The sequence below is a fragment of the Schistocerca nitens genome, chromosome 7 (assembly GCF_023898315.1).
Source record: "Schistocerca nitens isolate TAMUIC-IGC-003100 chromosome 7, iqSchNite1.1, whole genome shotgun sequence".
Classification (NCBI taxonomy): domain Eukaryota; kingdom Metazoa; phylum Arthropoda; class Insecta; order Orthoptera; family Acrididae; genus Schistocerca; species Schistocerca nitens.
In genome coordinates this window covers 580,475,640-580,619,818 of record NC_064620.1, presented here as the reverse complement: position 1 = coordinate 580,619,818, position 144,179 = coordinate 580,475,640, and positions in this window count along the sequence as shown.

Here is a 144,179-nt window from a genome sequence, read left to right as displayed (position 1 = left end):
AATAGACTGGTCGAATGAGTCATGAACAGGAGTCGACAGAGTGGTGTATGTACGTATTTTTTGGTCATATGAATAAGGATCAAGCAGAAACGACGTGATGAGTAATGAGAGGATAAAGATGGTAGATAGTGAGAGAAGCGACGTGATAAATAGTAGTTGATAATGGTGATATTTAAGGAGAGAAGCGACGTGAAGCAGTGTGATTAATAAAGAGAGATTCGACGGGATGAAACAGTGGTAAATAAAGGTGAGTAGAATTAATAATGTGGAGATGTCTTAGAGGTATGTTACAGAGAGGCCTGTGAATGCTGCAATCGAGATTGTTGCGAATGGCGAAGGAAGACCAGGAAATGATGGAGTAATGGACGGACGGAGAGCCGAAGTACGAATGAAGAGATGAGGACAACTGCACAACGTGAAAGGACATAAAGGGAGTATGAGATCCAGATGGTGAACGTTGTGGAATACTGACGTAAGATGTAATATAAGTGTAAATCTAATTCTTACCATAACATTTGCAACATGAAAAAAAGTAATTTTTGTTGTTGTTGTTGAAGCCTGGTGCCAGTATAACTATTCAAAACGGTACCAAGAATGTGTACAGTTATTTTGCAGGATGAATAATTTGTGTTTTTTTTTTTTTTCTTAGATGAAATGTCGCAATTCTAAGTTGATATTTAGCAGGATGAATAATCGGTAAAGTGAATGCAGAGGTAAGCCGATGGGGAGAGGTGCCAGAGTGAAAGGACGAATTTGGAGACTGGAATGCTATCTCTGAAACAACTTCATGTGTGATGTGGTTGAGTATAAGGGAGCAAAGGTATGGTATGTTGTCGTGAGTGTGGTGGTGTTATGAGTATAAGGGAGCAAAGGTATGGTATGTTGTCGTGAGTGTGGTGGTGTTAAGGTTAGCTGACTTCTAGACCTATTCTGTTAGTGTATTAATGGGTTGAATGAGAAGGAAAATCATCATCACGAAACTTTCCTCCAGACCGAGCGGTACAAAAGGAACACGCATAACCCACTACCTCTGAAACTACCTTCCTACTCTCCCATGCAAACCACACATACTTAAATTACATGACATACACCACACTACAACATGAAATACTACACAGGGAATAGTCACAACATTATCACTTTCAGCTTTCCCACTTCAATTAATATTTATCCCAGTTTCACACGACACTGCCCCACTTCGTAATTCTACTTTCCTACTATGAACTCTGGAGATATATGCACGTCTTCCTGTGCAATGCAAGCCAAGTGGCGTTGCTGGATAGACGGCTGACTCACCTTGTTTCTATCTCAGAGTGTTATAGTTTGAATCAAGCATCACACGGAAACATATCCCGCAAAGTAATATTAAGAACATATTCATCACACACACGAGTCCTCAACTGATACCATGGATGAGTACTTCTCTTTATCCTTTGTCTCATACACAGATTGAGACTCACACAGTACTCACCACGTGGAAGTACTCGCCTCTAATTTCAAGTCCTGCACACGCTATTTCTTAAATATTTCAACTTATAGTACACACGCTAGTAATTCAGCTTAACTTAAGCACACGGAAGTATTTCAACTTATTGCTACACGTGGTTTCATTGTGACCGTTGGTCACTTCCGAAGATTACTACAATCCCATTAATATTACCTGCCTGACATTTAATTCTCCCCACAAAAGTTCCTGAAATAGAGAAATTATTATTTCAAACTACTCTTAAATATTCCACATGCATACCATGTCTCCACTCTTTTGTCTTTACGGAGCACACCCAAGACAGGTCTTAACAGCACAAGATCCAGCGGCAGAGTGCTGAAACATGGCCGTTGTTCAGGTCCTCTCGCACCTCTGCCGAAGTGGGGGAGCACCTTGCTACCATATTGGTCAGCCACATTTCAGGCGCTCTAAGCTCAGGTAAATTTCATCTCTTTGGTCCCACCAAAGGTGGCCAAAGTATCGTCTCAAAGATGATCATCTATTCACATTCACTATCTGCGGTTAGCAGACGACCATACATTCATTCATTTCAGAGATCTCACCAAGCGGGTTGTAGGGATCTATTTTGTGGGAGTGCACATGTGATCAATTAAATAAATAAATTGTCATTCTTTCCCACACTGGTATCCGGCTTCGCTGTATTAATTGAAATTGAGTTATTATTAGAAAAAATATGTTGTTCTGACAAGAATAACGAAGAATGTTGTACCTATTTTCAATGTCGGGCGGTACTGTACCCTTTGACTGTAAACACCCCTTCCGACGATTATACAAACGTTATTTAACACGTTAGTCCTGACGAGCAAACAGGCTCCAGTCGGTATTGGTCGCATCAACGCGCAACTCGACTACGTCCGAAATTACTACCTAGAAATGAGTCATAGTCAAGATAATACACAGCAGCTTAACATCAGAAGGACGTACTGCCACCTCACGAGACTCCACAAGCCACACGCCGTCGAAGCGAAATATCCAGCGGTCAACTGGTAAAACGTCTCGAAAAATATTGATAATCCCACCCACCTCCACTCCAAAATGGTATGACATTGTAAACACGAGAAGGTGAAGAACTGCACAAGATTAAAGCGAAGCAGAGGCCGTACTGCGATCGTTGCAATACTGTGGTCACCTCGGCACACACCATAATCTGCCGAGAGAAATTCCATATATGGAACTGGAGAAAAATCTCGCCACAATTACTAGGATTACTGAATCTGCTGTAACACTTGAAGAAGTACTTCAAACAGACTGGTATTTCTATCCTGAAACAAAGAAAATTATACTTGGATTATCGGCCAGTTCGCTTATTTTGCAATTATGACTAAGTATGCGAGTATAGATGAGAATACGCAGTATATAATGGAAGAGCACCATAATCTTACAAAGCGTCCGAAATACAAAGGTTCTTTTCAAAATGTCTTACTTCACACTGTAGTATAAAGAAGAGGTAAATTTTGGTTGGCGCAAACCAGTTAAGCGGTTTTGTTGCTAGGCCAAGTCATGGTGACCCAGGAAAACTAATTTTGGCAGAAGCCACATCATGGGGGCAAAAAATTATAACAACTTTTCCAAGAAGCGTTTGATTTATACTGTTTTATTCTTTTGTTTACGATTATTGGACTCATTGTTACGAAAAGAAGATTTATTTAGTTTCTGTTTCAAATTAAGGCCGAAGAATTTAGCCTAAAAAATGCGTTTAGCGTGCCAGCTACGTAAGCAGTGCTGGATCAAGTCCCGCTCATGCTTTTTTTGTGTTTTCTTTATTTACGCACTAGCTATGTTATTTTATACGTGCTGCATATGAAGGGAGATGTGATGAAAAGACACATGAAAAAAAAATGACGTAGCCGTTCTGGCGGTTAGTTTCTAATCTGCGTGTAGGCGTTTCGAATCCTGTTGATTCCACAAATTTTAATGGGTGGTACGAGTTATTATTTTAGGAGAACAGTGAGAATTATTAAGTATGCATATTTTTAAAGTATTGCGTCCACAAAATCGTTTTCGCACTATTTTTGCTCTTTGTGTTCTGTGATTTCTGCTTGGCACTGAAAGAAAACGGTATCTCTTTTGTGTTTTCGTCGGTATTGCCGTTCTGCCTGCATGTAAATATATAGAACGCAGATTAATTTAATGCTTTTTCACCACGTAAAAGAACTAAATAGTTTCTCCTTTACGCCTTCATCGGCACTGATATCATGTGCCACGTGAGAAAAAAAAAGTTTTATGTTTGTGTCGGTCTATTTGATGGAATATAAAATAAGGTAAAAATCAAGTGTCTATTGAACGACTCAAAAGAGCGAAATAGACAGCCTAGTTTTTACGTAAATTCTGTTCCTCTTAAAAAAGTATTTTTCTCCATAATAAATTAATAATAATTCAGTACCGTGTCCAGTTTCCGTCCTCCTCTGCCACGACATTTAGCCGCCAATAACAGATGAAACTATTATTCCGCGACAACTCTTGCCATACGTCATGATTTGCTTCGGACAGCTCTGTCTTGCTTATCGGTGACGGTCTTTCACAACTAATAATTTTTTCTATCTCTGCCCATATGTGCTCTAAGGGATTCAGCTCAGCTCCTTTGGGAGGCCAGTCCAAGAGCTTAAAATCTCCGTCATTTGAATCCAGTGTTTTACACAGTTCGCTTTATGGACTGGAGAACGTTCATCTTGGAAGATTATTCTGCCGCCCGAAAATCTCTGACGAACAGAAGGAAGCATTACGTTCCCCAGTATTTCGCAGTGGTAATGACTCAATAAAGGACTGTCTAGTTGCCACAAAACCATTTGCTGCGGGCTAAATATTTCCCTACATTTTTGGGCCACTGTTTCTCAAAGTGACCAAGCGTCATCAAATGCTTCCTTCAAGCACACATGTAACAGCAGCAGAATGAAGAGGTTAACACCGATAATGGCAGTAATAATTGAAGTATTTGGTAATTTCATATTCTTCAACGGTATTAGTCGATCTAAGAAATTTTTTGAAATAGTGAAAATTTCGAAGTGGCTTCCAATCGAGGCTATGATAGCTGAAAGCATATTTACATCCCGCTGATATGATACTAGCACAATTTCCGTGTCAGAAACTTGCTGATAATTTGCCATTTAATAAGGAGCTTAAGTTTATCGCCGTGTCTATTTTGTAAGCTAAGTGCAAGCTATTTTTCGACACAATCATGAACGTAGCAAATGTTGGCTTCACTGGTGCTGTGGATTGATCCAAGTTACTTCGCTGTGAGATGTAACAGGCATGAGTTCGATTCCCACTTCCGACATCTATTTTAAACGCACACGAACAGATCTCCTTCACGTCTAGTAATGCCAAGTGAAGAACGCCACGTTGCAACGCAGTTTAGAAACCGCATTATAAACGTCATATTCGTTCGCTACCAAATGGGGGCAGAGCCTGTTTAGCTTGGGCCATAGCAGAGGAGGAATTGGCGACAAACAGAAACTCTGTCGCCAGTGAGCTTCCTTACTCTAGAAAGTTTATTTTATTTAATGAATCAATGGTCATTTAAGATCACAGAGCTCTTATTTTAATTGAACATGAGACGCTGAAAATTTTTTGTTGGACTGGTATTCGTATCTCCTCTTTTGTGCTATCTGACCCACACGGAAGGCTACACTTGGATCATTCCGTTGTTTTCTACATCATGGCCCGTCTCCACGAAATTGTCTCTTCATGTGTTGTGCCACTATTTCTAGTCAAACATGTAAACATCTCATTACTGTTGTACGAAAAATTCGTGGATAGAAAACAACGCCTGTAGGTGCCGGTTTCGATTCCCAGTCAGGCAAAAAAAATTCAGAGATCTCGCTGCTAGTGAAAAAATTCTATATCTAACATTTGATTTTACTTAACAGGTCTGATTCCATATGTAGATGGTTTCTGTTCTTTCGGAGATGTCCTAAATGACAGATACCATCTTCATATACACTCCTGGAAATTGAAATAAGAACACCGTGAATTCATTGTCCCAGGACGTGGAAACTTTATTGTCACATTCCTGGGGTCAGATACATCACATGATCACACTGACAGAACCACAGGCACATAGACACAGGCAACAGAGCATGCACAATGTCGGCACTAGTACAGTGTATATCCACCTTTCGCAGCAATGCAGGCTGCTATTCTCCCATGGAGACGATCGTAGAGATGCTGGATGTAGTCCTGTGGAACGGCTTGCCATGCCATTTCCACCTGGCGCCTCAGTTGAACCAGCGTTCGTGCTGGACGTGCAGACCGCGTGAGACGACGCTTCATCCAGTCCCAAACATGCTCAATGGCGGACAGATCCGGAGATCTTGCTGGCCAGGGTAGTTGACTTACACCTTCTAGAGCACGTTGGGTGGCACGGGATACATGCGGACGTGCATTGTCCTGTTGGAACAGCAAGTTCCCTTGCCGGTCTAGGAATGGTAGAACGAGGGGTCGATGACGGTTTGGATGTACCGTGCACTATTCAGTGTCCCCTCGACGATCACCAGTGGTGTACGGCCAGTGTAGGAGATCGCTCCCCACACCATGATGCCGGGTGTTGGTCCTGTGTGCCTCGGTCGTATGCAGTCCTGATTGTGGCGCTCACCTGCACGGCGCCAAACACGCATACGACCATCATTGGCACCAAGGCAGAAGCGACTCTCATCGCTGAAGACGACACGTCTCCATTCGTCCCTCCATTCACGCCTGTCGCGACACCACTGGAGGCGGGCTGCACGATGTTGGGGCGTGAGCGGAAGACGGCCTAACGGTGTGCGGGACCGTAGCCCAGCTTCATGGAGACGGTTGCGAATGGTCCTCGCCGATACCCCAGGAGCAACAGTGTCCCTAATTTGCTGGGAAGTGGCGGTGCGGTCCCCTACGGCACTGCGTAGGATCCTACGGTCTTGGCGTGCATCCGTGCGTCGCTGCGGTCCGGTCCCAGGTCGACGGGCACGTGCACCTTCCGCCCCACGTGTTGAGCAATTCGGCGGTACGTCCACCCGGCCTCCCGCATGTCCACTATACGCCCTCGCTCAAAGTCCGTCAACTGCACATACGGTTCACGTCCACGCTGTCGCGGCATGCTACCAGTGTTAAAGACTGCGATGGAGCTCCGTATGCCACGGCAAACTGGCTGACACTGACGGCGGCGGTGCACAAATGCTGCGCAGCTAGCGCCATTCGACGGCCAACACCGCGGTTCCTGGTGTGTCCGCTGTGCCGTGCGTGTGATCATTGCTTGTACAGCCCTCTCGCAGTGTCCGGAGCAAGTATGGTGGGTCTGACACACCGGTGTCAATGTGTTCTTTTTTCCATTTCCAGGAGTGTAGTTGAGGTTAGCCGGCCATTGACCTTCTTCTGTGCTGGATGCACACGCATTTCCCGCACTCTTACGGGACTCGGTAAGATTGTCTGCCGCGAGTAATGAGTGTAATGGGCAGGGGCACTACGTATGTAGTGTGTGGACATTAAGTTCGGAATGTGGGTCTCATGGGGAGCGTGCAAGGGATAAATCTCTGCAGCCGCACTATCCTCTGTGCCCTCGGTGGCTCAGATGGATACAACGTCTGCCATGTAAGCAGGAGATCCCGGGTTCGAGTCCCGGTCGGGGCACACATTTCCAACTGTCCCCGTTGATGTATATCAACGCCTGTCGACAGCTTAGGGTCAAGATTTCATTATCGTTTCAGTCTGATTACAGTTTCGAATCCCCGTCACAGAATTTTAGATCATGGCATTTCGTTTTAAAAACGTGCAAACTTTGTCACTTGAAATTACATTATACGTTTTTCGTGGTTACTTAACAGGCAAATAACGGTCTTGATAGGATTCCAGGCAGAGCACAAAAGTTTACATGTTCAGATTTGCTAACTGATATTGGTTAAAGTTTCAATATTTCTCGACTCTTTGTGCCTAGTCACCAATGATGAACGTTGCTATGACCGGTCTCGGTCAGGTACGAAAGCCTTGCTTAGTTACAATAGCTATAGGTGTATGGTGTCAATATAGATCCATAACAAAAGTTCGTCACGTGGTTTAAAGTTTTAACATATGCAAAAATAATTGCTCAATAATAAGTACAGAGAAATTACTGTTGATACGAAGATAGTTTTGATGTTTCCACAGAGGGTTTGCGGCTCTTAAACGCGTTGCTTTTAATTGGCTAGTTCAACATCCAGTTTATGACAAAGCTGTAGAATTATGTTCTAACCTATGGTATTCTAGTACCACAAAAGCACGTTATTCAGTGGAATAAATGATTTCAATCTCTTCCTTCGGTAGGCTAAACTCTTGCCTGTTTCAGTCGTGGAACTGACCGCTGTGAGCTGTTGTACACTATTTAGAGCCACTATGTACTACGATTGCGCTGTCGAGCTCGGCTAGCACTTGGGTGGGCGACCATCCGGTCTGCCGAGCGTTGTTGGCAAGCGGGGTGCGCGCAGCCCTTATGGGGAAAACTGAAGAGCTACTTGATCCAGAAGTAGCGGCTCCGGTCTCGGAAATTGACATATGGCCGGGAGAGCGGTGTGCTGACCACATGCCCCTCCATATCCGCATCCTGTGACGCCTGTGGGCTGAGGATGAAACGGCGGCCGGTCGGGTCCGGTGGGTCCTCCAGGGCCTGTGGACGGAGTTTTACGTTTACGTTTTTGTGGACTGCGACTAGGTGCCATCTGTTATCAGCTTTTGGAACTATTTCGAAACTACTGTATAAAATTCTCACAGCTTTCACAATAATCATTCCGTTTGCTGCACTCGTCTATCGATCTTAGTTATCGAACTATTTCATTTTTAAACCAGTGACTCCACTGGACAGCTTGGGAGTTCCAGTCCAGCGGATCACTGGGATTTATGGTATGGTTCACTTCTTATGAGGCTACGCTTGAGGCTACGCTCGTAACCGCCTCCCAGATATTGCCAACTGGGAATCTCTTTGCCCCTTTTCTTTAGGATTTAGCTGCAAAGAACATACAACAGCAGAATGGATAGGAACTTGAATGTACGTTACAGTGTGAACTAGCTAGTGTGCACACTTTACTGCAATTTGTAGACTGTAGATGATGATTTAGATGCAAGTATATAAGTGGATAAAGTAAGCTTTGTACAAGAAGAAATGCTGTCGTAATTGTACAAATACAATTACCACATGAAATATACGCTGCTGGAGATACGCATTAATATATTCGTCATTATTGTTGACAGGATACACAGTTGTCATTATGGTAGAAATTCCAAGAAAGGTGCTCAGTACGCTTTAATTAAATTTATGAAATACACGCGTGACGTAGTTTTTAGAACGCGTATTTGGGACAACTAACGACAGTGCATAAATTGAATACAGAGGTATGCAAATAATAGTAGAGAGGTTTCACTCCAGAATAAACAGATATGAAGAAAACGCTACTTGCTATTATGGCCCTTCGATTTCTGCGTTTCATCTAAAAGGCCGTTCCATCCCCAAAAAAATTTAAGACTCATCCATTGTGTCATATATAGTTGTGTTTTATTCCAGAGTGTTGATTCTTAATGAAAGCCGTATAATTGATCTCCGGCTACGAATTTTCGTTTCCTGTAAACAGCAGAGCATTTTCTTTAGCTGTGTTGTTTGGCTCCAGCTTTCTACGCTACCGGAATGGGAAACGTCTAATACAAAGTCCGCATTTATTCATTATCGTTTTAATGTAGTGTTCCGACAGGTAGCTCTAAACTAAAGGAGTAATACGTCCCACGCTGTAACTGTATCGCACTGTAAGAATTCTGACACAGTGTGACGAGATGTGATTCGCACTTTGGTGAATAAACCTGATGAGTAATTAGCTGTGGCCATGATGAAATACCAAATATTTAACGCCTCCTGGAGCGCAAATGCCAACACACGTTTGTCAGAGTAAAAGCTTTTGCAATCAGCTACCGCTGGGGAGGGGAGAAATTACTAGTTCACAGTTTCCAGCAAATGCAAACAATCTCGTTGATACGGAAACGTTGGTTTTAGCGTACACTTTCCTCTCCCAATACAATGTTTGATTTATGTGTAACATTAAAAAAAGTAACTATGATGAGCAGGAAATTTTTATGGAAGAGCGAGAAATTTTGCTAGCCACTACGAATGTTGGTAAGAGCTACTCTTGTGACACTTGTGTTGAAATTTTCAAACAGATGAAAACGTAGTTATGTACTAGCAACTATCTTCGTAAATGATGGTGTCGTATTATTCATAGCTGTGGATAAAGACGAATATCGTCAATAAAATTCTTCTGCGTTTGAGGCCGCATCGTCATCTGTAAAATTCCGACGTTTCGGCGACAGTTGCAAGGCGCCTTCCTCAGGGTGTATTGCTAACTGCTGAATGAGGCCGCGTTGTCATCTGTAAAATTCCGACGTTTCGGCGATTGTTGCAAGGCGCCTTCCTCAGTGTGTACCCTGAGGAAGGCGTCTTGCAACAGTCGCCGAAACGTCGGAATTTTAGAGATGACAATGCGGCCTCAAACCCAGAAGAATTTTATTAACTGTGACAACGGCCGCGGAAGCCTTCGTTTACACGACTATTGTGTAACTGCAAGTAAATATTTCGATAGCAAAGCAAACCTAAGATGTTACTATTACATTCCTACAGCAATCGCTGATGTGAATTACGAAATTTGTCTACAAATAAGAGAGGCACGATTCGATGTCTGTATTTTGTCACTTCTATTCTGGTTCTCTCTCTTGCAGCAGCTTAATACATAAGTATCGTTGTCATTACACCTAAGAAGTTTGGTAATAATTACAATAACAGTAATCACTACTTTTGTCCAAGTTTCGTTTGTAGGTCACTGTTTCTATCTTTTTTCACTAATGATATAATAAGTTGCTCTGTTTCAGTGTAATTCAAGTTGGGAGAGGATCAGTTTGGTGACGTGTCGATTTGTGTGCCAACCACGCACCACTAAGAGCAGATTTGCACACCACAGAGAAGTCGAACCTTTGAAATCTAAATTTGCTACTCGAAATTCTATTTATGTTATTCAGCGTAATGCAAAATTATTTGTTGCATTGTATTTATGTTGCAATGTATTTAATAAAAACACGATCTACCGGCGCCAAACTTTTCTGCTGGCTGCCAGCAAAGTTAATAACCAAATTCATTATAACGGACCATTCACAGCAGGAATTGTAATACATCGGTATTACTCGGTTTAGTCATGATTTTCACATTCAATTCCTGCAGTAGTCACTGTGACTCATCCCGACTTCCGAACAATGAAGGTTCGGAAGAATGTTGCACCAGCAATTGTCACATAGGAAGAACGCTGCATCAGCAATTTTCTCAATCTCGCTCTTTTTATCACTTGAGATAAAGACTGAGAAAGCAGTTCTATTTTATAAAAAGTGTGCTGCAGACCACATGCAAACTGCTCCAAAGGAAGTTCATGGGCACATCGATTTAGATTCCAGTTTCAGTTCGCCGCACATCTCTGTTCAAATTTTGTTACTATCCAAGCAGTTCATCTCCGGACTCGTTGACATCTACGTACTTCACAAGGAGTATTGGACGTGATTCGTTCGTGAACGAACGGTTCCAAAGCAACAGTTCACTAAAGTGAGGAACCACCTCTAAGGAATGGTTGTTCACTGTACACTACGGTCGCGATCGGTCTCGATCCCGGGAATGGTAGTTCACAGTTCAGTTTGGCCAGTCTTGTTCACACTTCGGTGTCGCTCGGGCAGTTATGTTCTTTTCTGCGCAGTCACTCGTTCCGGTCCAACTTTTTTATAATTATATAACTAATACAAAAATTAAGTTGTCTGTAACATACATATTGCCCGTCCGGTTAGCCGTGTGGTCTAACGCACTGCTTTCCGGTAGGGAAGGCGTGCCGGCGGACTTGAGTCGAGGTCCGGTGTGCCGGCCGGTCTGTGGGTGATTTTTAAGGCGGTTTTCCATCTGCCTCGACGAATACGGGCTGGTTCCCCTTATTCCGCCTCAGTTACACTATGTCGGCGATTGCTGCGCAATCACTTTCTCCATGTACCCGTACACCATAATTACTCTACTACGCAAACATTGGGGTTACACCCCTCTGGTGTGAGACGTTCCCGGGGGTCCATTGGGGGCCGAACCGCACAATAACCCTGGGTTCGGCGGTGGGGTGGTTGGACTGCTGTGGCCTGTTTTGGGGTTGTGAACCACCGAGGGCTACGGCGGGGACGAAGACTCTCCGTCGTTTCTAGGTCCCCAGTTCAGTACAGTACAGTACAATACAACATACCTATTTGTCAGACAACAAAAAGAGAAATCTGCATATCTTTTCATCGTTTTGATGAAATGTAGTACGCATATTTATCACAGAGCAAGTTATTCTTTTGTTTGACTAATTAAACGGGCAGCTGTTGATTTTTGTACTTTAAGATTAGGTTTCATCTGCCTGATTTAACGACTACTTTTTAAGATAACTTTTGATAATTTTTTAATTGTGGTGTCATAAAGTTTACCTAAAGCTTGCGATTTCCGCGTTTCTTCAAATGGTTCAAATGGCTCTGAGCACTATGGGACTCAACTGCTGAGGTCATTAGTCCCCTAGAACTTAGAACTAGTTAAACCTAACTAACCTAAGGACATCACAAACATCCATGCCCGAGGCAGGATTCGAACCTGCGACCGTAGCGGTCTTGCGGTTCCAGACTGCAGCGCCTTTAACCGCACGGCCACTTCGGCCGGCGCATTTCTTCCAAAAATAAAACATAAGGCTTTGGGAGGCTCCTATTTTTCAAAGTTTTTTTGTGTGGTACCCTTAATTTTAGGTTCTTTGCACAAAAAAATGAGTTGTCCATGATCTCGACAAATATGACGAGAAAACCACGTTTTATTTGAAACATACTTATTACTCGATAAAGCTTTTTATCCTCTTTTCCTGTTTTCTCACCCTGGAACCTTATAAGAATACTCATACACACCTGAAATGTATATGGCTCCTGTTCCATGATTTTTTTTCTTGTAAATTATTTATTACAGTGTTTCACGAGCCTGAAGCCTGTATGAGCAAAATAATTTACAACCTTTAGTTTAGTAACTTGATACAGGACACTGATGACATCTTCATTTTCATGGCATTGTGGAAAATCTGTCTTAAGATACTCGTCACTCTAATAAAATCTGTTTAAAGATACTGTTACTTTATTAGAAAGGGATTTTTCACACACGTTAGTCATAATTTTTGAGATTTGATCCATTCCTTCTTGAGTCTTTATATATTTTCGTTCGTTGGTTCTCGTTAAATATTCAATGGAGTAACTGTTTACTGTTTACATTTTTGGTTCAGAAGATTAAGGCGACAGGACAGGAACCATAAACGACTTTTGCCGCGCGGGGTAGCCTCAGCAGTTTGGTCCCATAGGATCTTACCACAAATTTCCAAAATAAACGACTTTTCAATTTTAATAAAGCCACACGCGGAGTATCGCTATCGATGGTCTAGAAGACATACACAAAATTTTGAAAGAATCCTGAAATCCTAATATGGTGCTTTGGCTTCTGACATGGCACAAGGTCACGCTTCGACTAACGTATTGCTAAGTCCTTTCAAGTACTGAATCGATATACCAGCATATAATTATAGCTGGTGACACTGATATGAATTTTCTATACAGTAGTGTCTCTAGTGTTTCTTCTTCAAGCTACTTCAGCTTGCTCCTACCATCATACTAACAGTAGTCACACTCTCATATATATATTTGCAACTAAATCTCCAAACAGAATGATTCGTCCAGAATGAGATTTTCACTCTGCAGCGGAGTGTGCGCTGATATGAAACTTCCTGGCAGATTAAAACTGTGTGCCCGACCGAGACTCGAACTCGGGACCTTTGCCTTTCGCGGGCAAGTGCTCTACCAACTGAGCTACCGAAGCACGACTCACGCCCGGCCCTCACAGCTTTACTTCTGCCAGTATCTCGTCTCCTACCTTCCAAACTTTACAGAAGCTCTCCTGCGAACCTTGCAGAACTAGCACTCCTGAAAGAAAGGGTATTGCGGAGACATGGCTTAGCCACAGCCTGGGGGATGTTTCCAGAATGAGATTTTCACTCTGCAGCGGAGTGTGCGCTGATATGAAACTTCCTGGCAGATTAAAACTGTGTGCCCGACCGAGACTCGAACTCGGGACCTTTGCCTTTCGCGGGCAAGTGCTCTACCAACTGAGCTACCGAAGCACGACTCACGCCCGGCCCTCACAGCTTTACTTCTGCCAGTATCTCGTCTCCTACCTTCCAAACCTGCAGGAGAGCTTCTGTAAAGTTTGGAAGGTAGGAGACGAGATACTGGCAGAAGTAAAGCTGTGAGGGCCGGGCGCGAGTCGTGCTTCGGTAGCTCAGTTGGTAGAGCACTTGCCCGCGAAAGGCAAAGGTCCCGAGTTCGAGTCTCGGTCGGGCACACAGTTTTAATCTGCCAGGAAGTTTCAAGTTTCAGAATGATTCGTATCTTTCAAATATCTGCACCTGCCAGAAAGAAACCACAGCTGACTACAAACCGAGATTTCAAACGCATTAGTAGTACCTTTCCTCTATTCCCTTCTAGGAGATAAATTAAAAAGATCATGTATTTACTAACAAGCGTACTCAGTTATATGACAAATATGCTCCCATAAAGACCAGAAGAGTTTCAAGGAAACCTGCATTTTGGCTACATGAAGAACTGAAACAGCTTATGCATCTCAGAGACACTGCACATCAGCCATAAAAACTAAGCCCCACACCTGAAAATCATATTGCTTACAAGCAGAAACGGAACAGTCAGTCAAGCTGTGAGAAATGCAAAATGCAGACTTACCCAAACATTAACTGACAACAGAAACAGACCAGCTGTCCTATGGGAGGGTCTGTGGAAAAATAAAAGTTGACGCTGTGCCCCTTGTCACAGCCGAAGAACTGAATCGGTACTTTACCTAACCTACAACCACAACTGAACCACAAACGTAACAGACTTACTGATTACTTCAATACTTCAACGCGCCAACGAAAAATTCTTTCTAAAGATGTTGCTTGCAACACCGTCGAAAAAGGCATCACGCTTATCGGATCAGCATCTACTGGACACGATGGCGTCACAGTCCAAATGATGAAGTTTATCACCGACCCGCTGCTGCCCACTATAACAGGTGTATTTAACCATTTCTTAAGCACAATTATTTTCCATGAGACCTGGAAACAGACTAGTTAAGCCACTACCTAAAAAGGAGTCGCCACGGCAACCTCTGATTACCGAGCCATTTGTATTCTTCCTGCACTGTCCAAGGCGTTAAAATATATAGTCCACGACCACCTAACAATTCAGCTAACCACAAAGAACATATTAGACGAATACCAGTTAGGTTTCCGTAATCATCGCAGCACAATTTCTACCTTACTAAAGGCAACAGACGACCTAGAGTTTCCCATGGATGCGTATGAGACGACTATCACATGTTTCTCAGGCATCAGCAAAGCCTTTGACATTGTCGACTTCGATATTTTACCTGCCAAACTTAGCAGCATAAATTTCTCGCCAACTGCAGTGCAACGATTTCGCTCATACCAAGCATCACGTCGGGCACCATCAAGTCACAATGGAGGCAGATAGTACCAGGCGCCGCACAGGATTCGGTATTAGGTCCTATGCTCCTTCCATTGATTGTTTGTTTGTTTTAGGGTTCAAATGGTCCAAATGGCTCTGAGCACTATGCGACTCAACTTCTGAGGTCATCAGTCGCCTAGAACTTAGAACTAATTAAACCTAACTAACCTAAGGACATCACACACATCCATGCCCGAGGCAGGATTCGAACCTGCGACCGTAGCGGTCACGCGGTTCCAGACTGAAGCGCCTAGAACCGCACGGCCACACCGACCGGCTGTTTGTTTTAGGGCGCAAGAACAACTAGACTCATACACGCTCAAATCCTTCCATTGTATGTCAATGATGAGTCATCAGTTTTGTCCTGTTGCAAATACCACATGTACGCTGATGTCCTCCGACTGTTGTGCGGTTGTGGTCTTCAGTCCAAAGACTGGTTTGATGCAGCTCTCCATGCTACTCTATCCTGTGCAAGCTTCTTCATCTCCCAGTGCCTACTGCAGCCTACATCCTTCTGAATCTGCTTAGTGTTTTCATCTCTTGGTCTCCCTCTACTATTTTTACCCTCCACGCTGCCCTCCAGTACAAAATTGGTGATCCCTTGATGCCTCAGAACATGTCCAACCAACCGATCCCTTCTTCTAGTCAAGTTGTACCACAAATTTCTCTTCTCCCAAATTCTATTCAATACTTCCTCATTAGTTATGTGATCTGCCCATCTAATCTTCAGCATTCTTCTGTAGCACCACATTTCGAAAGCTCTTCTTGTCTAAACTTTTTATCGTCCACGTTTCACTTCCATACGTGGCTACACTCCATACAAATACTTTCAGAAAAGACTTCCTGACACTTAAATCTATTCTCGTTGTTAACACATTTCTCTTCTTCGGAAACGCTTTCCTTGCCACTGCCAGTCTACATTTTATATCCTCTATCTCGACCATCATCAGTTATTTTGCTCCCCAAATAGCAAAACTCATTTACTACTTCTATTTTTAAGTGTCTCGTTTCCTAATGTAATTCCCTCACCATCACCCGATTTAATTCGATTACATTCCATTATCCTCTTTTTGCTTTTGTTGATGTTCATCTTCTATCCTTCTTTCAAGACACTGTCCATTCAGTTCAACTGCTCTTCCACGTCCTTTGCTGACTCTGACAGAATTACAATATCATCGGTGAACCCAACCACTACATCCCTTTCATGCCTCTGGACTTTTATAACTGCACCTGGCCTCTGTACAAATTCTAAATAGCCTTTCGCTCCCTGTATTTTAGCCCTGTCACCTTCAGAATTTGAAAGAGAGTATTCCAGTTACATTGTTAAAAGCTTTCTCTAAGTCTACAAATGCTAGAAACGTAGGTTTGCCTTTCCTTAATCTGTCTTCTAAGATAAGTCGTAGGGTCAGAATTGCCTCACGTGTTCCAACATTTCTATGGAATCCAAAACGCCGACTGTATCTAACTGCAAAATCAATGAACTTGAAGGCATCCATCGAGAATCTCAGTACCGACCTGTGTGCACTATCAAAATGGGCGCAGGATATGAGGTTAAAGCTCAACCCATCCAAAGCTCATACAGTATTGGGTGGTCAGTCTAGGCTAATTAATCCGAATTGTCAGGAACCCCTACCACCATTAATCCTAAACGGAACAAATATTAACTTCTATCCTAATAATAGGTAAATAATAGAAATAATAGAAATAATAGGTGAAAATCTAAATTGGACTGAGCATGTAACTGCAGTGTGCAAGAAGGCATCAACATCTCTCCACTCCCTGCAAAAATGTAAAAAGCTCTTTTCTCTGGACCTGAAAAAGAAACTTGTACAGACACTTATACTTCCTGAACATATTACAAAATCATATGCGCAGCTATCCTGGTTGTGTGTAGACAAGTTCAGAGACTTCCACACCCTCTGTTTTCCCTACTGTCTTAACGAGGTAAACTGTCCCCCATATCTCTCCTCGACCGTATCGCTCTTGTCCGAACAACATGGCAGAAACACCCGTTCCCGTCAGAGCAATATCCTTTCTGTCTCACGCCATCGTTCAGCCACTTTGTCGCCCCCTTCAGCAGGAACCTGACTGTGGTATAACCTCCCAATTAGAGAACTGAATAACATCTCCAGCTTCAGAAGACAGTTAGTGATATATCTACTAAAGCAGCAATAATTATTACCATTATTCCTGTACGCTCTCGTTACCCTTATACATCCTTTTTTTCCAAACAAATCTTCCATATTTCGCAGTACAAGAGTGGTTTGATAAATCTGGTAAATTTCCATGAAAGAATGGGACAGTTTTGTTGCGGTTTCATTGTTGGTAAGTTCGATTATTCCAAGGATCGTATAAATAATTTCAACAATGTGCAGCGTACAGTTCATTATTGTTAGCCGTCTGAATTAGTCACATGTCGACTGCGATTGAAAATTGAGAAAACCGAGTACCGTGCTGTTATTAAATATTTTCAGTTGAAGGGTTGGACTGCCGCACAAATCAAATCAAAAGTGTGTGTAGTTCGCGAGGACTCTGCACCAATCACTGATGACCATTTACTTTCGGATTAATAAATTTAGTCGTAGAAGCAACCGTAGATGAAGCGCACTCCAGCCGTCAATCTGAGGTCACAACAAAAGAGACATTGATGAAATCCATGATATGGTAATGCAAAACCGTCAAATAAAAACTCGTGAGATTCCTGAGCCAGTAGGCATCTAAGCTAAGCGAGTGCATAATATCCCACACAGAAGAAGCTGTGTGTTTGAGGTGGGTTCCGCGACTGCTCACAAGCGAGCAAAAGCGCACGTGGCACATTGCAGTACCATGTCTGTAGATGTTTAATCGAAATCCGAAAGAATTTTAGCGCCGATTTGTGATTGTTGATTACAGCCGGAACCATCATTACACATCAAGGTCAAAACGGCAGTCAAAACAATGGACAAAGGCTGGTGAAGATGCGCCAAAGAAGGCAAAGACCATTTTGTCAGCAAGTAAGCTGATGACAACAGTTTTTTTTTTGGGGGGGGGGGGACTCCCAACGAAAAATCCTTATAGGTTACAGTGAAAACAACAGAATTATAACGGTACTTTATTATGCTTCATCTTTAGATGGCCTGGAACTTGTCACTGACTGAGAAAAGACCAAGCTGGGCACGCAAAAAAGTGCTCTTTCACCAGGATGATGCACCATCCCACACATCAGCGATAACAATGGTGAATGGACATGAAATGGTCTTTGAATTGTTTCTGCATCCACCGTATTCACCAGACTTAGCCCCAAGTGATTCTTTCTATTGTCTAACTTGAAACGTTTGGCCCGCCGAGGTGGCCGAGTGGTTCTAGGCGCTACAGTCTGGAACCGCGCGACCGCTACGGTCGCAAGTTCGAATCCTGCCTCGGGCATGGATGTGTGTGACGTCCTTAGGTTAGTTAGATTTAAGTAGTTCTAAGTTCTAGCGGACTGATGACCTCAGAAGTTAAGTCCCATAGTGCTCAGAGCCATTTGAACCATTTTTGATTTGAAGCTTTGGCTTGCTGGAAAGAAATTTTCATCAAATTATGATGTGATATTTGCAGTTAACAAGTATTTTGCAGAGTCTGACGGAATTTATTTTTCCGTTAGGATGAAAAATCTAGAGGATCGCTGCACCAAGTGTACATCCCTCAAGGGGGACTAGTCGAGAAGAAAGGTCAGTTGTTCACGAAACAAATATTTTTCATGCTCTTCTACCTGACTTACCATACAATCTTCGTATTCTTAGTTAGTGCAGACTCCTTAAATTTTCTTTCTCCAGAACTCGCTACAACAGAAAACACCTATTTTTACAGCCATAAATTCTTGTTATGTCTGCCACTAAATTACTGGTATCACTGTCAAAGTTATTATTTCTGCTACTATCAATATTAGTGGCAGCACCAGCAGTAGTAGTACAAGTATTGCTCGTATTAACTTTATAAGTTCATAGTCATTATCCACTACTCACGTTGTAACTGCAGACACAAAAATCATTTTAATACTGCATGTTACATTAAAATTGCTACTTATTAGGTAACCAAGACGTAAAAAGAGTATGTAACCCTGGTCCGATGCGAGAGGGCCTAATGACGTCAGGTTAAATAAATAAATAAAATAGGAATAGAAGAAACTGCAGTCTCCTGTGGCCATAATTAACTTCACCACGGAACACAAACTTTTCACTATATATATATATATATATATATATATATATATATATATATATATATATATATATATATATATATACGACTTCCACCATCCAGCTTGCATGATGGATCCCCTTTAAGCACGGAACGATAGTCCATGACATGACCTTCAAGAAGAGATTTTGCAATCAATTCAAAAAACTGTCAAGTCTCATACATGCAAGGTGAACACAAGCGATCTTTTTTTTTTTTTTTTTCAAAAAGCTCGCGTCGTTACGTGCCTTTTATTATAGTAACTTAAATGACCGCAATGGGCGTAAAATTATCAGCACTAAACGAGGGGTAAACATTAATTCTCTTTTATTTTCAAGTACTTTTGTGTGTAAAATTTATGTTTTTAATACTTTAATACGTATTTAATGAATTGTTAAACTTAATTTCGTCTGACTCTCGCCCGTTAAAGACTGTCCTGTGCTCGCTCAGTAGTTCTCTGTTTCAAAAAGGCGATTATTGATTCCATGCATGAACCTTGTCACCCCTTTCAACTGGAGATTGATCAAGAATTGGTTATCTGCAAAAATCTCCAAAGTAATGATACGTGCTATGTCACGAAGATTTTGAAAAGAAAAGCATATTTATGCAGCTGCCCCCGTTGCTGATTCAAAACATCGGCCGGCCGGGGTGGCCGTGCGGTTCTAGGCGCTACAGTCTGGAACCGCGTGACCGCTACGGTCGCAGGTTCGAATCCTGCCTCGGGCATGAATGTGTAAAATGTCCTTAGGTTAGCTAGGTTTAAGTAGTTCTAAGTTCTAGGGGACTGATGACCTTAGAAGTTAAGTCCCACAGTGCTCAGAGCCATTTGATAAAAAGCATCAATTTCTCTCATCCTTGGTTCAAGAATCATAAAAGAAGGTTGTATACCTGGAAGAATCCTGGACATACTAATACGTATCAGATAGATTATATAATGGTAAGACAGAGATTTAGGAACCAGGTTTTAAATTGTAAGATATTTCCAGGGGCAGATGTGGATTCTGACCACAATCTATTGCTTATGAACTGCAGATTGAAACTGAAGAAACTGCAAAAAGGTGGGAATTTAAGGAGATGGGACCTGGATAAACTGAAAGAACCAGAGGTTGTAGAGAGTTTCAGGGTGAGCATAAGGGAACAATTGACAGGAATGGGGGAAAGAAATACAGTAGAAGAAGAATGGGTAGCTCTGAGGGATGAAGTAGTGAAGGCAGCAGAGGATCAAGTAGGTAAAAAGACGAGGGCTAGTAAAAATCCTTGGGTAACAGAAGAAATATTGAATTTAATTGATGAAAGGAGAAAATATAAAAATGCAGTAAATGAAGCAGGCAAAAGGGAATACAAACGTCTCAAAAATGAGATCGACAGAAAGTGCAAAATGGCTAAGCAGGGATGGCTAGAGGACAAGTGTAAGGATGTAGAGGCTTGTCTCATTAGGGGTAAGATAGATACTGCCTACAGGAAAATTAAAGACACCTTTGGAGAGAAGAGAACCACTTGTATGAATATCAAGAGCTCAGATGGCAACCCAGTTCTAAGCAAAGAAGGGAAGGCAGAAAGGTGGAAGGAGTATATAGAGGGTTTATACAAGGGCGATGTACTTGAGGACAATATTATGGAATTAGAAGAGGATGTAGATGAAGATGAAATGGGAGATAATATACTGCGTGAAGAGTTTGACAGAGAACTGAAAGACCTGAGTCGAAACAAGGCCCCGGGAGTAGACAACATTCCCTTAGAACTACTGATGGCCTTGGGAGAGCCAGTCATGACAAAACTCTACCATCTAGTGAGCAAGATGTATGAGACAGGCGAAATACCCACAGACTTCAAGAAGAATATAATAATTCCAATACCAAAGAAAGCAGGTGTTGACAGATGTGAAAATTGCCGAACTATCAGTTTAATAAGTCACAGCTGCAAAATACTAACGCGAATTCTTTACAGGCGAATGGAAAAACTGGTAGAAGCGGACCTCGGGGAAGATCAGTTTGGATTCCGTAGAAATGTTGGAACACGTGAGGCAATACTAACCTTACGACTTATATTAGAAGAAAGATTAAGAAAAGGCAAACCTACGTTTCTAGCATTTGTACACTTAGAGAAAGCTTTTGACAACGTTAACTGGAATACTCTCTTTCAAATTCTGAAGGTGGCAGGGGTAAAATACAGGGAGCGAAAGGCTATTTACAATTTGTACAGAAACCAGATGGCAGTTATAAGAGTCGAGGGGCATGGAAGGGAAGCAGTGGTTGGGAAAGGAGTGAGACAGGGTTGTAGCCTCTCCCCGATGTTATTCAATCTGTATATTGAGCAAGCAGTAAAGGAAACAAAAGAAAAATTCGGAGTAGGTATTAAAATTCATGGAGAAGAAATAAAAACTTTGAGGTTCGCCGATGACATTGTAATTCTGTCAGAGACAGCAAAGGACTTGGAAGAGCAGTTGAATGGAATGGACAGTGTCTTGAAAGGAGGATAGAAGATGAACATCAACAAAAGCAAAACGAGGATAATGGAATGTAGTCAAATTAAATCGGGTGATGCTGAGGGGATTAGATTAGGAAATGAGACACTTAAAGTAGTAAAGGAGTTTTGCTATTTAGGGAGTAAAATAACTGATGATGGTCGAAGTAGAGTGGATATAAAATGTAGACTGGCACTGGCAAGGAAATCGTTTCTGAAGAAGAGAAATTTGTTAACATCGAGTGTAGATTTAAGTGTCAGGAAGTCGTTTCTGAAAGTATTTGTATGGAGTGTAGCCATGTATGTAAGTGAAACATGGACGATAACCAGTTTGGACAAGAAGAGAATAGAAGCTTTCGAAATGTGGTGCTACAGAAGAATGCTGAAGGTAAGGTGGGTAGATCACGTAACTAATGAGGAGGTATTGAATAGGAGTGGGGAGAAGAGAGGTTTGTGGCACAACTTGACTAGAAGAAGGGATCGGTTGGTAGGACATGTTTTGAGGCATCAAGGGATCACAAATTTAGCATCGGAGGGCAGCGTGGAGGGTAAAAATCGTAGAGGGAGACCAAGAGATCAATACACTAAGCAGATTCAGAAGGATGTAGGTTGCAGTAGGTACTGGGAGATGAAGAAGCTTGCACAGGATAGAGTAGCATGGAGAGCTGCATCAAACCAGTCTCAGTACTGAAGACCACAACAACAACAACAACAACATGTCGAAAGTCGTGATCTTTCCAACTAAATCTTCACTTACGACAGAAGTAGGCTGCCACTTTCCTATGTAGTTAATATACAGGTCCACAAATTGTAAAAGAAAACTATTAATGTAGGATTGACAGATGACAGTTCTCTTTCCGTTATTTAATGCTAATAAAGCAGACGTGAGTGCAACAAATGCACCGAACTTGCTACTACTACCAGGATCACAAATTTAGCATTGGAGGGCAGCGTGGAGGGAAAAAATCGTAGAGGGAGACCAAGAGATCAATACACTAAGCAGATTCAGAAGGATGTAGGTTGCAGTAGGTACTGGGAGATGAAGAAGCTTGCACAGGATAGAGTAGCATGGAGAGCTGCATCAAACCAGTCTCAGTACTGAAGACCACAACAACAACAACAACAACATGTCGAAAGTCGTGATCTTTCCAAATAAATCTTCACTTACAACAGAAGTAGGCTGCCACTTTCCTATGTAGTTAATATACAGGTCCACAAATTGTAAAAGAAAACTATTAATGTAGGATTGACAGATGACAGTTCTCTTTCCGTTATTTAATGCTAATAAAGCAGACGTGAGTGCAACAAATGCACCGAACTTGCTACTACTACCAGCTTGCCTCCAAAGTGAATGACGGCTGAGGTAGTCCGCACCGGCTCATTAGCAGATTCCGTAATCCATACTTACGTACTTTCAGCCTCATCTGGCGGCTCTCTACCTGGTTTGCGATCACGGGCCCATCACATCAGCCAAGGAAATCGAAGTAAACAAACCGCCCACACAACTCCATCAATGAATTCATCGTGCAGGAGTAATACTTGTGTAAATTTGATGTTTTGTCGGGAAATTTGACTAAAATACATGTACCATGTACAACTAGATGAAAAAGGGTCGGTGAACGAGTAAAATGTCCGGTTCCCAAACAGGAACCATCAGCGGTGAACCAGTTCCCAAAGATGGACGAGTCTATCTCTAACAAGGCCTCAAAAAGCTTAATCAATACTCATAGAACTGGCTGTCCTGACATCTTGGGTGCGACTTTCTTCACGGATGCACTGCAAATTTCAGGCTTCCATTCTCCTTCTAATCTAATTAATCGTTTATACTCTGATGAGTCGAAACAGTATGACCACTGCTCCTTGTCAAATTGAATGCCACCAGAGCCACTGACAAGCGGCTGTCACAAAGGACAGATTGTTGTGCCCGGTGCCTTGGTACGAGGATCTCGGAAATGGGGAAACTGGTCAGCTCTTCGCGTATTTCTGCGGTTGGCACCTGTGGAAAGCGGTTGAAGGACGGTGAAACGACGTGTGTGTGACAAGCTGTTGGACGTCCACGTATCGTCACAGAATGTGGAGGTCAGAAGATTGCCCGCTCTGTTAAGTTAGATGGGACTGACACGTCTCATCTTTTACTGTCATTATGTTCACTAACACATTTGGTTTGAGTTCGACTGCAGTTAGTTGATATACGCTCACGACTGTAGAAATCGCTATTCAGTAAATTCCGGGATTACGATGTCTTTTAACATCTTATATTCTCTACCTACAATGACGAAAAAACGCAACTCCAAAAATAAATAAATAAAATATATAAAAAAATAGAAAAGAAATTTATAGTAATGAAATTTCGGGAATATATTTGTCTAGGTAACAAATTTAAGTTTTCAGACATAGGAATCATACAGCCAACAGACTGCGAATAACTGTTAGGTACAGCGATGTGACAAGGCTGGAACATGTTTTATTTTATTTTGGACTTGAGCATAGCTGCTCTAAATTCGGACCACTGCTTTCTCGCAATGTAATGCAATGTAATTTTACGGTTTCTCAAAATTTGATTCTGATGAAGACACCTAGGTCAGTGTCCTAACAGTTATTTGCAACCGGTTGGTTGTATAATTCCTATGTTAGAAAGTTATATACGGGTGCTGAGAATCAGCCATGTTCAAAACTGTGTCATGCCTAGTTGAATGACATTACAGTATCACAGGTTAATGTAAGTGCGAGATAATCCATTGCAAATATGAATGTAAATGTCGTGTGACTAGGGCCTCCCGTCGGGTAGACCGTTCGCCGGGTGCAAGTCTTTCGATTGGACGCCACTTCGGTTACTTGAGCGTCGATGGGGATGAAACGATGATGATTAAGACAACATAACACCCAGTCCCTGAGCGGAGAAAATCTCCGACACAGCCGGGCATCAAACCCGGGCCCTTAGGATTAACATTCTGTCGCGCTGACCACCCAGCTATCGGGGGCGGACATGTTGTTGTTGTTGTTGTGGTCGTCAGTCCAGAGACTGGTTTGATGCAGCTCTCCATGCTACTCTATCCTGTGCAAGCTTGTAACCTCCCCACAGAAAAATAATAACTAATTGAAAATGGACCATGAGCTAAGTGTAAACTCCCCACAAAATTAATAATTAAATGAATTTGTTAATATTGTAACCTCAGAACAAAATTGGCTCCCATTTATAATCTGTGTGCAAAAATACATTCACATTTAATGTAACCTCAAAATTCAATTCGTAAATCTGGAAATAATAATAAAAAACAAATTAGTAACCTGATAAATTTTATGAGGACAGCAGCGCTGCCCTTCGGCCCTATATTCTGAATAAAAAAGCAAAAATTCTTACCTCAATAAAAAACTGCAAATATATCTGCTCTTATGTAGACATTTTTTGACACAGCTTCGTGCAATGCTGGCGTATATTTTTTTTTTTTTTTTATTCTTGGAAGGAATGATCATGCATTGGAAATATTCTTTAAATTGAAATGAATGCTTTTCTTTAAAAAAAGTTACTTTATATTATAAAAATTATTATTGGGGCATTTTTTTGGAACAAATTAAATGACAATTAACATACATTATTAGATATGCGCAAGGCTGCTTCTTTACCTTCTACAATAATACCCATCCTGCAGAGTCCTGACCAGAGTCCCGTGCAGAGCAGACAGCCGACACGCGCCGACTCCCGCCGACTAAAGACTACTCAAGACTACTGTCGACTCGCGCAGACAAGCGCAGACTAGCGACAAGCAACAACTAACGACATACTACTCTCTAGTCAGAGACTCTGCCATGCCTCGCCCATCGCCGGCAACGCATACGTCTTACATAACCCTCCACTGGGGGCGCAAACATTTGGCAGCGATGGTGAGTCAATTGGACTTGCCATGAGCAACAAATTTTTCTTAATTAACTAAGTTTACAATCACAGAATATATACATATATATATGTGCAGAACATGAAATAAAATATAGTGCACATGCACTGAGTACAGAACATATCAGGCAATGACAAAATGTATACACAATGAGTACGAAACATATTAACAAATGGCAAAAGTGCACACGCACTGTAGTAGTGGACATATCAGGAAATCACAAAACGTATATGCAATGAATACAAATCATGTTAACAAAATGACAAAAGTGCACACGCACTGTAGTACAGAACATATCAGAAAATCACAAAATGTATACATAATGAGCACAAATCATATTAACAAATGGCATAAAGTGCACAGGCATTGTAAAACTCTTTAGCATTTTTACAACAAATAAACATATCAAGGGGTGAAATAAAGTGCACACGCACTGTAGAAGTCTTTAGCATTTTTACATAACATATCATGGAGTGAAATAAAGTGCACACGCACTGTATAAGTCTTTAGCATATTTAGGACAACTGATCTTGTTAACAAATGAAATGAAGTGCACACGCACTATATATGTCTTTATCATTTTACAAGAATTTAAACGCATTGTATAAGTGTTTACCATTTTACAAGAACTAGGAAAGTAATAGGAAGGATTGCATCATGGTTTTAGCACTTTAGGTTGCACACAGCTGCACTGAAAGTCTATATCTTTCTACAGAAGCACAACACCAAGTGAGACAATCTGAAGTTCTTTTCCTTGAAGTATTAATCAGTGTAGCCAAGACACTGAAATGTCGTAATAATATTCCATGTTATCATTTTGGTAGTACATTAGGTACACCAAACAGTGCCACCATAATAACATCTCCATCGCTCAAGGTGGTCGACAGCATGTCGTGTCAACACCACGTTCTTGTAAAGTACACCAACGTAGAATTAGTGCAAAAACCAAATATAGGGCTCCATGATCATGAGGATAGACAGGACAAACGTATATTGCAGTAATGTCTGGTAATTAGGTCAGAAGGTGAAGGACATTAAGTCACATACTAGTCTTCATTGAGAATTACACTAGTCTATCAACTGATTTCAGTAATTGGTGGCACTCATCGCCCAGTTACTGAACATTTCTGTACCATGTGTGAAGTATTACAGAATAATGTTCAGAAATTATCTGTTTACAGAGAACATTGGCACTCATTGGCCAGTTACAAACCATCAGAGGTCATCATTCAAAACAGGAGCTAATGAATGGCATAGTATTAACATAATTCACTTAGTTATAGTAATTATTGGCACTCATAGTCCAGTTACAAAACATATAGCAAGTATTGAATAGTACAAAACATTTTTCATCATTCAAGTGACATACGACATATTTAAAATAATTATTGGCATTCATTGGCCAGTTACAAGGTATTCATATAGTTTTACATAACATTATTCAGTATTATTCAGAAGTTACCATTCAAAATGAGAGTCAATTATTGGCATAGCATTTATAGAGTATAACAAAATATTATTTACAGAAATTATTGGCATAGTATTTATGCATTATGACAAAACATCATTCAGTATTACTCAGAACTGATCACTCCAGTGACATAGGGCATATTGAAAATGTAACATACTGTAACTACACTCCTGGAAATTGAAATAAGAACACCGTCAATTCATTGTCCCAGGAAGGGGAAACTTTACTGACACATTCCTGGGGTCAGATACATCACATGATCACACTGACAGAACCACAGGCACATAGACACAGGCAACAGAGCATGCACAATGTCGGCACTAGTACAGTGTATATCCACCTTTCGCAGCAATGCAGGCTGCTATTCTCCCATGGAGACGATCGTAGAGATGCTGGATGTAGTCCCGTGGAACGGCTTGCCATGCCATTTCCACCTGGCGCCTCAGTTGGACCAGCGTTCGTGCTGGACGTGCAGACCGCGTGAGACGACGCTTCATCCAGTCCCAAACATGCTCAATGGGGGACAGATCCGGAGATCTTGCTGGCCAGGGTAGTTGACTTACACCTTCTAGAGCACGTTGGCTGGCACGGGATACATGCGGACGTGCATTGTCCTGTTGGAACAGCAAGTTCCCTTGCCAGTCTAGGAATGGTAGAACGATGGGTTCGATGACGGTTTGGATGTACCGTGCACTATTCAGTGTCCCCTCGACGATCACCAGTGGTGTACGGCCAGTGTAGGAGATCGCTCCCCACACCACGATGCCGGGTGTTGGCCCTGTGTGCCTCGGTCGTATGCAGTCCTGATTGTGGCGCTCACCTGCACGGCGCCAAACACGCATACGACCATCATTGGCACCAAGGCAGAAGCGACTCTCATCGCTGAAGACGACACGTCTCCATTCGTCCCTCCATTCACGCCTGTCGCGACACCACTGGAGGCGGGCTGCACGATGTTGGGGCGTGAGCGGAAGACGGCCTAACGGTGTGCGGGACCGTAGCCCAGCTTCATGGAGACGGTTGCGAATGGTCCTCGCCGATACCCCAGGAGCAACAGTGTCCCTAATTTGCTGGGAAGTGGCGGTGCGGTCCCCTACGGCACTGCGTAGGATCCTACGGTCTTGGCGTGCATCCGTGCGTCGCTGCGGTCCGGTCCCAGGTCGACGGGCACGTGCACCTTCCGCCGACCACTGGCGACAACATCGATGTACTGTGGAGACTTCACGCCCCACGTGTTGAGCAATTCGGCGGTACGTCCACCCGGCCTCCCGCATGCCCACTATACGCCCTCGCTCAAAGTCCGTCAACTGCACATACGGTTCACGTCCACGCTGTCGCGGCATGCTACCAGTGTTAAAGACTGCGATGGAGCTCCGTATGCCACGGCAAACTGGCTGACACTGACGGCGGCGGTGCACAAATGCTGCGCAGCTAGCGCCATTCGACGGCCAACACCGCGGTTCCTGTTGTGTCCGCTGTGCCGTGCGTGTGATCATTGCTTGTACAGCCCTCTCGCAGTGTCCGGAGCAAGTATGGTGGGTCTGACACACCGGTGTCAATGTGTTCTTTTTTCCATTTCCAGGAGTGTACTTAAATAACTACATAGCATAAATACGTAAACTTCAACATTATCCTCATCTGCAAAGAAAAACCTCATTATCCATATCATCATAACTCCATTATTATCATCACCTGTAAAGAAAAACTTCATTATCCATATTAGCATATTATTCATCATTATTCATCACCATTCATTACCATCTGCAAAAAAGTCACTTCATTATTCATTATACAACTATTCCTTATTTCTAGCATATTTCATCACTAAAACTAAGATGTGTGGTTCTGTCTGACAGCCTGCATCAATCGCCTCGTATTCTGAAAGAAAAAATTAGTTAAGACTGCTATTCTACGATGTGTATAGTATATTCTTGTTAATGCTTGTTAATTCTGATCCATTTACTCTTCGTGACGAGGTATTGCATCTTCTTTCGTTCATTCCGAAGGTGAAATTCCCATTTCTGTTTAATTTATTTCTTTTACATGTTATTTCTTTCTGAAAATGATGAATAAAGATTAATGTCTTGCATTTAAATCATATACCCACTAATTAAAAACTGGTTTATAGTAACATAATAGAGCATACAGCATAGCATGACAGAAAACGTAATATGTCAAAAACATAGACAGTGTGCAGGTGCAAAAAAAATGTACACAGAGTATCACAATGTAGCAGCAAAAAAAAAAAAAAATGTAAAATAGTCACGATGTTGAGATATCATAAGGCAAAATGTCAAAGTCAACTGGTATTTGTTATATCTTAAATATTTGATGGTGCATACAAACAAAACAGGAAAACAATCATACATACATGAAAAATGGAAAATATGCACGGTCTGATATATAACGACAAGAAATGTGACCTTCTTTGTGTTTAGCTTGTATGTTGTGTAGTTAATAGAGGCGAGAATTGTAGACTTTAATGGAGAGAGAATTTAATAAAATTAATATGTCACTAGATAGAATTGCATAATTATTCATAAGATATGTAAGTTTATCTGGAAAAATATGCACGGTCTGATGTGTAACGAAAAGAAGAGCGACCTGCTAACCTTACCTTGCCGGGCACTTGCCAAGAAAAAATACGATTATCATCAGTAAGTAGTCACATAAATATAATTGCATAAGTGGTCATAAAATGTGTTAGTTCATCTGAAAAAAATATGCACGGTCTGATGTATAACGACAAGAAGAGCGACCTGCTAACCTTACCTTGCCGGGCACTTGCCAAAAAAAATACGACAATCATCAGTAAGTAATCAGATAAATATAATTGCATAAGTGGTCATAAAAAAATTAGGAAATGGTATTACAGTGTGATAAATCATAAAGTATGTTCATTCAATAAAGGGTTTGATGTTGGAGACGTGGTGGTTCCCTTTGGTTTTTCTGGTTCTCAAAGTTTCGACGTGTACTACATTCGGGTGAGGAATGCTGCGAATTCGATATGGACCTGCGTATAGATGCTCAAATTTACTGCATCTAATCTTTCCTTTGTTGGATAAATAGTGTGTACGTACTAATATCTTCTGTCCAATGTGAAAGTCACGGCGTGTTCGAACCTGTTTTTGCTGTCTTCTCCGGCGCTCTGCGGCACGTTTGATGTTGTTCAGCGCAATGTCAATTATTTCATGGTGTCGTAGTCGACGAGATGTAGGAAAGGTTACTAATTCTTTAATTTTGTTAGGTGGTTCAACATTTTTCAGTATAACAGACGGAGATAGCATAGTAGATTCATTTGGTATGGAATTAATTACATCCTGGAGTGAGAGTATGTATGTGTCCCAATCAATATGTCTTCTATGGCAGCATATTCTACACAGTTTACCAATTTCTTTCATTAGTCGTTCACAAGGGTTCGAAGAAGCATGGTACCTGGATATATAGATCGGAGAAATGTTTCTAGCTCGTAACATACGTGTCCATATAGCAGATCGAAACTGTGATCCATTGTCGGAAATTACTTTCAACACATGCCCTACATGAAATAAAAAATGTTTTACATATGCTTTCGAAACAGTATTAGCAGTAGCTTTGCGTAATGGAGTGAAGGTAACAAATTTCGAAGTGAGTTCAACAGCGACAAAGATGTAGCAAAAACCCCTATTAGTTCTGGGAATCGGGCCAAAAGTGTCTAAAGCGGCCATATGTCTCAATTTAATCGCTACAATAGGATGTAATTGAGGAATATGTGAAGTCGTGTCTGATTTAGCTTTCTGGCAGATTTTACATGACGCTAAAACTAGTCGTATACGTTATTCATGTTGGCAAAATAACAGTTCTGTCTCAGTATAAGAAAACATTTTCTGGCTCCGTAATGTGCGTAACTTAAATGAGTATACCATATTAATTTGTTAACAAGTTCGTCAGGAATGCATAATAACCAATTGCTGTTGTCAGGATGAGAGCGGCGAAACAGAATATTATTGCATACAGTGTAATGGTTTCTAATGGTAACATTATTCCTATCTTGCCAAAGGTGTTTAATTTCTTTCCACACGTTGTCTTTACTCTGCTCTTGTGCTATGTCTTGTAATGACGACGAAATGAAATTTTCAAATGCAAGTTGATGAATGTACATGACGCTGAAATTTGCTTTGCAGAAGTTGGTTGCGATGTCTTGCTGAATGTTGCTGAGAGAACGGGATAGTGCGTCTGCTATAATATTTTGTGTACCGGGAATGTGAACAATTGTAAAATTAAATTCCTGTAAATAAAGTTTCCATCTACTTAATCTGTCGTGTGTAAATTTAGCCGAAAGTAAAAGCAGTATCGCTCTGTGGTCTGTGTAAACGGTAGTATGTCTTCCATAAAGAAAATGCCTAAATCTGGTAAAAGCCCATACAACACATAATGTTTCAAGTTCTGTAACAGAATAATTGCATTCAGCAGGTGACAGAATGCGACTTGCAAAAGCGATGTTTTTAATTACTGTACAACCATCTTCTTCAATTTCCTGAAAAATATGTACGCCTATAGCGGTGTTAGAACTGTCGGTGGCAATGGAAAAATTTCTGGTAAGATCTGGGTGCGATAAAAGTGGTGCATTCAACAAGGCATGTTTCAAATAACATTTTCGTGAACAAGATTCTGTGTATCCGAAGTATTGCTGGCGATACTGGAAGATGCAACCTGTACTGAATTTAGTCAAATTCTGTCTGATGTGCTATTATTTTCGGGAGGATGCTGTAGCATTTCAACTATTTCTACTGTTCTGTTATTTCTTCCTGACGTATTACGTTCGGGATGATACCTACTGTCTGGTTCATTCATGATAATATGTTGTTGTGGATGATTCTGCTGCTGATAAGACCGACTGTTATTAAACGTACGCTGAAAATTGTGCTCATTACTTTTACCTCCGTCATGAGAGTCATTTCTATACGGTGCATTGCGATAGGAATTGAAATAGTGTGTTTTCTGTACATACTGATTTCCTTGTTGCTGTGTGTTACTATTTGTTGTGGCCGACGCTATACGCGTACTCGGCGAAACATTAAAGCTTGGTTGACCTTGTACATTACATTGTTGGTTAGGTATGCTAACCGGTTGGTTTTGTTGCTGTTGCGGAGAAGAACCTCTATTGTTACTAAAATGTGTTTGCGACTGCTGAAAATTTTGTACATACTGATGATTACACTTCTGTCTTTCATTAAAATTACGTTGGTAGTTCTGGAGTCTCTAATGAAAATTGTCACTTTCGGTATTTGTCATATCAGGTTTTCTTTACTCATTCTTAATCCTATGTAGAGCAATAGTTGAAGAGCTGTTTTAATAGATATAAAGGATAGTAGAAGAGAAGGCAGCAGTGCAGAAAACTAAAGATGAAATAGCACTACTACGGCTCAGGGCCCTGTGCACGCTACGGCACATATTCATTAAAGCGTAATGAATCCCCTGAGGTCTATTACACGCTACAAATAAATTTTAGCTTTTGTGTTACAGGCTATGCCGGTGAAAGTTCAAAAGCAAATTGCTGTATCCATGCCAAAGCTAGTTTCTGCATTACAGGCCAAGCTGGTGAAAGTACAAAAATAAATCGACGTATCCAGTTCAAAGGGTGTACTTGTGCTCTGTCATTTTTAAATACCTTAGATTTTTTTACACATACAAATTGCTTATAATCAACGTTATCGTCTCTGAATGGGTGAACAGGTTCACGATTGCATAAGAATCTGTCTGTCTGTGTCTTTCCGGATTTTAAGTCACATAGTCTCTGTAAATTACTTAAGTTATACTGGCTGTACGAGTGTGAGAAATGTTCGGAATGTGGCGTATGCTGTGCCGTGTTATTTAATGAAACATTTTTCATTTCTGTTACTTTAATACGTTCCTCAATTTGTTTGTTCTTTTGTTCACATTTCTTATCGACTTCCGTATCCAGAGTGTGTGAAAGTTCTGGTGACTTTAAATTAAACTCGTCGCGTATCTGTGTTGCGTTTTCTGAACATTGTTCAGTGACTGCATTAATTTCATCTCTAAGTGATTCTGTTGTCGCTGCATGTGTATTACTTAATTCTTGTGCAACAGATCTAATTTTTTCACTACTGTTACTAGCACAAGCCTCGATTTCGTCACGTAATTGTTCTTTAGTATCATATCGTTGCACGGTAACGGCTGTAATCTGTTCATTAAGTTGTTCGTTCTGTTCATTAAGGTTGTCGTGTTTTTCATTCGACTGTTTGAAATGGTTATCTAGTATTTCATTCCGCTGCTTGAAACTTTCATTTAATTGTTTGCACGATTCATTAAGTTTGTCGTATTTTTCATTAACTTGTTTGAAAAGGTTGTCGAAACTTTCATTACGTTGTTTGTACGATTCATTAAGTTGTTTGAGATTTTCATTAAGTTGTTTGCAATGGTTGTCGTAATTTTCATTGATTTGTAGTATTAATGCCATAACTTGATCCAAGCCAATATTACCTACTCTATTTTCTGTGCTGTTTGATGGCGTACCTGTAATTGTCACGTTTTGTGAAACCATTTGGTCATTCTGTAATTCTTGAAAAGGTTTGCCAGTCGGATGTGCACTGTTAGTCACTACCTCGGAATCAAATAAATCTGTCGTACTTTAAGTACTCTGTTCATTTTCGTTAAAAACATTTATCTGTTCGCTACGTAAATTTTGCAAATCGGGCGTGTTGTCGAACTGGGCAGCGTTCATTGTAACAGAACGTCCCGCGTCATCAATTGTCGTTAAATTAACAGAGGACACAATTGAATTTATTTGTTCATCATTAGGATCAAAATCATTACTAGTGGTCAGTACACACTGATTGTCTGTAAATGGAGGACTATCATTAAGACACTGAGTGTCGCAAGTATTATCGGTCAAATTATTTGAGTCGGCCATTTCACTCATTACACATCGCGATGTACTGTTAACAGTTTTTCGCGGCATTTTCACTAATCTAAATTAAGCACAAATGAAACAAGGACAATGCAAAATGCAACAAACACAAATACAACAAAGAGCAACAAATTGCCGATGATCTGTGAAAGAAAGAGTGACAAATTAGTAAATACGTTGCGCCAGATGCAAACTACATTTAAGTAAATAAGAGCAGATATATGACTACTTCTCAGAAGATTCACAAAGAGATACGATCCTGGCCGGATGTCGCCAAGTGTAACCTCCCCATAGAAATTATATAAGGAACCATTAACCATGAACCAAGCGTAAACTCCCCACAAAATTAATAATTAAATGAATTTGTTAATATTGTAACCTCAGAACAAAATTGGCTCCCATTTACAATCTGTGTGCAAAAATACATTCACATTTAATGTAACCTCAAAATTCAATTCGTAAATCTGGAAATAATAATAATAAAAAAAAGAAATTAGTAACCTGATAAATTTTATGAGGACAGCAGCATTGCCCTTCGGCCCTGTATTCTGAATAAAAAAGCAAAAATTCTTACCTCAACAAAAAACTGCAAATATATCTGTTCTTTTGTAGAAATTTTTTGACACAGCTTCGTGCAATGCTGGCGTATACATTTTTTTTTTAATTCTTGGAAGGAATCATCATGCATTGGAAATATTCTTTAAATTGAAATGAATGCTTTTCTTTAAAAAAGTTACTTTATATTATAAAAATTATTATTGGGGCATTTTTTTGGAACAAATTAAATGACAATTAACACACATTATTAGATATGCGCAAGGCTGCTTCTTTACCTTCTACAATAATACCCATCCTGCAGAGTCCTGACCTGAGTCCCGAGCAGAGCAGACAGCCGACACGCGCCGACTCCCACCGACTAAAGACTACTCAAGACTACTGTCAACTCGCGCAGACAAGCGCAAACTAGCGACAAGCAACAACTAACGACATACTACTCTCTGGGCAGAGACTCTGCCATGCCTCGCCCATCGCCGGCAACGCATACGTCTTACAAGCTTCTTCATCTCCCAGTACCTACTGCAACCTACATCCTTCTGAATCTGCGTAATGTATTCATCTCTTGGTCTCCCTCTACTATTTTTACCCTCCACGCTGCCCTCCAGTACAAAATTGGTGATTACTTGATGCCTCAGAATATGTCCTAACAAGCGATCCCTTCTTCTAGTCAAGTTGTGCCACAAATTTCTCTTCTCCCCAATTTTATTCAATGCCCCCTTATTAGTTATGTAATCTACCATTCTAATCTTCAGCATTCTTCTGTAGCACCACATTTCGAATGCTTCTGTTCTCTTCTTTTCCAAACTACTTATCGTCCACGTTTCAATTCCATACATGGCCACGCTCCATACTAATACTTTCAGAAACGATTTCCTGACATTTAAATCTATACTCGTTGTTAACAAATTTGTTTTCTTCAGAAACGTTTTCCTTGCCATTGCTGGTCTACATTTTATATCCTCTCTACTTCGACCATCAACAGTTATTTTGCCGGTCGCGGTGGCCGTGCGGTTCTGGCGCTGCAGTCCGAAACCGCGGGACTGCTGCGGTTGCAGGTTCGAATCCTGCCTCGGGCATGGGTGTGTGTGATGTCCTTAGGTTAGTTAGGTTTAAGTAGTTCTAAGTTCTAGGGGACTTATGACCTAAGATGTTGAGTCCCATAGTGCTCAGAGCCATTTTTGAACAGTTATTTTGCTCCCCAAATAGCAAAACTCATTTACTACTTTAAGCGTCTCATTTCCTAATCTAATACCCTCAGCATCACCCGATTTAATTCGACTACATTCGGGCGGACATAGCAAATATGAAATTCTGGTACATTAATAAGCGGTGTAATAGCCAGACTGTTGAATGCAAGCTTACAAACGTGCATGCATTGTGTCGTACAGGTGCCGGATGTCAGTTTTTGGGATGGAGTTCCATGCCTGTTGCACTTGGTTGGCCAATACCGGAAAGGGTAATGCAGGATGTTGATGACACTGGAGTTGTCCATATGTGCTCGACTGGAGACAGATCTGGTGACTCAGCACGCCAATGCATCATGTCGACACTCTGTAGAGCATGTTGGGTTACAGCAGCGGTATGTGGGCGGGCTTCATCCTATTGGGAAACACCTTCTGCAATGCTGTTCATGAATGGCAGCCAGATTGACTTATTGTTTTGCTGTCAGGGTGCGTGGCATAACCACGGGAGTTCTCCTGCTGTCATACGTAACCGAATCCCGGACAATAATTCCAGCTGTACGTCCAGTGTCAATAGTACACAGACAGGTTGGTAGCAGGCCATCAAATGGCCTCTTTGTGACCAACACACGGTCATCACCGGCGCCAAGGCAGAACCAGTTTCCATCAGAAAACAAAACAGATCTCCACTCGGCCTTCCAGTGAGCTCTAGCTTGACACCACCGAAGTCGCAAATGGCGGCGATTTGGGATCAGTGAATGGTCGCCACAGGGCATCTGGCTCTGAGCTGCCCTTGAAGTAACCAATTTGTGACAGTTCGTTGTGGTACTGTGGCGCCAACTGTTTCTCAAATTGCTACTGTAGATGCAGTCCGATGCACCAGAGTCAAGGGCGCACGTACGGTAGTTGTAGGGGAAGTGGGGGGGGGCGGTGGGGGGGGGGGAGGAGGCTAGACCTGACCTGGTGGTGCGGTGTATTTTTTATATTTTGGAAGACGAATAGCGACTTGTAAGTAGCCATAAGAAGTTTTGACATCCGATCATGTTACAGATCTGTGTATTATTTACTCTGAAACAGTTTTCTTGAAAGAAATTTGAACAGACATCATGTTTCAGAACGCAGCATGTCATTCTCAATGGAGAGAAGTCTTCCGAAGTAAGAGTGATTTGAGGTGAGCCGCAGGGGAGTGTCTTAGGACCGTTGTTATTCACAATATACATAAATGATCTTGTCGATGACATCGGAAGTTCACTGAGGCTTTTTGCGGATGATGCTGTGGTATATCGAGAGGTTGTAACAATGGAAAATTGTACTGACATGCAGGAGGATCTGCAGCGAATTGACGCATGGTGCAGGGAATGGCAACTGAATCTCAATATAGACAAGTGTAATGTGCTGCGAATACATAGAAAGAAAGTCGTTTATCATTTAACTACAGTATAGCAGGTCAGGAACTGGAAGCAGTTAATTACATAAATTATCTGGTAGTAGGCATTAGGAGTGATTTAAAATGGAATGACCATATAAAATTAATCGCCGGTAAAGCAGATGCCAGACTGAGATTCATTGAACGAATCCTAAGGCAATGCAGTCCGAAAACTAAGGAAGTAGGTTACAGTACACTTGTTCGCCCACTGCTTGAATACTGCTCACCCGTGTGGGATCCGTACCAGATAGGGTTGATAGAAGAAATAGAGAAGAGCCAACGGAGAGCAGCGCGCTTCGTTACAGGATCATTTAGTAATCGCGAAAGCGTTACGGAGATGATACATAAACTCTAGTGGAAGACTCTGCAAGAGAGACGCTCAGTAGCTCGGTACGGGCTTTTGTTGAAGTCTCGAGAAAATACCTTCACCGAGGAGTCAAGCAGTATATTGCTCCCTTCTACGTATGGAAGAGACCATGAGGATAAAATCAGAGAGATTAGAGCCCACACAGAGGAATATCGACAATCTTTCTTTCCGCGAACAATACGAGACTGGAATAGAAGGGAGCACCGATAGAGGTACTCAAGGTATCCTCCGCCACGCACCGTCAGGTGGCTTGCGCAGTATTGATGTAGATGTAGATGAATACACTACGTTTTTTTTTTCCTTTCCTTTGGGGCTATTGGGGTCAGGCAAGGCGGCCTCGGCCAGAGCAATACGCCGACACGATGGACTCCCCCCTTTGTTGTGTCAGGTGGCCGACCGGAGCCCGGTGTTCTAAGCGAGCATACATTCTCGTTGCCAATAATCATGTACAGTGGCTACATTCCTGCCAAGTATTTCTGCAGTATCGCAGAAGTAACATCCAGCTTCTCGTAGCTATATTGTCGGCATCGTTGAGACTGAATGAGATGATGATAATGGAATCTTTGTCGCCTTAAAGGCATTCCTCACTGCCATCAACGTCCAGTCTCAAAGGTAACTAAGGTTCACGGCAGTTACAGCCTGTATTTAAAGCAAAGGAGCGAAACTGGAACAGACATCATCTTTCAGATGTAGAAACACGCGTAGTAACTCTCGTTTATGTTGCACATCTTCTTGGTGCTCCAATTATTTTTACCGTCAGTGTTCAAACTGTAGTTGGATGCAAATCTTTCGGTATCTTTCGAGAAACGAGAATCCCAGAACAACGCATCACCTGAGGATGTTGCTTTCCTCGGCTGAGTGAGGTTGCGTTCTGCGCTTAAAGGGCTGCTTAGGGCGGGTACGTAAGGTCATGTGCGGCAGAGCGTCTAGGCAGGCATTAACGTTGTCCAAGTTTTGCGTACCGCCTGTGGTGAAGTCCAGAGCAAACACCGTGCTGTCCAGTGTCTTCCTAGTAGATCAGATTACACGACGGGAGACCGCTTTTGTCCGGACAGCTCGATGACCTAAGTGGGCCGACGCAGCCATGCGTGGCTGTTTCACAGAGGAAGTTTGTTTTCAAGTTGGAATGTCCTTGCTAGAAGAAAGTGGCGCGAGGTACCAACCACCCTATGGGATTGTGAGAAACTGTGAGACACTAAACTTAACGTGGGACAGTTCAGACAGTATGTTGCAGATCTGTAACGAGATTCTTTGTTGGTTAACGGTAATAATTTAGCAGAGGAGTAAGCCGAGCACTAGCTTTGAGAAAGTCCAAAACGCGGAGCCAGCAGGTAGGCCAGAGAAATAATTCAATAGCAGAGTGGGGACGTTGGGAAGGCTTGTTCAGAACCTGAGTCCTTTCATAGGTAAACACTGAAAACTTAAAAATTGTTGACTTATTTACGACCTTGCCACTGGGCAGAGTTTTGTAAACTCGTCTGACGGGCACTGCGAAAGATGCGCAGACAGAGACGAGAAAGTTGATTTGGAGAACGAGATACACACAACTTCTTCTCCAGCAGCCGACTAGAACACTTCTTCTAAAGGAACTGGACAGAGCAGACTTCTTCGACAGCTGGCTTCGTCTCCACCAGCAACACTTGCCAGCACATCATGACTTCTGCTTCACTACTTGTAGATTCGGTAAGATACGAGTTTAGGCAAGTTAGTGAGGAGACCCATAAGTTATTGGTAGTCGCAATGAGAAGACTGATCAGTAATTTCGGACCCTGTTGTTTCGTGGGCAGCGTGAGGCAACATTCAGCTTGTTTCTTGAAGTAGCATGCATGCATTAGATAACCAGCCTCTCGGCGTAATCGTACAAAGACTGGAGACATACTACGGATTTGTGATGGTACAAATGGTTTACGAGGCGATATTCTCAGGCAACCCGTTTTTACCCGGTCATCTCTAAGACTTTAGTATAATCCATTTTCAGTAATCATTTAACCGGCAGGCCGTTGTGACCGAGCAGTTCTGGGAGCTTCAGTCCGGAACCGCGCTGCTGCTACGGTCGCAGGTTGGAATCCTGCGTCGCACATGGATGTTCAAATGGTTCAAATGGCTCTGAGCACTATGGGACCAAACATCTGAGGTCATCAGTCCCCTATAACTTAGAACTACTTAAACCTAACTAACCTAAGGACATCACACACATCCATGCCCGAGGCAGGATTCGATCCTGCGACCGTAGCGCTCGCGCGGTTCCAGACTGACGCGCCTAGAACCGCTCGGCCACACTGGCCGGCGGACATAGATGTATGTGATGTCCTTAGGATAGTTAGGTTTAAGTAGTTCTAAGTCTAGATGACCGCAGACGTTAAGTCCCATAGTGCTTAGAGCCATTTGAACCATTTAACCACTGTACGTGCGATTTCCGATATTCAATCATATCGCGTGATTAAAGCTGTGTATATGTGCTCTATCATTTGTAATAACTGATTTTGATTTGGAAACCTGTTCTACCTAATAATTACATGGTCTCTTTGGCATTAATTAAATGTATGTTATTTTATCGACGTGTGACCTTGTGAACTCCGCAGCTGTTAGTTAAATTTGGTGAATGACGCAACAGGACACAAATAATTTTTAAATGTTTTGATTCCGTCCATAACCGTTTTCAGACTACCATGCCCAGCTTCAGGTGGATAATATTTTCTGTTACATAGATGTATTGATCAACGACATATCGTCTGTTCCCACACTACACAAGAAAATTTGAGTATTTAATGCCACTTTATAAGTTGTTTCATAGCAGCTCCATAGACCAGAACAACACAAATCGCCATCTACTGAAACTTATGTAAGTGATCACCACTATTTCACATTACATCTGATTAAATGAAGCTTTTAGCGTGTTTTTATTAATTAAAAAACTTATAAAGTGGCACTAAATACTCGGATATTCTTCTGCAGTGTGGGAGCAGACGACATGTGTTGATCAAAACATCTATAAAAACGAAAGTATTTTAGTCTGCTGGAGACGGGCATGGTAACCCGAAACCGATTATGGCACTAAAATACACTACTGGCCATTAAAATTGCCACACCAAGAATAAACGCAGATGATAAAAGGGTATTCATTGGACAAATATATTATACTAGACCTGACATGTGATTACATTTTCACGCAATTTGGGTGCATAGATCCAGAGAAATCAGTACCCAGAACAACCACCTCTGGTGTAATAACGGCCTTGATACGCCTGGGCATTGAGTCAAACAGAGCTTGGATGGCATGTACAGGTACAGCTGCCCATGCAGCTTCAACACGATACCACTGTTCATCAAGAGTAGTGACTGGCGTATTGTGACGAGCCAGTTGCTCGGCCACCATTGACCAGACGTTTTCAATTGGTGAGAGATCTGGAGAATGTGCTGCCCAGGACAGCAATCGGATACTTTCTGAATCCAGAAAGGCCCGAACAGGACCTGCAACATGCGGTCGTGCGTTATCCTGCTGAAATGTAGGTTTCCGTAGGGATCGAATGTAGGATAGAGCCACGGGTCGTAACACATCTGAAATGTAATGCGAACAAGAGGTGACGGAGACGTGTAATCAATGGCACCCCATGCCATCACGCCGGGTGATACGCCAGTATCGCGATGACGAATACACGCTTCCAACGTGAGTTCACCGCGATGTTGCCAAACACGGATGCGACCATCATGATGCTGTAAACAGAACCTGGATTCATCCGATAAAATGACGTTTTGTTATTCGTGCACGCAGGTTCGTCGTTCAGTACACCATCGCAGGCGCTCCTGTCTATGATGCAGCGTCAAGGGTAACCGCAGTCAAAGGTCTCCGAGCTGATAGTCCATGCTGCTGCAAACGTCGTCGAACTGCTCGTGCAGATGGTTGTTGTCTTGCAGACGTCCCCATCTGTTGACTCACGGATCGAGACGTGGCTGCACGATCCGTTACAGCCATGCGGATAGGATGCTTGTCATCTCGACTGCTAGTGATACGAGGCCGTTCGGATCCAGCACGGCGTTCCGTATTACCCTCCTAAACCCACCGATTCCATATTCTGCTAAAAGTCATTGGATCTCGACCAACGCGAGCCGCAATGTCGCGATACGATAAACTGCAATCGCGATAGGCAACAATCCGACCTTTATCAAAGTCGGAAACGTGATGGTACGCACATTATCCTCCTTACACGAGGCATCACAAGAATGTTTCACCAGGCAACGCGGGTCAACTGCTTTTTGTGTACGAGAAATCGGTTGGAAACTTTCATCATGTCAGGACGTTGTAGGTGTTGCCACCGGCGCCAACCTTGTGTGAATGCTTTGAAAAGCTAATCATTTGCATATCACAGCATCTTCTTCCTGTCGGTTAAATTTCGCGTCTGTAGCACGTCATCTTCGTGGTGTAGCAATTTTAATGGCCAGTAGTGTATATTACAAGATATTCAATCCAGTCTCATGTCCCATTAGGAATTTTTTTAACAAATAAATTAATCCAGTGTGAAGAATTCAGTTACTGGGAGTTTAGTTTCACAACCGACCGACATCTAGAGATAGGCCGTGACCTTTATAACATCAGGCGACAGAGCACAACTCTGGTGCAGGCACAAGTGTCTTGAAGCACAGTTTTCAGCGCACATTGTTGAACATGGGACTTCACAACAGATTACCCCTATGCGTTTCCATGTCGACTCAAGGCATCCTCACTTACGATTGCAGTGGACATGGGATCATCTAGAACGTCCAATGAATCATTGGAAACGTGTCACCTGATCGAATTAATCACATCTGATGTTATACCAGGTTGATGGTGATATCCAGATATGCCGTCACTGGACGTATGAAAACTGCGGCGAGTGAAATTTGCGCCGATGCAAAAAATGGCTCTGAGCACTATGGGACTTAACTGCTGAGGTCATCAGACCCCTAGACCTTAGAACTACTTCCGAACAGACTATGCAAATGTAGACGAGGTGTGGCTCAAATTCAAAGATATTATAGCAACAGCAATTGAGAGATTCATACCTCATAAATTGGTAAGAGATGGAACTGATCCCCCATGGTACACAAAACAGGTCCGAACGCTGTTGCAGAGGCAACGGAAAAAGCATGCGAAGTTCAAAAGAACGCGAAATCCCGAAGATTGGCTAAAATTTACAGACGCGCGAAATTTGGCACGGACTTCAATGCGAGATGCCTTTAATAGGTTCCACAACGAAACATTGTCTCGAAATTTGGTAGAAAATCCGAAGAAATTTTGGTCGTATGTAAAGTACACAAGCGGCAAGACGCAGTCAATACCTTCGCTGCGCAGTGCCGATGGTAGTATTACCGACGACTGTGCCGCTGAAGTGGAGTTACTGAACGCAGTTTTCCGAAATTCCTTCACCAGGGAAGACGAATGGAATATTCCAGAATTTGAAACACGAACAGCTGCTAACATGAGTTTCTTAGAAGTAGATACCTTAGGGGTTGCGAAGCAACTCAAATCGCTTGATACGGGCAAGTCTTCAGGTCCAGATTGTATACCGATTAGGTTCCTTTCAGATTACGCTGATACAATAGCTCCCTACTTAGCAATCATCTACAACCGCTCGCTCACCCATAAATCTGTACCTACAGATTGGAAAATTGCGCAGGTCGCACCAGTGTTTAAGAAGGGTAGTAAGAGTAATCCATCGAACTACAGACCTGTATCGTTGACGTCGGTTTGCAGTAGGGTTTTGGAGCATATAGTGTATTCAAACATTATGAATCACCTCGAAGGGAACGATCTATTGATACGTAATCAGCATGGTTTCAGAAAACATCGTTCTTGTGCAACGCAGCTAGCTCTTTATTCGCACGAAGTAATGGCCGCTATCGACAGGGGATCTCAAATTGATTCCGTATTTCTAGATTTCCGGAAAGCTTTTGACACCGTTCCTCACAATCGACTTGTAATCAAGCTGCGAGCCTACGGGGTATCGTCTCAGTTGTGCGACTGGATTTGTGATTTCCTGTCAGGAAGGTCGCAGTTCGTAGTAATAGACGGCAAATCATCGAGTAAAACTGAAGTGATATCAGGTGTTCCCCATGGAAGCGTCCTGGGACCTCTGCTGTTCCTGATCTATATAAATGACCTGGGTGACAATCTGAGCAGTTCTCTTAGGTTGTTCGCAGATGATGCTGTAATTTACCGTCTAGTAAGGTCATCCGAAGACCAGTATCAGTTGCAAAGCGATTTAGAAAAGATTGCTGTATGGTGTGGCAGGTGGCAGTTGACGCTAAATAACGAAAAGTGTGAGGTGATCCACATGAGTTCCAAAAGGAATCCGTTGGAATTCGATTACTCGATAAATAGTACAATTCTCGAGGCTGTCAATTCAGTTAAGTACCTGGGTATTAAAATTACGAACAACTTCAGTTGGAAAGACCACATAGATAGTATTGTGGGGAAGGCGAGCCAAAGGTTGCGTTTCATTGGCAGGACACTTAGAAGATGCAACAAGTCCACTAAAGAGACAGCTTACACTACACTCGTTCGTCCTCTGTTAGAATATTGCTGCGCGGTGTGGGATCCTTACCAGGTGGTATTGACGGAGGACATCGAAAGGGTGCAAAAAAGGGCAGCTCGTTTTGTATTATCACGTAATAGGGGAGAGAGTGTGGCAGATATGATACGCGAGTTGGGATGGAAGTCATTAAAGCAAAGACGTTTTTCGTCGCGGCGAGATCTATTTACGAAATTTCAGTCAGCAACTTTCTCTTCCGAATACGAAAATACGAGGCCTGTTCAGAAAGTAAGCTCCGATTGATTGCCAAATTGAAACCACAGTGAACATCAGAAATGTTTTACTTGTAACAATTAGCTACACCTTTCAGCTACTTCTCTACGTAGTCGCCGTTCTGACTTAGACTTTTGTCATAGCGTTGTACCAACTTTTCAATAGCCTCATCATAGAAGGCAGCCGCCAGTGCTTTCCGCCAATTCTCCACGCTGGCCTACACCTCGTTGTCTGTGTCAAAATGTTGTCTTCAAAGACAGCGGTTCATGTGACCAGAGATGAAACTCAGGGGGAGACAATTGCGGACTGTATTGTGGGTAATCTCACATTTCCATTTGAAAACGATGCAGGAGCATCTTCATTGCCCCTGCAGAATGCGGCTGAGAATTGTCTTGAAGAAGAAACAGCACGACAGTTAGGTAATGTTAGCTGCATAGCTTCAGGCGAAATTTCTCACCAGGCCCTCGTACTTGGCGGCAGACACTATTTTCTAGACATCTTTACGCACTCACTGCGAGCTCAGAAATGAGAAGAGCGACGTGATGCTAACTGGGGTTATACTAGAGACACTACCCAACACATCTGTGCAAAGCTTTATCGGATTTTCATAGTCGTTTCCATTTCGCGACCGATCGGAGCTTACTTTCTGAACGCCCCTCGTATTTTGTTGAGCCCAATCTACATAGGTAGGAATGATCATCAAAATAAAATAAGAGAAATCAGAGCTCGAACAGAAAGGTTTAAGTGTTCGTTTTTCCCACGCGCTGTTCGGGAGTGGAATGGTAGAGAGATAGTATGATTGTGGTTCGATATACCCTCTGCCAAGCACTTAAATGTGAATTGCAGAGTAATCATGTAGATGTAGATGTAGATGTAGATGTAGAAACCTAAGTAACCTAAAGGCATCACACACATCCATGCCTGAGGCAGGATTCGATCCTGCGACCGTAGCGGTCGCGCGGTTCCAGACTGTAGCGCCTACAACCGCTCGGCCACTCAGGCCGGCGCGCCCATGCAAAAAGATGTGAATTTTTCATCTAGTATTCCTGCCAGTGCGGCGGGTCTGCTTGCAGAGATGCCAGACACAACACACGGGTTTCAATGGACCCTCACGCACCTGGTACATCCGCGAGTGTGGCAGTTCCGCCGGCAGAGCTTCCACCAAGAGGTTCTGCCAATATGTCTGACAGTCCTGCAGCGACCTCAGAGTGGCTTATGGTCACTCCTCCGCCAGGACACCAGCAGGGGGGCTACACGATATCTGCCACTCACCCATACGGAGTTTTGTTCGAATTCCAAGTGCGCGCTACCGATAGTTTTGGCACTGAATCTTTTATCCGCGAAATTCAAATGAGCCCAGAAATTTGAAACACTTCATCTCGGTACTATTGAATCATAAAACTGAAATAAACGTGTTGGGAACCAATTCTGGAAATTTTCTGAGTAAACAACTGACTTCGCAAAACAAAAAGATCTGGATGTTAGAATATTTTATTTTATTTTGCTCCATTGCCGTGTATTTTGCAACTTAAGGGGATCATCACACTCTGCAAATCTGTCTCTGAATCCAAGCATGGATCGTGTTCCTGTCCCTTATTACCCAATGCTTTCATTGTTCATTGTAGAAGGGTAGAATCTCAGAGGATCTTTTGTTCTCGAACTACACTGCAGGAACTCTGTAAAGTCAGGATGAGGTGCATCGATATGTAGGAGCGAATATATTTGTTTCAGTCAGGTGTCGTTTCTCCAGACAATTGCTGGCGTGAGGGAAAACAAGAACAAATTGAAGGGACGCACGAAGATGAAAAAGCAGCCGAATATCTAGTGCCTGCACTACTAAAAATTTAAAGAAAAGGCAGAAAAAAGATGATGATAAGCTGTTGACTAATAGGGTGGGTAATGCAAGTGTACACCAAAGGGATTTACACCAGTGGCAAGCAGAAGAGGACAGAGACAAAATGTTTTTATTGGCTCTGACAAATCCATTTCAAATTATTCCCAAAGAGATGGAAATGACTACGGAAATTAGATTCATGAGCGTCATAAATGATGTCCACTTCGAAGAATACGCCCCTCCACGTCTACGACACATTCAGACTACTAATAACGACTCCCTTTCAGGACAACAGCCATTTGGAGCATGTGGAAATATCACTCCTCGATTTCATCACAATCTGGCCTTGTTGTTCCTCTCCACTCACAACAATTTCACAACATAGGCAAAGCACATTACTAACCGCGATATGGAAGTTTTCCTCAAAACGTGCTCCCACACCGAAATAATGCAGCCATGTCTCCTGCTGAAGCGAGAGTCGCTAAGGGGTCCGATACATCACTCGAAATGCTAAGAGATAAGGCGTGTCAACAACTGAGGCACGTCTTTCACTTTTAGTCTCAAATATTTTTAGTGTGGAATTTTAGTTTGTTATGAAGTCCTTTTGGTGCGAAGAGTAAACAATTACTTCTGTGTAAGTTACAGTTGTAATTGAAATTGTAAAAATCACTGCAGACAACAAATAACCAGCTACTGATTCACCTACATCTATACTCTGCATATCACATTTAAGTGCCTGGCAGAGGGTTCATCGAACCACCTTCACAATTCTCTATTATTCCAATCTCGTATAGAACGCGGAAAGAATGAAAACCTATATCTTTCCGTACGAGCTCTGATTTCCCTTAATTTATAGTAGTAATCGTTCCTCCCTATGTAGGTCGGTGTCAACAAAATATTTTCGCATTCGGAGGAGAAAGTTGGTGATTGGAATTTCGTGAGAAGATTCCGTCCCAACGAAAAACGCCTTTCTTTTAATGATGTCCAGCCCAAATCCTGTATCATATATGTGACACTCTCTTCGATATTTCACGATAATACAAAACGTGCTGCCTTTCTTTGAACATTTTCGATGTACTTCATCAGTCCTATCTGGTAAGGATCCCACACCGCGCAGCAGTATCCTAAAAGAGGATGGACAAGCGTAGTGTAGACAGTCTCCTTCGTAGATCTGTCACATTTTCTAACAGGTAAGTGTCCTGCCAATAAAACGCAGTCTTTGGTTAGCCTTCCCAACAACCTTTACTATGTGTTCCTTCCAATTTAAGTTGTTCGTAATTGTAATACCTAGATATTTAGTTGAATTTACGGCTTTTAGGACTGATTTATCGTGTATCCGAAGTTTAACGAGTTGCTTTTGGCACTCATAGGGATGACGTCACACTTTTCGTTATTTAGGCCTAACTGTCACTTTTCGCATCATTCAGATAGCTTGTCTAAATCGTTTTGCAGTTTGTTTTGATCTTCTGGTGACTTTATTAGTCGATAAACGACAGCGTCATCTGCAAACAACCGAAGACGGCTGCTCAGATTGTCTCCCAAATCGTTTATATAGATAAGGAATAGCAAAGGGCCTACAACACTACCTTGGGAAACGCCAGAAATCACTTCTGTTCTACTCGATGACTTCCCGTCAATTACCACGAACTGTGACCTCTGACAGGAAATCACAAATCCAGTCACATAACTGAGACGATATTCCAAAAGTACGCAATTTCACTACGAGTCGCTTGTCTGGTACAGTGTCAAAAGTCTTCCGGAAATCCAGAAATACGGAATCGATCTGAAATCCCTGGTCAACAGTACTCAACATTTCATGTGAATAAAGAGCTAGTTGTGTTTCACAGGAACGATGTTTTTTAAACCCATGTTCACTGTGTTTCAATAGACCGTTTTCTTCGAGGTAATTCATAATCTTCGAACACAATATATGCGCCAAAATTCTGCTGCATATCGACCTTAACGATATGGGCCTGTAATTTAGTGGACTACACCTACTACCTTTCTTGAATACTGGCGTGACCTGTGCAACTTTCCTGTCTTTGGGTACGGATCTTTCGTCGAGCGAACGGTTGTATATGATTGTTAAGTATGGAGATAATGCATTAGCATACTCCGAAAGGAACCTAATAACCTAATTGGTATACAGTCTGGACCAGAAGGCTTGCTTTTATTAAGTGATTTAAGTTGCTTCACTACTCCGAGGGTGTTTACTTCTACGTTACTCATGTTGGCAGCTGTTCTCGATTCGAATTCTGGAATATTTACTGTTAGCTTAATGTTACAAAAATCTCTTCTTCGGGCTAGAAGGCTTTCCTAAAAACAGTGTTCAATTTCTTCAGTTCATCTTGGCAGACCTCCAATAGCTCGTCGAATGAACGTAGCGCCATTCTCACGTACATAAAAAATTTATCACAGTTATTTCTTAAAACATTGTACAGCGTGCAAAATAACCAATTCGTGTCAGAATCAGTAATGAAGGAATGTACTCAGAACCAATTCTTTTCCTACATTCTCTTTTTATTTCGGCGTTGCACATAAATCTCAGCTGCTAGCTCTTCTACGTCAGTTCCGATACAGAGCGCAGACTGCAGAGATTTCTCTGGCGCCTTGTAATGGAAGACCAGAGTGCTATGCTGCCGGTATCACAGCTAGCAGACCTGCCGTGTCGCCCCAGTGTCGTAGGGCACTGCTTGCGCACCCCAAGGGCCTCCATCCAGCGGAAACGCTCCGTATGCCGGCAGAAGTGCTCTGTTCACCTGCCCGAGAAGAGTCAGCTAGTCATGAAAACAGCCAGCAACGTAAACATCCTACTGCTCGGAGAAGAACGCCACCAAAAATCGACATAACATTCCCCAATATACTCATATTGCACTGGTTCTAGTTGTTGCAACGTTTAAATCCTAATTATCCTACTTTTATGATGCATATTCTGCCCTAATATCAAAAATCCTGTAATGAATTGTCACAGTAACAAGTTTTTTGCTATTACATAAGTTGTTTGATGATACACACTCTCTCCTTTGAAAGCAGATATTACTTAACGTATAATTTTATAATATTCATTTAACTTACATTTGGTAATACTGATAATATCAGAATTATAACTAGAAAGACAATCGGTTTGCCGACCGGTGTGGCCGAGCGGTTCTAGGCGCTTCAGTCTGGAACCGCGCGACCGCTACGGTCACAGGTTCGAATCCTGAATCGGGCATGGATGTGTGTGATGTCCTCAGGTTAGTTAGGTTTAAGTAGTTCTAAGATCTAGGGGGCTCATGACCTCAGATGTTAAGTCCCATACTGCTCAGAGCCATTTGAGCCGAAAGAAGATATGTACCCCTTATGTCACCTATATATGTGCGTAATCTCAGCTCTTTAGTTAGAACGACAGTCTATCTCATACAATACACGTACCATACGTTGATCCATGAGTATGGACCGTATTTTATTTCATATTTATTTTAAAGTATAAATGTCTTGTGAGGTAAAACAGAAGCTATTTTAAAAACCTGAGGCTGTAACTTCATTTTTGTGTTTCCCATTTTTTCCCACTTTAAAATTTCTACTGTTGTTTTTGTTGTGGTCTTCAGTCCAGATGCAGCTCTCCATGCATACAATAAAGCTGGATACCCTCGGGAAAAATTACGGCTGTAGCTTCCCCTTGCTTTCAGCCGTTCGCAGTACCAGCACAGCAAGGTCGTTTTGGTTAGCGTTACAAGGCCAGATCAGTCAATCATCCAGACTGTTGCCCCTGCAACTACTGAAAAGGCTGCTGCCCCTCTTCAGGAACCACACGTTTGTCTGACCTCTCAGCAGATACCCATCCGTTGTGGTTGCACCTATGGTACGGCCATCTGTATCGCTGAGGCACGCAAGCCTCCCCACCAACGGCAACTACTAAAAAACACAAAATAATGACAGTCCAAGGAATATATCCGGCTATATCAAAACTTGTTAGAGATAATTCAGTTTTACAACAAGTTTCTCAAATCTCTTATTTAGGCTGTGCTCTAAGTGATATTGAGAACAGGATACACAAATTCCATGTTGTCTGTGGCACCGTTAGCAGAAAATTGGGCCATAAAGTACAAAAAGAGAAACCCATGAAATTCTATAAACCTATGGCGGTTCCTGTGTTCTGGTATGGATGCAAAGCTGAGTTACCAAAAATTAAAAAAACAGAAAAAAACGAGAAAACAGAATTCAAACAGACGGGATGAGATTCCTGAGGCAAACGAAGGGCTGCACAAGACGAAACAGGATTAGAAATGAAGACATTAGAACAGAATTAAATATTTTCAACGTGAATGAATGAGTGAAAAAAATTCAAAAACATCGTGAAGATTGGAGACAACACCTCAAGAGAATTCCAGTCACAGAATTACCCACAAAAGCCTGAGTTAAAAGATGAAAGGGAAAAGAGATTTTGGAAGACCTCGAAAACAATGGGAATCATTTTTTATGTAAACTGAAGGGGGATGACTCTTGTCTGCTGCAGCGGGACATTAAGCGGAAACAGCGTCGACGAGTGAAAAATTTATACAGAGCCAGGATTCGAACCCGAGATCTCTTGCCTACCAGGCAGGTGCGGTAACCACTGCGCCATCCGGGACACGGAGCTACCGCACCTGCCTGGTAAGTAAGAGATCTCGGGTTCGAATCCTGGCCCTGTATAAATTTTTCGCTCGTCGACGCTGTTTCCGCTTAATGTCCCGCTGCAGCAGACAAGAGTCATCCCCCTTCAGTTTACATAAAAATGATTCCCACTGTTTTCGAGGTCTTCCAAAATCTCTTTTCCCTTTCATCTTTTAACTCAGGCTTTTGTGGGTAATTCTGTGACTGCCATTCTCTTGAGGTGTTGTCTGCAATCTTCGCGATGTTTTTGAAGTTTTTCACTCATTCACTCATGTTGAAAATATTTAGTTCTGTTCTAATGTCTTCATTTCTAATCCTGTTTCGTCTTGTGCAGCCCTTCTTTGGAATCTCATCCCGACTGTTTAAATTTTATTTTCTCGTTTTCTTTCTTTTTTTTTTTAAATTTTTGGTAACGCAGCTTTCGCATCCATACCATAACACAGGAACCGCCATAGATTTATAGAATTTCATGGGTTTCTCTTTTTGTACTTTATGCCCCAATGTTCTTTCGAAGGAACAAACTCTGCACATTCAAATAAAGGATATGACTATGTCTGCGAGTTCGCAACAGGCGACAGCCCAATCCTTGAAAGAAAGCTGATGATGATTATGTTTCCTGTTGTAGTTTCTCGAGACCCAGTCATATATAAAAATTTTGTGATTCCATCTGGAGGAAAACAAAAAAAAATTGTAAGAACTTCCTATTGTAAAAATTTTAGATTGTTCGTGTATCTCCAGTCCTCTTAATCAGGACACCATGTCAAATACCTCGGCTCCTCTGCGAGCCAAGCAAGTTGCGTTAAAAACTGGGTGGAATTTTGGACATATCCACGATCTCACCTGGGCAAAAATTTCACTGGATGAAGTGTACAGGACGCTGGCCGAAGTGGCCGTGCGGTTAAAGGCGCTGCAGTCTGGAATCGCGAGACCGCTACGGTCGCAGGTTCGAATCCTGCCTCGGGCATGGATGTTTGTGATGTCCTTAGGTTATTTAGGTTTAACTAGTTCTAAGTTCTAGGGGACTAATGACCTCAGCAGTTGAGTCCCATAGTGCTCAGAGCCATTTTTGAAGTGTACAGGACACCGTGCCATTCAGACGAACGGCTGATCGCAACATGTAACGCGCCAAGGGTGCAGGCCGGTGGGGGCAATATTATGCTGTGAGAGACATTCACCTGGGCTTCCATGTCATCTGTGGTACTAGTCAAAGGCACCACGCCAGCTTTGACCTACTCTTCAATAGTGCGGGCCCCCTGCTTCACTTCAGATTTCTAGTCGACCGCGATGGCGTTGGCATCTTTCAGCAGAGTAACTGTCCATGTCACAGTGCTGGAATTTACGTCGACATACAATACTCCACAATCCGGTGTGTGGTGCGTGGCGGAAAGTATCCTGAACCATGTTCTTTTCTTGTTCTACTCGCAAACAGAGCGGGCGAAAAACCACTGCCTATATGCCTACGTACGAGCGCTAATGTCTCCAATGTTATCTCCATGGTCTTCACACGAAATGGTCATTTGACAGTGGTAGGATCGTTCTGCAGTCAGCGTCAAATACCGGCCCTCTATATTTTCTCAGTAGTGCTCCTCGAAAAGAACGTCGCCGTCCCTCCAAGGAGCCGGCCGGAGTGGCCGAGCGGTTCTAGGCGCAACAGTCTGGAACCGAGCGACCGCTACGGTCGCAGGTTCGAATCCTGCCTCGGCCATGGCTGTGTGTGATGTCCTTAGGTTAGTTAGGTTTAATTAGTTCTACGTTCTAGGCGACTGATCACCTCAGAAGTTAAGACGCATAGTGCTCCGGGCCATTTGAACCATTTTTGAACCATCCAGGGATTCCCATTTGAGTACCCGAAGCATCTCCGTAATACTAGCGTGTTATTCAAACCTACCGAAAATAAATCTAGCAGGCTGCTTCCGTATTATTTCGATGTCTTCCTTTAATCCGACCTGGTGCGGATCCCAAACACTCGAACAGTACTCAACAATGGGTCGTACTAGTGCCCTACATGCAGTCTCCCCACAGATGAGCCACACATTCCTAAAATTCTCAGAATAAACAGAAATCGACCATTCGCCTTCCTGACTACAATCCTTACATGCTCATTCCATTTCATACTGTTTTGCAAACGTTACGCCTAGATATTTAATCGACGTGACTGTCTCAAGCAACACACTACTGATACTCTATTCGAACATTATGGCTGCTGCTACGGTCGCAGGTTTGAATCCTGTCTCGGGCATGGATGTGTATGATGTCCTTAGGTTGGTTAGGTTTAAGTAGTTCTAAGTCTAGGGGACTGATGACCTCAGATGTTAAGTCCCATAGTGCTCAGAGCCATTTGAACCATTTTTTGAACATTATGGGTTTGTTTTTCCTACTCATCCGCATTACCTTACATTTTTCTACATTTAGAGCAAGTTGCCATTCATCACACCAACTAGAAAATTTATTAAGTCATCTTTTATCCTCGTACAGCCACTCAATGACGACGCCATTCCAAACACCACACCATCATCAGCAAACAGTCGCAGACTGCTGCTTATCCTGCCTGGCAGATCGTTCATGCGTACAGAAAATAACAGCGGTCATATCACAGTTTCCTGGGACACTCCTGACGATATCCCTGTCTGTGATGAACAGTGGCCATCGATGACAACCTACTGGGTTCTGTTACCTAATAAGTCTTCGAGCCACTCACATACCTGGAGACCTACGAATTCCGTGTGCTTCTACCTCAGTTAACAGTCAGCACTGTGGCACCGTGGCTAGCTCTACACAGGTTTCAAGAGCGAGACAGTGAGGTAAGGTTGGTGCCCTCTGCCAAATTCACCTGATCTGAGCCCACTGCAGTACATCTCAGACGCTATCGGATGCCCATAAATCACCTGCCCGCAATTTACTCGAGTTGGGTGACTTCCGCGTACCTACACAGAAATTTTCGAGCCCGTGCTATGCGGAATCGCTGCCGTATCGCATAGAAAATGGAGGAACGTCGCGCTATTACGCAGCTGGTCTTGATGCTTTGTCTGATAAGTGTATAATAGAAGCTGTAGATCGAGATTTGTGTGATGTGATAGAAGAAGAAACAGGAGTCGATTTAGAAGAGATGGGGCATCCAGGATTAGAATCAGAATTTAAGGGAGCTATGGAACACTTGGTATCAAATAAGGCAGAAGGGATAGATAACATTCCATCAGAAATTCCAAAATCATTGGGGGAAGTGGCAACAAAACGACTATTCACGTTGGTGTGTAGAATGTACGAGTCTGGCTACGTGCCGTCTGACTTGCGGAAAAATATCATCCACACAGTTTCGAAGACTGCAAGAGCTGACAAGTGCGAGAATTATCGCACAATCATCTTAACAACTCACGCATCCAAGTTGCTGACAAGAATAATATTCGGAAGAATGGAAAAGAAAATTGAGGATGTGTTAGATGACGATCAGTTTGGCTTTAGGAGAAGTAAAGACACTAAAGAGGCAATTCTGCCGTTGCGGTTGATATTGGAAGCAATACTAAAGAAAAATCAAGGCACGTTCATAGGATTTCTCGACTCGGAAAATGCGTTCGACAATGTAAAATGCTGCAACATGTCCGATATTATGAGAAAAATAGGGGTAAGCAATAGGGAGAGAAGGGTAATAGACAAATGTAAGAGTGGATGAGCAAGAACGTAGTGTTCGGATGAGAAAGGGTGTCAGACAGGGATGTAGTCTTTCGGCCCTACTGTTCAATCCGTATATCGAAAAAGTGTAAGTAGGCTGTTTAGGTTTTTATTTTGGTAACACCACGTAGCGCTCTGTATGGAAATCACTGGCAGTGCTGTGTGCAGTCTGTGGCTGGTTGGCATTGTTGAAATATTCGCTATTGTAGTGTTGGGCAGTTGGGTGTGAACAGCACGTAGCGTTGAGCAGTTGGAGGTGAGCCGCCAGCAGTGGTGATGACATTTGAAGATTATTAAGGTAAACACATTGTTTGTTCTCTATCAAAATCTTTCGTTTGCTAACTATGCCTATCAGTAGTTAGTGCCTTCAGTAGTTAGAATCTTTTATTTAGCTGGCAGTATCGGCGCTCGCTGTATTGCAGTAGTTAGAGTAACGAAGATTTTTGTGAGGTAAGTGATTCATGAAGGGTGTATGTTATTGTTAGTCAGTGCCATTCTTTTGTGGAGATTATTGTAAGTCAGACTGCATTGCGCTAAAAATATTGTGTGTCAGTTTATTGATGATCAGAATAAGTAAAGAGAGAAATGTGTGAGTACGTTCAATTTTACTCAGCTGACTCTGTATCAAATAATGTAGAAGTTTACCAGCACAGTAATTTATAATTTTTCTAAGGGAACGTTTCAAAAGCAATGATGGAAATCAAATAAAGGTTCAGGACTGGAATTAAAATTGAATGTGAAAGGATATCTATGATACGATGTGTTGATGACATTGCTGTGTGAAGAAGAATTACATGATATGCTGAATGGAATGAACAGTCTAACGAATACAAAATGTGGGTTGAGAGTAGATCGAAGAAAGACGAAATTAATGAGAAGTAGCGGAAATAACAGCAGCGAGAAACTTAACATCAGGATTGATGGTCACGAAGTAGATGGCGTTAAGGAATTCTGCTACCTAGGTAGCAAAATAACGAATGACTGTTGGAGCAAGAAGAACATTAAAAGCAGACTGTCACTGGCAAAAAAGGCATTCCTGATCAAGAGAAGTCTACCAGTGTCAAAACTAGGAATTAATTTGAGAAAGAATTTTCTGAGAATGTACGTCTGGAGTATATGGTTGAAATGGCTCTGAGCACTATGGGACTCAACTTCTGAGGTCATTAGTCCCCAAGAACTTAGAACTAGTTAAACCTAACTAACCTAAGGACATCACACACATCCATGCCCGAGGCAGGATTCGAACCTGCGACCGTAGCGGTCTCGCGGTTCCAGACTGCAGCGCCTAGAACCGCACGGCCACTTCGGCCGGCGTCCGGAGTATAGACGAAATTAAAGAGAAGTAGCGGAAATAACAGCAGCGAGAAACTTAACATCAGGATTGATGGTCACGAAGTAGATGGCGTTAAGGAATTCTGCCACCTAGGTAGCAAAATAACGAATGACTGTTTGCATGGGGGCTTAATTAAAATAAAATGCAAATAATTTTAATTTTTTATAGCTGTCTGTCCGGTTACGAAGTCTCGTAAACGGTTGGCCCTGACTAGTATTATTGCGCAATCTGACTGCATAGAACAACAACAAAGAATGAAATGGAAATTTTCATTAACACAATTAATTAATTAAGTCCCCAGCAACTATAAAACCTACGAAACCAAAGCACAAGTGTAACTGTTCTGTATGTGGAAGTATGACTCAACGCACATCTGGCACGGTTCTTCTTCAACAAGACAAGAATTTTTAAATACCAATTATACTGACGTGATAAAAGAAAATTAGAAATACTATAATTGCGCAAAAAAAAAACCAGAATTACACTCTAATACAAGAACACACGCCAGATGCTTTGTTGACTGAACTTGTAATGACGCATTATTCAGGACATTGAAATAATGAGAAAGGAAAGAAAAGTAGTTTGTTACCTTAATTTATATTGATGAAAAGCACTCTAGACATTACAATCTCTCCACACCGACTCGCTACTATCACATCTCAACAAGAACTTTTCAGTATCACATCTCAGCAAGCACTCCCTACTAGCACATCTCAACAAACACTCATTGCTACGAGTTCTTAACAAGCACTGACTACCATGAGCTCTCCCAAGCACTGACTACTACGAGTTCTCAATAATCACTGCCAGTGGAGGCGGCGGAACAATACTCTCTAGCGCGATCTCTGGCGCTGTGGCTCAGTGTAGCCACCTTTCATATGCCCTTCCTCCACGGCTAGAATTTGATGGTATTTTTGCCAGCATTGGTGGTGAAAATACCACCAAATTCGTCAAAAAAAATACAGACAAAAATAAAAGATAATATTAATGCGTAAATATCATATAACTAGATAAAATTTTGGCTTTGCACTGACCTTTCAATAACCTAATATATAAAATACAGTAAGCAATACAAATTCTTTCATACATGTGACTTTACATAACAGTTTACACAAGTATTATGTGGTTAAACAGTTCAATCAATAGCGTCAGCAATGACGAATATGTGCAGGTAAGAGTCTCATAACTTTTCACAAACAGTAATACACAAAAAATCAGTTTATACAAATATTGACATAAACGCTCTCCATAGCCCAAGAAACAAGTAGTTGACAGTTCCAGCAGTAGCACCCAGCAATGGTCAACAGGCGCAAATACCAACAAGTGACATTTTTTTCAGTAGAAACAGTCCATCAGTGGCACCCAGTAATGTTGAATAGGTGCAGACACCAACAAGTAACACCATTTCAGTATAAACAGTTCCATTAGTGGCACCAGCAATGTTGAGCAGGTGCACACAGCAACAGGTGACATCTTTTCAGTAGAAGCAGTCCATCAGTGGCACCCAACAATGTTGAGCAGGTGCCGACACCAACAAGTGACATCATTTCGGTAGAAGCAGTCCATCAGTGGCACCCAGTAATGTTGAGCAGGTGCAGACACCAACAGGTGACATCTTTTCAGTAGAAGCAGTCCATCAGTGGCACCCAGCAATGTTGAGCAGGTGCAGACACCAACAAGTAACACCATTTCAGTAGAAGCAGTCCATCAGTGGCACCCAGCAATGTTGAGCAGGTGCAGACACCAACAAGTGACATCATTTCGGTAGAAGCAGTCCATCAGTGGCACCCAGCAATGTTGAACAGGTGCTGACCGCAGTCCATAATATTCACTTTCACTAATCACACTGTTCATCAGCAGAAATCAAACATGTTCTAGTGGCACCAATCATGTAGAAAAAGTGCAAATAACAGTCCATAAAATTCCCTATTACTAATCACACAGTTCATCAGCAGAAATTAAACATGTCCAGGTGGCACCAATCATGTAGAAAAAGTGCAAATAACAGTCCATAATATTCCCTATCACTAATCACACAGTTCATCAGCAGAAATTAAACATGACTAAATGTCACACATCATGTTGAAAAGTGCAGCACCATCACTAATCAGACAGTTCAGGCATGAACAATAGTTTGAATACACATACAATGCTTTTACACTAAACATACAAATCATAACAAACACACAAATGATATCAGATAATTGTCCTATTAACTATTACAATACACAAATACCAGTAAACCTATAATATTTATGGGTGTCAGTGCAAGCCACAACAAGCAAGTAAAATAATATTTAGGAGATAGGTTGGGATCCCTTCTCTGGGATTATAGAAGGAAAACACACAAAACACACTCACTCATCTTTCATCCACATTTAGTGCTCCTGTGTAGTTGAATAGTGTTAACTGTGTAAATGTAATTCTGTCAAAATTTGATGTTCATCATGTGTATCAAGTAGTAGTGGCAGCAATGTATAACAGTCAATAATAGTTAAGTCAACGTCATAGTCATCACGTCAAGACCAATGTTTGCCAAGCCAGATCAAATGTACTGTTGCTGAACAACTGTCAGTGAGCCAAGATATGCAATTACTTCCTCTCTCCAAAAAAAAGTATATACTGCTTAGTGATTTAACAAAGTGTGTGTGTAGACAATCTTCCTGCTACTTTAGTGTTCTAGTCTGCCATCTTTATCCTCCTTGTTCCATATAGACCAACGAAAAAAAAAAAATATGCTCCTCACTTACTTCACCTCTTATCCACCAAAACTCCAATAATCATCACCATCACATAATCTCAATACTTCAATAATATCTCTTCAATACGTCGATCATCAATATCATTTACCTTACCTCTTGTCCACGAAAACTCCAATAATCATCAACTTCACATAATCTCAATACCTCAATCATACCTCTTCAATACGTCGGTATATATAAACTTCAGCACCAATATCATTTCACTTCCATAACAACTCTTTCCTCTAGTCAGTCTCCTCGAACAAGTATAGACAAAATCCTAGTGCAAACTTCAATTCAGCATCCCATACAATCCGAAGACACAGTGTCCACACACAACCTCTGTGTAATCCATCTGACCCAAATTTTCTACTCATTATAAATTATAAGATACATTTTGGTTCCTTGTCCATCATTAAATAAAAGAAATGCATACATGACCTCTAACAGCCTTTAGTTTGAATAACTTTCAGTAAGTAAGTACGATTACGAAGTGTTAATGATCATAATATTTCACAGTGTGTACACCACTTCAAAAATTATGGCAAACAGAAGCAAACATGTGGAGTATTTCTTGTGTCAAGTGTCACTTCCTATTTCAATTACTCACGAAAAATGCAGTGTAATAACTGTCAATGATCTAACCTAGTGTTGGTATGTCATGTCGTTAGCTTCCTTCCTATTAGCATAAATTTATACAGCTTCCATAAAACCTCCATCTCATGTGACTTCTAAGAAGTTTCTTGTACTAATGTCGTTCGTAGCATTATAGCAGTTCAGTTTCTTATCTTAAATATATAAGGCACTGAGCGTAAGCAAAACATGCAATAGCGAGTAAATGTCAACAAGTGGATGCAGCACAATCCCTATAACGAGTCTCCGTCAAGCGAACAATCTATAATTAATACCATAGTGTAACCTAATCTCCATGTTTGTACACTGTACATCAGCATTGCTATATTCTAAATTGAAGAGTAGTTATGACAACAAAACAGAAATGTGTAAATATGCAATCCATACGCACAGCAGCAAACATATATCTTACGTAATAAACAAGTCATTAGCATCATATCAGCATAAGCAAATAAATGTTCATACGTAACCTTAATAAGTAAATATGAAGGCGCAAGCAGATAAATCACAAAGTATATCTTACATACATAACCACAGTCAGCACAATTAATCAGTTGTCAATTACAATTTAAATAAATAAGCACAGCAGGCACATAATAAAAAAAAATATGACATCAGTAAAAAGCATAGCAGCCAAGCGATGCATAATATATACAAATAACAAGCCTGTTCATTAATCAATCATCGTCAAAATCAGTTAATGTGCGTAAGCACGTCGCTTCACAAGTAAATTCATAGAACATGAAATTTAGCACACAGTATGAATCACGTAATCGCAAGCAGCAAATTACGTCTAAAGTACGTACCTAAGTGGAAATATGTTACCTGAAAAATAAACTCAATTAACAGTTACCTTTTTTAATTTATTACTTTTTTTTTCGAAATTACATTCTTCCTGAAATTTTCTCCATAGCAAGTCGTCTTAACGTCGGACACGCACAGAATTTACCTGAAGGTCTTAAATATTTTATACAACCGTATCCTGAAAAATACTGAACGTTAATAACATAATTTATAAAGTCACCATAGCTTTATACAGAATTTAGTCGGAGAAATTAGACTGTGTATTTGTTTACGTCTGTCAGTGCATTCGCACTGAGCGCTCGATCAGCTGTAGGCGCGTGACGTAGGGAGTGATTGTTTGCGGCCAACGACTGCCTTGTGCGGCGCGCAGACTTCACTGTTGCTTTGAGTACGCGCCGCCGCCAGAACACAGCATGGTATCCTTGTATTCTCTGCATGTTTACATGTAGCTGTTAGTTTCTCTAAAGTATGTCATTCCACAAAAATTTTAACGTTTGATATATGATGTATTCCTTTAGAGCACCGAGATTTAAGAGTTTCTACTTCAACAGTGTTATCATGAATAATTTTGCGAATTCTATATGGACCGTTATAAAGCAGAAAAAATTTGCGACATAAGCCTTTTCCTTTATGAGACAAACGGTGAGACTTAATTAATACCTTTTGACCAACTGACAAAATTTTTAAACGACCAGGACGTTTAGCTGATTTGTCTCTTCTAGCAGCCGCAGATCCAATATTTTGCAGAGCCAGGTTCACAACTTCAGAATGCCGCAGTTTCCGTGAAGGCGGAAAAGGAACGATTTCAGAAATGCGATTTGATGGTACTTTATTTTTTAATATCAATAGAGGCGGTAAAGAAGTTGAGTCATTAGGAAGTTCATTCAGAATGTTTTGAAAAATATGAAGATACTGATCCCACGTTCTGTGATTCTGATGACAATAAAGTCGGCACAATTTATTGATTTCCTTCATCCATCTCTCTGAAGCATTAGATTGAGGGTGAAAAAGTGAAATGAAAATTGGTTTAATCTTACGACGCCGTAGAGTACGAAGCCAAATTTTAGAGCGAAACTGTGATCCATTATCTGATATAACCTTATCAACATGACCCACTTCTTTAAGAAAATGTTTGATGAAAGCGTTAGATACTGAAGGAGCTGTTGCCTTGCGTAAAGGTGTAAAACACACGTATTTTGATGTCAATTCCACTGCTACGAAAATGTACGCAAAACCATTAGTAGAACGAACCACTGGACCGAACAAATCGACTGCAGCCATGTCCTTTAATTTCGCTGGAATGATAGGAAACAACGGTGCTCTGTGAGAAACAGTTGGCGGCTTAGCCTTTTGACATAATTTGCATTTGGCAAGAACAGATCGAATACGTTTTTCCATATTACTGAAGTAGCAATTTTCTCGTAATTTATGAAAGCATTTTCTGGGACCAAAGTGTGCATAACTGAAATGTGTAAACGAGGTGTGGCCAAATCGTCCAATCTAACAAAGCGTCTAAGAAAATTACAAACACCAAGGAAACTGCGAACATCACGTTTTGTGGGAGGAACAGCATAGTTACGAATTGCGTCTAGCTTCTCTGGATCAGGAAGAATACCTTCTGTAGAAATAATGTGACCGAGAAATTTCACCTGAGAACGACCAAATTCAGATTTTTCCAAGTTCACTGTAATGCCAACTCTTGCAAAAATACGTAATAAGTAATCCAAAATTTTGTTGTGCTCACTCCAAGAACGTTTAGCAATAAGAATTTCGTCAACATATGAAGTAATATTGTCACGAAGAAAAACAGGTAAAATTTCATTTAAACTACGAATAAATGCTGCAGAAAATATAGTCAAACGGTAATTTCCAAAGTCACTTTTGGGTAAAACAGTCAAATCTGGTTATTCTTTACCTACTGTCTAGATAGATGGATAGTAGAAGAACTGTTTTTTATAGATGCAAAGAATAGTGAAAGAGTAGCCAGCGGTGCAGAAAACTAAAAGGGAAATAGCACCACTACAGCTCGTGGCCCTGTGATCGCTACGGCACATATTCACTTAGTGTAGTGAATCCCCTGAGTACGTTAATAGCTGCACATAAATTTCAGTTTGTGACTTAGTGGCAAATTTGGCGGAAGTGCGTACGTAAATTGATCAAGCCATGAACATGGATGTATGTCATTCTTAGAATTACGAAAGATCTGAAATTTCCGGACAGTCAAAAAGTGTTTATAGTCAAAGTTTTCGCCTCGTGGCGACAAAGACCTACCGCGTCTGTCCCAGTCCCAATGTCGATTATTGTCAAGTTCGCGCGCCTGGCGCTCTCTTGTTGCATCCCGTAAATGAAACAAATTATTTTCTTCAAACCCCTCTGGTATCTGTGATTCTAAATTTCTTTTGCCGTCTTTTCCTACGATTTCGCCTTCAATTTGTTTGACTTGCTTTTTTAATGCCTCAAATTCCCTTTTCACGCGTTCATTAAATTTTCCCTGATTTTCAACATGCTTACTTATGTTCTGGTACTCTTCGGTTTCTGCAAATGGTAATGGAGCTGTATCATCTGAATCTCTATCCCCATTTAAACTAAGACTTGTCAATTTATCTGAAATCTCCTCAAGTCTTTCCGATAAGTCACCTATTTTTTCTTTCTGTTTACTTACGTCTTCCGTAAGTGTCGCGACTCGGGTTTCAGTATTGACACATTTGGTAGTTAACTGTTCATATTGTTGTGTTAGATTATTTATTCTGTCATTTGGTACGGATTCCTCGATTCTCTCAAATATTTTTTCCTTATCATGTGCACGTTGTAAATTTTTGTACTATCATGCGATCTCTTTCTTCCTGTTCTCTATCTTGTTCCCTTTGTCTAATCTCTACTGCAATTAATCTATTATTGTGAGAATTCAAAATCGGTTGTACTTCTTCTCTGATTTCTTTCTTTAATTCATCTTTCATGTTTTTGAAACATGTCCCTATTCGTGAATCTAACTGTGTTTCCAGTGTTCCCATATCAGTTTTTAATTCAGATCCCAAAGTTCCCATCTCGGTTTTGATTGTTCCTATTTGTGAGTCTAACCGTGTTTCCATTGTTCCCATTTGTGATCCCAGTGAGTCTAACCGTGTTTCCATTGTTCCCCTTTGTAAGTCTAACCGTGTTGTCACTGTTTTTAATTCAGATCCCAAATTTAATATTGCACCCATCAACTGCTCCATAATAGCCGGTTCGAAATTCTTTTCGCCCCTAACGTTTCCCGCGAAACCAACTTCTTTCGTCATGGCTGTAAAGCTATCTGTGTTCGATACTATTTCAGAATCTTCTATCGTTAATCTCGTATTCTGTGAATTTTCTGATTGAGACAAATTTTGAATTGGTTCCGGACTATTTTCCCGACTTATTAAATTGTTTTCCACTTCATTATTCATGATACTGTTTTCCTCTGTTGGCGAGTTCGCCATGTTAACAATTTCGTCATTCTCACTATCCATCATTTTTGCCTTTTTCATCGATCGTGTAATCATTTACAAAACATACAAAACTCGTCACTATATGAAAATTACACACAATGACACTTTATCTCCAACAATACCATTCACACGAAATGTTTCCCTCAAACACGATTAATCGAACAATTGAAATAATTGCACTAATTGTCAAACCCGTAGACAAGACAACAGAAATGAAATTTTGCAAAAAAAAATACCATTAGAAGAATGACAATTACCAAATCTACACATGCAAAATAGACTACAATTACTAAACTACAAATTACTACAACAATACTACTGTCTACTATTTTTACAATCAGAAGATTCCAAGGGACGATCCGAAACAGCGGTCGCCACGTGCATGGGGGCTTAATTAAAATAAAATGCAAATAATTTTAATTTTTTGTAGCTGTCTGTCCGATTACGAAGTCTCGTAAACGGTTGGCCCTGACTAGTATTATTGCGCAATCTGACTGCATAGAACAACAACAAAGAATGAAATGGAAATTTTCATTAACACAATTAATTAATTAAGTCCCCAGCAACTATAAAACTTACGAAACCAAAGCACAAGTGTAACTGTTCTGTATGTGGAAGTATGACTCAACGCACATCTGGCACGGTTCTTCTTCAACAAGACAAGAATTTTTAAATACCAATTATACTGACGTGATAAAAGAAAATTAGAAATACTATAATTGCGCAAAAAAACCAGAATTACACTCTAATACAAGAACACACGCCAGATGCTTGGTTGACTGAACCTGTAATGACGCATTATTCAGGACATTGAAATAATGAGAAAGAAAAGAAAAGTAGTTTGTTACCTTAATTTATATTGATGAAAAGCACTCTAGACATTACAATCTCTCCACACTGACTCGCTACTATCACATCTCAACAAGAACTTTTCAGTATCACATCTCAGGAAGCACTCCCTACTAGCACATCTCAACAAACACTCTCTGCTACGAGTTCTTAACAAGCACTGACTACCACGAGCTCTCCCCAAGCACTGACTATTACGAGTTCTCAATAATCACTGCCAGTGGAGGCGGCGGAACAATACTCTCTAGCGCGATCTCTGGCGCTGTGGCTCAGTGTAGCCACCTTTCATGTTGGAGCAAGAAGAACATCAAAAGCAGACTGTCACTGGCAAAAAAAGGCATTCCTGATCAAGAGAAGTCTACCAGTGTCAAAACTAGGAATTAATTTGAGAAAGAATTTTCTGAGAATGTACGTCTGGAGTATATGGTTGAAATGGCTCTGAGCACTATGGGACTCAACTTCTGAGGTCATTAGTCCCCTAGAACTTAGAACTAGTTAAACCTAACTAACCTAAGGACATCACACACATCCATGCCCGAGGCAGGATTCGAACCTGCGACCGTAGCGGTCTCGCGGTTCCAGACTGCAGCGCCTAGAACCGCACGGCCACTTCGGCCGGCGTCTGGAGTATAGACGAAATTAATGAGAAGTAGCGGAAATAACAGCAGCGAGAAACTTAACATCAGGATTGATGGTCACGAAGTAGATGGAGTTAAGGAATTCTGCTACCTAGGTAGCAAAATAACGAATGACTGTTGGAGCAAGAAGAACATCAAAAGCAGACTGTCACTGGCAAAAAAAGGCATTCCTGGCCAAGAGAATTCTACCAGCATCAAAAATAGGAATTAATTTGAGAAAGAATTTTCTGAAAATGTACATCTGGAGTATAGCATTGAATGGTAGTGAAAGACGGAATGTGAGAAAACCGGAAGAGAAGAGGATCGAAGCATTTGAGATGTAGTGGTACCAGCGAATGATGAAAGTTACGTGGACTGAAAGGTGAGGAATGAGGAGGCTCTGAGCAGAATCGGAGAGGAAAGGAACATGTGGAAAAAACTGACAAGGAGAAGGGGTAGGATGATAGAATATGGTGGTACCAGAGGGAGCCGCAGAGGGCAAAAACTGCAGAGGAAGACAGAGGTTTGAATGCATTCAAAAATTAATTGAGGACGTATGTTGCAAGTGCTACTCTGAAATGAAGAGGTTAGCACAGGAGAGGAATTCGTGGCGGGCCGCATCAAAGCCATCAGAAGACTGATGACTCAAGAAAAAAAAAGAAAGATAAGATCGGCACGATATTCCGTTGCGTTAAAAGCTCGGGTCGTCCATCGGAGGACACCTACAGGAATAGCGGCATACGGCAGTGAGAAGTGTTTCAAGACATATTTTTGGGGCAAGACGAAAACGAAGTGACCCAGCGGGGTCCTTTCTTGGAACACAGCCGCCTGAGGACAGTTCTCTAAACTCATTAGGGCAGGACGGACAGTCTGCTTATCGTGGACGGGATCAGCCGTCTGGTCCCGCATACCAGAGGACTCGGCGCCGCCTTCCGAGAATCCCGAGAGGCCGGGAAACCGGATCCTAGCGTAGCGCGGTCGTGCCCGCCCCGTCCAGGCGTGGGTGCGAAATACTCCGAACGGTGATCTCACGCCGGCGCTGGGATAGAGCGCGGCTGCACCGGTTCGCGTGGCTCCTTTTAAGCAGAAACCGGTCAATCCTTCAGACGTGCCAGCCAGAGTGCGAAGTGGTTTAAAATATTACTCGAAATGCAAAGTCGACGCAGCCTTTTTACGAATTCCGACAGGTGAAACTCTAGACCCGAGAAACCGCGCGACAAGGAAGTTTGCTGACCACAACCTCGATTGAAGAGTCTCAGTAGAAAACGTTGCCAAAGCAGGAACGAACAATGACAAGGTCGGTGCATTACTAGCTTTGGAGCTCTTCTGTCCCGAATTGGCGAAAAGCGTAAGTAGTCGAGGTACTCGTATACAGGGTGTTACAAAAAGGTACGGCCAAACTTTCAGGAAACATTCCTCACACACAAAGAAAAAATATGTTATGTGGACATGTGTACTGGAACGCTTACTTTCCATGTTAGAGCTCATTTTATTACTTCTCTTCAAATCACATTAATCATGGAGTGGAAACACCCAGCAACAGAACGTACCAGCATGACTTCAAACACTTTGTTATAAGAAATGTTCAAAATGAAAATGTCCTCCGTTAGCGAGGATACATGCATCCGCCCTCCGTCGCATGGAATCCCTAATGAGCTGATGCAGCCCTGGAGAATGGCGTATTGTAAAAAATGGTTCAAATGGCTCTGAGCACTATGGGACTCAACTGCTGAGATCATTAGTCCCCTAGAACTTAGAACTAGTTAAACCTAACTAACCTAAGGACATCACAAACATCCATGCCCGAGGCAGGATTCGAACCTGCGACCGTAGCGGTCTTGCGGTTCCAGACTGCAGCGCCTTTAACCGCACGGCCACTTCGGCCGGCGGCGTATTGTATCACAGCCGTCCACAATACGAGCACGAAGAGTCTCTACATTTGGTACCGGGGTTGCGTAGACAAGAGCTTTCAAATGCCCCCATAAATGAAAGTCAAGAGGGTTGAGGTCAGGAGAGCATGGAGGCCATGGAATTGGTCCGCCTCTACCAATCCATCGGTCACCGAATCTGTTGTTGAGAAGCGTACGAACACTTCAACTGAAATGTGCAGGCGCTCCATCGTGCGTGAACCACATGTTGTGTCGTAAAGGCACATGTTCTAGCAGCACAGGTAGAGTATCCCGTATGAAATCATGATAACGTGCTCCATTGAGCGTAGTTGGAAGAACATGGGGCCCAATCAAGACATCACCAACAATGCCTGCCCAAACGTTCACAGAAAATCTGTGTTGATGACGTGATTGCACAATTGCGTGCGGATTCTCGTCAGCCCACACATGTTGATTGTGAAAATTTACAATTTGATCACGTTGGAATAAAGCCTCATCCGTAAAGAGAACATTTGCACTGAAATGAGGATTGACACATTGTTGGATGAACCATTCGCAGAAGAGTACCCGTGGAGGCCAATCAGCCGCTAATAGAGCCTGCACACGCTGTACATGGTACGGAAACAACTGGTTCTCCCATAGCACTCTCCGTACAGTGACGTGGTCAACGTTACCTTGTACAGCAGCAACTTCTGTAACGCTGACATTAGGGTTATCGTCAACTGCACGAAGAATTGCCTCGTCCATTGCAGGTGTCCTCGTCGTTCTAGGTCTTCCCCAGTCGCGAGTCATAGCCTGGAATGTTCCGTGCTCCCTAAGACGCCGATCAATTGCTTCGAACGTCTTCCTGTCGGGACACCTTCGTTCTGGAAATCTGTCTCGATACAAACGTACCGCGCCACGGCTATTGCCCCGTGCTAATCCATACATCAAATGGTCATCTGCCAACTCCGCATTTGTAAACATTGCACTGACTGCAAAACCACGTTCGTGATGAACACTAACCTGTTGATGCTACGTACTGATGTGCTTGATGCTAGTACTGTAGAGCAATGAGTCGCATGTCAACACAAGCACCGAAGTCAACATTACCTTCCTTCAATTGGGCCAACTGGCGGTGAATCGAGTAAGTACTGTACATACTGACGAAACGAAATTAAGCGTTTCCGGACACATGTCCACATAACATCTTTTCTTTATTTGTGTGTGAGGAATGTTTCCTGAAAGTTTGACCGTACCTTTTTGTAACACCCTGTATACAGTGTGGCGCACTGAAAGCTGTCCCGTAGTGCTGATTTCTCGCCAAGTACGTCAGAATTGTTACCCGCAAAGAGCAGACACAACACAAACAGTTAATCATGTAATAATTACACTGCTGGCCATTAAAATTGCTACACCACGAAGATGACGAGCTACAGAGGCGAAATTTTGTTAAAAGTGCTGCCAAATCTCGACATGTAAAGACGTAGATGGGAATAAAATCCATAGACGTTTAGAAACCAAAAACGGAAACCGTTACCCTGTGTGCATGCCCCCCTCTGCAGCAACAGTCATATCTAAAACCATCCCGTAATTTAGGAAAGCTACCTGAGAGATTAGCCAAAACCCTCATATCCTTCAGTTACAAAACTTCATTGTACGTGAGAGACACTACTGCCCATATTCCATTCAAAGCAAAGACTAAACAGATTTATTAGGTAACAGTGGTGTTTACACATTCGCTTTCGGTGATTGCAGAAGACTGTATATTTGTCAGACAGGTAGGGCCATAACAACTGGGTTGATTGAACACAAGCGCAGCTGGAGACTGCGTCAGTCAGATCCCACCTTTCCCGAACATGTGCTGAAGGAAGGACACAAATATCAAATCCACACAGAAGTACTACATGTAGCCAACAAAGAAAGAAACACCAGGCCTATTAGAAGCACTTGAGATAAACACACATTTAGCCCAAAATCGCAGCTGCTTCTAAATGTTTAATTACAGATGAGCTCATCCACACTTTTAAGCTTCACATGATGCTGTCCACCAGCTGCATAACCACAAATCACCATGATGACACATACTGCTGTACAAAATTAAACCATAACAGACTTTCCTATTCCTTACCTCACAAACTTCAACAATATAACCTGTAAGACTTTCATACTACGCACTATGTTCAATATTGACCATTGCATAAAATTTTTATTTACAATGTAAACGATGTTTTTTCGTCAATATAAGTTGACAGTGCTCAGCTATGGCATCATAACTATATACCCTGTAATAATGTAAGATTATGTATTCCAATTATTGTGTATACTAGCGCCCATTGCCTATAGTTTAGTTTACAATGAGGAAAAATGTTTGTCAATCCATTTAACCTGTAATACTATGCAGTTTAATTATTTATTGTGCTTAAAATTGTTCATCGTGTAAAGTGTAATTTCAACATTAAGAAACACGTTTGATGCACAGCACTGTATGCAAGTGACTGTATCTTCGCCTATAATGTTTGGTTGCATTAGAACCAGTGTCCCTTCCAGAAGCTAGTCAGTTGTTTCCTGTTGACGGCCTAATAAGCCGAAAACTAGTTCGACATAAACAAAAATCAGTAGAACAAGAACAGTGTACTTGTTACTAAACCTTAAATCTGCATGGGGGTCCACTCACCATGTAGAAGTGAAATGTATTTGATGGTATGGAAGGCGACAATCTCGAAACACGAACTTTGGTGAACATCCCATTCTCGTATATTCAATACCGGTAGCTTACATGATTTTTCAAAGCGGTTATCTGGTAATAAATATGCAACCAGTCGCTTTTTTACGATTTATTCAACCATGAACATGTTTTCGAGCCACTGCAGGCTCATCTTCAGATGGAGGTGTTCCAGAAACATTATCTTGTGGACCAAGTGTAGCTAGATGCAGTGCTGATACTGCTGGCGGAAATGACGGGAATTTAGTAATCGGTGACGAAACATTTACGAATGCGAAAGTTTTTTATGTTTTAGGTTCTTACAGTGCACTGTCTTGTGGTACCCACATTAGATTGCTTCTTATAACGCGCATTATTAAGCTATGTACACAAATAAACACATTATGTAGCTGCACTTGGTTTCACAATGGCTCACAGGATGTAAACATTCGATGTTTTTACATGGAATAAGGATATGACAGATACTGCACTTTACTACATAATAGTCTTTGGCAAGAGATGCATTGTATTACGATACAAATATTACTAATACAGATTTTACATTTCAGTAAACGTTGCTAACTGCATACAAAAGGCAAACAGATAGAGGTGAATATTTAATACATAATTAAAAACTTTTTGTAAGTTACAGAATACCATAGTCGTTACACACCAAGAAGAAGAAGATTCATGCAGGAAGATGGATTATTGTCTTTTTTTTATTTTTCTGGAAGAGTAATTCAGGAAAATCTGGAAGAATATTAACCCGGAGATTATTCGCATGGGTGTATTGAGCTGAGTGTCTATCTTACTTATGTGAGGGCTCTTCAGGCATAAGCACAATAGTGCACAGTATTCAGCCGTTTAAACCACTAAACTGAGCACAAGTCTTTGACGCTTATGTGTGATGATTCGCAGTTATTATTGCAGAGTTTCTGTAAAAGGTTGTTTCATGTATATATTTACCGAGGTTGTAAGATCCTATCAAGAATCATTCCATGACAGTTTGGGTGACTCCAGCAGGGAAGTACTGTGTCCTTAATAGCGACCTCCAGTTTATCGTACGCTGCTCTGTTGTTTAAGTTGAAACTGGGTGTGAAATAAACTGGAGGAAAACAAATTAGCGCACCTGGAAAAATGACGTCGACTTTGGTCCGGTGACGGCACATGCCACTGAGGGGATTGTAGCTGTACTGATAATGGTTTCAACGTCGTCCGCCAACAGATGGCGTAGAGGCATAGCTACCAGAACGCCAGCTGTGTCTACCCTTTAATAGGGAGTGCTCAGTATAATGCAAGCAGGCAACTGTGCCATACCGACACACTCGTGCTTCCTACAGCCAACGCAGCGAGTTTGAAGTAGGTCAAATCGTGGCCGTCCAAGTGGACGGCGGGATGGTTCTTTCGGATAGTTGTCACACAAGTCGGACGTGCTGCTTCAGCTGTACAACGATCCTGGTTTCAGTGGTCATGTGAATATTCCAACAGCAGTGGACGAGTTTCTAGACGTCCACGCAGCACAGAAAGGTCGTCGTATTGGAAGGCACCAGTGGTTGATCGTACAACTACCGCAGCACGGATAAGAGGGCTTGTGAGTCGAGACGTATCGCCACGAATTGTTGCGAAACCATTGTTAGCAGTGGGACTAGGGGCACGCACGCCTCTAGCCCGTCTTCCACTCACACCACAGCACCGACGTGTCCGACTCGACTGATCCTACCAGTAGATTACTTGGAAGTTGGAATGGTGCGCCGTGGTCATCAGCGATGAAAGCAGATACTGCCTGCATGCAGGTGATGGTCGTTTGCGCGTACGGCTCAGACCTGGTGAGTGCATTCATCCAATACACACTGGTTCCACCCCATGTCTAATGGGCTGGGTTGCAATAAGCCACAACTCTCGTTCGCCTTTGGCGCCGCTGGAGAGGACGCTAACCAGTGTTCGGTACACGCAGACTGTTGCTGGACACGTTCTTTTGCCGTTCTTGCAACAGGAAGGTGGCGTGTTTTTCCAACAGGATAATGCTCGCCCATACACTGTCCTTGAAACTCAAGGTCTTCTGAAAGGCGTGCAGCAACTTCCCTGGCCAGCACGATCTTCGGAATTGTCTCCAATCGAGCACGTGTGGGATATGACAGGACGTGAAGTGACTGTTGTGACTCGTTAACCACTAGGTCATACAGAACTACGTTAACAAGTCGAGCAGGCTTTGCGTAACCTATCCCAGGACAGTATGCGCCATCTGTATGATCGACTGGATGTCAGAGTCAGCAGCTGCATTGACGCCCATGGAGGTTCAAGATGGCTCTGAGCACTATGGGACTTAACATCTGAGGTCATCAGTCCCCTAGACTCAGAACTACTTAAGGGGCTCCGGAAAGGCTCAAAATCATGAAAAGTTCAATTTTTACTTTTTTGCGTTTTCTGAATCTGCAGACTATTACCTTTTAATAGATATATAATTTATTCAATTCCGAAGACTACAACTATTTTTAAATTTTTTTTGAAATGTGTTCTACACGGGCGTGACCCACTGTGGCGCTGTTAAACTGCTGTCAAATGGTGTTATTATTAACGTCCGTGTTCATCAGGTACATTTTAGTGATGTGAGATAAAGTATAAAACCTATTTTCAGAGACTTAGCAGCACCTGAACTGTTGAAAAAGTGTATTCACGGAAAAACTCAAAACCCCAATGAAAGTGTAAATAGTGTTATATGGTCGAGAATCCCCAAGACTGTATTTGTTGGAATAGAAACACTTCACTTTGGTGTGTATGATGCTGTTGCGACTTTCAATGATGGCAACATTGTAAGGTGCAAGGTATTTAGAAATATGGGAATGAAGATAGGTTCTAACATGGTACGAGCGATGCTTGCTTTAGACAAGGAACGCCTTCGGGCTGCAGACAGGGCTGTAAAGAGTCTAGAAATACAAGCAAGAGTAAACAGGAGGAGGAACAAGAGGAAGCTGGAGGAGGAGTTTGCAGAGGATGAAGATAATCCATCCTATGGACCTGGAATGCACTAAAAAGTTAATCCAATCTTTGTCGCTCGATATCCAAAACTTTTATTTTCTCATACTAATTACATGTTTTCTTAGGATCTTCCAAACATATTTGTTTCAAACTTTCAGTAAATGTTACACAGTACCTTCTGCATAATTTAACACAGCCTTTTTCCAAAAAACTGTATATTTTTGAATATATAAATAAAAAATTGCAAAAAAATGTTGTGAATTTTCATAACAATTGAAAAAAAATCATCTTTAATAACTGAACTAAAATTTTGTAAAATCCCTGTGTTAAGTTGTAGCCCATATTCCAATAAATAATCTGTAAAAAGTTCAACTTCCTACCTCAAATACTTTGTGAGGAAAGATGTAATTTATAAGCGTTATTTTAACATTGCAAGTATAGGGAGTTCCGGAGCCCCTTAAACCTAACTAACCTAAGGACATCATACACATCCATGCCCGAGGCAGGATTAGAACCTGCAACCGTAGCAGCAGCGCGGTTCCGGACTGAAGCGCCTAGAACCACTCGGCCGCAGCGTCCAGCGCCCATGGAAGATACACCACGTATAAATAAGGATGTTTCAGCATAGGTCAATACCTTGTAGATCTTGAATGAAATGGAAACCTTTAAAAGAGTGTAGTAATCTTTTTCTGGTAGTGTATTTATGTAGTTTGTTGAGATCATCAGTTAGGCTGTTTCCGGCACTTTCGAACTCCTTGTGCTGCACCACAATACTGGTTCGTCAGCATACCCAAACATCTTTGCACTGGTTTCAGGTGTGCCCGAAGTATCATCATCAGTGTTCTGCCAAAAGGCACGTTTTCACATGGTAGTTCTCCTGGCTGTCCGATCTTCTGCCATCCTCTTCAGGTCTGCATAATTTCCTCTTCCCTTTATGTCGTCTATCATCTTGCATCTCTTTCTTCCTCTAGGTCTTCTCCCACAAACCAATCCTTCCAAAGCATCTGCTAGCAAGTACTCCCTTCTCAATGAATGTCCCAACCAGTTCTTTTTCCTTTCTCTTACAACCTTCAGCAGACATCTTCTCTCACCAACCGTTTCCAATACTCTTTCATTACCCACTCTTTCAATCCAGCTTATTCTCTCCATTGAAGTATAAAGGTTGGAAATTACAGGAGAGTGCTGACACCTGAGGTAGACGATTAGCGTATTTAGTTTCATTACTTTGCTTATGAGATTGCCCCGACTACTGGTAAGTGATGGTGATGTTTGATTTGGTGTGGCGCTCAAGTGCACGGTCATCAGCGCTCGTACAAAGTCCCAAATGTGACAAAGTCCAATTTTTTTCACAGTCCAATCTAGCCACTGTCACGAATGATGAGGACAACACAAAGACCCAGTCTTCGGGCTGGGAAAATCCCCAACCCGGCCGGGAATCGAACCTGGGACCCCAGGATCCAGAGGCAGCAACACTAGATTCTAGACCACAGGCTGCGGACACTACTAGTAAGTGTCTGTCTGCGAGCACGTTATTGACTAGTCTCAGTGCGGTTTGGTAGTGGATGACTCTGATCTGCTTTCATAAGAGTCATTCTTACCACACTGTATCGAAAGTGGCAGTCAAGTCGACAACGACTACAGATGTCTTCAGTTGTTTCTGAAATCCAGCTTCCGTGTGTGGAATCAGGCTCAGAACCTGATCTGTGCAGTTCCTGTTTGGTCTAAAGCCTGTTTCTCCTACAGGGATGCTGTCCAGTATTCTTTCGACAGTTTGTAGCAACAACTGAAATGTGCTATTGTGCAGTAACTACCTACTTTAAGTGAGGGTTTCTTCGGTTTAAGGGGACCACACCCTGCCTATCTAATCCATGTTAATTTAGGCAAGTATTTGACCCATTTCTGAAAAACTATTTGATGCAGGACCTTAATTTTTTTACTGTAAGTTACATGATGCTAATAGAGTCAACTGTACTAAAATCTACTTCATCCATTTCGTAGTTTTTAAGAAATACTTTTTTAAATTTATTAACAAAAAATATCAGGTTTTTTCTGCAGAAGATATTTTTTGTGAACTTCCTAATGGGGAATATTAATGAATGTAGTACCAGAGGTGGCTTTTTATGTTATGCAGAGTCTCTGAAAATTTCAATCATTTATCTATGATAGTTTCTGATATAATGGGGCACGTGTACTTAAAATTTTACTTTGTGGGAAATTGACTTTAAAGGGAAAACTTTTGAAATTTGTTACTTACAGTTAATTAAAACTGTCCTGCTGCATATGATGGCCCTTCTTTGGCCTCTAGCAGGTCCTCCAGCTTCTTTTTCACTTTCCTGGATGTTTGTCTTGCTTTCTTGGCCATATTAGATGCAGACCTGTCTGCATCGGCTATCCTCATTTTATCGCAATGTTGCAGCCCAGTGATCATATTTTCACCAGGATTAATTCCCAGCTTTTTCAGTACCCAACACTTTCCAATATTACCACAACTGAATGTAATGACAGCATCATGATCTCCTAGTTTCATTGTATGTATGCCTACAAATAGAGTTTTAGGAAGGCGGTTCCAAATTATGCTGTTGAAACATTCATTTGTGTTCTGTGTCTGCCCATGCAGACATTTCCTTGGATGGTCAAGATGAGCCAAGTCTCTGAACATAGGTTTAATTGCTGTAATAACAGCAGCAGGAAGAGAATGCTGATGAGAAAAATATTCTCCAGTTGCCTGAGCCCTATTGTATTTGCACCAGGAATTTTCTCCTGATGGACACAATCCATGGCATGGTTTATCATCAGTAGAGGACTTATGGAAGAATATGGCCCAAACATCACTCTTCATTACATCCAAATTTTCTTTATTTCTCCTAATTGCCTGCCCATAGTATACCTGCAAATTTTCTACTTCAGTTTTAGTCAACCGCCGCTGTTCAGTCAACAATTTTCCATCTTGTAATTGTTTTCCTCTCATACCAACAGTTAGTTTTCTCAGCATTTTTCCAAACGTTTTCGAACATCGCCTACACATTCTATTTTGCTAATAATGGCATCTCCATATGGCTTAGAGTTCACCACATTTTTGTATGCCTTATTGTCACCATCGCCCAAATATTTGGTGTACCGTACGCCTCTTGTTGCTACGGAGCAATGAAATATTTGTTGTGCTCCATGAACTTCCATACGAGCACTTGTTCCTCTAAAATTAGCCACACAGTTGTGTTCTTTATGTTCATTGACTTTACAACATTTGCAATATTTAGACATTATCTCCACATCTAACATTTTACCGGTGTCTACACTTGTGGCAGTCACTACTCCATTCGGAGAAGTATGTCCTCTTTTCTGCCAACTTCCATCAAGTGCAACTGCAATATCCGAACATCCATAATTTTCTTCCACTGCTTCCCTAGCAGACAGTTTCATGCTTTTCCCACTGACCTCACATACAGCTTTCTCTAATATTGCAGTCAGTTTTTCAAATTTATTTGGTGCCTGATGTAAGTTTATCACTGAACAAAATGTCCGCCCTGCAGCCATGCCCTTGCCAATGGATCGTAAGGCATAGTATTGATTTCGTAAGGGCCACTTGCATCTGATTTTGAAGAACTCATAAATGAAATCACAGCTGAGCATTTAGTGCAAATTAAATCCAAAGCAATTGCTAGGCCTTTTCTCCCACTGGCACTCTCATAAATTTTCACACTCTGTGACTCACCACATTGTACAAATTTAGAAGTTACATCTGATAATATTCTCAAATTTATAATAATGTTACTGCACCCCTTGTCACTTACAGTAAATTCGTTGTAACTCTCTTGAAATGGTGAGAGCTTCTTTGATGATGCACTTGTTGAAGAATTACAATTAGAAACATCGTTCCCAGAATGCGACTTTCACTCTGCAGCGGAGTCTGCCAGGAAGTTTCAGAAACATCGTTGCCAGGCGACATAACCTCTTGTACAGAAAGCTTTTTAAACTTGTTTCCTCTAAATTGTCGTTTCTTCAAAATGCCTTTACGTTTCGTCATCTTCAATAAACATACGTAAACAAGCACTGCAAACGTAAGTATAACAACTACTCGCAATCACACTTGAACAGAACTAACCACGTGTTTGAAAGCGTGTTGTTTACAAACAACAGAAACAAAAGAATACCGACCGCTGCATTCCAAGGATAGCCAACACACTCGGGAGTAAAAAAAAAAAATCCCTAACGTGCAATGAAGGGGATATAAAGATCTAAAATATATGCAGAAAAGTGGGTGATAGAAAAGTGGGCGTGGCACATAAACACACGTGGTAGGAAAATGCTCTTTAAATGCTCGAAAAAAAAAATTTCAGTAAAATCCTTTTCAGTGTACTTGAATAAAACCGTAATCTATCGAAATATGACGAAAACCAAAAATCGATCTTTTTCGACCTGAACCACGGTGTGGTCCCCTTAAGGAGGAAGATACACAGGTAGACACATTATATCCATAATGGCAATTGGTGTTGTCATTTTGACATCACTTTCAGTGAAATGCAATTCGCCGGTTCTTGAAAATGCCCCTATTCTCCACTTTCATTCGGAAAAAAATATTTCTTCATTGGATGCGAGCAGTTCTAGTGTTATTGATGGCAGAAGAGTGCTGTGGCCTCGATATGGAATCCCTAGCAGGACAAGAACTTGTTATCTCGACAGCGTGCGATCAAAATCGATAAGTGCCGCCTTCTTCGTCGAAGTGAGAGTTCGAGAGCGGAGGGGAATTCGGGGTGGCTGGAACGGAACGGATATGAAAACCAGGATAAGTAGAGGTGGCGGGGAGCGGCTGAATAGAAGCGGCGCCGTCAGACGCTGCTTCATAGTCCGGTGAGCGAAGGGCGCATCGCATCGGAACGCCTTTGTGGCGGAGGAAATTAGCTCTCCGATCCAGTGGGCACGGACCGCCGCCTAAGATGGGGGATCAGACGTCTCAGCTTTTTGTGCAGTGCCCGATTCCCGGTATGCATATTACGTTCTTCTGCTCTGTGTACCTAATACTTCAAAGGAACTGGAGGGCTAAAGCTTCCACAAGACGCGGCGGTCTCCGGTGTCCTTCATTCCCACTGGCAACGCGGGGCTGTCAGATAAAAGTGCACTGACACCCCTGTGTAATTGAAACTGAGCTCTAGATGCCACGAGAAGCTGACCCACAAGTACAAAAAGACGCAGGAAGTATTGTGTTGTTAATAGAGAAGCAGTAACAGCGAGGTGGGTGGGTTGGTCAGAAGGCCTCGGTGGGTTCGAACGCTGACTAGTCACTCGATGTCAGCTGACAAGGGAAACATCCCATCGCACCCTCTCAGGTTTAGTAGTAAAATGGCCCAGTGGCTGACCCATCAAAACCTTAACATAGATCAAGCATGAAAACACGAAGAAAGCGCAGTAAACTGTGAAAAAATAAGCAAAAGAGAAACAGTGAACTCTCCGAGATCAAGACGTGAAACATCGAGCGAACTGCAAAAATAACAGCGTCGTGGTTGTGTGATCACGCAAAGCGGGAGATCCGTATTCAGACCTCCACCATGCTGCATTTTTTTCACAAAATTATTAACTTTCCGTCCGGTCACTGACGTTTCTGTTCTCCCTCTTTAGTATTAGGAATGGTTATGAGTCAAATAAATATAATAAACAGTAAGAGCAGGCGGGATGCCCATAGACCTGCCACAGAAATGCAAACAAGAAATAAACGGGCGTGAAATATGTTACAACAAAATTTTTTAGATTTTCAGAACATCCATTGTGGATGACGAACTGCTACTGTAATTTAAATTGGCGTTTATCTGATGATAAATTTGCAACCAGTCAGTTATTTACTATTTATTCAACCATGAACATGTTTTCGAGACACTGCAGACTCATCTTCAGATGGAGGTGTTACAGAAACACCATCTTTCGGACCAAGCGTAGCTAGATGCAGTGCTGATGCTGCTGGCGGAAATGACGGGAATTTAGTAATCGGTGACGAAACATTTACGAATGCGAAACTTTTTATGTTTTAGGTACTTACAGTGCACTGTCTTGTGGTACCCACATTAGATTGCTTCTTATAACGCGCATTATTAAGCTATGTACACAAATAAACACATTATGTAGCTACACTTGGTTTCACACTGGCTCACAGGATGTAAACATTCGATGTTTTTACATAGAATACGGATATGACAGATACTGCACTTTACTACATAATAGTCTTTGGCAAGAGATGCATTGTATTACGATACAAATATTACCAGTACAGATTTTACATTTCAGTAAATGCTGCTAGCTGCATACAAAAGGTAAACAGCTAGAGGTGAATATTTAATACATAATTAAAAACTTTTGTAAATTGCAGAATAGCATAGTCGTTACATACCAAGAACAACAATATTTATGCAGGAAGATGAATTATTGTAATTTTTGTGGAAAAATGATTATGAAAATTATCGAAATTCATTCAGGATTTTTTGGGGTGATGAAAATTTCTAATTGTTCAGGGAGGTCCATCTATAGTCCTTTCTCAGCAGTGTGTAGTACAGAAAGACTGTCATTGATATCATCAAGAGAGTGTTCATCATGAGCAACATGTGATGCATAACTGGACTTATTTAAGTTTTTGAGTCGAAGGGCATCCAAATGTTCTTTGTAGCGGATTGCAAAATTTCTCCCTGTTTGGCCTATGTAGAAGGAAGAACAGGAGCATGTGAGTTTGTTTATACCAGAATTCAGTAGTCAAAACATCCAGAACGGAAGGCACTTGGGTAGAACAGATAGGAGTTACGTACGTCTGGATGTTGCAAACGGGCGTTACACCATGAAACAGACACAAATTTAAATACAGCGAACAGACACGCCAATGAATGGATGGACGGTTCCTAATTTTTGGTAAATCCTAGAATTAACCGGTGAAACCTAAGATTTACCATCGCGGTGTGGTGAAAGTCCGAAATTTCTCATTATATGCACAGATTTCGAACTTTTACCAAGAGACATAGACAGGTAAATCTTAAGATTTACCAATGCAGACTGGTAAAAGCTGGATCGAAGACTCCCGGCTCCGCCGTGCAGGTTCAGACAAGTTACATTGCTGCCAATTTTTTGTTCAGAAAAATTTCTTTGTTGGCAATTATGAGTTCTGAGTCCGCTCACCGATGCGTAGGTTCAGTCAGTGTCGAGCATCTGCGTACTGTCATCTTTGCGACTCGTTTTAGTGGTGTTTCTTCTGCAGCTTTGCATCAGAATGAGTGAAGTTGTGCGTGATAGATTTTACGAACTTTTAAGTGAATAAGAAGAAGGACAACAATTTTAATGTAACTGCTAAACAATATAATCTTCTGTTAAGTGAAGTGAAAAATGTAAAAATCCTTTCCAATAAAAAATCTGTTCACTACAGACGTTTGAAGCGATACGACGCTCTCATCATCGGAGGCGAAGAGAAACTCATAGCACCGCTGTCTGCCGGAAAAGAAGAAATTGGTTATGACGTTGGTTTTGATGAACTGTTTAACGTACTACACGAGACCCACAGTGCTAGAGGCCATGGCGGCCGAGCACGGATGACTGTGGAACGGAACCGTAAATACAAGAATGTGACTGTTGAATCATTCGTTACTTATTCGAGATTATGTGAACCATGTCAGAAAAAGCAAAAAAAAACATTGAATAGGGGTGTTGTAGTGAAACCTATCATACACAGTGAAATAAATTCGCTATGCCAAATTGACTTAATCGACATGCAGGCAAACCCAGACAATAAGTCGAAGTTCTTACTTGTATACCCAGATCATTTGACAAAATTTTTTATCCTCCGCGCTCTAACTTCGAAAAGGGCTGATGAAATAGCGTATCATCTGTTGGACATTTTTACCACCTTTGGTGTCCCAAGTACGCTCATTCTGATAATGGAAGAGAATTTTGTAACCAAGTCATTCAAAGTTTATGTGGGTTGTGGAGTGATGTGACGCTAGTCCACGGAAAGCCGAGGCACAGTCATTCTCAGGGATCAGTCGAAAGAGCAAATCAAGATATCGAAGATATGTTATCAGCTTGTATGGACACAAATGTAACTTCAAATTGGTCTGAAGGGTTGAGGTTTGTGCAAGCAATGAAAAATATGGCTTATCATGAAGGGGTCAGATGTTCACCATGTGAAGCCATGTTTTGGGTTCCAATGAAAATGGGCATTGCGACCTCAGCTGTTCCACGTGATTTAATAAAAAATATGAACACTGAAGAAGACTTGGGAACAATGTAAAACACAACTTCCACTGACACACAGGAAACTGCAAATGACGGCCAAGGAATTGATGCCAGTGAATCGAGTACTGGAACAGAAGGAACGGAGGTAGAAAGCTGCGGCTGCAGCAGCAGCAGGCGAGGAAGCACCAGAGACACAGGATTTGACGACAGCCAACCACGAGGCACCGGCACCAGCTGATGGTTGTGACGAGACGCCGACAGCTCCCAACAGTGTTAATAAAGTGAAACGGATCCGAGAAGCTGCCAAAGAAGGTCTTCAATTGCAGGCTAAGAAAATGAAATCAGCCTCCTGTAACAAAATTCCAAAACCTTCAGTTTGACAGAATGTGAAAATTAAAGTACCGGATGTAGACAGGGCAAAAATTGACGAAAAATCTATGACAGCAGTAGTGATAAATATTCGGGATGACGAATTTTACCAACCTGGTGCCAAAGGTGATAAACTAAACTCATTGTACACTAGGAACCAATTTACATTGTGCAAGGAAAATTTTATCAACGTCGAAGAAGTAGTAAGAGAAGAAATTAGTCTACGGGAAGTGGTTGCCAAACAATGTTTTGTTGGAGGACAAGGGTTCAAAGAGTGCAATTGCTTAAAAATGTGTTCAACTAAAAAGTAGTTGTGTAAATCGTCTTCCATATTATGTAATTCGAAATGCCGCAGTAGTCAGCCAAGTTGTTCCAAAAATTAACGTTCACAAGGTAACATCTTTTACATTTTTCACTAATATTATCTCAATAAATTGCTAAGCTATTTTTTTTAATGAATACGGTTTTACCAGTTGGTATGGATCCATCCTAAGATTTACCAATGTCTCTTGGTAAAAGTTCGAAATCTATGAATATAATAACAAATTTCGGACTTTTACCACACTGTGATGGTAAGTCTTAGGTTTCACCAGTTAATTTTAGGACTTACCAATCATCTTACTTATATTGCCTTCGTTGTAGCTTTGTTTTTTACAAAGATATGAACAGCGGTATGGCTTTTTTAAATGCCACCCTGTATTTTGTATTCGGTAATTCATTTCCTCTCCTAAAGACCTATTCAAAAATGTATCACAGTATACCATTCACTGAAACACAACGTTATTAATCACATAACACAACACTGACGTTGAAGCTCCCTACGCTTAGTGCAGGTACTTGGGGTAATGGAACACATCCACGTGCTGACGTTGACAGAGGACGAATGTAAACACATGCAGAATGCAAACCAGTCATTCCGTCAACCATCGTCAGTTTGTAACACCATACTTAAGAACCTAAATTTTTTTCTGATTAATTATGCTTTATATACACTCCTGGAAATGGAAAAAAGAACACAATGACACCGGTGTGTCAGACCCACCACAGTCTTTAACACTGGTAGCATGCCGCGACAGCGTGGACGTGAACCGTATGTGCAGTTGACGGACTCTGAGCGAGGGCGTATAGTGGGCATGCGGGAGGCCGGGTGGACGTACCGCAGAATTGCTCAACACGTGGGGCGTGAGGTCTCCACAGTACATCGATGTTGTCGCCAGTGGTCGGCGGAAGATGCACGTGCCCGTCGACCTGGGACCGGACCGCAGCGACGCACGGATGCACGCCAAGACCGTAGGATCCTACGCAGTGCCGTAGTGGACCGCACCGCCACTTCCCAGCAAATTAGGGACACTGTTGCTCCTGGGGTATCGGCGAGGACCATTCGCAACCGTCTCCATGAAGCTGGGCTACGGTCCCGCACACCGTTAGGCCGTCTTCCGCTCACGCCCCAACATCGTGCAGCCCGCCTCCAGTGGTGTCGCGACAGGCGTGAATGGAGGGACGAATGGAGACGTGTGGTCTTCAGCGATGAGAGTCGCTTCTGCCTTGGTGCCAATGATGGTCGTATGCGTGTTTGGCGCCGTGCAGGTGAGCGCCACAATCAGGACTGCATACGACCGAGGCACACAGGGCCAACACCCGGCATCATGGTGTGGGGAGCGATCTCCTACACTGGCCGTACACCACTGGTGATCGTCGAGGGGACACTGAATAGTGCACGGTACATCCAAACCGTCATCGAACCCATCGTTCTACCATTCCTAGACCGGCAAGGGAACTTGCTGTTCCAACAGGACAATGCACGTCCGCATGTATCCCGTGCCACCCAACGTGCTCTAGAAGGTGTAAGTCAACTACCCTGGCCAGCAAGATCTCCGGATCTGTCCCCCATTGAGCATGTTTGGGACTGGATGAAGCGTCGTGTCACGTGGTCTGCACGTCCAGCACGAACGCTGGTCCAACTGAGGCGCCAGGTGGAAATGGCATGGCAAGCCGTTCCACAGGACTACATCCAGCATCTCTACGATCGTCTCCATGGGAGAATAGCAGCCTGCATTGCTGCGAAAGGTGGATATACACTGTACTAGTGCCGACATTGTGCATGCTCTGTTGCCTGTGTCTATGTGCCTGTGGTTCTGCCAGTGTGATCATGTGATGTATCTGACCCCAGGAATGTGTCAATAAAGTTTCCCCTTCCTGGGACAATGAATTCACGGTGTTCTTATTTCAATTTCCAGGAGTGTAGTATGTTTTCTTCGGTATGTAATCTTCCATATGCTGTAAAGATGTAGAAAGATATGCATTATGTTTTCTCTTCACTGCTAGAACACTATGCACCATTTGGAGGAGGATTACTTTAATTATATGTATTTTTTTGTTGATTTACTAATATGTGTAAATGAAAGGATTTTGTGAAAGGTATAAATATGCAACTATGTATATGCTGATTCGCACTTTTGAATTGTATAAACGAAAACTTGGTGTGCTTCCCCTCTGAAACGAAAGTGAGTTAGCGCGCGCAAAATCTGGTTGGTGCAAGGGAAAAGGAGGAACAATAGTCAGTCAAAGACTAGCAACAATGTAGTCGGCAACTAGTAATTGGAAGGTGGATTGTGCAGGTGCCGAGTGAGGCTTTCAGAGCTTGGAGATGTTATGGAAAAGCCTCGGGTGGATGAATAGCTCTAATACATTGCTCTGTTGCTGGAAAATACCATAAAAGCTGATGGTCGTCGCCAAGAAGAAAATAACAGAGCATATCACTTCCAACGGAAAGTCCACCTGTTGTGTACTCGCCACCAACAATGCGCTGTCAGACCTTAACTTTCCCGGCGAATTGAATGTTCAAATAACTTACGGGTTTGCTGCCGGCTGACGTCACCCGGCAGCAAACCCGTAAGTTATTTGAACATTGCGCAATCACTTCATCAGAGAGCAGAACAGGTGTTTGATTACTTTTGCTTGAAATTGAGCGCAAAAAGTTGCCTAAAATTACTGCGGATCTTGTTGAAGTTGAGGGAGGACGTAATTGTTGCTTTTATGAAAGCCTCCCTAGTAATTGAACTGCTTCAGTTTAAAGTTTTTGTGGTTTTAAGGAATACTTGCTTAAATTCTGACTATAAAACTAAATGATAGTTCTGATGACGAACAGTTAACAAGTTATGTTGAGGTTAGTTAAAGTAAATGTTTTCAAAGGCAGATTTGAAATACAATATCTGGGATAAATATCTGCGTCATTAACTGTTGAAAAGTCATATAAGGTGAGTCAAATTTATAAAAGAGTGATACAAAAGTTTACTGATTTTAATTTGCTTCACTAAAGTGTGTCAAGTTTGCTTTATAACAGCAGTCAAGATTAAGGCCCCCTCCCCCATTGTAATTTGTTCAAAATGCATAAAGTTACTTGATTAATGAATATACCACTGCTTTTAAAGTTTATGTGGAGTTTTGTGCACATTGTGTGTTAAAAAGTGTAATATCAGATTGGGAGCCCCCTACTTACTGTTTTTATTACTGAAGGTAAAGCTACTATGAGTGCTCTTATTCACAAAAACAGTTACAAAATTGCTTATTAAGGAATGCGTAAATCTTAATGCAAGTGAATTTTAATTAAATTTGTGCTGTGTACGAAATATCTGATGAAATAAGGCTAGGCTCATGTCCATTTCTAGTTTAGTGATGAACTGCAATTGCTGTGATGATGAAATAATTCAGGTTTGACAAAATATTTAGTGTTGATGATTGTTAAAGTGTCATTTGTGTATGTGAAAACTTGAATATCTCACAATAACTGCTTTTATCCACTATAACATTTTTCTGCTTTTGATAGCGTTCATTGCACAGAAATGATGCACATTTCTGTACCCTAATTAGGCTGCCGATCGTATTCCTTTTCTTTTGAATAAATTTTATTAATTAAAAACATTATCTAAATTGGATCTGACACTTTCTGTGTTTTTATGTAACTTTAATTTCAAGTCCGATAAGCAATGGTGTAGCATTTCACGGGGTTAAATCTGTAAAAATACTCCCATAGGGTAACATTATACTGTATTCAAATACCAAACTTTGGTATTATCAACATGCTGACATAGCAAAACGGTGCACTGACAGTGTTGAAGGTAGAAATGCTACTCATCTGTGGGGAATGTAATTGCAGTACTGTTCTCTTATGTACGGGTACATTTAGTACAGTAGTTTAGTCCTTTTAAATACTGTTGTGTAGAGCAGGCATACAGTAAAGGCTGTCCTTCCTACAAACTGCATCGACGTAACGTTTCTTTTATTATTGTTCTTGAAAGTTGGCGAAATGCTACGCAGGCAGCGGAACTGTACAGAGAGCGATATCCTGACAAGAACCCATCCTCCCGACGGATGTTTCCTGGTCTTGTTGCGACGATTCAGGAAATGGGAACTTTCGACCCACGACAACGCAATCGTCGTGGCACTCGCACAGACGAAGCTGCCGAAGTTACCGTTCTCGCTTCCGTTGCTATTGATCCACATGTGAGCGCACGACAGCTTGAACACGAGATTGGTATTCCTAAAACCAGTGAACATCGTATTCTTACACGTCATAGGTTCCATCCTTACCATGCGCACCTACATCAACCTGCTGTTTGTGTATGAGAAATCGGTTGGAAACTTTCCTCATGTCAGCACGTCGTGGGTGTCGCCTCCGGCGCGAACCTTGTGTGAATGCTCTGAAAAAAATAATCATTTGCATATCACTTCATCTTCTTCCTGTCGGTTAAATTTCACGTCTGTAACAAGTCGTCTTCGTGGTGTAGCAGTTTTAATGACCAGTAGTGGATGTACCCACTTTTAGTGTGTTAGCAGTTTTTTTTTCTCTCCGTCTAACAATCTCCCCGCAAACACATGGTTTAATTTACGACCTGCTGTTTTCTGCATTGTCGTAACGGCTCCGCGAGTGGACTACGTCTGCCAGTATAGACTGCCCGTTTTGAGTCCACGCATCATCACTCCAGTACCTGATCTGCCGCCAAGGGGAAAATAAACATTAATGGCCTGCTTGTGCCAGGCGTACATGGAGGTACTAACCAACCTCAAAACATACTACTCGTAATAGCGATAATTATTATTCTGCAAATGAAATAAATACTGATGTAATGTCGTCCAGTACACTTTCCTTTGCCACCAGTCGAAATATCTGCGCTCACACTCCAGCACGCTGTACATATCGTGGATACGATAGGAACGCCATTCGAAGCAAAACAGTCTAGTAAAAGTTTGGTCTAAGCTGCATACCTTAAGATCTATGAGCGGTTGTTCATCTTCGCTACTGTGAAACACATCTGTTCTACTGAGCTCATAGCTCTTAATGTATGCATTTTATAGCCCATGTTACCAGATCATTTTTTTCTTGTTTTGGCCCATACTACCAACTACCAAAATATTAAAAGCAAGGAGCTTGCAGCAAAAAAGACTTATTTCACAGCATCACAATAATGACCATTCATTCTTGCACACACTGTATAAAGTGTTGTGACCTTAGAAAATTTTAATTTTTATTCTTGCTTTTGTGACCATAATAAGAGTCCGGCTCCATAGGCAAACAGCCAGCCGACATTAAGAAATAGTCCACCAGTACGTAGGGACAAGATAAGCAGCGGAGGCTGCCAAGTATGGCTTGTTGATCAAATAACTTAGTGTTTGACTTCCTGCCAGAGGAAGCATCATGTATCAAACTTGCGCAATGGAAGACGCAAACACCAGGGCGATAATACAGCAAGAGAGAGTGTCAGTCACATGCGGAAAAGACTCACGTGGAACCAAATTAAGTAGTGTGCAGCTAGAAACGAAAGTGTCGTGTGGAACCAAAGGCATTCTTGTACAATCCGATCACTTAGAAATGAAAGGGTCATGTGAAACAAATTAACTGGTGTGCACCCAATTACATGAGAAACGATATAAAAAGTCAGGCAGCGGAATAGCTAGAGGCAGAGATTCAGATGCAGATTCAGAGCCAGTGGCGGCAGTTTGGAGACTCCGCGGCGAGGCGCCGGCGGGGCCGAGTGGGCCCATAGCAGCTGATACAGCTGATAAAGGCTTCAACTACGAGAAGACGGTGATAGACTCTGGTGGACACTCACGAACTGCAGGTCAAGTAGGATTTTTAGAGTTTCATTGGAATAGTGTTGAACAGAGGCTGTCAGTCTTTGTCTCAATTACTTAGAGAGATTTCAGTGCTAACCAAGAACAAGTGATTGCTTTGTACTTGTTTCTTATATGTACCGGCAATTAGCTTTGAAGTAGCAAGTCCGAATAAATGGACTGAATCTTACTAAGGTTCATATTGTTCAAATGGCTCTGAGCACTATGGGACTTAACTTCTGAGGTCATCAGTCCCCTAGAGCTAGTTACACCTAACAAACATAAGGACATCACACACATCCATGCCCGAGGCAGGATTCGAACCTGCGACCGTAGCGGTCGCGCGGTCCCAGACTGTAGCGCCTAGAACCGCTCGGCCACACCAGCCGGCTCTTACTAAGGGGTTTATGGTCCAACACCTCACATAAGTATATGTGAGAGTAAACTTGATAGAAACTAACCAATCTTTTCTGCCTATTGCAATTCTGTAATCTATTTTCAGGAAACTTATTTGCTTCAAACCAAGGAGATTCTCTCCCTCTCATCTCCGATATAATGGTTGACAGCAATTTATAACTAACCCATTGTCGTTAACGTCCCGATTGCGCTACGCAGTTCGCACTTACTTCATTTGGTATAGTGAGGCTGCGCCAGGACGCGGCAAAAGATCAACCATCACTTCACTGTCATATATATGTGTTGTTTTGGTTCTTAGTCCGAAGACTTGTATGATACAGCCCTACATGTAGTCTTCCTTACACATGTCTTAAGTACTGCGGCTTGTGTACATTTGAACCTCAAAGCTTTGTCTCGCTCCGCAATTTTACGCCCTCTCCAAGACATTCCTCCATTACGAAATCGGCTATTCCTTGACGACTTAGAATGTACGCTATCACCCTATTGCAGGTGTTGGTGAAGTTGCGCAGTCGTGATATTTCCTCTCCGACTCCGCTCAGAATCTCATCATCAATTATCGATTCTGAACCGGACAACCGGGAGTTAAGGAAAACAGAAAGGACCGGGCCCACACACAAACTGGTTATTATTTCACGCAAATAGCAATTTACTGATAAGTTAAAATTTAACTTACAATAAAAGAAATATGACATGCTTTTAATAATAATAATAATAAAAGGGTCAGCTACGCGAAAGTTGAGGTGATATTTGAGTTCAAATCTTAAGGCCACAGTTTGGGGAAATACAACATGCTTTTAATAATAAGAAGAAAAATCTGCAAGTTATGGTGAAATTTGCAAATTAAATCTTAAGGCCACAGTTTGGAGAAATGTGACTACAAGGTAACTCTTTTCAGACTACTGTAGTCAAACAGAGCCACACTGAATACTCATTTTATGTAAGGTGTGGCGCTACATGGCCGCAAGATGTGCCACGAGATGGTAATTTTTAAACAAACAGTCGGATGGCGTATCTGGCAGATCGGTCCAGGGTAAAGCAGATGAACCAGGTTGCGAGCAACGTGTAGCGCCAGTACATTCAACCCTAGGAATTGCAGTGTCACCAACGAGTTAAAATTTCATAGAGTGGCTATAGGTCCGCCATGTTTGAAACAAATTGAAATTTCTTTAGTCAAGGCCTTCATCTGCTGTGTCCCGCCCCCCTTATAACTGCGTTGGACTTACTTGAAATAGCCCATACTAGCTTTATTTGTTCTAAAACATGCAATAGACAGCAGTGATTTCTGTGTGCACTGACAGCAAAAAGGTGTGTTTTTGTCGAAATATGGCTAAACTTTTCGATGTAGATAACACTACAAGACAACTCAAATAAGTCCGTCCATCCACTACAACGTTGTTGCCCATAAATTAATGCAATTAGAGCAGGTACCACCAGAATATTACGGTGAAACTTCTAAACTATTAGACACAGTAACTGGCACAGAAATGCGATATTTTTGTCGTTATTTCAAAGCGAACAGTCAAAGCCTTAAAAACCAGTACACTGTGAACGAGAATATTATTTCAAAATGTGTTACAAGTAGTTAACACAAGCATAGTAATTCAATAATAATAATAATAATAATAATCTACAAGAAAAGTAAAATAATTTATTTACATTTAATTTTTACAATGTTTTAACTGACATTCGAATTTTTTCAGTCTTCACTGACCTTTAAATAAAATAAGCTTGGTGTATAGTTGTCTCACAACTTTACCTCTCTGCCCAGAAGATTTTGATTTGCATAACTGATTTATTCGACATATAAAATAATGTTTGAGCAGCAGTTTTATCAGTTTAACATAATGGGTTTCTTCACCAAATTCAGTTTCTGTAAAAAGATGTTCATTGTTTATAAATAAGGAGCCTCTCACCAATTGCAACACTTCTGTCTGGAACCTCAACAAAACGTTTTTCCGACATTTCAGGATTATGTCCTCATCATTTCTGAAAACCTTCTCAGCCACATTACAAAGTTTAACAACATCATTAGCTGGATTGATTAAACTGGTTTTCACATCTTTCACTGCAATCAATCCAGTTCTTTTAGCCTCATTAGATGCAAAAATAACTTCTAAGCAGACAGTATAGTTAATTTTATTTGTCACCTGTTTCACTACACTTCCAGCTATGTACTCAATGACACATTCAGAGTACATACTCAGTGAGGCATAATCTGGCACATAATATTGGTCTACAGCTGCAGGGCTTCCCGTAGCAAAAGGAAGTGATGGAACAGTAGCATGAGGTAGCATACTAGTATTTGATTCTTGGCAATTTCTGTACGCTGATCTAAACTGCACAGCATTTGGGTTATTTCTGTTTCCTCCTGTACTACGAATGCTGGAGAAAAGTAATTCCAAGTTATCTTGACTTGTTCTACGGGTCAAAATATAATTGAGCTCTGCATTTTCTTTCCAAACATACAATTCTGCAATTTGCCTTATGGTCATTAAATTCGGCATAAGTCCATACAAAGGAATTTTTCTGTTAGACAGAATAACAGGACTTCCATCAGAAAGCTCTAAAGATTTGAAATAATTAATGTATTCATTGATCCTTTTACAGACTGTGTCTCTGTTCCCTCTGAAAATTGGTGACTTAGTGCCCTTGCCCATTGTGTGACAAGAATTTAATAGATCAAAGGCACTGTCTAACATTTTGATATATTTAACTGTTGCCTCACACCTATAAAATTGTTTAATGTCTAAATCTTTGCAGAACAATATGGCATTTGCAACAGAATTGCTAAGGGTTTCTGCTGCCAAAGCCACTTTCATTTTTTGAGTATGGTACAGAATGTGCTGCCTCCTAAGTTTGTTTGCAGCATGCAAACTTTCCCTTTCATGCAAGTCCACTAACTGTTTAAAATATTCCCATTTAATTATGTTATCACTGCCTGAAATGGTACCATCTAACAAAAAATTCTTTTCTGCAAGTAAATTACGTGCCAGCTTTAGCATGTGAGCTGTGTCGAAGATGCAAAATACCCTCATATCATTATTTGAAGGGTGGGGAAACCAACACTGTGCTCCCTGTTCAACACATCTGATCCCTAAATTTGCCATTAAAGATCTATTTGTGGCAGCACCATCGCAAACCACAGCTACTATAGTAACACCAGTGTCTTCAAGTATTCGGGGATACTGTTGTACCAAATTTAGCTTTACAGTAGAAGATAGGGAATGAACTAAACAATAACCCACAGGAATTTTCCAATTTCTGTTTAGCGCTGTGACCATGAACACAAGAGCCTCTTTTGCTGCCTCGCTATCATCACTTTCTACGCCACCCTCCCGAAAATCAACATAGCCTCTTATTTTTTCCCCATCCCAAACAAGGTCCTTATTAATAGCCATCTCATCAAACATCAATGTTGCAAAAATTTGGTTTGTGCTATTCTCAACTTCAGAGGCAGTTTTAGTGAAACCCTCCTCAGTAAAACCTGGATGGCCACCCTCTGACATTGCCCAACGGCGAAGCGTTCTTGGGTGGGGTAATTTCACAAATTTTCGTAAGTAGCTATATGCCTTGGCAGAATAAAAGTGTAGGGTCAGGGCAAATGTCCTTATTTACTGAGAATAATGGCATACTTTACCACTGCACTGAAGTTCCAATAGCTCCTTCAACAAACCAACTACATGTTCACTGTTTAACATATCAGAAACTGAACTACATAGCCTACTTCTCAAACCAGCAACTAAAGTCTGTAACTGCACTATTCTTCTTTTGTGTCGTACACTAAGTTGCATCATCTGCTTTATCCGCTATTTTAGTCGCACATTCTCTGCTTGTACTCTGTCATATTTTGTTTTCAACTTCTTAGGGCTTGGTAGACAGTAATTGTGGTCAGCAGAAACAGATGTGGGTCCAATAGGCACTGAAAGAAAGCAGTTACATTATAAGTTTATAAAAGAGTTACACCATAAGATTATAATAGAAAGTATGTAATTCAAAGTAATAAGAACGTGGAGTAAAATTAAATTATTGACTTACTTTGTGCTAATGATGTCACATTAACAGCTCTGTCTTGCAAATTGTCGAAAGATCGCTTTCTGTGTTGTGGTCGTAATACTTTATCTTTTTTTTTTTTTTTTTTTTTTTTTTTGTAAATGTGGTGGAATATTAAAGATAGATGGTACTGCTTTTGACAAAAGGCGCCTCCGGACATTTGTGTGCTACATATATTTCTCTTCAAAATGAGCTGAACAGAGGTAGCTGGCTGTAGTAGGAAACCAGTTTTCTCTCTTCATATTTAAAACCCATCTTTTTGTAATTTCCTTATCTTTTAAAGGAAATCTGTAATCAACGATAAATAAATTACTTTCCTGCATTTGTCTTAAGCATAATTACAGTTCCAATGCAAATGACTCTTAAATAAACATTAAAAAACCTGTGTCGTATTTTGGTACTTATATACTTACTTATAATATGAAATATTTGTTGTTTTATCGCTGCGATTTGTGCAGTTGAACGCTGAACACACTGCAGGCATGTTGACTTTATATTTTGTAACGAAAAAGTCAACTAGAAAAGTTAAATATTGCAGTAATATCACAACAGCTGACACACTTCCCACACAAACAACAGTAACGCTTTCGTAATGTTTTGACGAAGGAGAACATGGCGGCCGAGTTAGCGTTGGTCGTCGCTAGGAGCGCCGTAAGTAGTATCTCAGCCACTGTATGAAATTTTAATTCGTTGAGTGTCACTAACCAACGACTGGACGGCCACGAAGTTGCCCCTTTATACAACCGGTGGGCCTCACTAGCTGGCGGGCGCGACGAAGGCAGATCCCACCAACCGACCGATACGCCCCCCACATCACTCGTCCAACAGCCAATTTCCTGTGTCGGACGGATGCGGCTTTCGCAGACCAACTTGGCTCAAACAGCCCAACTCAGCTCTCACATAGGAACCCGATGTCACAAACAGCTCGGCTCTAATCGCGCAACTCCGTTGTCTCAGACCAACTGTTTTCCCACCCAGAGGCACACCACACAGCCTCCTAGGCCGACTTCGACCAAAGATGCTTACTGAACAAATACACTCCTGGAAATTGAAATAAGAACACCGTGAATTCATTGTCCCAGGAAGGGGAAACTTTATTGACACATTCCTGGGGTCAGATACATCACATGATCACACTGACAGAACCACAGGCACATAGACACAGGCAACAGAGCATGCACAATGTCGGCACTAGTACAGTGTATATCCACCTTTCGCAGCAATGCAGGCTGCTATTCTCCCATGGAGACGATCGTAGAGATGCTGGATGTAGTCCTGTCGAACGGCTTGCCATGCCATTTCCACCTGGCGCCTCAGTTGGACCAGCGTTCGTGCTGGACGTGCAGACCACGTGACACGACGCTTCATCCAGTCCCAAACATGCTCAATGGGGGACAGATCCGGAGATCTTGCTGGCCAGGGTAGTTGACTTACACCTTCTAGAGCACGTTGGGTGGCACGGGATACATGCGGACGTGCATTGTCCTGTTGGAACAGCAAGTTCCCTTGCCGGTCTAGGAATAGTAGAACGATGGGTTCGATGACGGTTTGGATGTACCGTGCACTATTCAGTGTCCCCTCGACGATCACCAGTGGTGTACGGCCAGTGTAGGAGATCGCTCCCCACACCATGATGCCGGGTGTTGGCCCTGTGTGCCTCGGTCGTATGCAGTCCTGATTGTGGCGCTCACCTGCACGGCGCCAAACACGCATACGACCATCATTGGCACCAAGGCAGAAGCGACTCTCATCGCTGAAGACGACACGTCTCCATTCGTCCCTCCATTCACGCCTGTCGCGACACCACTGGAGGCGGGCTGCACGATGTTGGGGCGTGAGCGGAAGACGGCCTAACGATGTGCGGGACCGTAGCCCAGCTTCATGGAGACGGTTGCGAATGGTCCTCGCCGATACCCCAGGAGCAACAGTGTCCCTAATTTGCTGGGAAGTGGCGGTGCGGTCCCCTACGGCACTGCGTAGGATCCTACGGTCTTGGCGTGCATCCGTGCGTCGCTGCGGTCCGGTCCCAGGTCGACGGGCACGTGAACCTTCCGCCGACCACTGGCGACAACATCGATGTACTGTGGAGACCTCACGCCCCACGTGTTGAGCAATTCGGCGGTACGTCCACCCGGCCTCCCGCATGGCCACTATACGCCCTCGCTCAAAGTCCGTCAACTGCACATACGGTTCACGTCCACGCTGTCGCGGCATGCTACCAGTGTTAAAGACTGCGATGGAGCTCCGTATGCCACGGCAAACTGGCTGACACTGACGGCGGCGGTGCACAAATGCTGCGCAGCTAGCGCCATTCGACGGCCAACACCGCGGTTCCTGGTGTGTCCGCTGTGCCGTGCGTGTGATCATTGCTTGTACAGCCCTCTCGCAGTGTCCGGAGCAAGTATGGTGGGTCTGACACACCGGTGTCAATGTGTTCTTTTTTCCATTTCCAGGAGTGTAGAAAACTCGAGTCAGGGGTGCCAGACAAGACCCAAGCGAAGCAAAATATGGCGCCACGGTTCAGATTTCACCTTCAACAATCTCCTGGAACGTCGTGTTAAAATAGCTGCTACATACGTCCATTCTTTACTTTTGGATGTCTATGTTTCGTATTGCCTGGTGATACATCATCAGGTGGTACACTCTTCTAATGATTCTTTGTACTACTGTGGGGGTCGTGTAGAGTTTTTAGCATCCATCTCTTATGTTTTCCAGTTACGTGAAAAGCACAGCACAAGACGAACTTCGCCACGAGCAACAACTCCCAAGTGCTTCACAGGATGGAAACAACCAAAGGCGTTAAAACATGTATCTGTATTACCATGGAGGTAAAGCAGACGTTCAAAACGTTAGCAGACTACTGTTTTCGATTTCTTCTTGTTCCTAATTGTTGTCGTGTGCACACAACAGTTGTGTTAAGCATAAAATATAAGAGTGCTTCTGTGAATCACATAGCGTCATAGAGGTATTCGAATACATTTTTCTGGAGCTAAATCCGTCTTTGATCCTGTAATATGACGAATTTCGTCACGTTACTGTCACTTTCTTTATGTTATTATCATGCAGAAAAGTGTCTGACGTGAAGAAGCTGTTTTCATAATCCAGCATTTTCTTTAATACGGACAGACGAAATTGATGTTCGATCTACGTCCTCTTCCCAAAACGGTTGGGAACACATTTCGCTGTGTTTGTTCGTTTTCCACTTTTCTCACATCAACCCAGAGAGCTTTTCCGAATTGGAATGATGGGAAATCGAAAGTCAAATGGAAGAAATACAGCCACTACACTAAAAGTAAATAGCGCAACCAAAATTCATGTATATAAAACAAAATATCGCTTCACCAGGTCCACTTACGAATGAAACGTGATTTCTTTACGCCTTAGACTATAATCACGAAGATTAAAACATCCGTAAATGCCACAAGTCGGCATTTATTGTAAAAAACCGACTGATGTTTGGGGCAACTAATACGGCGCACGTAGGTTTCGCGCTTGTGATGTCATGTACACTATGTGATCAAAAGTATCTGGACACCTAGCTGAAAATGACTTATAAGTTCATGGTGCCCTCGATCGGCAATGCTGGAATTAAATGTGGTGTTGACCCACCCTTAGCCTTGATGACAGCTTCCACCCTCGCAGACATACTTTCAGTCAGGTGCTGAAAGGTTTCTTGGTGAATGGCAGCCCATTCTTCACGGAGTGCTGCACTGAGGAGAGGTATCGATGTCGGTGGGTGATCTGGCACGAAGCCGGAGTTCCAAAACATCCCAAAGGTTTTCTGTAGGATTCAGGTCAGGACTCTGTGCAGGCCAGTCCATTACAGGGATGTTATTGTCTTGTAACCACTCCGCCACAGGCCGTGCATTATGAACAGATGCTCAATCGTGTTGAAAGATGCAACCGCCATCCCCGAATTGCTCGTCAACAGTGTGAAGCAAGAAGGTGCTTAAAACAAGAATGTAGGCCTATTCTGTGATAGTGCCACGCAAAACAACAAGGGGTGTAAGTCTCCTCCATGAAAAACACGACCACACCGTAACACAACAGCCTCCAAATTTTACTGTTGGCACTACACACGCTGGCAGATGACGTTGACTGGGCATTCGCCATACCTGCACCCTGCCATAGGATCGCCACATTGTGTACCGTGATTCGTCACTCCACACAACGCTTTTCCACTGTTCAGTCGTCCAATGTTTACGCTTTTACACCAAACGAGGCGTCGTTTGGCATTTACCGGCGTGATGTGTGGCTTATGAGCAGCCGCTCGACCATGAAATCCAAGTTTTCTCACCTCCCGCCTAACTGTCATAGCACTTGCAGTGGATCCTGATGTAGTTTGGAATTCCTGTGTGATGGTCTGGTTAGATATCTGCCTATTGCACTTCAACTGTCGGCAGTCTCTGTCAATTAACAGACGAAGTCGGCCTGTACGTTTTCGTGCTGTACTTGTCCCTTCACGTTTCTACTTCGTTATCACATCGGAAACAGTGGACCTATGGCTGTTTAGGAGTGTAGAAATCTTGCATACAGACACCCAATCACCTGACCACGTTCGAAGTCCGTGAGTTCCGCGGAGCGCCCCATTCTGTGCTCTGAAGATGGCTAATGACTACTGAGGTCGCTGATATGGAGTACCTGGCAGTAGGTGGCGGCATAATGGACCTAATATGTAAAACGTATGTTTTTGGGGGTGTCCGGATACTTTTGACCACATAGTGTATATTACCAATCGGGTAACACGGCGCACAGTCAGCCAGTTGCAGGCTGGCAACCTAACGGCTTCCATCGGCGACAAAAACGTCATTGTCAACAGTTCATAGAATTTAAAAATTTATAATGCCGCCATAATCTACTGGCTAAGGTGTATAATCTCTTGGCAAAGATATAACGCAGTAAGACAAGTATTACACTGAAACACTGAGTGTACGTATTGGGGAATCATTGCTCCCGACTCGGCAACTACCCAGACATTTATACATCCAGCATTTGAGAATGACATCACTTAGGTATTACCCCTAATCTTTACGTTTTATCTCAAACCTTTTCGAAACAGTTTCTCACTTACACTCTTCACAAAGTAATGAAAGGAAGAAAGTTTATCGCTTACTACGTTTTCACTGTTCGTGAAGTACAGCCTCAGCATCAGGCAGCAAGTAATTTATTACTTTTTAACTACGAACTCCTTTCGCAGCACGTTTTGCAGACTGTATCCGCAATACATCTCAGTACGGCACACATACCAGGACGTATGACGTTATAAAAGCTGACGCGCTTGAAAAACGAGCCTTCGTTTAAATGGAGCGCAAATCTACCCAGACAGCATTCATCCAGTGTTTTCATAATGAGTGTGCTTACCAACTTCCAGCAACCTTTATTATTATTATACAAATTTGGCCGTTAAAGACCGTGAAAACGGTTATTTCTTGCGCTTCTGGGAAGTCTTCTTTCTCTCAGTCCACACTTCTTTCATTCTTGCGCTGAAGGCGGCTTTTCTCTCTTCAGACCATTTAGTTCCACAAGTCTTCTTAATTTTCACACCGAAACCCGTGAATGAATTCAGTTTTTTTCTAAAAAGGTTTCTGTTAAATATTGTTTCCTGATCTATGTCCATTTCTTTTAGATCTCTTCCTGTGTTGATAAACCATAAATTTTTATTTTTTATATTTGCGATGTACAAAAATATTTGTTTTGTAAGCCTATTCGGGTTCATCCTCATGATGTGAGCATAAAAGGAGCATCTTCTTTTCCTAATTTCGTCTGTAATTTTGCTGCACTTCGTATACACTTCTTTGTTGCTTTTTAGTCTGTATACAGGCTTGCCTTGATCATCTGTTATTTTCCTGTGTTCAAGAATTGTCCTCACAATTCTTCTTTCACGATTTTCTATCTGTTCTGCGTATGTAAAATTTGCCAGTGTTTCTGATGCATATAGTATCTGCGGTCTAATGACAGTCTGGAAGTGTCTGAGTTTAATGTTTTTGGATATACATTATTTTGAATACATTTGTCTGCAGTAGTGAGTTGCTGTCTCTAGTTTTTGTATTCTAGCCCTGCAGGCTGGATGACCTTTTGCCACAGGCTGAATTAGTTCACCAAGATATTTAAAATGTTTAGATACCTGTATTTTCCCGTACTTCGTAGTTATTTTCTTTGGTGGATTTTTGATATTTGTAATGATTTCTGTCTTTACAAATGAAATTAGCAAGCCTGCTTTTTCAGCAGTTTCTTTAAGTAATTCTATTTGTTTTATTGTGTCTTTTTGTGTGTAAGCTAAACAGGCGAGATCGTCAGCGAAGGCAAAACAGTTGGTTTCAATGGCTTTGTAGCACTTCCCTCCAATTTGGACTTTCTCAACACCATGTTTTTGCGTGAGTTTTCTCCATTCTGCTATGACTTTATCCAGAACACAGTTGAAGAGTACCGGGGACAGCGCATCTCCTTGTCTGACGCCGGTTTTGACCTCGAAATGCCGAGAAATTTCTCCTTGGAATTTTACTTTTGATGTTGTATTTGTTAATGTTTCTTTGATTATGGTGATTGTTGTTTCATCTATTTCATATTCTCGAAGTGTTTTGATGAGTGTGTCCCTATCGATTGAGTCATAAGCTTTTTTGAAATCAATGAATGTTATGAAATATTTCTTGCTCCTTGTAGATAAATAGTTCATTGTTGTTTTTAGGTTAAAAATTTGTTCGGCGCAGGATCTTCCTGGTCTGAAGCCAGCTTGATACTCTCCAAGTTTTCCCTCTATAATTGGTGACACACGATTGAGCAGGGCTTTTGATAGAATTTTGTATGGGACTGGGAGAAGCGATATTCCACGATAGTTGTTAACATCCCTTTTACAAAATTGTTAAGGCTTTCGTGGCCACTTGTTGACAAACTGCCTATTGGCTTCTGTCTCGGGTTCTTCGGCCGACGTTCATCTAATGATTTTTCTGACGTTTCGCCAGCACGAGTGGCTGGCATTGTCAAAGCTTCACCCTCCATTGCCGGTGGTGAACTGGAGGCGAGCTCGCGGCCGCAGACTATATGTACCTGGCGCGCCAACGTCCGAGGGCTTCTCCGCGGTCATTTCCGGTGCGGTTCTCCTCTTGCTACCTGCGACGGTCGTTCGCTGCAGTACGGGAAGCCAGGATCCGTTTACCTTAAGGCTTTCCTCTTTCTTGTTGAAACTGTTCGCGTGTTTTTGGATTTCTACAGCTTCTCTGAACAAGCGCGTGTGATAGTGCTTCTCTACAGCCAGAACTTCCGTGTCGGCGAATTTTATTACGTGGTCGGTCTCATTCAGTGCGTGCTCTGCCACGGCCGATTTCTCCACCTGCCCCAACCTGCAATGTCGCTTATGCTCTTTGATCCTGGTGTTAATGGATCGTCCAGTCATTCCGACATAAACTTTTCCGCATGTGCAAGGTATACGGTATATTCCCGACATTGCAAGTGGGTCTCTTTTCTCCTTCGCCGATCTAAGACACTCTTTGATCTTCCTTGTCGGTTTGAAAATCGTCTTTACGCCGTGTTTGCGCAATATACGGCCGATTCTGTCCGTCACTCTGGGAATGTATGGCAGAAAGGCCGTACCCGACATTTCTTTTTCTGGTTCCTTACTTCGCCGAGTGTTTGGCTCTGTTACACTTCTAATGTAATTTGTGGAGTACCCATTGCTCCTCAGAACAGTTTCCAGGTGTTGCATTTCTCGTTTGAGGTGTTGAGGCTCACATATTCGTCCTGCTCTCGTTACGAGCGTACTAATCATGCCTCTTTTCTGGCTCGGGTGGTGGTTTGACAGTTTGTGCAGGTATCGATCCGTGTGTGTCGGTTTTCGATACACGCTGTGTCCCAGGTTTTCGCCGTCCCTTGTGACCAGCACATCTAGAAATGGCAGTTTCCTGTCCTTTTCTACCTCCATGGTAAATGTTATGTTGGCATGGAGGCTGTTCAAGTGTCTCAGGAATTCACCGAGCTGTTCTTCACCATGGCTCCACACCACGAAAGTATCATCGACGTACCTGTACCACACCTTAGGTGTGGCGACTCGGCGACTTGCAAACCTAAGGTGTGGTACAGGTACGTCGATGATACTTTCGTGGTGTGGAGCCATGGTGAAGAACAGCTCGGTGAATTCCTGAGACACTTGAACAGCCTCCATGCCAACATAACATTTACCATGGAGGTAGAAAAGGACAGGAAACTGCCATTTCTAGATGTGCTGGTCACAAGGGACGGCGAAAACCTGGGACACAGCGTGTATCGAAAACCGACACACACGGATCGATACCTGCACAAACTGTCAAACCACCACCCGAGCCAGAAAAGAGGCATGATTAGTACGCTCGTAACGAGAGCAGGACGAATATGTGAGCCTCAACACCTCAAACGAGAAATGCAACACCTGGAAACTGTTCTGAGGAGCAATGGGTACTCCACAAATTACATTAGAAGTGTAACAGAGCCAAACACTCGGCGAAGTAAGGAACCAGAAAAAGAAATGTCGGGTACGGCCTTTCTGCCATACATTCCCAGAGTGACGGACAGAATCGGCCGTATATTGCGCAAACACGGCGTAAAGACGATTTTCAAACCGACAAGGAAGATCAAAGAGTGTCTTAGATCGGCGAAGGAGAAAAGAGACCCACTTGCAATGTCGGGAATATACCGTATACCTTGCACATGCGGAAAAGTTTATGTCGGAATGACTGGACGATCCATTAACACCAGGATCAAAGAGCATAAGCGACATTGCAGGTTGGGGCAGGTGGAGAAATCGGCCGTGGCAGAGCACGCACTGAATGAGACCGACCACGTAATAAAATTCGCCGACACGGAAGTTCTGGCTGTAGAGAAGCACTATCACACGCGCTTGTTCAGAGAAGCTGTAGAAATCCAAAAACACGCGAACAGTTTCAACAAGAAAGAGGAAAGCCTTAAGGTAAACGGATCCTGGCTTCCCGTACTGCAGCGAACGACCGTCGCAGGTAGCAAGAGGAGAACCGCACCGGAAATGACCGCGGAGAAGCCCTCGGACGTTGGCGCGCCAGGTACATATAGTCTGCGGCCGCGAGCTCGCCTCCAGTTCACCACCGGCAATGGAGGGTGAAGCTTTGACAATGCCAGCCACTCGTGCTGGCGAAACGTCAGAAAAATCATTAGATGAACGTCGGCCGAAGAACCCGAGACAGAAGCCAATAGGCAGTTTGTCAACATCCCTTTTGTCACCTTTTTTAAACAAAGGGTGAATTAGGGCAGTTTTCCAGTGACTTGGGATTTTCTTGGTTTCCCATACTTGTTCAAGTTCTTTGTGTAGTGCTTCTACTGATGTTTCTCCCCCAAGCTTGAGCATTTCTGCTGTAATTGTGTCTTCTCCACATGCTTTCCTGTTTTTGAGATTTTTGATTATGTTTGTGATTTCCTCTCGTGTCGGAGGTGTTGAATGTGTTGGTAATGTTTCTGGTTGCGTAAAACTGAGAGTCTGGATGGGTGTTTGGCAGTTTAGGAGTGTCTCAAAATATTCAGCCAGGATTTCACAGTGTTCAGTATTGTTGGTGGCGAGAGTCTTATTATTTCTCATAAGGTTTAGGCAAGAGGACTGGTATCCTCGGAGTTTCTGGTTGAATGTTTTGTACCAAGCTGCCGTGTTGCATTTCTTGAAATTCTCTTCGATTGAGTCCAGTTGTTGTTTTTCATATTGTCTCTTGGTGTTGAAAGATTGTAACTCTAATTTGCTTTGCTGAATAGCGTAAGATTGTGACTTGAATTTGGTATGCTGAAATCGGGTGCTAATTAGACCATGAAAGCGGTTTAAAACTGTGAGCTGTCTTGGGAGGTTAACCGTGCGTTTACTGGGCCACTGTTTCACGACTGGGTAACTAGTCTAGGTTTACCACATTACCAATCAGACTAACATTGATTATAATCTTTTACAGTCATACAACAACCGGTAATATATCTATATAAAAGGAGAATTTAAATAAAAAGAGAGAAATCAGTTTATATTTGCAAATTTATTTTAAAGATTGTTCATTGAAATTTCAGCATATTATACGTGAGTTATAACTGAGCTGGTGCCTTATTTACGATTGTGAGACTGTGAGCTTGGAATATTACGGAACACATAAAATATGGAGCCAAGATTGGGAGACTGGGTACAACACTGCATTCATAAAACAACACACAAAGAACATTGAAACACATGCAACAGAAAGTTCACCACAACCAATAGATTCAAATTTTCAGTTAAAGAAATTATTTTCGTAGCACAATCCTGTCCGTCTTGTAATTACCCTTCACGTGGTCAACTTGGTTTACAGAAAGCGTATAACTCCACAATAATTTAGATAATAAAAATAAATTAGATCAAAAAGCAAATTACAAAACAAAAACCTCGAACTGGTTACTAACGTCCTACTATTAACCTGATGGGTCAAACAGTTATATAAGCACGTGGTACTGGTCTCACAAAGTACACGCCACGTGGGTTGAACATAAAGAAAAGTTGGTATATTCAAAATCTTTTCAAGACGATACGTTATAATCACACAAGCATTTGCATTTAAGATTGATCTTACTTAGAGTTACTGACCAACACGTGGTTCCACTTTACTCACAAAGTAGTAACAAAGCAACTACCGCAAATTAATCTGAACTGGACACGAGAATTACACTCCGCTGCAATTAAAGATAACCTTAGCTATTTTAAAGCTAACCCGAAATAAAATGATTAAATTCTCAGTTAACCTGAACTTAACAAATCCATTGTCCTATGGACTTAACAGACACGCGCTTAGCCGGAGATCTTACCACTTCAGACGCTCGCTACCGCCAGACTGTTGAGAATAGTTTTCGAGGCATTCTTTCTGGCTTGCTTAAATTCATCAAAGTTGTTTTCAGTTTTATGTGAGTTCCACTTTTTCCAGGCTTTAAGTCTTTCATGCAGAACTTCATTACAGTTGCTGTCCCACCACGGGTGTCTCGGTTTGCTCTTTTTTGGAAAGGTTGTTTCTGTTGCCTCAATCAAGTTGTTCTGAAATTCTTGGAGGTTTTGTGAAGGGGAGAATGTCTTTAGTTTTTTCTGAAAATCCTTGAGGTTAGAGTTGGACTTAAGGTTGTAATTTCTCAGGGTTGTAAGATCAAAATTTATTTTATTTCTGTTTTTATATTCACCGTTTCTGCTTTTCTGTTTGTTTTTTGGGATCAGTTTAGTTTTTATTTTCGTGAGATAGTGATCGGAGTCGAGGTTTAGAGATTTTCGGACACGTGTGTTCAATATTTCTTTTTCACATTTGGAGGAGATGGCAACGTGATCTATTTGAAATTCTCCGATACTCTTTATCGGAGATACCCAGGTTTTTTGTTTTCTGGGAAGATGTTTAAAACGTGTTGACATTAGCTTGAGTTTAAACTGCTTACAGAGCATAATTAACCTTTCTCCATTTTTGTTGGTTCGTTTGTGTGCGGGAAAGTTGCCGACAATATCGCGGAATTTCTTTTCTTTTCCAATCTGAGCGTTAAAATCTCCTAGAAGTATTTTTGCATTGTTTTCTGGGATTTCTGATATATGATCCTTAAGGTTTCCCCAGAATTCATCTGTTTCTTCCCTATTTTTAGCATTATTTTTGTCATTTGTGGGAGCGTGAACATTGATGAATGTGTATTTTTTATTTGCACATCGAAAAGTGAGGAAAGATGTTCTCGATGATGTTGACCAAAAATGTTCGACAGAGTTCAGAATTTTTGTGTTTACAGCAATAGCTGTGCCAAGCTGAGGGCATTTCTTCATTACAATTTTTCCAGGTTTTCCTTTAAATATTCTGAATTTGTTTGATTCAAATGTGTCTTCATCAGTGAAGCGAGTTTCTTGTAGCGCCACAATTTGTATGTCTTCCGTGTGTAACTGGTCTGTAAGGTGCTTAAGTTTTCCCACTTTGAGAAGTGAGTTTATGTTGAGAGTTGCTATGTTGAAGATTTTTCTGGGTTTAATCTTGTTGGATTTGCATGGTGTTGCAAACTCCCCAGAATCCATGGGTCTGCTTGCGTCGTTGCCGACGGTGGATTGGCCACCTGGGGTAGTTTCGTTATTCAAAGACATTTCCATCATGCGTTAAGATTGTAACTGTTGAAATTCTTCAAAGTTGGGGAGATTACTTGCGTAACCTACCAGGAATACGACTAACGTTGTTAGCGTTAGAAGGTATTCTTGAAACAGCCGCCTCTAACATGAGGAACAGACGCTGCCCACAAGCCGCCCAATCTGGGTACAGACGCTTGCAGTTATAGATTTTTGGTTCCTCCGCTCTCTCAGCCGTTGGGAGTTAAAAATTCCTCATCCGCCTATGAGACCGTTGACCGGTTTTCACCCGTAACCCTAGGCAGGGGCCCTCACAGGGTGCTACCATCCGGAGCCAGATGGACCCAGGTTTTTTTACGGGGTTGTTACTCCTCCCCCTCCTCCTCCCTCATCACTTGTAAGATGAGGATCCGGGCTTGGGACCGGCAATGGCGGAGTTTCCAGCAACCTTTAAATATAGTTCCAAACATTTTATAAACTTCTCGTCGCTTACATGCTTAACGTCAGGCACTTAAAACGTTAACTCACTGGTAAAGGAATCAGACGTTTAAAGCTGTTTTATACAATGGGGTTCGATTCTTTCAAGTATCGGAGTTTGCTCGTATTTTCAGAAGCGCATTTCTCGTTATTACCAGTCTACATTTTATATCCTATCTTCTCTGATCACTGACGGCTATTTCGCTCTCCAGGTACTAAAACTCATCTACTACCTTACGTGACACATTTGATAACGAAATTCGATCACCATCATCTGATTTAATTCGGCCAGCCTCATCGCCCTTGATTTACTTTTCGTGATATTCGTTTTATAGTCCCTTTTCCAGACAGCGTCTATTCCACTGAATTAATCGTCCGTTTGCCGTCCCCGTCAGTATTACTATGTGTCCACTTGACGAGGTACCAGTGCTACACTGAGACAAGTTACACAGAACTTGTCAGCGACTGACTCTCACAGGCTAGACAGATACGCGGAAAAGCTGAAATGGAGCGCACCGCTACGAAGGCCACGTGATAAATGGAAGGTAAGGCTGTTCCACAGAATGCTCTGGCAATAGGACGACGCCGAGAAACTAGCTTGGCTTGTAACTCAAGAACACAGAAATCACGAAATAAAGAGTAAGTCAAAAGGAGGAAACAGGTTTGTCAGAAATGCATTTGATGATACGAACAATTTTGGGACATGTGTTGGGAATATGGGGAAAGTTACTTTGTCACTGGAAGAAGCAGTAAATGATGGTTATTATAGGAGCTGGAAAATGTGGGAATGTAAAGAAGATGATATCGAGTGTGCTCGACGTATTGGAAACGTAGAGATGGAAAGTTTAGCTCAGTGTAGTATGAGGCGGGAGACAATTAAACTAGACGGAGGGTTAATGAACACGGACGGAGTGTTGATGAGCAGTGCCCGATTTTTTATGTAACTACACACTTTTTTCCTTCAGTCTTACGCATGTGAGAAGTGTAAATGTTCACAAGCTAAACGATGTCAAAGTTAGGAGGCCTACGCGTGAAGCGTTCAGTGAATTCGAAAGTAAAATTCTATGTACAGACCTGACAGAAGATCCTAGGAAGTTCTGGTCTTAGGTTAAATCAGTAAGTGGATCGAAACAGCGTATCCAGACACTCTGAGATGATAATGGCATTGAAACAGAGGATGACACGCGTAAAGCTGAAATACTAAACACCTTTTTCCAAAGCTGTTTCACAGAGGAAGACCACACTGCAGTTCCTTCTCTAAATCCTCGCATGAACGAAAAAAATGGCTGACTCGAAGTTTCCAAGGAATAGAAAAGCAACTGAAATCACTCAACAGAGGAAAGTCCACTGGACCTGACGGGTTACCAATTCGATTCTACACAGAGTACGCGAAAGAACTTGCCCCCCTTCTAACAGCCGTGTACCGCAAGTCTCTAGAGGAACGGAAGGTTCCAAATGACTGGAAAAGAGCACAGGTAGTTCCAGTTTTCAAGAAGGGTCGTCGAGCAGATGCGCAAAACTATAGACCTATATCTCTGACATCGATCTGTTGTAGAATTTTAGAACATGTTTTTTGCTCGCGTATCATGTCATTTCTGGAAACCCAGAATCCACTCTGTAAGAATCAACATGGATTCCGGAAACAGCGATCGTGTGAGACCCAACTCGCTTTATTTGTTCATGAGACCCAGAAAATATTAGATACAGGCTCCCAGGTAGATGCAATTTTCCTTGACTTCCGGAAGGCGTTAGCCGCACTGTCGCCTGATTAACAAAGTAAGAGCCTACGGAATATCAGAACAGCTGTGTGGGTGGATTGAAGAGTTTTTAGCAAACAGAACACAGCATGTTGTTCTCAATGGAGAGACGTCTGCAGACGTTAAAGTAACCTCTGGTGTGCCACAGGGGAGTGTTATGGGACCATTGCTTTTCACAATATATACAAATGACCTAGTAGATAGTGTCGGAAGTTCCATGCGGCTTTTCGCGGATGATGCTGTAGTATACAGAGAAGTTGTAGCATTAGAAAATTGCAGCGAAATGCAGGAAGATCTGAAGCGGATAGGCACTTGGGGCAGGGAGTGGCAAGTGACCCTTAACATAGACAAATGTAATGTATTGCGAATACATAGAAAGAAGGATCCTTTATTGTATGATTATATGATAGCGGAACAAACACTGGTAGCAGTTACTTCTGTATAATATCTGGCAATAAGCGTACGGAACGATTTGAAATGGAATGATCATATAAAATTAATTGTTGGTAAGTCGGGTACCAGGTTGAGATTTATTGGGAGAGTCCTTAGAAAATGTAGTCCATCAACAAAGGAGGTGGCTTACAAAACACTCGTTCGACCTATACTTGAGTATTGCTCATCAGTGTGGGATCCGTACCAGGTCGGGTTGAAAGAGGAGACAGAGAAGATCCTAAGAAGAGCGGCGCGTTTCGTCACAGGGCTATTTGGTAAGCGTGATAGCGTTACGGAGATGTTTAGCAAACTCAAGTGGCAGACTCTGCAAGAAAGGCGCTCTGCATCGCGGTGTAGCTTGCTGCCCAGGTTTCGAGAGGGTGCGTTTCTGGATGAGGTATCGAATATATTGCTTCCCCCTACTTATACCTCCCGAGGAGATCACGAATGTAAAATTAGAGAGATTCGAGCGCGCACGGAGGCTTTCCGGCAGTCGTTCTTCCCGCGAACCATACGCGACTGGAACAGGAAAGGGAGGTAACGACAGTGGCACGTAAAGTGCCCTCCGCCACACACCGTTGGGTGCCTTGCGGAGTATAAACGTAGATGTAGATGTTGTCAGCTTTGTTATACACTGAGGTGGCACAGGTCATGAGATAACGATATGCACATATACAGATGCCGGTGATATCGTATACATAGTGTATAAAAGGACAGTGCATTGGCGCAGCTGTCATTTGTGGTCAGGTGATTCATGCGAAAAGCTTTGCGACTTGATTATGGCCGCACGGCGGGAATTAACAGATTCTGAGCGCAGAATAGTAGTTGGAGGTAGACAGATGGGGCATTCCATTTCGGAAATCGTCAAGGTATTCAATATTCCGAGATACACAGTGTCAAGAGTGTGCCGAAAATACCACATTTCAGGCATTACCTCTTAGCGCGGACAACGCAATCGCCGACGGCCTTCGCTTAGCAACCGAGAACAGCGGCGTCTGCCTAAAGGTGTCAGTGCTAACAGACAAGCAACACTGCTAGAAATAACCGTAGAAATCAACGTGGGATGTACGACGAACGTATCCCTCAGGACAGTGCAGCGAAATTTGGCGTTGATGGGATATGGCAGCAGAAGACCGACGCGAGTGTCTTTGCTGACAGCACGACATCGCCTGCAGCGCCTCTCCTGGGCTCCTGACCGTATCAGTTGAACCCTAGACGACTGGAAAACCGTGGCATGATCAGATAAATCCAGACTTCTGTTGGTAAGAACTGATGATAGGGTCCGAGTATGACCCCAAGAAGCCATGGACCCAAATTGTCAACAAGGCACTGTGCAAGTTGGCGGTAGCTCGAAAATGGTGTGGTCTGTGTTTGCTTTGACTAGACCGGGTCCTCCGGATGTTCGGTTACTTGAAGACCATTTGTAGCCATACAAGGACTTCATGTTCCCAAACAGCGATGGAATTTTTGTGGATCACAGTGCGCCGTATCACCGAGCCACAATTGCTCGCAGTTGGTTTGAAGAACATTCTGGACACTTTCAGCGAATTGTTTGGCCATCCTTATCGCCCTACAGTAATGTCGTTGAGCATTTATGTGACATAATCAAGAGTCCAGTTTGTGCTCAAAATCCTTCATCTGCAACCTTTTCGCCATTATGGACGGATACAGAGGCGACGGCTCGGTATTTCTGCAGGGAGTTTCAACGAGTTGCTGAGTCCTTGCCATGTCGAGTTGCTGCTCTACACGAAATGAACTCCGACACGATATTTGAAGGTACTTCGTGACTTGTGTCATCTCAGTGTACTTCATTGTATCGTTATATATTTTTAGATATTTCACTACGATTGCATGTTTTTACATATTTCAGGGTTATGCTATATGAAATGACATATTTGCTTTCTAACGCTCTTCATATTTTCCCACACCTTCCCTTAGAAAAACGTCAGAGCATAATCTATAACAATAGTTGGAGACAGGAAGTTGCTTTATGGAGGACGTGTTTCTCTGTAATGTTCTAACATTGGGGGGTTTGTAACCTCCCCACAAAAAAAAATATAATAAATAATATGAATATGAATCTAATTTAGTGTAACCTCCCTACAGAAATTCATTCACATTTAACCTCCACACAAAATTTGTTTCCCATTTAATGTACCCACAGAATTCTTTTCTCATTTAATGTAAGCTCGAAACAGAAAAATTCCTAAACCTTGTAATAAAAAATAAATTCAGTAACCTGGTAAATTTTTGGACGACAGCAGAGCTGCGTCATGGCCCTGTGAGATCATTCTGAATAAAAAAGCAAAAATTCTTACCTCAATAAAAACGACGAATATATCTGCTCTTACCAAAAATTTTTCCGGCACAGCTCTGTGCAATGCTGGCCTATACATTTGTGATTTATGAAAGGAAGCAACTGATTTTTCTTTTGCAACAATCGGAATGATCATGGATTGGAGAAATAAGTAAATTCTTTAAATTGAAATGAATGCTTGTTAGAAATTACTTTATATGACAAAGATTATTATTAGGACTTTTTTAAAAGATTTACATGGGAGTTCACATAACATTACTAGATATGCGTGAGGCTGCTTTTACCTTATACTATAACGCTCACGCTCTGCCATCGGTGCACCACGACCGGCCCAGCCAACACGATACACCAGACTACTCGCAATGAGTACAAATCATATTAACAAATGACATAAAGTGCACATGCACTGTATATATATTTTTTACCATTTTACAATACTAGGATAGGAAAGGGAAGGATTGCATCATGGTTGTAGCACAGTAGGTTGCACGTAGCTGCACTGAAAGTCCATATCTTTCTACAGAAGCACAACACCAAGTGAGACAATCTGAAGTTCTCTTCCCTGAAGTATTAATCAGTGTAGCCAAGACACTGAAATGTTGTATCAATATTGTATTTTATCATTTTGGTAGTACATTAGTTACACCAAATAGTATAACCATAATAACATCTCCATTGTTTAAGGTGGTGGACAGCATAATGTGTCAACACCACACTCTTTCATCAACGTGGAATTAGTGCAAAAACCAAATATGGTGCTCCATGATCATAAGGATGGACAGGACAAACGGTTATTGCAATAATTTCTGGTAATTAGGTCAGAAGGTGAAGGACATTAAGTCTTATGCTAGTCATCATTGAGAATTACACCAGTCTATCAACCGATTTGAGTAATTGGTGGCAATCATCGCCTAGTTACTAAACATTTCTGTACTATGTATGAAGTATTACAGAATAATGTTCATAAATCATCTGATTACAGTGAAAATTGGCACTCATTGGCCAGTTACAAACCATCAGAAGTCATCATTCAAAACAGGAGCTAATGATTGTAGCATCAAGCTACTGGTATTCATATATATAGCATGTAAGTGACATAATACAAATTTAAAATATAAGAAACAGTGGCATTTATTGGCCAGTTACTAAACATATAGCAAGTATTGAATATTACAAAACATTTTTCATCATTCAAGTGACATACGACATATTTAAAATAATTATTGGCACTCCTTGGCCAGTTACAAATCATCAGAAGTCATCATTCAAAACAGGAGCTAATGAGTGTAGCATCAAGCTACTGGTATTCATATATAATAGCATGTAAGTGACATAATACAAATTAAAAATATAAGAAACAGTGGCATTCATTGGCCAGTTACTAAACGTATAGCAAGTATTGAATATTACAAAACTTTTTTTTTCATTCAAGTGACATACGACATATTTAAAATAATTATTGGCACTCATTGGCCAGTTACAAACCATCGGAAGTCATCATTCAATATGAGAGTTAATTATTAGCATAGCATTTATAGAGTATAACAAAAATATTATTTATAGAAATTATTGGCATAGTATTTATGCATTATTACAAAACATCATTCAGTGTTACTCAGAACTCATCATTCAAGTGACATAGGACATATTTAAAATGCAACACACTATAACTATTATTCAAGGTCTGTGGTTAGAAAACATCATTCAGTATTACTCAGAACTCTCTTAAACTGGTAGCATTATTTGGGACTGGTAATACATTTTTTTTGTGCTAGCAATGCATTGCGTTGGTATCGATAATTAATTGCTGGGGCATGAAAATATTTGATTTTGACTTATTGCTGCAAATAACGATTAGTAATGTCATTCGTCATGAGTCAGCTGTAACAAGGTTATGAAACAAGTAGAGTATATTTGATCACATTCGTGAATGACACACACAAATGGGTAAAAAAGTGCAAGTACTAGAACAGGTTTAATGACTAACTACTTATAGCACATTAATTTCATGAATAGCTTCATCTAGAAAAAAATACAAAATGGATTATTAAGCTGAAAGAAGAAACGCATATTATTCTGAAAAGTAGTGAACTTCGAATTAACAGGTAATGAAATGCGTACTCAATATGTATGTACTCTAGCTGTCCTTTTCTAAACATTCAGTCATTATACCATGCGACATAAGACATACTGTCAAAACGAACTGCAACAAATACTTAAATAACTACATAGCATTTCTTAACTAACAGTAAATATATAAACTTCATCATTATTCTCATATGCAATGAAAAACTCAAAAGTGGTGCGTTAAGTGGCCATATAAAATTTATCACTATCATCACCTGCAAAGAAAAACATCATTATTCATATTACCATTTTCTTCATATAACTATTCATCGTCATTCATTATCATCTGCAAAAAGACACTTCATTATTCATTATTCATATTACCATTTACTTCATACAACAATTCATAGTATAGAGTTTCTTATTTCTAGCATATTTCATCACTAAAACTAAGATGTGTAGTTCTGTCTGACAGCCTGCATCAATCGCCTCGTATTCTGAAAGAAAAATAATTAGTTAAGACTGCTATCATACGATGTGTATAGTATATTCTTGTTAATGCTTGTTAATTCTGATCCATTTACTCTTCGTGATGAGGTATTGCATCTTCTTTCGTTCATTCCGAAGGTGGAATTCCCATTTCATAGTAATCCACTGTGGTTTGTTTAATTTATTTCTTTTACACGTTATTGCTTTCTGAAAATGATGAATAAGGATTAATATCTTGCATTTAAATCATATACCCATTAAATAATAAGTGGTTTCTAGTGATATAATTAAGCATACAGCATAGCATGACAGGAAACGTATTATGTCAAAAACATAGACAGTGTTCAGGTGCAAAAATGTACACAGAGTATCATAATGTGGTAGCAAAAAAATGTAAAATAGTCACGATGTTGAGATATCATAAGGCAAAATGTCAAAGTCAACTGGTGTTTGTTACATCTTAAACATTTCATAGTGCATACAAACAAACAGGAAAACAATCATACATACATGAAAAAATGGAAAATGTACACGGTCTGATATATAACGACAAGAAATGGCTTTCTTTGTGTTCAGCTTGTATGTTGTGTAGTTGATAGAGGCGAGAGTTGAAGACTTTAATGGAGAAAGAATTTGATAAAATTAATATGTCACTAGATAGAATTGCATAATTGGTCATAAAATGTGTAAGTTTATCTGGAAAAAATGTGCATGGTCTGATGTGTAACGACAAGAAAAGCGACCTGCTAACCTTACCTTGCCGGGCACTTGCCAAGAAAAAATATGATAATCATCAGTAAGTGTTCATATAAATATCTGCAAATGGCATTACAGTCTGATAAATCATAAAGTATGTTCATTCAATAAAGGGTTTAATATTGGAGACATGGTGATTGCCTTTGCTTTTTCTGGTTCTCAGAGTTTCGACGTGTACTACATTGGGGTGAGGAATGCTGCGAATTCCATATGGACCTGCGTATAGAAGCTCAAATTTACTACATCTACTCTTTCCTCTGTTAGATAAATAATGTGTGCGTACTAATATCTTCTGTCCAATGTGAAAGTCACGGCGTGTACAAACCTGTTGTTGCTGTCTTCTCCGACGCTCTGCGGCACGTTTGATGTTGTTCAGCGCAATGTCAATTATTTCATGGTGTCGTAGTCGACGAGATGTAGGAAAGGTTACTAATTCTTTAATTTTGTTAAGTGATTCAACATTTTTTAATATAACAGTCGGAGATAGCATAGTAGATTCATTTGGCATGGAATTAATTATATCCTGGAATGAGAGTATGTGTGTGTCCCAATGAATATGTTTTTTATGGCAGTATATTCTACATAGTTTACCAATTTCTTTCATTAGTCGTTCACAAGTGTTCGAAGAAGCATGGTACCTGGATATATAGATCGGAGAAATGTTTCTAGCTCATAACATATGTCTCCATATAGCAGATCGAAACTGTGATCCATTGTCGGAAATTACTTTCAATACATGCCCTACATGGAATAAAAAATGTTTTACAAATGCTTTCGAAACAGTTTTAGCAGTAGCTTTGCGTAACGGAGTGAAGGTAACAAATTTTTAAGTGAGTTCAACAGCGACAAAGATGTAGCAAAAACCTCTATTAGCTCTGGGAATCGGACCAAAAATGTCTACAGCGGCCATGTGTCTCAATTTAACAGGTACAATGGGATGTAATGGAGGAATATGTGAAGTCGTATCTGACTTAGCTTTCTGGCAAATTTTACATGACGCTAAAACTCGTCGAATACGTTTCTCCATGTTGGTAAAATAACAGTTCTGTCTCAGTATAAGAAAACATTTTCTGGCTCCGTAATGTGCGTAACTTAAATGAGTATACCAAATTAATTTGTTAAACAAGCTCGTCAGGAATGCATAATAAATAATTGTTGCTGCCGGCCGTGGGGGCCGAGCGGTTCTAGGCGCTAAAGTCTGGTATCGAGGGACCGCTACGGTCGCAGGTTCGAATCCTGCCTCGAGCATGAATGTGTGTGATGTCCTTAGGTTAGTTAGATTTAAGTAGTTCTAGGTTCTAGGGGACTGGTGACCTCAGCAGTTAAGTCCCATAATGCTCAGAGCCATTTGAACCATTTGAAACAATTGTTGCTGTCAGGGTGAGAGTGGCGAAAAAGAATATTACTGCGTACAGTGTAATTGTTTCGAATGGTAACATTATTCCTATCTTCCCAAAGGTGTTTAATTTCTTTCTATACGTTGTCTTTACTCTGCTCTTGCGCTATGTCTCGTAATGACGACGAAATGAAATTTTCAAATGCAACTTGTTGAATATACGTGACGCTGAAATTTACTTTGCAGAAGTTGGTTGCGATGTCTTGCTGATTGTTGCTGAGGGAACGGGATAGTGCGTCTGCTACAATATTTTGTGTACCGGGAATGTGAACAATCGTAAAATTAAATTCCTGTAAATAAAGTTTCCATCTGCTTAATCTGTCGTGTGTAAATTTAGCGGAAAGTAAAAACTGTATAGCTCTATGATCTGTGTAAACGGCAGTGTGTCTTCCATAAAGAAAATGCCGAAATCTCGTAAATGCCCATACAACACATAATGTTTCAAGTTCTGTGGCAGAATAATTGCGTTCAGCAGGTGACAGAATGCGACTCGCAAAGGCGATGTTTTTAATTACTGTATACGGAGTAGACAACATTCCATTGGAACTACTGACGGCCTTGGGAGAACCAGTCCTGACAAAACTCTACCATCTGGTGAGCAAGATGTATGAAACAGGCGAAATACCCTCAGACTTCAAGAAGAATATAATAATTCCAATCCCAAAGAAAGCAGGTGTTGAGACAGATGTGAAAATTTCCGAACTATCAGTTTAATAAGTCACAGCTGCAAAATACTAACACGAATTCTTTACAGACGAATGGAAAAACTAATAGAAGCCAACCTCGGGGAAGATCAGTTTGGATTCCGTAGAAACACTGGAACACGTGAGGCAATACTGACCTTACGACTTATCTTAGAAGAAAGATTAAGGAAAGGCAAACCTACATTTCTAGCATTTGTAGACTTAGAGAAATCTTTTGACAATGTTGACTGGAATACTCTCTTTCAAATTCTAAAGGTGGCAGGGGCAAAATACAGGGAGCGAAAGGCTATTTACAATTTGTACAGAAACCAGATGGCAGTTAGAAGAGTCGAGGGACATGAAAGGGAAGCAGTGGTTTGGAAGGGAGTAAGACAGGGTTGTAGCCTCTCCCCGATGTTATTCAATCTGTATATTGAGCAAGCAGTAAAGGAAACAAAAGAAAAATTCGGAGTAGGTATTAAAATCCATGGAGAAGAAATAAAAACTTTGAGGTTCTCCGATGACATTGTAATTCTGTCACAGACAGCAAAGGACTTGGAAGAGCAGTTGAACGGAATGGACACTGTCTTAAAAGGAGGATATAAGATGATCATCAACAAAAGCAAAACGAGGATAATGGAATGTAGTCGAATTAAGTCGGGTGATGCTGAGGGAATTAGATTAGGAAATGAGACACTTAAAGTAGTAAAGGAGTTTTGGTATTTGGGGAGCAAAATAACTGATGATAGTCGAAGTAGAGAGGATACAAAATGTAGACTGGCAATGGTAAGGAAAGCGTTTCTGAAGAAGAGAAATTTGTTAACATCGAGTATAGGTTTAAGTATCAGGAAGTCATTTCTGAAAGTATTTGTATGGAGTGTAGCCATGTATGGAAGTGAAACATGGACGATAAATAGTTTGGACAAGAAGAGAATAGAAGCTTTCGAAATGTGGTGCTACAGAAGAATGCTGAAGATTAGATGGGTAGATCACATAACTAATGAGGAAGTACTGAACAGGATTGGGGAGAAGAGAAGTTTGTGGCACAACTTGACCAGAAGACGGGACCGGTTGGTAGGACATGTTCTGAGGCATCAAGGGATCACCAATTTAGTATTGGAGGGCAGCGTGGAGGGTAAAAATCGTAGAGGGAGACCAAGAGATGAATACACTAAGCAGATTCAAAAGGATGTAGGTTGCAGTAGGTACTGGGAGATGAAGAAGCTTGCACAGGATAGAGTAGCATGGAGAGCTGCATCAAACCAGTCTCAGGACTGAAGACCACAACAACAACAATCATCTTCTTCAATTTCCTGAAAAATGTGTACGCCTTAAGCGGTGTTAGAACTGTCGGTGGCAATGGAAAAATTTCTAGTAACATCTGGACGTGATAAAAGTGGTGCATTCAACAAAGCTTCTTTCAGGTTCACAAATTCAGAATGTGCTTGGCTATCCCAGGACCAAATAGTGTTTTTACCTGTCAATTGACATAATCTAGGAGTGTCTAAAGCAGAGTAATGAATTAATTTACGGAAAAAATTAATTAAACCCAAAAAGCTGCGTAGTTGTTTCTTCGTCGTAGGTACAGTAATGTCACGTAAAGCTTGAAGTTTTTCCGGGTCAGGCGCAATGCCTTCTGCTGAAATTACATGTCCAAGAAATTTTATAGAAGTCTTACCAAATTGAGATTTACTGAGATTAACTGTGAGTCCTTGTGCACGAAAAGTTCGTAACAGTTGTTCAAGAATCAGATTGTGTTCAGACCAGTTAGCTTCTGCAATAAGAATGTCGTCTACATACGTTGTGATTCTTTCTTTAAGTTCTGTCGGAAGTATAGTATTCAAACCGCGAATAAATGCTGCTGAAGAAATTGTTAAACCGAACGGTAATTTACAAAATTGATAAAAGTCACCAAAACAGAGAAAAGCCGTGTACTTTCTGCAGTCAGATTGGAGTTGAATTTGCCAAAATCCCGATTTCAAATCTAATGTGGAATAAATAGCAGTACCATGAAATTTCTGTAGAAGTTCTTCTAGTGTCTGTGGGCGATCTGTTTCATTAATAATAATGTCGTTGATGTGACGCGAATCAAGTACGAGGCGAAGTGAACCATCCTTTTTCTTAACAATATGGAGCGGGTTTATGTACGGACTAACTGCCGGTTCAATAATTCCTTGGTCAAGCATAGCTTGCAATTCTTTCTTAACTTGTTCTCTATGAATATACGGAATGGGATAATGTTTGGTTTTAAATGTGTCGTGCTGTTTAACTTGAAATTCATACATAAAACCGGACATAGTACCAGGGACGTTGTCAAAAACTGGAGCTTGCTGTAAAAGAATTTTGCGTAGTTGCGTGCGTTCGTCATCTGTATTTGCACTGCTCTGTTTAACTTTATCAGAAATCATCTGTATAACGTCATAGTCGGTTTCATCTGGAGTATTATAGTTGTGTACGTACGTATCTGTTAACAATGTGGAATGACAGTCTATGTTACGTGATGCAGAAATGACCTCTGTCCGATTAATTGTTTGTTCTTCTGCAGATAAAGAGTGCTGAAATTCTAATGCCAGTTGTACATTTTCATCCTTTAACATTAAATAGGAATTTTGAAAGTCAATAATTGCGTCATGTTGTACCAGAAAATTCGTACCTAAAATAACGTCTGTTGTCAGTAAGGGAACAATCCAAAAATTTGAGTGAAACGTATGACCTGCAATAGAAAATGATAAATGTGTCTGTAATTTTACATCTACTCCTTTACCAGATACTGCTCCTTTTACTTTAGTTTTGCCTAATGGTAACGTAGGATAGGTATTCTCTTTGTTACATTCGTTGAAAGTTTCCTCATTTATAACTGACATAGGTGATCCAGAATCGATTACTGCTGAAAATTTGGATGATCCAATCTTTACTTCAATGACAGGGTGTGAAATGGTTTTTTGAATAACTGGTTTTTTCCTGCAAAAGAGTGTCTCGGATGTCGTCAAAAGTAATAACATTTTCGTGAACAAGATTCTGTGTGTCAAAAGTATTGCTTACGTTGCTGGAAGATGCAACCTGTACTGTATCTAGTCAAATTCTATCTGACGTGCTATTATTTGCGGGAGGATGCTGTGGCATTTCGACTATTTGTACTGTTCTGTTATTTCTTCCTGACGTATTACGTTCGGGATGATATCTACTGTCTGGTTCATTCATGATAATCTGTTGTTGCGGATGATTTTGCTGCTGATAAGACCGACTGTTATTAAACGTACGCTGAAAATTGTGCTCATTACTTTTATGTCTGTCATGATAATCATTGCTATACGGCGCGTTGTGATACGAGTTGAAATGGTGTGTTTTCTGTAGGTACTGATTTCCTTGTTGCTGTGCGTTACTATTTGGTGGAGCCGACACTATACGTGTAGGCGGCGAAACATTAAAGCTTGGTTGACCTTGCACATTACATTGTTGGTTAGGTATGCTAACCGGCTGGCTTTGATGGTGTTGCGGAAAAAAACCTGCATTGTTACCAAAATGTGGTTCCTGTTCCTGATAATTTTGACGATACTGATAATTAAAATTTTGTTTGTTATTAAAATTATGCTGGTAGTTCTTGTCATTTCGGGAGTGTCTAAAGAAAACTGTCACTTTCAGGTAAAATTTGTCACATCAGGTTTTCTTTACTCTTTCATAATTATAGATAGATCGATAGTTGAAGAGCTGTTTTGATAGATATAAAGGATAGTAAAAGAGAAGGCAGCAGTGCAGAAAACTAAAGATGAAATAGCACTACTACGGCTCGGGGCCCTGTGCACGCTACGGCACATATTCATTGAAGTGTAACGAATCCCCTGAGGTCTATTACGCGCTGCAAATAAATTTTAGTTTCTACGTTACAGGTAATGCCGGTGAAAATTCCAAAACAAATTGTTGTATCCTGTCCAAAGCTAGTTTCTGCGTTACAGGCCAAGCTGGTGAAAGTACAAAAATAAATTTTCGTATCCAGTTCAAAGCGTGTACCTGTGCTCTGTCATTTTTAAATACCGTAATTTCCTAACAGATAGAAAGTGCTTGTAATCAAAATTATCGTCTGTGTATGTCTGAGCAGGTTCAGGATTGTACGAGAATCTATTTGTCTGCGACTGTTCGGAATCTAACTCACATACTCTCTGTAAATTACCTCTTCGTGCTGTAAAGATGACAATTTTCTACGTAATGTATTATTGGACGAACCTATATCACTGATCGTCTGCTGTAAATTTTGAAATTCGGGTGTTTGATAAAACGAAACAGGTGACGTATCGTCTGATTTGGTGTCATTATTACTTTCGATAACATCAACACGACTGGCCAATTCATCATATTTTTCAGTCAGTGCTTTTACCTGATCATCGTTTTTATTATCACAAGCATTAATTTCTTTTTGTATTTTACGTGTGGTTTCGTTCAATTTTTCAACGTATGCTTTGATGGCATCGGGATCCTGTATTAGTTCCAACTTTTCAAGTCTGTTGGTCATTGTCTGAAAGTCTAATGTGTGTGTGTGTCTGTTTTTGTTTTAAGATCGGAGATTTCATCATGCAATTCGGTGTTCAACTGTTTGATTTCGTCTGATACTGTAGCAATATTGTTGTCTACGTATGTTTTTGCTTTCGTAAACAATTTACGCTTATCTTCCTGTCTCTGTGCAGTAATTGTTTCCATGATTTGTCGCTTTACTTTATTCTGTTCCTGTATAAATTTACGGTAACGCGTTTCACTGTTTTGTAGGTGGTGATTAAAACGTTCGTCAATTTGGCTGTTCTCTTGGTCAAATTTCGCGTCTACTTTCGCATCCAGTGTACGTGAAAGTTCTGCTGACATTAATTTAAACTCGTCGCGTAACTGTGTTGCGTTTTCAGAGCATTGTTTAGCGACTGCACTAATTTCATCTCTAAGTAATTTCGTTGTAGCTGCTTGCGTATTCCTTAATTCTTGAGCCACAGATCTAATTTCTTCACTACTGATCCTAGCACAAGCCTTAATTTCCTCACGTAATTGTTCTTTAGTATCATGACATTGCGCGGCAACGGCTGTAATCTGTTCACTAAGTTGTTTGTTCTGTTAATTAAGTTGTTTGTTCTGTTCATTAAGTTGTTTAAAATTGTTATCTTGCTTATCATTCAACTGTTCGAGACTTTCATTAATTTGTTGTTTGAGATTTTCATTCAACTGTTTGTTCGATTCATTGAGTCGTTTGTAATTGTCGTCTTGTTCTTTCTTCGACTGTTTGGAATTGTTGTCTATTTTTTTATTAAGTTGTAGCAATACTGCCATAACTTGATCCCAGCCAAAATCAGCGACTCTATTTTCTATGCTGTGTGTTGGTGTATCTGCATTTGTCACGTTTTCTGTAACCATTTGGTCATTCTGTAATTCTTGAAAAGGTTTGCCAGTCGGGTGTGCACTGTGGGTCACTACCTCGGAATCAAATAAATCTGACGTATTTTGACTACATTGTTCATCTTCGTGAGAAGAATTTATCTGTTCACAATTCAAATTTTGCAAACCGGGTGTGTCAAACTGGGCAGCGTTCATTGTATCGGAACGTGTCGCGTCATCAATTGTTACATTTACTCCAGACATAATTGCATTTGTTTGCTCATCATTAGGATCAAAATCAATATTAGTGATCGATACGCACTGATTGTCCGTAAATGGAGGATTATCATTATTACCCTGAGTGTCGGAAGTATTATCGGTCAAATTATTCGAGTCGGCTATTTCACTCATTGCACATCGCGATGTACTGTTAACCGTTTTTCGTGGCATTTTTCACAAATCAAAATTAAGCACAAAAATGAAACAAAGACAAAGCAAAAATGGAACAAACACAATTACAACAAAGAGCAATAAATTGCCGATGATCTGTGAAAGAAAGAGTGACTAATTGGTAAATGCGTTGCGCCAGATGCAAACTACATTTAAGTAAATAAGAGCAGATATATACTTCTCAGAGATTCTCAAAGAAATACGATCCTGGCCGGTTGTCGCCAAGTGTAACCTCCCCACAAAAAAATTTAATAAACAGTATGAATATGAATCTAATTTAGTGTAACCTCCCTACAGAAATTCATTCACATTTAACCTCCACACAAAATTTGTTTCCCATTTAATGTACCCACAGAATTCTTTTCTCATTTAATGTAAGCTCGAAACAGAAAAATTCCTAAACCTCATAATAAAAAATAAATTCAGTAACCTGGTAAATTTTTGGACGACAGCAGTGCTGCGTCATGGCCCTGTAAGATCATTCTGAATAAAAAAGCAAAAATTCTTACCTCAATAAAAACGGCGAGTATATCTGCTCTTACCAAAAATTTTCCGGCACAGCTCTTTGCAATGCTGGCCTATACATTTGTGATTTATGAAAGGAAGCTACTGATTTTTCTTTTGCAACAATCGGAATGATCATGGATTGGAGAAATTAGTAAGTTCTTTAAATTGAAATGAATGCTTGTTAGAAATTGCTTTATATGACAAAGATAAATACTAGGACATTTCTTAAAAGATTTACATGGGAGTTCACATAACATTACTAGATATACGTGAGGCTGCTTTTACCTTATACTATAACGCTTACGCTCCGCCATCCGTGCACCACGACCGGCCCAGCCAACACGATACACCAGACCAGACTGCTCGCTAGCAACAACTTACTGCTACTGCTACACAGTTCCTACTGCATACAACACTGCTCTTTGGTCTCAGATTCTCTTATAGCTTACATATCGCAGGCAGCGCATACCTCTTACAAGTTCACAGTAGCAAAGCATATACAATAACAGTACTGTTTGCAGTCTCTTGTTGCTGATGCCTACTGTTGTATAAGATAATCACCTAAATTAAGATCTTGCGTTATGATGTGCAATGCTTTCGCAGATGATGTAGAGACTGCTCCATGTCGAGCGTTCAACAAGCAGATCAAGGACTCTATAAGGTCCCAGCATTAGCAATGTGCATGCAATGATGCGGAAAAAAAGCACAAAGCAGTGCAATCTTCTTGGAAGCAGACGTCACTGACGCAGATGCTCAACATCCAAAACCCAACAAACGATTGGTCCGATGACGTGTGCTCCGCTATAGTTGCTGAGAACATTCTGTGATACAGACTTTTAACTACACTCCTGGAAATTGAAATAAGATCACCGTGAATTCATTGTCCCAGGAAGGGGAAACTTTATTGACACATTCCTGGGGTCAGATACATCACATGATCACACTGACAGAACCACAGGCACATAGACACAGGCAACAGAGCATGCACAATGTCGGCATTAGTACAGTGTATATCCACCTTTCGCAGCAATGCAGGCTGCTATTCTCCCATGGAGACGATCGTAGAGATGCTGGATGTAGTGCTGTGGAACGGCTTGCCATGCCATTTCCACCTGGCGCCTCAGTTGGACCAGCGTTCGTGCTGGACGTGCAGACCGCGTGAGACGACGCTTCATCCAGTCCCAAACATGCTCAATGGGGGACAGATCCGGAGATCTTGCTGGCCAGGGTAGTTGACTTTCACCTTCTAGAGCACGTTGGGTGGCACGGGATACATGCGGACGTGCATTGTCCTGTTGGAACAGCAAGTTCCCTTGCCGGTCTAGGAATGGTAGAACGATGGGTTCGATGACGGTTTGGATGTACCGTGCACTATTCAGTGTCCCCTCGACGATCACCAGTGGTGTACGGCCAGTGTAGGAGATCGCTCCCCACACCATGATGCCGGGTGTTGGCCCTGTGTGCCTCGGTCGTATGCAGTCCTGTTTGTGGCGCTCACCTGCACGGCGCCAAACACGCATACGACCATCATTGGCACCAAGGCAGAAGCGACTCTCATCGCTGAAGACGACACGTCTCCATTCGTCCCTCCATTCACGCCTGTCGCGACACCACTGGAGGCGGGCTGCACGATGTTGGGGCGTGAGCGGAAGACGGCCTAACGGTGTGCGGGACCGTAGCCCAGCTTCATGGAGACGGTTGCGAATGGTCCTCGCCGATACCCCAGGAGCAACAGTGTCCCTAATTTGCTGGGAAGTGGCGGTGCGGTCCCCTACGGCACTGCGTAGGATCCTACGGTCTTGGCGTGCATCCGTGCGTCGCTGCGGTCCGGTCCCAGGTCGACGGGCACGTGCACCTTCCGCCGACCACTGGCGACAACATCGATGTACTGTGGAGACCTCACGCCCCACGTGTTGAGCAATTCGGCGGTACGTCCACCCGGCCTCCCGCATGCCCACTATACGCCCTCGCTCAAAGTCCGTCAACTGCACATACGGTTCACGTCCACGCTGTCGCGGCATGCTACCAGTGTTAAAGACTGCGATGGAGCTCCGTATGCCACGGCAAACTGGCTGACACTGACGGCGGCGGTGCACAAATGCTGCGCAGCTAGCGCCATTCGACGGCCAACACCGCCGTTCCTGGTGTGTCCGCTGTGCCGTGCGTGTGATCATTGCTTGTACAGCCCTCTCGCAGTGTCCGGAGCAAGTATGGTGGGTCTGACACACCGGTGTCAATGTGTTCTTTTTTCCATTTCCAGGAGTGTATTATTAATGCATGTTGGATCTTGTTAACTCCGCGGCCGTTAATGATAGTTGGTGAATGGCGCAACCAGCCACAAATAGTTATTCAATGTTTTATTTTAGTGCCATAACCAGTTTCGGCTACCATGCTGATCTTCAGATGGCTAATAGTTTTCCTTACATAGATGTTTTGATCAACAAGATGTCGTCTGTTCCACAGTTGCACAATAATATTTGAGAATTTAATGCCACTTTATGAACTGTTGCATTAATATAAATACGCTACAACGCTTTATATAGGGTACGACGGGGTAAATACTACCTAGTAATTTCTTGTGGCTACAAAACGCTTATCCGAAGTCGGATCTTAATACACTCCTGGAAATGGAAAAAAGAACACATTGACACCGGTGTGTCAGACCCACCATACTTGCTCCGGACACTGCGAGAGGGCTGTACAAGCAATGATCACACGCACGGCACAGCGGACACACCAGGAACCGCGGTGTTGGCCGTCGAATGGCGCTAGCTGCGCAGCATTTGTGCACCGCCGCCGTCAGTGTCAGCCAGTTTGCCGTGGCATACGGAGCTCCATCGCAGTCTTTAACACTGGTAGCATGCCGCGACAGCGTGGACGTGAACCGTATGTGCAGTTGACGGACTTTGAGCGAGGGCGTATAGTGGGCATGCGGGAGGCCGGGTGGACGTACCGCCGAATTGCTCAACACGTGGGGCGTGAGGTCTCCACAGTACATCGATGTTGTCGCCAGTGGTCGGCGGAAGGTGCACGTGCCCGTCGACCTGGGACCGGACCGCAGCGACGCACGGATGCACGCCAAGACCGTAGGATCCTACGCAGTGCCGTAGGGGACCGCACCGCCACTTCCCAGCAAATTAGGGACACTGTTGCTCCTGGGGTATCGGCGAGGACCATTCGCAACCGTCTCCATGAAGCTGGGCTACGGTCCCGCACACCGTTAGGCCGTCTTCCGCTCACGCCCCAACATCGTGCAGCCCGCCTCCAGTGGTGTCGCGACAGGCGTGAATGGAAGGACGAATGGAGACGTGTCGTCTTCAGCGATGAGAGTCGCTTCTGCCTTGTTGCCAATGATGGTCGTATGCGTGTTTGGCGCCGTGCAGGTGAGCGCCACAATCAGGACTGCATACGACCGAGGCACACAGGGCCAACACCCGGCATCATGGTGTGGGGAGCGATCTCCTACACTGGCCGTACACCACTGGTGATCGTCGAGGGGACATTGAATAGTGCACGGTACATCCAAACCGTCATCGAACCCATCGTTCTACCATTCCTAGACCGGCAAGGGAACTTGCTGTTCCAACAGGACAATGCACGTCCGCATGTATCCCGTGCCACCCAACGTGCTCTAGAAGGTGAAAGTCAACTACCCTGGCCAGCAAGATCTCCGGATCTGTCCCCCATTGAGCATGTTTGGGACTGGATGAAGCGTCGTCTCACGCGGTCTGCACGTCCAGCACGAACGCTGGTCCAACTGAGGCGCCAGGTGGAAATGGCATGGCAAGCCGTTCCACAGCACTACATCCAGCATCTCTACGATCGTCTCCATGGGAGAATAGCAGCCTGCATTGCTGCGAAAGGTGGATATACACTGTACTAATGCCGACATTGTGCATGCTCTGTTGCCTGTGTCTATGTGCCTGTGGTTCTGTCAGTGTGATCATGTGATGTATCTGACCCCAGGAATGTGTCAATAAAGTTTCCCCTTCCTGGGACAATGAATTCACGGTGTTCTTATTTCAATTTCCAGGAGTGTATTATATACGTTAAATTATAGGTAATTTGCCATTTGCAAAAATGGTGGGGTAAATCCGATCCCCTATTTATTTGGCTGATTTTGCACAGAAATTGTTCTAAATGAACGTTTTTTAAAAATAATTATAAGCAATTATGTTTTTAACGTAAATCAGCAACATTTATTCAAAAAACTAACAATGTTTAGAGTACTAAATGTACTGGAAGTTAAATGAATATAAATTTTAATTGAAAAAAGTTGATTTCATTGCACGGCGGTACAACAGCAATGTCGATCTCGGAATGTTAAAATCACGAGCGACAGCTCGTAAAGACATACCCATTTGCATTGCAGCAACTGTTCGGCGAATTACGTTTTGATTGCGATTTGTCGTTTTTCGTTTGTAATTTCGTACCATTTTGCTAAAAATTAACAAAAATTCACTTTGTTTCCATAAATAAATAATTCCATACACATAAACGATAAAAAATATGTGGTTGGATTTACCCCACAATTTAGCCGTCGGGTTTACCCCAACATGCCATTTTTCTTTTAACACACATAGAAACAATTTACACGAAATTTCCAAAAAAAAAAGATACATACGCTGAATAGGTCACTAAATGTCACTAAATGCACTACAGAATCACTTACCGTTTGTTTTGTGATCGTTTTATTTAATAAGGTAAATCTAGTGATGCAATTTGCCCATAAATTAAATTGAAACAATCGAAAACACACTTGTTGTCTTTTGACTGTCTAAATTCTAAATGTCAAATGTGGCAAAGCTTTCAACGTGCTCCGCTTTGCCGTTTCTCTCTCTCTCTCTCTCTCTCTCTCTCTCTCTCTCTCTCTCACACACACACACACACACACACACACACACACACATATATATATATATATATATATATATATATATATATATATATGTGTGTGTGTGTGTGTGTGTGTGTGTTTTGAATATCAGCATAGCACACAAATTGTATATTTACCTCTGTGACTAATTTGTAGCAAGGAGATGAGAATGAATAAACCCCTGAACGGATTAGGATATTATCTTTATGGAATTTAGGGAGGCCATCGATATGTGCCACATATTTTACCTTACTCATATAATATTACATCGCATTTGCACTGAAGTAATTCCTCTCGTTTTAATCTAACATTAACATTTTCATTTCAGGAAATGAAGATACTGTATAGGTGCACTGGTTCACAGTCTTTGATACAATAAAATTTCACTGGCCCACATATTTATCTTTACACCTGATGATGGCGTAAGAGCCGAAAACCGCTTTGTGAAAATATTTAGGTAACTCCACCCACACAGGGAGAAATGACCGTCGTAAAAATATAAGAGAAAACGGAGGTCACACGCAAAGCTTTAGGTGTTCATTTTTCTGAGTTGTTATTGGAGAAATAGTGTCGGTCGAACACTAACGTGCGAATTCCAGAGCAGACTTGGGTGCACGTGCGTGCCGTTTCATCACTGTTTCACGTGTCTAAATGTTGTCAGCATCGTTCAATAGTCCGTCGCTGTCTTTCTTAGTTACCTACACAATATAAAAGTGTAATTACGTGTAAGCTTAGTCTACAGTTGTCAAAATGAATTTGGGAACATTTTGGAAGCGAGTGCACAGTCCGCTTATCCTGCTATGTGACTGCGTAGTAATTAATCCGATATTCGTTAATCAGGCATTCTTCATGATGGGATTCTTTTTTAGGGTAAAAACGGAACCCTTATAGGATCACTTTGTTGTCTGTCGGCCAGTCTGTCCGTTTGTTAAGACTCCTTGTCCTCAGGAATATGTACATGTATCGAGTTGAAATTAATTTCAGATAAGTGACTTAGGTTTGCGGCTCCTCGGCGGTATAAAGATTTTAAGCTTCTAAGTAAATGCAATCAAAAGTTACGGATTAATTATGTCACACATTTCGATACCCGCAAACTCACTCATCAAAACGTATAGATGGACTACATTATATACAGACATCAGAGCGAGGGTCCTAATTGCTCTTGACCAGTTTTTTCTGTACACGTCTGTACACTTTAAAATTGTGCAGTTCATGGTGGCATTATGTAACCAGTAGCTCGGAATATGGGCCAGCTGTATGATAGTGCGCATAATATATTTTTAACAGGTCAGGTTTTGTAATTGCAAGAGGTCGCCAGTGTTGTACATCCTAACCCAAAGAAAACGGAACTTCACGAAGGGATGATACGAATGGGACAGAATTCGGTAGACGTGGCGTACATGTACAGACAAACAACTGGTAACAATTTCAGAAAAACTGGATGATTTATTGAAGAGAAAGAGTTTCACAAATTGAGCACGTCAGTAACGCACTGGTCCACCTCTGGCCCTCACACAAGCAGTTGGCATTGATTGATAGATATGTTGGATGTCCTCCTGCGGGATACCATGCCAAATTCTGTTCAACTGGCGCCTCAGATGGTCAAAATCCCCAGTTGGATCGAGGGCCATAGTGCTACAACTTTCTCAACTGGGGACAGACCCGGTGAGGTTTGGCAAGCAGTGGGAACGCTCGCTGTGTGACGGTCGGCATTATCTTGCTGAAATGTGAGTCCAGCATTGCTTGCCACGAAAGGCAACAAAACGGGGCGCAGACTGCCATCAAAGTGCCGTTGTGCTGAACAGATGCCGCGGATGACAACCGAAGGGGTTCTGCAACGAAGGGAAGTGACACACCAGACCATCACCCCTGGTCGTCGCACAGTATTTCGGGCGACAGTCATGTCGGTATCGTATCGCTCTCTGGCACATCTACAGACATGTCTTCGCTGATCTTCTGGGTTTATTTCTAAGCGGGTCTCATCTCTGAAGACGGTTGTACTCCAGTCAACGAGATTCCACACCACTGCAAACGGACCTGTTCTACATTTACATCTATATCTACATGGTTACCTCGAAATTCACACTTAACTGCCTAGCAGGAGTTTCATCGAACCATTTTCATACTACTTATCTGCCATTCCACTCTCGAATGTCGCGTGGGAAAAAGGAACCCCTAAATCTTTCCGTTCGAGATCTGATTTTCCTTATTTTATTATGATGACCATTTCTCCCTACATAGGTGGGTGACGACAAAATACACTCCTGGAAATTGAAATAAGAACACCGTGAATTCATTGTCCCAGGAAGGGGAAACTTTATTGACACGTTCCTGGGGTCAGATACATCACATGATCACACTGACAGAACCACAGCCACATAGACACAGGCAACAGAGCATGCACAATGTCGGCACTAGTACAGTGTATATCCACCTTTCGCAGCAATGCAGGCTGCTATTCTCCCATGGAGACGATCGTAGAGATGCTGGATGTAGTCCTGTGGAACGGCTTGCCATGCCATTTCCACCTGGCGCCTCAGTTGGACCAGCGTTCGTGCTGAACGTGCAGACCGCGTGAGACGACGCTTCATCCAGTCCCAAACATGCTCAATGGGGGACAGATCCGGAGATCTTGCTGGCCAGGGTAGTTGACTTACACCTTCTAGATCACGTTGGGTGGCACGGGATACATGCGGACGTGCATTGTGCTGTTGGAACAGCAAGTTCCCTTGCCGGTCTAGGAATGGTAGAACGATGGGTTCGATGACGGTTTGGATGTACCGTGCACTATTCAGTGTCCCCTCGACGATCACCAGTGGTGTACGGCCAGTGTAGGAGATCGCTCCCCACACCATGATGCCGGGTGTTGGCCCTGTGTGCCTCGGTCGTATGCAGTCCTGATTGTGGCGCTCACCTGCACGGCGCCAAACACGCATACGACCATCATTGGCACCAAGGCAGAAGCGACTCTCATCGCTGAAGACGACACGTCTCCATTCGTCCCTCCATTCACGCCTGTCGCGACACCACTGGAGGCGGGCTGCACGATGTTGGGGCGTGAGCGGAAGACGGCCTAACGGTGTGCGGGACCGTAGCCCAGCTTCATGGAGACGGTTGCGAATGGTCCTCGCCGATACCCCAGGAGCAACAGTGTCCCTAATTTGCTGGGAAGTGGCGGTGCGGTCCCCTACGGCACTGCGTAGGATCCTACGGTCTTGGCGTGCATCCGTGCGTCGCTGCGGTCCGGCCCCAGGTCGACGGGCACGTGCACCTTCCGCCGACCACTGGCGACAACATCGATGTACTGTGGAGACCTCACGCCCCACGTGTTGAGCAATTCGGCGGTACGTCCACCCGGCCTCCCGCATGCCCACTATACGCCCTCGTTCAAAGTCCGTCAACTGCACATACGGTTCACGTCCACGCTGTCGCGGCATGCTACCAGTGTTAAAGACGGCGATGGAGCTCCGTATGCCACGGCAAACTGGCTGACACTGACGGCGGCGGTTCACAAATGCTGCGCAGCTAGCGCCATTCGACGGCCAACACCGCGGTTCCTGGTGTGTCCGCTGTGCCGTGCGTGTGATCATTGCTTGTACAGCCCTCTCGCAGTGTCCGGAGCAAGTATGGTGGGTCTGACACACCGGTGTCAATGTGTTCTTTTTTCCATTTCCAGGAGTGTATTTTCGCATTCGGAAGAGAAAGTTGGTGATTGAAATTTCGTAAATAGATCTCGCCGCCAACAAAACCGCCTTTGTTTCAGTGACTACCACCCCAACTCGCGTATCACATCAGTGACGCTCTCATCCCTATTGCGCGATAACACGAAACGAGCTGCCCTTCTTTGCACGTTTTCCTCCGTAAATTCTACCTGGTAAGGATCCCACGTCGCGCAGTAATATTCAGCAGACGACGGACAAGTGTAATGTAAGTTGTCTCTTTAGTGGGTTTGTCGCATCTTCTAAGTGTTCTGTCAACAAATCGCAGACTTTGTTTGGCCTTCCCCACAATATTATCTACGTGGTCTTTCCAATTTAAGCTGTTCGTAATTGTGATTCCTAGGTAGTTAGTAGAATTGACAGCGCTTAGATTTGTGTGATTTATCGTATACCCAAAATGTATCGGATTTCTTTTAGTAACAAAGTGGATGACATCGCACTTTTCTTTGTTTAGTGCCAACTGCCACTTTTCACACCATACAGAAATTCTCTCTAGGTAATTTTGTAACTGGAACTAATCGTCTGATGATTTTACTATACGGTAAATTACAGCGTCTTCTGCAAACTATCTAAGGAGGCTGCTCAGATCATCACCTAGATCATTTATGTAAATCAAGAACAGCAGAGGGCCTATGACACTACCTTGCGGAACGCCAGATATCACTTCTGTTCTACTCGACGATTTACCGTCTGTCACTACGAACTGTGACCTCTCTGAGAGGAAATCACGAATGCAGTCACACAACTGAGACGGTACTCCATATGTACGTAATTTGATTAATAGCCGTTTGTGAGGAACGGTATCAAAAGCCTTCTGGAAATCTAGGAATATGGAATCGATTTGAGATCTCTTGTCGACAGCACTCATTACTTCATGGCAATAAAGAGCTAGCTGTGTTGCACAAGAACGATATCTTCTGAATCAGTGTTGGTTATGTATCAATAAGTCATTTTCTTCAAGGTGATTCATAATGTTCGAGTACAGTATATGCTCCAAAATCCTACTGCAAATTGAGGTCAGTGATATGGGTCAGTAATTCAATGCGTTACTTCTATTTCCTTTCTTGAATATTGGTGTGACCTGTGCTACTTTGCAGTCTTTAGGAACAGACCTTTCGTCAAGTGAGCGGTTTCATGTGATTGCTAAGAAAGGCACTATTGTGTCTGCCTACTGTGAAAGGAACCTGTTTGGTATACCATCTGGACCGGAAGACTTGCCTTTCTTAAGTGATTTGAGTTGTTTCGCAACACGTAAGATATCTACTTTTATGCCACTCATGCTAACAGCTGTTCTGGTTTCGAATTCCGAAATATTTACTTCGTCTTATTTCGTGAAGGAATTACGGAAAACTGTATTTAGTAACTCCGCTGTAGTGGCACCATCATCGGTAACATTTCCATCGCTATCGCGCAGTGACGGCATTGACTATTTTTTTTTCCACTGGTGTACTTTACATACGACCAGAATCTCTTTGGGTTTTCTACCATATTTTGAGACAAAGTTTCATTGTGGAAACTATTAAAAGCATCTCGCATTGACATCCGCACTAAATTTCGAGCTTCCGTGAAACTTAGCTAGTATTGGGGATTTTGCGTTCTTTTGAATTTGGCATGCTTTTTTTCGTTGCTTCTGCAACAGTGTTCTGACGTGTTTTGTGTACCATGGTGGATCAGTCCCGTCTCTAGTTAACTTATGAGGTATGAATCTGTCTATTGCTGCCGATACTGTATCTTTGAATTTGACCGATATCTGGTCTACACTTACATAATTAGCTTGGAAGGAAAGGAGACTTTCTCTTAGAAAGGCATCAAGCGAATTTATATCTGCTGTTTTAAATAGAATGGAGAAAGCTGCCATTGTAGCTGTTGCAAACCAATCCTTGGATTGACCACTACAGAAGAAGAAGAAGTTTTAAATAGATATACACTACTGACCATTAAAATTGCTACACCAAGAAGAAATGCAGATGATAAACGAGTATTCATTGGACAAATATATTATACTAGAACTGACATGTGATTACATTTTCACGCAATTTGGGTGCATAGATCCTGAGAAATCAGTACCCAGAACAACCACCTCTGGCCGTAATAACGGCCATGATACGCCTGGGCATTGAGTCAAACAGAGCTTGGATGTCGTGTACAGGTACAGCTGCACATGCAGCTTTAACACGATACCACAGTTCATCAAGAGTAGTGACTGGCGTATTGCGACGAGCTAGTTGCTCGGCCACCATTAACCAGAAGTTTTCAGTTGGTGAGAGATCTGGAGAATGTGCTGGCCAGGGCAGCAGATGAACACGTTCTGTATCCAGAAAGGCCCGTACAGGACCTGCAACATTCGGTCGTGCATTATCCTGCTGAAATGTAGGGTTTCGCAGGGATCGAATGAAGGGTGGAGCCACGGGTCGTAACACATCTGAAATGTAGCGCCCACTGTTCAAAGTGCCGTCAATGCAAACAAGAGGTGACCGAGACGTGTAACCAATGGCAACCCATACCATCACGCCGGGTGATACGCCAGTATGGCGATGACGAATACACGCTTCCAATGTGCGTTCACCGCGATGTCGCCAAACACGGATGCGACCATTATAATGCTGTAAACAGAACCTCGATTCATCAAAAAAAATGACGTTTTGCCATTCGTGCACCCAGGTTCGTCAATGAGTACACCATCGCAGGCGCTCCTGTCTGTGATGCAGCGTCAAGGGTAACCGCAGCCATGGTCTCCGAACTGATAGTCCATGCTGCTGCAAACGTCGTCGACCTGTTCGTGCAGATGGTTGTTGTCTTGCAAACGTCCTCATCTGTTGACTCAGTGATCGAGACGTGGCTGCACGATCCGTTACAGCCATGCGGATAATATGCCTGTCATCTCGACTGCTAGTGATACGAGGCCGTTGGGATACAGCACGGTGTTCCGTATTACCCTCCTGAACCCACCGATTCCATATTCTGCTAACAATCATTGGATCTCGACGAACGCTAGCAGCAATGTGGCGATACGATAAACCGCAATCGCGATAGGCTACAATCTGACCTTTATCAAAGTCGTAAACGTGACGGTACGCATTTCTCCTCCTTACACGAGGCATCACAACAACGTTTCACCAGGCAACGCCGGTCAACTGCTGTTTGTTTATGAGAGATCGGTTGGAAACTTTCCTCATGTCAGCACGTTGTAGGTATCGCCACCGGCGCCAACTTTGTGTGAATGCTCTGGAAAGCTAATCATTTGCATATCACAGCATCTGCTTCCTGTCGGTTAAATTTCGCGCCTGTAGCACGTCATTTTCGTGGTGTAGCAATTTTAATGTCCATTAGTGTATTTTGCGTTTATTCTTAGTGGTTGATATGGTTTTGAGCCTCGCTACAGTGACCTTGTGTTCACTAATCGCTGTATCCGTCATGACGCTCTCTATTAGGTCAGGATTATTTGTGGCTAAGAGGTCAAGCGTGTTTTCGCAACCTGTTGGTGTACGTATGTCAATGAGGCATCAAGGGATCACCAATTTAGTATTGGAGGGCAGTGTGGAGTGTAAAAACCGTAGAGGGAGTCCAAGGTATGAACACAGTAAGTAGGTATAGAAGGATGTAGGTCGCAGTAGTTACTCGGAGATGAAGAGGCTTCCACAGGATAGAGTAGCATGGAGAGCTGCTGAAGACCACAACAATAACAATGCCGAAAGGAGGCGTTGAAGGTGAACCAGTTAATTTAAATAAAATTCAACGCAAAACAAACGCTGGCGAGGGTGCATGTAAATTCGAATTGTATTGTAGCGATATCGCTACGCACCTCTCTAGCTTTCAGCTGACACTCATACATTAGCTCATAGTCCACCACCCGTCGCAGAAAGCATTCGCTGACGTTGGCCTCTGCCTCGCGTTGGTCGACTGCACACATTTCTGTTTACTAAGAAGTCTGGTTTCCTCGTTGAGCGATTCAGGGAAAACCTGTCCAGAGTAAATCAGGTTTCCGGCACAGAGAATGGAAATCATGAACTTCCGAATACAGGTCGCGGTTGGCATTCCCCTTATGCTAACGCGCCAAGGGCAATCAGTTCAGCTTGCAAAGGCATTTCCGCGAAATACAGTTAGGAGGATGCCTGTGAGTTCTCTCAGCATATTCCCGTTATTACAAATGATTATACAGCCACTGGGTAAACTGGAACAATGGGCTACCATAGATACACATTATACAATACGGATCGACGTAGTCAGCAAAATTAGCGAGACCTTTTAAGATCTAAAATTGGGAGATAAAACAAGGTTCAAGATAATCCCACTTGAAAACATATCGATTACTTTACATCTGCATTTACATCTACATGATTACCGTGCGCCGGCCGGTATGGCCGAGTGGTTCTAGGCGCTTCAGTCTGGAACTGCGCGGTCACTACGGTTGCAGGTTCGGATCCTGCATCGGGCATGGGTGTGTGTGATGTCCTTAGGTTAGTTAGGTTTAAGTAGTTCTAAGTTCCAGGGGACTGATGACCTCATATGTTAAGTCCCATAGTGCTCAGAGACATTTGATTACCGTGCAATTTACAATTAAAGACCTGGCTGAGGGTTAATCGAACCACCTTCAAGCTATTTCTCTACCGTTCTATATCCAGATCTGTATTCTCCACTCCATCTTTTGATATGTGGCAGATACACGTTTGATTTACCCCCCAATCGCTAATAACGTGACATTGTCAACGGAAATAAGCTAATTTCAAAGTTCTGTAATGGTCATGGTCAACTCGCGAGTATCTGAATGTTGAAAAAGGGTCTGATGACGCTATGGTTTGGTCCCTTTCTCTGCAACCCAATCAACCAACCAACTCCCGAGATGCGTACTGGAATGAGTAATATGCTGCTGCACTCTTTCTAGAACTTACGAATTTTTAAGAGAAAATCTCTCTTTCTTGATTATAATGTCTGCCACTGGAGTTTCATAAGCATTTCCGAGGGGCTTGCTCATTACAGACAAATGAAGTTGAGAAAAGCGTTGCTCTTCTTTGGACTCGTGTACCTCTTGCGTTAGTACTACCTGGTAATGGTCTCAATGTGAAGAGCAGTACTCAAGAATAGGTCTTGCGTGGGTGAATTACATTTCATTGGGATTCTTTTTCTGAAACACAATGTGGCATTTCTACAACTGTTTTCATGTGGTTGTTCGAGTTTAGGTCTCCCCGAATGGTTAGTCAAATATGTTACCGTCGTTACTGTTCCCAATAATTTATCGCCACTAGTTCAACAGAACAATTTCGCGTACTTTCGCATGTTTATTTGCAATGGTTCCAATGGCTCTGAGTACTATGGGACTAGACATCTGAGGTCATCAGTCTCCTAGAACTTAGAACTACTTAAACCTAACTAACCTAAGGACATCACACACATCCATGCCCGAGGCAGGATTCGAACCTGCGACCGTAGCAGTCGCGCGGTTCCGGACTGAAGCGCTCGGCCACCGCGGCTATTACATCCCACGTTTATTCACATTGAGGGTTAACTGCCAGTCATAGCGCAAAATGTGTGTTCAGGTTTCCTTAGATAGGCAAAAACACTAACAATCGCGTTTCGACACGGTTCGAAGCAATGTAGTGTTTTGTTCTGCGAGATTTTTCGGTAAAGTCGTCCAGTGCACATCCAGTACTTTTCGTTGTATTTTGAGTGTCACTATTTTTCTGCATTCAGTTCTCTACTACCTGCTGCACAATGTTGAACTATCGAGGCGGACCAACTTCGTATTGCGACTGAATCGACGATTTCTTCGTAGAAAAGGCGCAGCATGTTATCTTGGTGATTGACAGGCGGATGTAGAAGTATCTGCAGGTGTCCCCTTAGCAACTGCGTTGGCATGTTTGCTGGATATATTGTTCAGGGTGTCAATAAAACCCTGTGTCATTTGAAGCATATGTGTCAATTTTTATCTCTCTACCTATACTGTTACGTGAAGTGCTGAACTTTAAAATGGTTACGGACTTTTCGGTCACCCAGTGTATTAAAGTAATGGGAGGCAACCTGAGAAATTTTCCGGGTGGTGCAGTTACCTACAGTAAAATACCGCCTGAGAAAGGAAACTTCGCAGTTGCTCAGCCATGTCACGATATGATTTGAAAATTGTTCAAAGACTGGACATTTACTTTAAGTGTACAGAAATAGTGAATTCTGAAAGAAAAGGAAAAAAGGGAACACCGAAACCAGGCCCTGAAGACCACGCGAGATTCGACCGACCGCCTTGTCATCGTCAGCCATTCGCCACCAGGTGCGGTATGGAGCGGCATGTGGTCAGCACACCGCACTCCCTGCCGTTGTCGGCTTTCTTGACCTTGTACCCGCTTCCTGTCAGACAGGTAGCACGTCACCCCTGGCATCACGAAGTTGAGCGCACCGAGTTCCAGTCATCCCTGCGAGGAAAAATGCCTGGCCGTATCGGGAATCGAGCGCCGATCCCTCACATGAGGGTCTGTCGCGTTGACCACTCGGCTACAGAAGTGGACAATGTTAAATCGTGCACTTCACAAACGCAAATGTGTAGTGTCCTATGACTACAGTATCAATCAGTGGCAATTAGACTAAATTAAGTAATAAAAATACTTGTAACACTTTGTGAAGACAATAACGTGAAACATCCCCTTAGAAAAAATTATAAATGACAGAGCCGGAAAACCTCTACGTTATTTGATTTTCAAACAGCTGAGCAAAACTGAACGTTCTCAGACATTTCTCTCTTTACTTATTCTGATCAACACTAAACTGACACACAATATTTTTAGCGTAACGCAATCTGACTTTGAATAATCCCTACAAAAGAATGGCCCTGACTAACAATAACCTATACCTTTCATGAATCACTTACCTCACAAAAATCTTCGTTACTCGAACTACTGCAATACAGCGAGTGCGAATACAGCCAGCTAAATAAAAGATTCCAACTACTGAAGGCACTATCTACTGATAGGTATAGTTAGAAAATGAAAGATTTTGGTAGAGAACAAACAATGTATCCAGTCTTACAAATTTCCTTTTTCTTACGGACACACGTCCAGATCGTCCGCTCTCAAAACTCTGTCGTCTCTCTCCTCACATCCACCACTGCTGGCGGTTCACCTCCAACTGCGCAACGGTACGCGCTGTTCACATCCAACTGCCCAACACTACAATAACAAATATTCCAACAATGCCAACCAGCCACAGATTGCATACAGCAGAGTCAGTGATTTTCATACAGAGCGCTACGTGGCGTTACCAACATAAAAACCTAAACAGCCTACATACAAATGTTATCTTGAAACTCTTCCGCTGGTCCGTATTTGCATACAACAATATGGGATTGTAGGCGATGCAAAATTCCTTTGTTATTTATTTATTTATTCTCCCAAACTAGTTTCAGCGATAAATATCGCCATCATCAGTGGGTTCTTTGATTCTAAAGATGCAGAAACGGCATCATATAGAACATTGAAAAACATTATTATATGTTTACTGAATTGTTCCAAATATTGTTTCTGTGAATAATTTCATACTTTATTTACTAGACGTCACAGTATGATTCTGCAATTGGTGCCGCTGTTTCCAGCATATTTTCTGCATTTTTTTTTTTTTTTTTTGAGGTTTTCTCGGCCTACATCATGTCATTTGGAACCGCATGGCTGGGTGTTAGTAAACAAATACAAAAAACGTGAACTTAACGTGTGTCAGCGTTACGCAATTGGGATTGCGGTGTGTTGTGGGTACAGTTTTGGTCCACACCATGTTGTTACGTAGTTTGTCATGTACTCACGTTCGCTGGTCGGTTTGCAGCTACTTTCAGACACAGAGAAACGTAACTTTCGCACCTTGTTCGTAATCCAAAACATTACTCCATTTTGCTGTACGCGCGTGTCGCGAGAAATGTACTGCATATTGCGAGAGGTTATGAAAATTGTAGCGGGAGTTCTGACTTCTGTTCCTTATTTATATGTCTATGTGTGATGGGGGAGTACTTTTGTATGTGTGTGTGTTTTCGTGTTGTGTTTCCTGTGTCAGTTCTCTTAGAGCGGTAAAGAGACTGTTGTCGCAAAGTGTTGTGTTTTCGTTTATTACGTGTTTCCCTCCATTATAGCCTTTCCTGTGTAATAATTTTCTTCTGCTGTTAGTTTTCGGTATGAACTGCTGCTGTTCAAATGGTTCAAATGGCTCTGAGCACTATGGGACTTAACACCTGATGTCATCAGTCCCCTAGAACTTAGAACTACTTAAACCCCTCTAACGTAAGGACATCACACACATCCATGCCCGAGGTGGGATTCGAACCTGCAACCGTAGCGGTCGCGCGTCTCCGGACTGAAGCGCCTAGAACCGTTCGGCTACTCTGGCCGGCGACTGCTGCTGTATTTCAGGATGTGTAGATAACTTTTTTTGTACTAACACCCACTAACACAGTTGCAGATGACATGATGAATGCCGAGAAAAACGGCAAAAACTGCAGCAAAAAGGAAGAAAAAGGCAGAAAATATGCGGGAAACAGCGGCAACAATCGCAGAGCCACGCTGTGACGTATAGTAAATAAGATATTACGAAATTGTTAACAGAAACAATATTTAGCACAAAACAGTACACTTATAAAAATGTTTTACTATGGTCTATAAGTATGCCATTTCTGCATGTTTTAGAATCAAAGAACCCACTGATGGTGGTGATATTTGTCGCTGAAATTATTTTGGGGGAATAAATAAATAAGTAACAAAAGTGTTTTGCGTCAAGGCAGATCCACAATCTCAAAATGGCTCTGAGCACTATCGGACTTACCATCTGAGGTCATCAGTCCGCTAGAACTTAGAACTACTTAAACCTAACTAACCTAAGGACATCACACACATCCATGCCCGAGGCAGTATTCGAACCTGCGACCGTAGCGGTCGCGCGGTTCCAGACTGTAGCGCATAGAACCACTCGGCTACCCCGGCCGGCCCACAATGTCACACTGGTGTCTTTGTGGATAAATGAACTGTGATGATCACATAGGCTCGATGGGTAAAGCGGGTGCCAGACTTTGGTTCACTCGTAGAATGCTGAGAAAATGCGATTGGTCTATAGAGGCAGTTGCTTTCAGGACACTCGTGCGACCATAATCCAGTATTTCCGAAGCATTTTAGTCATACAAAAAAAAAAAATTTAAAGAAAATAAAACTGGATAATTAGGGAACGTTGACGTGTGGCACGATTGGTGACAGACGTGTTTGACCCGAGGGAGTTCATTACGGAAGTGCTGAAAAACCTCAAGTGGTAAACATTCGAAGACTGAAGCCAATTGCCGCGCGGGATTAGCCGAGCGGTCTAGGGCGCTCCAGTCATGGACTGTGCGGCTGGTCCCGGCGGAGTTTCGAGTCCTCCCTCGGGCAAGGGTGTGTGTGTTTGTGCTTAGGATAATTTAGGTTAAGAAGTGTGTAAGTTTAGGGTCTGATGACCTTAACAGTTAAGTCCCATAAGATTTCACACACATTTGAACACATTTTTTTTTAACTGAAGCCAATTATCGCGAGAAAACCTGTTTACAAAATTTCAGGAACCAGTGTTAAGTGAGGAATCTAGCGATAAACTACAGCTCCCTACGAACCGCTCCCGTTCGGACGGCGAGACTTGATTAGATCAGTTACAGCGCGCAACAAAGGCGGTTAAAGAAACCATCCTTCTCGCACGCCGTACGCGAATGGGACGGCAAGGAATGCTAATACATGATACAACGGGAAGTACTCTCTGTGTAGACGCAGATGTACTAGCAAAGCTATGTCGTTCTTTTGAAACAGTGGTGCCACCGTACTTTCTGTGTGACTCCACGCAACAGCCCTGTCTTCCTGCAACTTGTGTCGAGACGAGTGCGTGGGAGTTGCGTGCTGCGAGACACGTCTTCACGCATGCCGTAACATCGGCTACGTGTCGCAGGCATCACGCTGTCTGCTCCGCTAGACGGCCGAGCCCTTGAACTTGGTACACTTTCTCCACATTACGCACCAAGGCGGGAGAAACTGTCAACTGGTCGTGCTGCCCAAGCCCCGGGGGCAGACTCGTTCTGCAGCTTCTGCGTCAATGAAATGACTTACTTTCTTGTCAGTGGGGGCACTGCGCTCGTAAAATGTTGGCTAAGGTGTAAATTACAACCAGTATTCCACGGCGTCCAATCCTGGGACTAATCCGGTTCTTGCTGTGTATAAATGACCTTCCATCGCATACTGGCGAAGCAGGCATAATGCTCTTTATTGATGAAGCAAGCATCATAATAAACTACGACAGAGATACAATAACAGAAGAAGCAGAAACTGGAAATTTTAAAAGTATTACAGTTTGGGTCTCGGTGAATGGCCTGTCACATTGAAACGTCCCCTTAGAAAAATTAATGAATTACTGTGCTGATAAACCCCTTACGTTATTTGATTTTCAAACAGCTGAGCAGAACTGAACGTATTCAGACATTTCTCTCTTTACTTATTCTGATCAACACTAAACCGACACACAATATTTTTAGCGCAACGCAATCTGACTTTGAATAATCCCTACAAAAGAATGGCCCTGACTAACAATAAGCTATACCTTTCATGAATCACTTACCTTACAAAAATCTTCGTTACTCGAACTACTGCAATACAGCGAGCGCCAATACAGCCAGCTAAATAAAAGATTCTAACTACTGAAGGCACTAACTACTGATAGGTATAGTTAGCAAATGAAAGATTTTGACAGAGAACAAACAATGTATTTACCTTAATAGTGTTCAAAAGTCATAATATATATAGCAGTTCATGACATCCAGGCTTACAAATTTATTCTCTCTGATGGACACACGTCCAGATCATCCGCTCCCAAAACTCCGCCATCTCACTCCCCACATCCGCCACTGCTGGCGGCTCACCTCCAACTGCGCAACGCTACGCGCTGTTCACATCCAACTGCCCAACACTACAATAGCGAACATTACAACAATGCCAACCAGCCACAGACTGCACACAGCACAGCCAGTGATTTTCATACAGAGCGCTACGTGACGTTACCAACACAAAAACCTAAACAGGCTACTTGCAACATAGCTAACGAAGAATACAGTTTATTCATTTCTGAACAAGGCAAAATTCCTCATGGTCAATAACGATGCAACCTGGGGGAAAGTAATTATATAAAACTGATTGTTCGAAATTCACACTGATCAGAACTTGATTGGAAATCGCATATTATACATCTTTTCACATGACTGAGTTCATTAGCTTTTCTTTGCGTGAAATTGTTGATTTTCTTGACGAAGGCACTACAAAAGTAACTCAATTTGCATACTTATATTCGTTACCGTCGTATGAAATAATTTTCTGGGACAATTCCACAGCTTGTGACGAAGTATGCATTGCAAAGAAAAGTGCTCGAAGAGTGATATCTGATGTCAATCCTCAAGCTTCGTGTACGCAACTACTTAAAAAATTAAACAGATTAATAACGTCCTAACAACAGATTTACTTTCACATGAAGTTTGTTGTAAATAATCAGGCGCAATTTGAAAATCGTAATTGCATTCATAAACAAGATCACATCAGGAACAAAAATTGACTCCACCATCCACAATTAAACCGCAACAAAATCTCGCGGAATTTGCTGGAAGAGCGGGATCTGGCAACACCGACTCAAAGGAAGGCCTCGGCTCTTGTTGGTGACGTCACGTCAGCTAGGCACGGCCAACGCCAGGTCTGTTGCAGGCAGAAACGCCTCGGCGTGCTTATCACTATAAATCTCTTTTTTTTTTTGGACAAACTGTTTGGTATTGTTTTGGATTCTACAGTTTTATTTAGATGAAAGATTTTCTTACTATCGTAAAGCTACAAATGAAGATCATAGTTCTGTATTACTGAATTCTGTCGAAACAAACGTAGATCAATATGAGAAGATGCTTTGCCCCATTGCAAGCTTCGGAAATTTTACATTCAAGTAACTATATTTACTTGATCCATTTTGTTATCGAAACTTACCCCAACCCCCTTACAATGAACTCGTTTCTTTTATTTATTTATTTATTTTCGTTTGACATCGTCACTGGAAATGTGAACTAATTTACATGTATAAATGTCCAACTGTTGCCAGTCATTAGATTAAAGTCGTTTTCAACGAAAGGAATTCTAAACAGGAAACAAAATAGCTTCATACATCGAAAATACTGCTGAGCTTAAACTTTTTTAAACATGCACATTAGAAAAGATAAATATTCCCGTCTTGCAACTGAAAGGAGAAACTTTATAAGATAAAAAAAATTATTTGATAAAACAAGTATCCCTCTTTTGCCTCTTCTTCTGTCCCCCACCCCCTCACCCAATACAATCGCAAAATATTTCATTAACATTCAGTGCTCTTCACCCAATAGTCAACCAACATACCTAAAGAAGAGCACCAGTATGTTCACAGTTTCTTGTAAAAGCAACCCAGTACAAACTTTCTCAGATTTAGAAATAGGCTAAAGAAGCATGAATTCTGTTGCTACTGGACCATGAAGTTGTTTTTGTATGTCAATCCTTAAAACAGGTGGAAATTTAAGTTCAGGAGTACACTATTCGTTAAGAAGTGTAATGAATTGCACAATTAATTGATTGCAGAAATCTCTCAGAACAATGTGTGTTGGTCAACTACCGCCAATAGTTTCACATTTTCCTGTGTCAGAGAGGGAGACACCACCATTATGAGTATGCTTGGAACAGAGCCGGCGTTCGCCGTGCCTAGCTGACGTGACCAACAAGCGCCGAGGCCTTCCTTTGAGTCGGTGTTGGATCCGGACGGGCACGTGCCGCTACCGAGAGGGAAGACCGTCGTGATCGGCGTATGACTCTGGCGCATCGTACTGCATCTGTAGCAGCAATGTGAACAGCAGTTGGCATCACACTGACACAAATCGATCACCTCAAGGACAGCTCCGAACCAGACGTCATGTAACACGCATTCCACTGACACCAAACGCTTCAGTGTTGTCATTCGGGGGCACGGCGGAGGTGTGTTGCGTTATATGATGAAAGCTGGTTGTGTCTCGGTGCCAGTGAGGGCCGCGTTTTGATTAGAAGAGGACGACTTGAGGGCCTGCAACCAACCTGTCTGCGTTCTAGACGCAGTGGACCCACTCCTACAGCTATGGTCTGGGGCGCGATTTCGCAGGACGGCAGGAGAGCTCTCGTGGTTGTCCCATTCAACATGACTTCAAATTTGTACGTCAGTCTGGTGATTGGACTCGTTGTGCTGCCATTCGAGAACAGCATTCCAGAGGGTGGTTTCCAGAACGATAACGGCCACATACCTATGTTGTGTAGTGTTGCGGAATAGTAAAGAGTTGGAAACATGGAATATTGTCAAACTTTCATTCCCTATGCCGAGAGTCAGAGGCAGTAGGTTAGCCAAGAGGTAAGAGGATTGCACATGTATCGGAATGTGTCATCACGCAGGGGCAGCGGCCTGGTTACACACAACAGGCGAGAGAGAGTTGCTTAGCACGCGGGTTTGCGTTAGATGGAGACTTCTGTAGAGTGTAAGTCAGAGGTATAGCGTCACCTGTACTGCATTTCATAACTTCGCGTAACAAGACGTAACTCTGTCACAAGAACACCTAAGGGGCGAGTACGACAGATAAGTCAGCAGTGCAAGTGGAACGAATGCATTTATTACAAACGAGCATGACGTCAGGACGCCGCTCCTGCTTCCTTTAAATACGCCAGCTTTGATAGCAACAAGGCACTCGCAGTTAGACTTGCAGTTAGATGTGTACTGGGTCGCTGCGTAGCGCTCAGCTCGGTGATCGACATGTTAATCTTTATTAAGGACATGTTGCAGTAAGGGCAGCCCATCCAGCAGCAGACGTGAGGGGACAGTACCAGCTCTGGTCCTCTCTGCTGCCGACGTCAATCATCAACCCAGGATTAGCAGACATCGCGGCAGACTCGCTCCCCGCCACTGCTGACCACATCAGTGAGCCGTCGTCGAGATCGTGCGAGGCCTAGGCCCTGTGCATCCGCGTCACAACCGGGTGAGCCGATGATGCTGGGGGACTGCAGCCCGTTCCGTCCATCCACCGCAGACGAGCCACCAGGAGGAGCAGGGAAGAAGACGGGGTGGGATAGAGTACACTCCACACTACGAGAACGCTTCTCGTGCCGACAGCGCCGGGACTCCAACCCGGAGCCTCCTACGCGCAGCTGCCTGCTGTCCGCGGATGAGCCGGCCGGCCAGCCAGGCGCCGCCAGCCACGCGCGGCCGACGTACGAAGTGAGGACATTCCTCCGCTACGTCACAGCACGCGGCGCTGCGCTAGCAAGACTGGTGCGGCCCGGAGCTGGTGTCATTGCTCCAAGTCAGCGAGGACTCAGGGAAGGTCACTGATATCACCAAGCTTAGCCAGCCTGTATTACGTGGGCCACATTGTGCTTGGCAGGTATAAAGGTGTCATGAATTAATAATGTTTCTTTGGCATTTCTGACACGTCCACAGTCAATTACTAGCATCCTGACAACTGGAGAGGTCACCGCTCGGCTTCCAGTCCACCGTAGGCGACAGGGACCACCGGGGCGCCTACAGTTATAACCCAACATGCTCTACCGAGTGTTGACATGTTTCCTTGGTCTGCTCCATCACCAGATCTGTCTCCAGTGGAGCATGTATGGGACTCCATCGAACGAGAACTCCAGCTTCATCCACAACCAGCAATAAACGTCCCTGTATTGTCCGACCAAGTTCAACAGGCATGGAAATCCATCCAGCAAAATCACGTCTGGCGCCTGTAAAACACTATGCATGCACCTTTGAATGCTTGTATTCAACATTCAGGCTGCTAAAAAAAATTGTTCAAACGGCTCTAAGCACTATGGGAATTAACATCTGAGGTCATCAGTCCCCTAGACTTAGAACTACTTACACATAACTAACCTAAGGACATCACACACATCCATGCCCGAGGCAGGATTCGAACCTGCGACCGTAGCAGCAGCACGGTTCCAGACTGAAGCGCCTAGAACCTTTCGGCCACAGCGGCCGGCTTCTGGCGGTTACTCTGGTTATTAATGTACCAGCATTTCACATTTGCAATGGCTTACCTCTCGATTAGATTAGCTTATGTGTAATATTAATCACTTACATATTCTACCTAGACAAATGTAGTCCTAAAATTTCATGACTCTACATTAATTACTTTTGAGGGTCTTGCGATTTTTTCTGTCTGCGTGTAAGCAGAAACCATGTATAAATTTC